Source organism: Achroia grisella, unplaced genomic scaffold (assembly GCF_030625045.1).
Source record: "Achroia grisella isolate CSIRO2021 unplaced genomic scaffold, CSIRO_AGI_Agris_v1 utg540, whole genome shotgun sequence".
In the NCBI taxonomy this organism is placed as follows: domain Eukaryota; kingdom Metazoa; phylum Arthropoda; class Insecta; order Lepidoptera; family Pyralidae; genus Achroia; species Achroia grisella.
In genome coordinates, this window is record NW_026712925.1 from 2,343,589 (window position 1) to 2,487,767 (window position 144,179).

At 31.1% G+C, this 144,179-nt stretch overlaps 1 protein-coding gene across 1 annotated transcript; it reads left to right on the forward strand.

The window, feature by feature from the left end:
• Nucleotides 1–45,371: 45,371 nt before the first annotated feature.
• LOC131847606 (hemicentin-1-like) lies at nucleotides 45,372–113,098 on the forward strand. The gene is made up of 17 exons (XM_059197207.1): nucleotides 45,372–45,493; nucleotides 56,750–56,891; nucleotides 65,405–65,613; nucleotides 81,651–81,761; nucleotides 88,152–88,358; nucleotides 88,717–88,862; nucleotides 90,995–91,145; nucleotides 98,831–98,961; nucleotides 100,016–100,175; nucleotides 103,408–103,569; nucleotides 104,247–104,381; nucleotides 107,383–107,565; nucleotides 108,767–108,928; nucleotides 109,882–110,139; nucleotides 110,416–110,487; nucleotides 110,973–111,049; nucleotides 111,357–113,098. The coding sequence occupies exons 1-17, from the start codon at nucleotides 45,403–45,405 to the stop codon at nucleotides 111,678–111,680; spliced, it is 2,721 nt and encodes a 906-aa protein (XP_059053190.1). The 5' UTR covers nucleotides 45,372–45,402; the 3' UTR covers nucleotides 111,681–113,098.
• The last annotated feature ends 31,081 nt before the right edge of the window (nucleotides 113,099–144,179 follow it).

Genomic DNA, 144,179 nt, shown 5'->3' on the forward strand with positions numbered 1-144,179 from the left:
ATTACTGATAAGGGGACCAAAGACCAAAACTTGAAGGATACATTGATAAACACTAACAGACTGGATAACAACATAGAAGTATTTTCTAATAATAAATCTACATACTACGACAATGAGCAACATATAAAAACAACAAAAAAGAATGTTGTAATTCTAGGAGACCAACAATGCCGCGGAGTAAGACAAATATTACAAAACCTTTTGGGCAACGACTATATAGTAACAGCGTTTTGGAAATCTGGGGCAAGATTATCTGAAATATTGAAATTTGATAACAAATATATATTAGAATTGACAAAAAATGACTATGTTCTTATTATAGGAGGTACAAATGAGGTTAATCCGTATGAATTTAAGATGTACGTGACTAGTTGGCTGAAGAGTATTGTTAATACCAATGTAATATTTTCTGAAATACCATTTAATATGAAACTTAACGAAAGTCGATTAAATTATGAGTTGCGGCACATTTCTAATTTTCACAAAAATGTTTCATTTATTGACATGGATTATTCTAGGATTAAATTAACTAAAATGAAATTTACAATTACTCTATGTAGACATCTTTTAAGAGAAATATTACATATTACCTACAAATATAATTATGAAACATACATTTTAAATTTAAGTAATTATGACAACGTAGTAAGGCAAACAAATTTCTGTCATAAATATACACAGACTGATGATATTTCTCATACTTCGAACATAGCTTTAAGTAATTGTAATAATGACAAATCTAATTCAGAAATGGTTAATAAAACAGAAGATTCGTTTTTTCTTGTATAATAATATCACTGTATTGCATCAAAATATAAATGGTCTTATTAGTAAATCGGATCTATTAAGCATGAGTTTGAATGAGTTAAAAAATGAGGGCTTTTCAATCGATGTGTTGTGTATAACGGAACACAATATGGTGGAAGGTGATATCAATCAGTTATATATACCAAATTTTAATATTGCAGCAGTTTTTTCTAGATCTATACGAAAAGGAGGTTCGTGTATAATGGTTAAAAACATACATAAATTCAAAACATTGTCCAAATTACAAAAGTATAGTGTGCAAAATATTATCGAATGTTGTGGTATAGAATTAGTTAGCCATCCAATGACATCACGTTGTTATGTATCTATAGACCACCAAGACAAGATTCAACTTCAATGCAGACTTTTTTTGATGTATTTGATAAAGTGTTATCGGAAATAACAAAAAACCAGAGGAATAAAAAAATAATAATAGGGGGAGATTTCAATATAGATACTTTAATTAAAACTAAAAATTCATTGCAATTTCAAGGTACCCTGCACAGTTTCGGTTTAAAATTTGCTATTAAAGAACCAACACGCTTGGTCAGCTCAACTTGTATTGATAATATAATACACAATGTTAGGGGTTCTAAAAGTAATGTAATAGAACTTGCTCTATCAGATCATACAGCACAAGTTCTAAAATGTCCCGTAAAAAAAACTGCATTATTTCACACTGGTTTACGAAAAAACGAGATATTCATATTGATAATTTGATTAAGTTTAAGAAAACTCTTAAGGCACTAAGTTTTGTTGATGTATATACTAATAATGACCCTAATAAAGCATTTGACGTGTTTTATGATACATTTAAGTTGTTCTATGACCTCTGTTTTCCAATACTCAAAATTAAAGTACCTACTGAAAAAAAAATTAATTGGATATCTAAGGTCTTAAAACTATGTAGTAAACGTAAAAGAAAATGTTTATGGGAGTATAGACGAAATAAAACTATAGAAAATAAAAATAAATTTAAAACCTATAGTAGGCGTCTTAAAAACATTATTAAATTTACTAAAAAGTTAAAAAATGACAATTACATACAGACATCAAAAAATAAATGTAAAGCGACGTGGAATGTTATAAATAGCAATAAATCTAATGTTGTTAAGGAACCTATAGAAAGTATATATATTAATAAAATAATTGTACATGACTCACAATAATAGCAGATGCATTTAATGATTACTTTATAAAAAATTCAATCTGTGATAACAAATCAAATACGGATGACATTTCTTTTGACGAAAATATAAATATGACATGTAATAGTAGCAATAATAATGTAATTGACATTAATCGTATCGTATCATATCGAAATTATAATTCTATGTTTATGTTACCCACTGGTCCTGATGACATAAATTTAATAATTAAAAACTTACGAAATACTGCAAGCATAGGTTATGATGAAATTTCAACAAAAGTAATTAAATATGTAGCAGGAATAATTTCACCAGTTTTAAGTTATGTTATTAATCTTTGTATAGAAAATGGCATTTTTCCTAATAAACTAAAATTATCAGTGATAAAACCTTTATTTAAAAAAGGTGATAGGGAAAATCTAGTCTGTTATAGACCTATAGCTCTTATCACAATATTTGCAAAAATTTTTGAGAAGGTAATTTACAATAACCTTTACTCATATTTAGAAAAATATAAAATATTTGCTAATGAGCAAAACGGATTTCGAAAAAATAAAAACATTGACTTAGCTATATTTAATTTTCTTAATACTGTAATTACTAACACTGATAAGAAAATAAGTGTAACAGCGCTATTTATGGACATGACTAAAGCATTTGATCATGTAAATCACGACATATTATTTAAAAAAATGGCGTCGTATGGTATAAGAGGAAATGTATTATCATTATTAGAATCGTATCTATTCAATAGGCAACAGGTAACACAGATTAGTAGAATATGTGTAAAAAGTAAGAATGAGACTATTTACACCTCGAAATTGCGATACATACGATGTGGTGTTCCTCAAGGTAGTGTACTAGGTCCGCTTTTATTCAATATATACATAAACGATCTACCGAGGGTTGTTAATCATCCAATGATTTTATTTGCAGATGACAGTACTATATTATTTATAAATGATAAATTAGCCAATTATAATTATGAAAAAGAAATAAATAACTCTACAAAATGTATAATTGACTGGTTACAAAGACATAATTTAAAAATTAATCTGACTAAAACAAATATGATGACATTTAATAGACACTCAATTCAAACTGCTACAATGAACATTAATTATTTAGGACATAAAATACTTAACATTGATAATACAAAATTTTTGGGTATTTATATTGACGATAAATTAAAATGGAAGTATCAAATCGAAAAAATTTGTAAAGACTTAAATCGATTTTCATTTGCTCTATACAATCTTTCAAAGGTAGTAAGTATAACTACTCTTCTAAGTGCTTACCATGCGTACGTCTCATCAACTTTGAGATACGGTATAATTTTTTGGGGTAACGCTACGGGTAAGGATCTAGTATTTAAAGCACAAAAAAAATGTGTCAGGGCGATGTGTAATTTAAAAAATACTGATAGTTGTGTTCCATATTTTAAAAAATACAATCTACTTACGGCTCCATCCCTTTACATTTATGAGGTGTCTATTTTTATTAAGACGAACCTTGAACTTTTTAATAACATCAAAGGAATACGTAATAATGATAAATTGTGTAATTTTCCGGCTAAAACTGCTATGTCGTGTAATAGTATTTTAGGAATGGGACCTAGAATATATAATAATCTTCCAAGGGCATTAAAATCTATTGGTAGTATCCATCAATTTAAAACTGCTCTTAGAAATATACTGATTGGTAAAACTTACTACACAGTTGGTGATTTCCTGACTGATACATTGACGTAAAGACAATTGATTAATGACTATCGGTATGATGACGTAGTACAGTGATTTTATTTCATTAAACATTAATTGTACCTACAATTTGAAATTTTGCACACCTCTTACGAGGTTAATGTACGGATCTCAACAACATATTTATAACACCTTATTGTTTACCTACATTTGGCAAATAAAGTATTATTATTATTATTATTATTATTATTCCTACTCCGTAATTTCACTAATATGACTCTTCAAATGAAATATAGCTTAAAAAGTAAGAGGTAAGATACTGGTACCCACGGAGATGATAGTCAATCACAGGAAAAGTAACAAAGAACTCTTGTAAATGATCTATATAAAAAATACAATATTAAAATTGTAATTCTACTATTATTATTAACCCCAAAGTTTGTGGAATTAACGGATTGAATTATAAGATTACACGATGGAAGTTTATTACTCTTTCAAGCAAAAACTGCTAAGCACATTTCAATGAAATTTCTTACACAGATCGATCAGTGTACATCTTATCCTAGATTAACACATAAGTTACTTTTAACCCAAATTCAGGGTAGTGGCATTTAATACACAGTTACTTAGTATAAATATATTATTAGAAAGAAGAGGGGGAAAAGGAATTGTCATTAACAGAATATAGTAATTGAATAGAAAACCTTATTGCTAGCAATGTCATGTAAGTTTAACCTCCTCACGGTTTGTAATATTTTTAATAAATATTATAAAGAAAAAAAAGTTTTTTATTCATTGTATACTTATACTAAGTACACAAAAAATAAACTGATTAAATAGTACTACTGATAAAATATTTTACATGTTGGATAGCTAAGTTATTAGCGAGTAAGATGTGCTGTTATACATTCGACACATATAGTACTGTGGAATATAGCTAGCAATGTTATCAATTAGTAAATTTTCATTCTCGAGAATGAAAATTTACTAATTGTTAGGAACTCTCAGTTATAATCCCATTCAATAGGTCATAAGTCGGCAAGGAATAGGTACTTATACATGTACACAGCCATCACATGTAGTATTCCATTATTGTAACCTAATTACTCACAATGATCACCCGATAGAAGACCAACGCCCTTTAGCTAGTCACGTACGGTATTTCGAGTTTATTCGAAGTAAACAATCTATTAGACCAAATATAGAACTATAATCCGCAGACTGATTTAGAAAGATTAACCGTCGAGTTTCTTTCCGCTCCTTTTCGTCATAAATATTTAATTAGTTATAATATTTGGTATGGGTTATTAACATTAAATTAGCGTACGACTTACTTCTAGCAAAGGAGTCAATTTAATCGAAATACTTTTATAGTTTGAGTTTTGAACACAATTTGTCTTCATTCCCGCTTCTCTACTCAGTTTCTCATTATTAAATATCATTTGTTATAAAATATTTGACTGAACTATTTGCTTTCACAGATACATAATTCTGCGTAATTAAATAGTTCTGTCAGTTATATTACGGAAAATTATATTTTATATATACATATATACTCGCATAATAACAGAAAAAATCTACTTTACACTACAAAATAGTATATAAAGTATTTACTTTCTGACATTACTATTCTGAAAGATATTGATCGCTTGCGATAAGACTGTCTTTTGTGTATCAAAATACCTTCTCAGTATAATTCTTGTATTAGATATTTGATGCAATAAAGAGTTTATAAATATAAATAAGAAACATATTACGAGGAAATCTTATTAAGATCGGTGAAAAGTCGTTTCAGAATATATACATATATATATATATATATATATATATATATATATATATATATACATATATCTCGAAAACTTATAACTATTACAGTAGTACTCATCAATAGTACATTTAATTATAATGAAACAGGTATATTTACATATTTTTAAAACTATTAAGTATTTTTTCACAGCCAATATCATAAAAAGACAAAAACTTCAGGAAAGCGTCCGAGCAAATTGCTGCTCAATTACCAGAAAATATTCTGTGGAATTGCAATGGGTAAGACTGCAATAAAAGTACGTCACAACGCGGACCCAGTAGCCTGGCTGACTGTTTCTATCATCGCGCTATTGGAAAAGTTTTTCGATCAACTGAATAGTGCGGTCTATATGCGACGTAAATACTATAGACACCGCTTTATTATATCATACTTTGTTGTTATTTAAACACAAATTTTAAAGAATCAGTGCGTTAATATCGTGGTCACCTTTAATTGACAGAACGTATAATTTAATAACAGATATAATGTTGATATTTCAATTATATCTATTCATTTGGTTGCATGTAGTGAAATTTAAACTTACAACCTAAAATACAAAAATGCAGTAAAATATTATAACAGTAACTCTCGTAATAATACACGATATATACATATACTATTAGCAGGATTATCTGTGTTTCTGTGGAGGTAAACATTGATATCGTAGCAGATAAAGTAGTAACCTACGTTCGCTTCTGGGATACATTCTATTATTGTTCTTCGATACATATGTTACTCAAACTCTTTAATCTTTTTATCGTCTGTTAAACCTTGCTTGAAAATATAGAGATATTCTTATGTAACAACATGTATTTCTTATTCTTGCAATATTTTTACTATTTTTTCAATCTCATAGAAAGTCTTCCTTTTTATAATCTGGTAGTATATATTTTAAAAATCGTTGTTTTATCTTTTTAACATTTAGTACTACGTATTCGTAAGTCAGGCATGATGTTTAAGTTTAATAGATCTTGCAACTTTTCATTCATACCAATGTAACATGCAGTCATTTTCAATTGATAGTTTACCTAGATAGTCAATTTAAATAAGTACATCTTAAATTAATCTCAAATGTTTATTTTAATACAATATATGCTGATATTTTTTACTTTAGGATATCATATACTTATCTTGTTATCTTAGCAAGCAAGTAGTGTTAATGTATGTTGTTAGTATTTCTTAGTACATAGCTTTTATCGGTTTGTTACTACATTTAATGTTTCCAATTTAATCATAATAAGTTCAATTAACTTGGTTTGTCTCGCTAATAATCACATTTCTAAAAGCTTTCGTCGCGTCTGTGAATGCTGACAAATGAACTGTTCTTTGTAAGTCTGAGAACACAATGTTTGACGAGTTCAGTTGGCGTATACTAAAAGAATTTCAAATAAATTAAAATCATCTCATGCTCTTCACTTCATTTGTCAGTATATGAAGTATAATTTATTATTATTATATTGATTGACGAAAAGTTTATGAACGCCATCGAATTTTCAAAGAAAACAAAATGAGGGATCCCAATTTTGCTTTCGCCAGAATCATTCAATATCTGTTTACTGAAAACCTTTCAACAATATAAAACCTAGGGAAAAATAGTTTTCTTCATTTACAAAAATACCAAATCTTGCAATATGAGGTTATCGTAAAATAAGAGGTTACATTCTGAGACCTTACCTTTTGGGAGCGTCGTGTTCTTGGGAATGCGCGAGTTAGTGGATGCCGCCGTTTTCAAACCCACTGGCGCAAATAACATTAGCATAGTTATCGAACGCTTCGGGATGAGACCTCCGTAAAGGTCCCGTTGGGGCAGGGACGGCTCTTAAACCCGCTTTTCCGATAATGACCATCGATGATTCTACCCCGAATACGAGCCGGAGTACAATATTATTACGTAGTTACCCAGTTGTGGGAAATTGCGAAATATAACATGCCGACGGTATTCAGTTATTTGAGCTAAGGAATTCGCCAAAATACGCGATGTTTAAGGGTTAGATGCTTTAAAGCATAAATTAAGAGACAAAATTACTAGCATGTTTCGTCAACCTCCCCTTAACTACTCAAGTGAATTAGGTAACGTGTATCCGGCAATTCCTTTGCTGTTTGTTACTTGAGTTATATTAACGTGTAAGGATATGGAGTAACACTTTATCCAATATGTTCAGCGTCTTTGTGACTGGATTAATTAATCTATACTTACATATATGCACATGGAATGCCGTGACTTGGTAATTTCGTAGCTCAAATCAACAATATCTCAGCGAATGCGAAGTCAAATATGATCTGAACAGAAAATTATTATAGAAAAATATATAAGAATTTTAAAATAATGTCAGACTTCAGTTATAATTTCAAGAAATAATATAAATCAAGTTTTAAGATCGAAATCAAACTCTTTTTTTTTTAATGGTTGGATTAAGAATGATTTAAAATGTCACTGTTGTTTGCTATGGTACCTTTGGTTCAATGAATCGTTTAAATTTCTTTTATCTTCCTATTATAGAATTTTTAGTGTTTATATGAAGGTAATCTATCTAGATTATCTTCATATAAACATTTTTTTTATTGACACGCATTTACAATGTTACATAACGAATTACAAAATTTACATCCAGATTATAACTAATTTACAAAAAAATCTGCATGTAAATTATTCCCCATAGCGTCTTACGATAAATCAGAAAATGACTCTCTAATAGTTCATTTCTCAGTCATCTGTACAACATACTTAAAAAAATTGACATGTAACGTTATTTTCGCAGAAATTAATAGCACTGTTTAGTAATAATAATATTCGTGTATTATTAGAAATTTTGATGGTGTACTATCCGCCACCCCATAATGTGCTCGTTATTCCCGAGCACGACTCCATAATTAGTTGGGACGATGAACCCGAAGATGTAAATAGGAGTAGAATCAATATAAACTATTACAGTTTTCCATATTGATATAATACAGGGTATAATAACATGGTACATCCCTGAGTTGGACCGAAAAGGATGGAAAATCTGGTAAACACAATAAAAACTTATTTGTCTAATTATAATGGATATACGCATGATTGCGTCGTTAATAAATATTAGTTTTCTGTATATTTTGTATATTTTTGTCATACTTTTATTTGTATTTACTAAAGGTACGTAAATATGATGTGAACGAATTAGTTGCCTGAAATAAAAAATAACAATACTACTCAGTATGTCGATGAAATAAATTAATGTATTCTCTACCTGCTTTAACTACATAGTTAGTTTTTTAGCTCCGTTATCTAATGCTCGTATCTTCACATATTGTTTCAATATCGATTGATTTCATATGCATTCGAAATTCTTTAATATTATTTTTAAAATACTTTTTTTGAAAAAAAAAATAATGGTAATGTTTTAATTTAATTAATAATGTAAATGACCAACAATAATTTAACGGGTCAAAAGAACAGACATAATAAATATCCTTTTATAAAACAAAGCGAAAGCTATTGAAATAACAGCAATTATACTCTTTGAAGATCAAAAATTTAGACACGCTCCCAACAAACACAAACAGATGGGCACAAAGTCCCAAACATTTCTACTAAGATGGAAAATTTTCGATTAATAATCTTTTCTTCGCATTAAAGGGAGGCGATGAAATAAAGGATTGAGCGGGCGTGAAATTCAATTTGTTACAATCCTTGAGGAAATGCTTTCAAATGAAACATTTTGTATTTCGCGAACAAGTTAAATTGTATTTCTTACAAGAAGCTCGTTGTTTGCTTGCTGGATGGAACTAAACCATTACAATACTAAATAAACAAAATATTGAAATAAAGCATGCTATATTTTACACACATTACATATGACATAATTCATTGTATTAATTGGAGTTAAAAGTAACCTACGTCACCATCGAAAGTACTTGAAGTTGGTGTACTATGGAAAGCTATTTTCCTTCCAAGGCCAAATATTAAAAGTTGACTTTTTAATAATTGGCCTTACCAGTTTTGTTTTCTATGGTTCACTCACTTTACTTATTTAACTCAAATTTAAGAGCTAAGAGCTTCTGGACACACTTTATATTTTTCATAAATATAATGTAGTTAAAATTTTGAAATATGTATGTGACAATATATCTATTATATGAAGTATGTATGTAAATGTGTGAAATCATCGAAAGATACTAAAATAAGAAATTGTATAAATTGTACAAGGTAGAAACGTAAACTATAGTAAGAGCAAGCTATGTTTGGTCATCGGTAATATAAGAAGTTGTATTACATTTTCAAAAAGCAGAATACTGGGTTTCCCGAACTCGCATCTTCTGAAATCAATTATGAACGACAAATTTCTATTTTTTTGATTTACCATATAAAACAGTATTAGCCATAATATTTATCACAACTAAGCCTTTTCAAGAACAAAAGACGTTTATAAAAAGAAAGGAATTTTATGCCTCCTGAGAATTCTTATCCGGTTGAATCGTGCCACTGACTTTATGGTACGTCTAACCAGCCTACAAGGGCTTACTCTGCAATCATTTCCATTATCAAGATTTCTTTGAAGCTATCGCGACATCCCGGCTTACCAAGGTGGACGGTTTTGGCAGATGTATTCATACGTTTGATATTACATTGCCTCGTCAAACTACTTGACAGTGTGTCTTTATGTAAGTTTCTATGAAAATATTAATATTTTTGGTTGTATTGTCTTTGCATGTGGTACAAAGTTAAGAGATCGATGTTGATTTCTCTCTCAACAGCGAGTTATTACGCCATAAAAATCACGAATAACTATAGTAACTACTTACTACCACCACCTTTTTTATTTTGTATTTTAAATTTAGCAAGCCAGTATAAAATACCTCTAGAATACGTTAGTTCTAGTTTTTAGAAAGGAAATAAAATACTGTTAAAAATTTTAATAACTACTCTAATAATTTTTCCATATTTCATTGTAAATTTAGCAATTTATTTATATGTGTATGTATACATACGCATTATTTTTAAATTTAATCAGCTCTTCTCAAAATCAAGTAAGAACCGTCGAACGCATGAGTGTCTGTTGATTAAAATGCGAACACATTTGCGATTCCAATCTCTTTTTTTACTGATCATAAAGAATTCAAATCTCGAGATAATATTTTTGCCGCGTCGCGTAGCACGGCTGCGTGGTGACATTTTATATTTTTTAATTTTTTTTCTGTATCCACGCACGACTATTTGATTTATTTCCCCCTTAACGCTTCATATTTTATTTCTCACGAGCGTAAACTGAGATCAAAGTTACGAATGTTCCCTAAGTGCCAACACCTACACATTTCAATATTGTTAAAAAAATTCTTTATCACATCTTACAAGATTATTGTTAATTGATTGATTGGAGAGCTTCTAACACTGCATACCCATAATGGTCTACGCTACATTACACAATTTGGAAGCCTTTTGATCAGATAGGTTGGTTAGTTCTTGACAAATTTGTATAAGCTATAATTACGCATAGTTGAAGTAGTCAACATATTTACATTTTGGTAACAGATTCAACATTAAAATGTGCAAAAAATACATTTACATAATCAGAAACTTTACAAAGAAACACATGTATGGAGTCATGATGGATTTACTTTTCTGTCTTCTCTAATCTTTTAAAATAAGAAAGCATTTCTACTTACTAATATTATAGAAATAAAAGATTTAAAATGTTGTTTTTTATACTTTAACTAAAAACTTAATAATATATAATTATAATAAACTCTAGACCTTACGAGTAAAAGAAGCAGATGATTTTGAATATTGTTTCAACTACCAACACTACAATAAAAACCAGTAACATTTTATTTAGGTTAGTCTCAACGTCGGTAGCACCATGGCCTAAAACTAGTGTTGATTAAATTGCTAATTGTACGAAAATATGTAAACTCTATTTAAATAAAGTAATAATTATCTACTAGTAGTAGTACTATTACACTTATTTTAATAGGAATAATCAATCAGACAAACTTTTTAATTTGTATATAGAGTATATCTATTTCTAGTATTCAACTAAAACCAATGTCAATTTAACACGATACCGAGATACATCGCCATATCTTCTGTTGAGAGCACGAAATGCAATACTTCTCAAGTAAGCACGCACTCAGGGATTATTGCCGTCTCCCCCGCATCCCTCTTTCTATCGTCTGAATATGACCCGTAGGAAATGATGAGAGTGCCGGTCGACTATCAGCGAGCCTGTCGCATGGCAAATGTCATCACTATTTGGGGGCCCTAGAAATGGCGGAGTACGTATTGTCTCACAATAGTAATAATAAACATTTTAGAAGTACAATAAAATACAATTACTATCTATACAGATACCAATTGTTTTTTATGGCATTTTTATATAAATGTTACATTTTTATAAAAATATTAATTTAAAAAAAAATTGAGTAAAGTTTATTTTGTGATATCCATTGATAAATTTTATCATAATAAAATTCTTACTTATTACCTAGTATAATGAATTTTATTTAACTCATGAAATTGCAATTTATTTAATATTAATGGATAATAAAATTGAAAACTATATTTTAAGATCGACGGGACGAGAAAAACGAAATTCTCATTGTAAGTTTAATTTACGTGTATCCATCGCTTTTTCCTGATTATTTCACTATTGAAAATAATCTGCTTCCACAAACTGCCCTAGGTAACCATGATGAGCCACACATATCTATTCATGACTTATAAATTTTCAGTTTCTGTATAATATTACTAATGAAAAATAATGTAACGTTATCTACTCATGTCTTTTTTCTATAAGCGGGATGATGGTTTTTGCTATTTGCAAGGATTTGGTCAATAATCAGCAACATAAGAGTAACTTACTAGTTTCGTGTCCATACACCTACTGATTGAAAGCGGACGGCCTTGTGAATACCTATGAATTTTATTTATTGATCTGGGCTTTATTTATTCCAACCTTTATATCCTTACGAGTAAACATCATTCTCCTACATTCTGGGATCTCTTGATACTGGTACACCATTTTTGGCGGTTTTGCGTCATCTTTGGTTCATCCTAAGAAAAATTGGGTTCGAGATCAGATGATCTATATAGTAATAATTTTAATAAAAGAATCAAAATATTCAGATCCCGACTACACCTAAAAACTTGACAATTTCAAATTTTGTTTCAAAGAGCCTCGAAGCCTTAATAACAGAAATTTCTACATCCAGTGAAATTTCAGCATTAGTCCACGCCTCGTCGAACACAATATATCGACGCTTCGTAGTATCAAATTAGTCGAAGTCTTGCAATAATTAAACGCTAGTTCCCCTAACAAGTAAGGCTGCGTTTGACTTGTTGAAATTGAACTAAGTTATAGGGTAGGATAACTTGCACAAAGTACCTACGTTTAGTTTTGACAAATACAGGATATGCAGGTAGTTTGTATATCGGTATTAAATGATGACACACATAATATTATGTGAGTATGGAATAATAGTATTTTATAATATAAAATTATGTCGTATTACACACAATCTTAATCGTAATTATTTTTACAACTTCTTACGTCGTCTACATGTTATCTGTCATCGCATATTTTTATTAAATGTAAATAAATAACAAATAAATTTGAACACTACATTCGTTTGATATAGCGGACTATATTTGAATCCTTTATTATATTATTTGAATTTTGCAGTGTGTTTTCTTCTGCTATTTATCCGTTCACAGCAATCATATCTGTGATTGTAAATATAGTCCTAAAACTGCTATGTTCAAAATATTTAAAAATTAAGGGTTAACATGGCCATTCTAAGTAATTAATATACCTGAGTATTATATTCTACTAATATTTAAATGCAATAGCTTGAGCAATAATGAATGATGTTCGATACTCTTCATGAAAAAAAATACTATTGGGCAGATGTGAATCAAATTTAGCATATAAATAGTATACATTCTAGATTACCCTATATCAACGTTTTTAAACGAGTCAGGCATAACAGGTAACGTCACGGTATACAGCTAGTATAAAATAAATACGTTTCAGTCATAATGAAACCATAAATCAATTTTTAAATAAAAACTCAGCACGCCCCATATCCAATTAATTCTGTACGTGAAATAATTAACTAAGCAAATGACAATCAAAGAGAGTCAATTTATCTGGTAGGTACCTATCCATGTCAGGCTTAGGGCAATTGTTTCCGATCCAATATTTGGGTAGTAAATAATGGGAACCTTTATAATTTAATCTATAAGTTTGAGCGATTCGATGAGATGTGATTTTAACACCAACTTAGAGTTCTCGATTTAAAAATAAGTAAATGATATAAAAATATCGTATGGTATTCGATTAGTTATCGCTGATATCATATAATAAACAGAGTAAAAATACAGCTGAAACTTAACCATAACAAGTAAAAGATTCTTTTAAATAAAGCATTTTTTCTATTTAAATTCTTAATCAAAATCATATCTTTTAATTTGTATTTGACTTTTTGCTCAGCCATCCGAAATAACTTTTAAACTTCAAATATATTATTTTGCAATGTATTTTTAATATATGTTATATTATCTTCATTAGTTCTGTATTGATACATTTTACTTTTCTCATTATTACAAATATTTAAATTTAGAACCTAGTCCATCATAAAAATAATATTCTTAGGATAACTCACACAGCGCCATCTAGTTCCAAGCTAAGTAGAGCTTGTTTTATGGGTACTAGACAACAGAATTGATATAAATACCTAGATTTTTTTAAATACATACATAATATACGTAGAAAACACCCAGATCAATACAAACAACTCACGAATTTAACAGTTTAAACTTTGCGGGGAATAGAACCTGCGACGATCAAAAGCAAGGCGGTGTGCTTGGACCGCCTCGGGCGGTTATGGAAATAAGTATAGTATTTTTTTAACGAATCAATTCTCAATATATTCGATATTATATTCGATTTTAAATCGAGTTTTGAATGGTAAGGCTCAATATAATTTGAACCTACGCTATAACAAGGTCACTCTAAAAGTCAACGGAGTGGAACAGTTTAGGAAGTTCTCATCTGATCTCGGGCGGAACTGGGCGGTTCACCTAGTCAAAAAGCCGCTTTGATAACATTTGCTGTCGACCGACCGTAAGTTTAATTTGAATAAATCAAATTTAGTATAATTTGAACGACGCTCAAATGGTGTACATTTAAGTTTATAACGTTCACTCGAACCTTTGACGATAATAAATTTAAATGTATAAAAATATACAAACACAAAAGAAAAATAAAATCAATTTGTATGTTTCCAATTTAACCACTATATAGATAAGTTATTTAGTAAACAAACTATAAGTAGCACATTTAGTAAACAATCCTTGTAGAAAAAGGTCATAGAAATAAAGATGACAGCGTCAGTATAAATCTTTATATGTACTATTTTTAATCTACATTATAGAAATAAGCAACGGGTACATACAGAGATCTTTAAGAACTCTAATATTCGTTTCAGAGTCTTATTCTATTAAGTACCTATACTCCTGATTTCGTTGCAATTTCGACTTTCTTAAGTTTCCATGAGTCTAATATTCTGAGCACATATATAATTTAAAAATGAATGAATGAATATCCAAAAAAATGTTTAAAATAGGCAAACTTAACTTGCCTTGTTTTTGAACCTTAGGCTAGCCACTGAATACAGTTTCGTGCAGTTATTTCGATACACTCATGCATATGTCGAATAGTCTCGATGGAACCGTTCTTGGTTCTTGTAACTGTGGAATAGAATCACGTAAAATATGATTTTGTCGAACGTGTTCCGAACGCAACGCGGCCTGTAAGAACACCTGCAACTGAAGCACGCCCGCAGCTTGAGAAATTCAAAATTGTCTATTTTGTATAAAGGAATAGTTTTCAATTGCAATGATGTCGTTTTATTTCCAACAGGCTTCTAAAACGAGATTTAAAATTATTATTACAAATTATGAAAAAATATAAATTTATAATTGTATTAATATATTTTGATTTGTTGGATTGAAGTTGGTTAGTTGAGAATAAAATTATCGTTATTTACTTTTTAAAATAAAAGATAGGTAGCATCATATACGTTCTCGTGATAGTAGAGATATACTATCTTCATGTGAAATTTAATTAAAATACGTCTTGCCGTTTAAGCGTGAAATATTAAAGCACTTCTGCACTTACTAGGTCACTATTATTACGATTAACAATATTTCACGATTAGTAAAATTTTCGATCGAAAAAGTGAAAACTAGGAACTTCCAACATAGTGTTTTTTTAGGAAATTAGAATGGTATATAAATATAAAGTGAGACTCATCATACGCTCATGTATTGCCTATTCTGAGGACTAAAATGCCTCTTATTCATTAATTTTATTTCTTAATCTCACCCTTTATCAGCTTCAAAAGCTCACAAAAGTAGCTACTTAACGGCAGAAATAGTACTCGCACCTCTATAATTATAATGAACGTGATATTGTGTTACTTGAATATCTTCATTTTTGTACTGACATATAAAAATATAGACCCTTTGATGGTACAATAAGTACCTACGCATCTTATTTCCTCGGCTACCTTAATAGAATATCCGGGAGAGTAAATTTCGTTTTTCAATAAAAGAAGAATTTATAGCCACAAAATAAAACGGACTTCAATAATCTCGAACCATCGGAAATAAAAAATCTTCGGAGTTTTCCTTTCTCTTTACAAGGTATAAAATGTGAACAGTGAGAACAGGTCCCTCCATTACTTACAACCAGAGCTCCTAATAAGGTTAGAATGCTGGTTTTAGGGTTTCGTTAGATGTGCAATTTGATTTTTCAAAACGAAAACATAGTCCCATGGTTGACCACTATTGTGCACTATGAGGCACAATATCTTGGAGGTACAATGCATCGTGATAGTATATAAAAATAAGAAAAAGTTTGTTAAATATTATTAGTCAGTTAAGTTCATCATTATATTTTATTAATATTAATTTAACGTTATCTGTTATTTTAATACATACGTAAACTGTCAGCTGGACTGTCAATGCTAGTTCAGTCGGGTAGTATTAAAAGTTGAACTTTTCGCATATAGCTTTTAAATCGTGAAATTTCTACAGGAACAGCTGGCAAACGGCTTTTGAGAACAACGAAACAGCTAGTACAAAACAAAAAAGTAACAATATCAACATTTTTTATAACAGAGGGCATATAATATGCGACTTATAATGTTAAAATGTATTAATTTTGTTTAGTTTTTTATACCACAATAGTAGCAAAAAAGCCTAAGCCCAATCTGATAACTACATACATAGATAACACAAAAAGAACTCTATAAGCGATCATTGGAATATATATTACCACCAAGACTCATATATTATATAAGTACTTCGTAGTAATACGATTAATTTCATTAAAAAATATTTCAGTACAGTCACGAAACAGGTACCCATTGATAACGTGCTAACCCTCATTCCTGCATACCTTAGATTTTCTCCTACAACGTGGGTCTCTTCCTCATTAATATTCTTAACGTTATATTGGAATATTTAATTTAAAATGGTGTATTCATTCTATTATTATGTATTCGTAGCTATCTACATATTGCAGGCAGACAAAAGAAATAAAATTCCTAGATAACTATTATGTTATAAGGTTGTATTTTGTTTCATTGAACAATATTAATTGATTTAAAATTAGTGCCATTTATCTAAAACCATATTTATAAAAAACATAAGCTACAATTAACAATAAAATTTATTGTATACATATATACCCATATAAAAGTAAATATCTTCTGAAAACAGTATAATTTTTCAGATTTTTTATATGTATTGACGGAAAAAATTTAAAGATATTTTGTAAATTAAATGCAATCAACATCGCAAACATAAAACATACACGGAAATGCCGTAGAACAGTCGTAAAACTTTTTAACATGCATTGGACACGTGCTAAAAGTATTGACAACATTAAGTAACTTTAACGACACGTAAAAAAATACTGCGGGAAAGATAAAAAAAAACAGAAGTCTTTCTACTGATTGAATTGTACAGCTGTTGGAAGTCCTTGACGAAATTATTTCTATTGGAACATTTTGTTCTGCGACAAAGTTAAATTGGATTTCTTATGGTGGGAGTGTCGTGGAAGTGGCGAGGAGCGGTTAGCTCATAGAGATGAAACAATGGAAATACCATTTGCTATTTTTAAATATTTTTTTTGTTCCCACTCAATCCATACTAGTACCAGAGCAGATACTAATTCCGAATTTACAAATACTAACGATATTATGAATGCTAAAATGTATCACTCAGTCTAATTAAACTGTCTGTGTATAATTTCAGAATATATTCAGTTATACAGTATCGGTTTTGGTAATCTCGATACAGACAGGCTCAAGGCTATATTTGCACATCTAGGGCGGAGCTTTAATAACTAATACGCATTTGTGAAGATATTTCTTATTTTTTATAATCAGATTCAGATTCAAGGTGAAAGAATTGATATTACACCTTTGAAACAATTTCTAATTTAATTACAGTCATTTTATTTTATTCATTGTATTGGTATATATTTATCTTTAATGTTTTTTTTATATAACTGGAATAACAAACAAGCTACAGCCTAAATGATGTTAAGCTGCATCCTTATAGAGGTACCACAGGTTTTATTTATTTTTCAATTATTACTAACATCTTAATATATACATAAACAAAAATAGTACAATACAGGTGTCTCCCGCGTTGCTATTATTAATGTCTTCTCTATTCTCCAACTCAGTGGATTAGTTCTATCCAACCAGAGGTGTTTTTATATTATGACAATAGGCATTTTTACCGTTGGTCGGGTCCCGGACCAGAACTTTGGTTTATTACCTCACATTATCCATGTAATGTGGTATTACTTTTATGGAGTAACATGAAAAGGAAATTATGAGGAAGAATTTTTAAAATGTCTCTTGATATGTTTTACTAAATATGGATGATACATTATCAGCTGTTGACTGTATACAAAGCTGTATGGGATAAAATATGTGAAACAGTAGTGTCTACACACACTACTGTTTCATATATTTTGTCCCATTTAAACGGTAATCGAATCACGTCAGCCTGAGGTTCGAATGCCTAAAGTTGCTCCTAGACTGAACTCACAGTCTTCAGGTAGGAATTAGTCTTCAGAGGTGCCACATGTCCTTCCGCGGGATTGGAATGCAAAGGGTACTCGCCCCTTTTTCATCTGGTGAAGCTACAAAGGTCAGCTATGGCCAACAGTATTAGAATAGTTAAAAAACGTTGGAATAAGAAATCGGTAATGTTTACTAGCAATAACCGAATTATTTTATTGAGTATTGTTTGCAATTTCTAAACCCTATGAAATAAAATAATTAAAAGGGTCTAAGAACGATACGATACGGTACTTTATAGGTTGAAGCAGTATATTATATTTTATATAATGTATTTACTTAAAAGATATATATCAAACGCGACTTCGCTTTCAATCTATTTCCCTGCCAAATTTCCATACAAATTGCTTTCAAGTTTCCTATTATAGGTACTTAAAAGGGTATTTCGAGTAAAAAAATTCAAAGCCTTTTAGTTACGTCTGTAATAAATATTTTGTATATTGAGATAGGCTTTGTAAAAAGTCGTCGTAGTACCTCTCTCGTATTTCAACTACTAAGCATGTTACTTTCGAATGAAGGGTAAAGCAGTGATATTACAGAATAAAAGGCATGACATTTAATCCTTTGGAATGGCAATACCTGACTATTATTAGGAGCGTCATGTAATAATGTACATGTATGTAAGGGACTCTTATCACTTAACAACTGGTAGGCCGTCAGTTTATTTGCCATTAAAATTATATAAAAAAAAAAATGTAACTATTATTTGTATAATAATAACCTTCGTAATATTAAATGTAAGTAATCTTACAAATAAAAAGAACGTATACTTCTCATAAAAAAAAATCAGTACATTACCAATGCGTGTAATATTGGCTGCTTAAAAAACAACAAAAACTAATTAATTTTAACAAAGACGTTACCTTTTATAAATTCTAATAACACCGTGTAATTGAAAATACGGTTGTTTTATAAGGTCCTTGTAAATATATAGTAGAATGTAATAATTATGTAAAACGCTTACAAAATGGTCTAATTGATTCGTTTGATTCCAGCCTGATAGTAAATATATCAGTACAAAATTCATTCATGAAATTCCACTACCGAAATTCTAATTAAATTACGACCTCAAACCCTGATACAACCAACTACAGCCCTTTATCTAAAGGTTCCGAGTTATTTCTAATCTGAAATGTTTGCCGGAAAGTCTACGGAGTTGTACCAAAGCAGCGGGTCCAGTCAAATTGAATAAATTATTGTTGCTTGCGGTTAATATTTTTTATATCACTATATTTATAATTTTTTTTATTTAAATTTACACTTTGATGTCCATATTAATAACTAACCCAAATATTTATATAAAATAAATATTCACGCTTTTATTTAAAATTGTATACATATACGTTGTCTACACTAATATTATAAAAGCGAAAGTGTGCATCTGTCTATTTGCCGAACTTTTTCAAAGAAGCCCCGAGTACCTAAAAAGTTACATATATATTTATTTATGAAATCACTGCCATAAAACATTTTTATATAATGAGATACGTATCTATCTATAGGTCTTTTAAAGTAGTAGTATCTTTCACATTTCGCAATTTACTATCTGACCATTATAAAATTTTTATAAAGTCAAACTCAAACACTAAATCATTGCAAAATAAATAGATACTTCAAGAACACTAATATAGTTTTATAGCAGTTTCTCTTAGTTCTCCTTTAACAGGTAGTTACCCGTATCTACCTACCCATTACCACATTGAAAGTTCACGCTGTATTGAAACTTAGAATTTTAAATTAAATAAACAGTTACAAGTTGTGTTTGGTTTGTATCTGCATAACTGAAGTCTGCGACTTGTCCGGTTATACGCCAATTGGGTCAGATATCGGAGTGATAAGACACGCTTCATGGTACTCTACATAGATGTTTTGAACAAGTCCTCAAATGGGAAGTACGAAAAGGACATCGTCAACTAAATGTAGATGTAAAAGACTTATTTGGAATACTAACCGATACCTGCGACTTCGTTTGCTGTTTTTAAATATAAGACAGTCAATATGCAACCTCGTAACACTATTTATTTTCAAATTTGTATTTAATATCCGTTCAGTAATTTAATTGTGAAAAATGTAACAAACAAACAGACAGACGGTAGTCGTTAAGTAGGGTAAAGTGATTTAATTTGCTAATTTTGAATGTTGGTAGTGCTTTCGTAATTTGTAGTCACACAATATTTTAAAAGTGTATCTAAATTTTACTACATTTACTTTTAAATGTAGTTACATTTAAAAGTAGATATAACCAGCAAGATTCTTACCTTGGTCTTGGCTTAATTTGTAATATAACGAATAACGTTTATATAAATTTATTTCAATAAAGATTATATTTTTGATATAATAAAGTCTTAGAAGTGTTGAATGGTATTCTCATTTATAATTGTAACTTTAAAAGTCCAATAAATACCTATGTATACACAATATACATTGTTTGTTTATTTATATAATATTTTTACACAAAATAAACCTGCTCCAGACATTATGAATAGATGAAGTAAGTTTGCTACAAGTAAGATATTTTCTTTACTTGTCTTATAAAAGCTTCCTTCAGCCTAAATTGCGAAATTGGGGTCGAGTACCTAATAAATCTTTATGAGTACTCAGTCAAATGGACAAGTTAGTATTTCCACATATTTTCACGACCATTTTATTGTACTGTAGATTTTAATATATTCTTTTACCATATAACCAAATTAAATAGAATATTTAATTTGATTACATTTTTTTTGTTAAACTTAAATTTTTTTAATGTCTTAAGAATGCCAACAGAATTTTACAACAACCCACCTGATGGTAATTGGTTACCGTGCTCTATATTCTTCCATTGTTATTAAAAAAAAACGCTAAGTATATAAAACCAATTTTGTTACTTTTTATTAAATAATATTTTTATATAATGAAAAACATACCTATGTCTACAAACTTGTAGGTGTTTATGAATAGTCGTAGTGAACTACGTGAACGACATGCTTGTTTGCCGCCTGTGCTATAAAAAAAGACTTCCGGGACACCATTAATGGATATTCAATGCGCTCTTGGCACGTTTTATGCCCCATTCCACGTTTAGTTCCTGCTGACTTCAATACATAATTTAAAAGACAGTTGTATTAAAGTTTAAAATTGGTGACGTAGCCCATTAAGCGTTTTGTTAATGCATTACAGTGTTGGTTCAAAACTCTCTCTACTTTCCTAATTGGGCATATAACTAATTGGCAGCGAAAGATAAATAGCCTTAAATATTCTCTAACTAGCAAGAACTTACTCTGATTGTATATTTGGAATTGAATGGGATGACAAGCGAAGGGTAATTTCTGTTGAAAGGATCTATGAGTCAGCCCATTATCGTCCCACAGCTGGACAAGGATAACTTTTAATTAAAATTAAATTTGAGCATTGTAGCTCATGGTTAAACAACCTTTGTATTTGTAGGCATGATTTATCGGTAATATTGAAATAAATTCAATTCAATTGTTAACAAATTATACGAGTACATCGACAGGTAATAATATAAACTAAAAAAGTTCTGGTGAGATATTGATGATTTTTTTTAAACTGTGATTTTTATTGCCTAGAGAGTAAAAAAAATCCCCAGTTTAAAAAATATCGTTATCAAAATCGGGTCATCTTGAAAAAGTTCAGACGTAACAACTAAAAACTACAGTCGAGTTCAGATCTTTTTTTTCGTTGACCTTTGAAATCGATTATAAAGAAATTAGTATTGGAATTAATTTTGATACATGCTTGAACTAGTGTATTTATATAGTGAGTCTCATGAAAACCGGTATTTTGAAATACATATTTATTATTATTAATGTATGAAGACATTCAGAGAGGAAATCGTCATATAACCTATATTACGATAACGAACCTCAACAAACCTCTGACTATTTCAGCTGCCAAGCAATTTGATTTGTAAACTATGTTTCGGCGAGATAATGCTGTGACGTTACAGGATTGGTATTACGATCACATGATAACGCGCTCTCGTGGTTCTTGTACATAGGCTACGGTTACCGCTTACTATCAGATAGGTGATCAGTGTTTTGCCTTTAAAAATCAAAATCAAACAATAATTTATTCATGTAAGAAATTTTAGCCACTTATGAACGTAGTTTTTTTGTTATAATTAACAATTATATAAAAAAAGAATTGCTATCTTGTATCTCAAAAATACAAGCAGGTAGTTTGTTATAATTTATAAAGATATATAGTTATGTACTGATACATTTACTCTTAGTAGGGGTAAAACTATTGATCTACTCAATCCTTTACCTCAATGGAGTAAGCTGAGCTTCGTTCGTGGTATCGTGACTTTAAGAAGCACCAATCACGCGAACCGATTGCAGTACTGTTTATTTACTGTTTTATCTTCGAGCAAAGGTAATCAATTTGAACTCGACTGAATATATGGTGTAATCGCAACACTAATGGTTTTTGTTCATGTTTTAATAGTCATCCTTCTCTTTAACTCTAGATATGTCTGTATGAAGAAAAATAAAATTGTGCGTCTTATGAACAGGCGGAAAATATATGTTATTTTAAGTCACAATATTTCTTATGAGCATAGTCATTCGCTTGTATATTTTTTTTTATAAAATTAAACTCGATTTGATTTCGGCTTACACATGTTAAAATCTAAAAAAATAACAGAAGTACAAAATCTAGCCTGGGCGGTAGGCCCAGGTAACCATTTTAAGGTAACCCTTTTTTGTTTAATTATATATAAGATTAGTTATATATAAAATTCCTTACATTGATAAAGTTATACAAATATAATCATAATTATTCTAAATATATATTGAAGAATAATTTTATTATATTTAATATATATTTAGAATAATTATGTATCGATACAGTTTACGATAAAATATATTTTATTTTCAGTTATATATAAACTCTTTATTGCGCCACTCATTTTACATAAGAATTATACAGGAAAGAGATATGGATGTACAGAAGGCGTTCTTATCGCAAGAACCAGTCTTTTATTTATATTAGTACTGATACAGCTTCCGAATAAAATGTATATATAATTTAAATAAAGATAAAATAAAGTCAACTGTGTTTGCACTAAAAAAATGTTGCCTTTTAGTACTTCGTACGAATACAGACCACATTTAGAGTGTACAATATCCAAGCAAGCAAAACAAAAGATAATAAAAATACCTCAACCAAGAGCTATATGCTCGTTTGACCTAATCTAGCTGTCTGTAGAGTCGACGCTTTGTCACTGTCGCAATGAAGATCATTTGAAGGACTTTTCTTACTGGCTGCTTAAAGCAATTGTAATGCAATTAGTAACTAAGGAAACTGTATTATCTGGTTAATGTTGCAATCTTCACAATGAATATAAGTATAAAATAAACAAAGTTAAAAATTTGACTGACTTATTTAAATAATATCATTTCAATAGGTACTAAATGCTATTATTATTAGGAATATAGCAGATATTCCTAATTTATTGAGGTACACCTCGTGCAGTACGAGAATCAGACAATTGATTATTATTTATGGCAATATATAAGCAAAAAAACCCTATCGAAATGTATTATTACTACGCACGTTTATTTGAACATTTGAACATTACGTAAATTTCCCTAAAATACCATAATACAAAAAAATTAATATTAATTTTATTTTGAGAATTATTGTTCTGTAAATATGGATTTGATATGTTGATTATAGGTAATTATAATCTACAATCAAATTATTTGAATAGGAATATTGTATCAAGATTATTTAAAGATTGAAAGACTCGTTGAATTTTCAGTAGAAAATGCGAAATGTACCTACAGTTCGCATTGTTAGTTAATAGCGAGACAAACAACGTAGACAAGAATAAGTGGTAAAAACTTTGCAGACTCTTTTAATCTATCTTTTCATTACATCTTAATAAATCTTTTGGTTTCAAACATTGCGTAGGTACCCTTTCAATAGGACACAATGTAAACAAATAAATATATTGTTATCAAACTGGATGGAACTATAATGTCTCATTCTATGTATCGCACCTAAGTCGTATCTCTGAAGAAAAATTGGAGGGCTTGTCACTGGCGCACTGGGGACCATTTCTCAACAGTGTACATATAAGAAAAGATCTCTCTGATTACGGGCTATAACGATTTTCAGGTTGTATTTTTTATCTACCACTTTTTCCGAAAGAAGTTTTTGTTTTACCCTACATACATGATTACTATATAAGTTTATAATTTTGTGATTATATAGTAAATTTTTTTGAATTAAGCAATTTGTTTGATTATAAATTATTGAATATGTATTTACCACATACGGAGTGTACGAGTTCTTAAATATACGCTCGTCCACAGTCAGCAAATATTTGTTTCCTTTTTGTTCTATTTCCTAGGTAATCATTATGACGAGTTTTTACTTAATTAGACTATCGAACACATCAGTTTGTTTGTGAGAACAACCAGATGGCAAGTGACAAATTTCGCTTATAAGACCACGGATATTACGTTATTATATGATGCCCTTGATACTCCTCGTTTTTCATTCAGATGTAATATCCGCTTTAAACAAAATACAGTTACAAAACTAATTGCCTGGTGACAGACAGAAATGATAGTATTTCAGTTCTTTAGTGTTTAAATATTAATTGATATTTAGTCGTTTATTATACCAATTAGATGCCAAAGACGCTGATTCTAACTTACTCTAAAATAAATTGACAGATTATATTTCTGATTCCTGTGTGACAATGATACGATAGGTGCCCTGCCTCGTTGAATTCAAATATAACTCAAAAAAATTTACATTCACCACAGTTTCATTGGTTGACATGCCTCTCACTATCCAATTTGTGAAAACTGTTGTAGAGATATATTTATCTCTACAACAGTTTTCACAGATTGAATAAAATACTTTCATTTTATATGTAATGTCTGGTGTAAGTGTACCGAACGTGTGAAGAATGTTCAGAGTGGTATTAGGTACTCGCCACTGAATGTAGTATTAAGATATTTAATTTATTTAAAAAGTTCCTGATATTAAGGGAATATTTATCAATATCGTAGATTTATTTGCTCCTCCAGAGAGACGAGCTCAGTTGAAGGTCGCAGTTAATATCTGCCGAGGGGAGACTGAGCGTGCCTTATCTGTTCACACCGACACAATCCTCTTCAAAGCTGGTATTCGCCTACTATTATATCTTGTTATTTATTGCTATTGTTTTCTAAAATTTCTCTACAAATTTTCATTAGTGAATAACTGAAGAGTAATAATCAAGTTTGCTTCTACTCTGAACTCTGTGCCTACTTTAACAAATTAACTCTAATCCAGATTCATATAAAATATTACATAATGTGTCAAAGCTATAAAATTACGATGTAGGTATATTCTTTTTTTATTCATCACACATACTCGTACATCTGGCCTCACAGATATAAGGTCTTATGTCTGACCTCCCCAAGAGTGATAGCAATACTTAAAATTTTGATTGATAGTTTTCAATCAAAATTTTGCCGTAAATTACGTTCCGCTCTATTCGACTATCATATTATTACAATAAATATAAAGGTATTTATTTACTTATTCTAAAAATTCATTATAATTATCGTATATTTCTCATATTGTTATACTGTTTTGGATTAGTCAAGCAAATGAGCTAAAGTTAGGTCCATTTTTGGAGAAAATCGAGTTTTTCAGTGCCGTGTAATTGTAATATAATTTTAGATAAAGAAAATCTGACTTATGTACGTTAAAATTTGATATTAGTTATCTTATCCTATAAATAAAATATTGTCAAGTATAAATAGTTACTTTAGAATTTTTTTATAGTAGCAGGTTTTGTAAGGGACGTGCAGTCTTAAGGATAAATAATTATAAATACTTCAGCATTTCACTCACTCATGCTACTGTTGAATATTAGCCGTCGGCATGGACTATTATAAATAACTATCTAGAACCGTCCACATCATGTCCATATATTGACAATCAACCTGAGTCGAGCCGAGCCGAGCCTGAGCCTGAGTAATTACATCAATTCAAGGGTTCACCTGGATCTTGTTATAATTCTTTGACTTAAGTAACTGAATTATTATCAATACCAGACGACCTTGGTGGTCTAGCGGTAAGCACACCGCCTTACTTCCGATGGTCGCGAGTTCGATTCCGCACGGCGCAAACATTTGTATTCATGAATATGATTGTTAGTGTCGGTCTGGGTGTTTTCTATGTATAATATGTATGTATTTACGAAAAAAAGTCTATATATGGATGTCTAGATGACGCTGTGTGAATTGTCCTGATATTAAAAAAAAATTAATTTATTACCAGTCACTATGTCTGTATGTACTCCTTAATACTTCAAAATTATAAAGCATTTATTGCGTGTTTAATATTCTAAAATTTTCTTCATAAAGATTACTTTTTACACATAAAATCAAATTAAAACAATACATTCAATTATTCAGTAGTATAAGTAACATTACTCGAAGAGTTCTATTGATGGTACGTGGATAACATGGTTGGAATTTCGCTAAACAATTTAAGCCGTTTGTAGCGAATCGTATAAGCCTGAAATCTCTTTGCGGTTGGTGTCCCGGGAGCCTTCAGGATTTCCATCAAATACTTCGGATTCGGTCGAATGTTTTGCGGACATGCGAATTAGGAAACTTTACAGAGTAATAGGGGTTGCAGTTAATTATTTTTGCGTTATTCAATCAAGCTTTCGTTAAAATTTTGGTATGTTAATTTAATAAACTTCTTTTATGTATAAATAACATAAATTTGTGGTTTTATCTATGATTTTCCGCTTCGTAATTGTGAACCATACAACGGATATTAATACGGTTTATGTGAACATTTCGAGAATTACTTCTTATATTTATTTTTATAATATGTATACGAGAGATGCCGGGATAAATTGTTAGTATTGAATTAATATGTAAAGCTTTCATGGTGACACACTATATGTGTATGTATATATACATTATAACCACACCGGTGTTTTAATACATTTTTTTCTTTTCTCTTTTCTAGTTTCTTTTATTTTCCAGTAGAAGTGATCTGTAAAAAAAACTGTGTTTACAGGAAGGACAAATTAAAGACAAAGTAGGGAAAAAAGGCGGTAGAATTGGGAGAACTCTCTTTCTGAAGTTATGATACCAAAGCATTTTCCAAAAGGTTTGTATTCTGATTTTGCTTATCAATTGCAACTAAACAAGATTTGCTCGTTTTTTTGTTATCCTTAAGAGATCATGAGAGCCTAGAAGAGGACTCAACCGACTTAAGAATTATTAATAGATTTTTTATTGTTGTAACAAACTTCCACGTAACATTTAGTATAAAGTCCCAAAATATATCTAAAATTTAAAAAAATGTATTACCTACTTTATTTTTAATCGAATCACTTTAGAACTAAAAATTTAAGAGTATCTCTTATGTAAAACCTCTTGTAATAACCACAACCTATCGTTATTATGAATACCCAGCGTTAGAAGCCGTACTTAGAGTTAATGTAATATAAAATAGGAAATGTTTCAAAGTTTAGGTATGTTGTGTACTTCATCATATTTGCTACTAGCTCCTGCAAATATTAAATTTCTTTTACAATCGAATCTAGATGAGTTTTCCGACTACTGCCGAAAAAACCCGAACAAGTACGAAATCCTCACCTTTGGAAATGCTAGCCAATGCCGAATCAGTGCTCGGTAGCTATTCGTCGCGAACGGCTGTCGCGACACAAACACCCAAACGTACCTATTCGTCACAGACTAAATAAAATAAACGACATTGAAATTTGCTGTGATCCGTGCCATAAAATACGTTTTCACTTGTTGATTGGAACCCGACGTAAAAATGTGTGGTACCGTTTCTTTTTATCATATAACGAGGTTGTGGAATACTCTTATGTAAATCCTTTTTAACCCATTATTAAACTTCAAAGAGAAAAACGTGATTGTTTTAGGTTGTTGCTTTGTTTTTGGGGAAAATATTATGTTACAACGTAAAAAATATATAATATCATTATTATTTACACAACTTCTTTTTTATTAAATTGTGAGGTAACCAAACTATATCTATATAGGTTATAATTATCTTTTATAAGAAAAACTAAGAACCAACCGATGTTATCTGGTTTTAGTAAATAAATAATGCAGTATTTAACATATTTTTTTGGTTCAATTATATCTATCTCTACTTACATACTTGCAACAATCGTAAAAAAAAGATTACCATTAGATACTTAATAATTTTATTTCAATTAACTCCATACACATGTAATGATTTCAGAATTCCAATTACGTTTTATGCAAAGTGCAGGAATCCATGTAGATCTCCACCAAGGCTTCAGAATTATTTATTCATTTGCCCTTACAGCCGTCTCATCTACCGAGTGTTCCAATCTCTCTAATATGTAATCTAATTTTTTTATGCCTGCTACGAGGTATGAATACTAATTCATTTCGTTCAAAAACGGTTAATAAGGATATCTAACCGTATTTGCGGTTATTATAGGTTCATAATGTCGGTTACGAAATTACATGAACAGCAAGTATTTACAGAAGGTACAATTTAATTATTTTTTATTTAATCATATATTTGACATGATACTAAACATCATTATTTAATTTTTTGTAATAATACAATATTATGATGTGACATTCCTTGTTCTTTTCTTGGGTTGGTTGTAACATTAAATATCGTGGAGAATTGAACCGAATTCATCTTTTTACGATCCATTTTAGAATAATTGGCACTACGATTCAGGTGAGCTGTCGACTACCTCACTTATTTCTTACACTCAATTCGTATAATATATTAGTAGTTACATATTTATTTTAACACATTTATTGTTTATAACGTTAAATAATAATTAATTACTCAATTTAAATATATTGACGATTAGTGTTTATTGTGAGTAATGTAGTCACAAATTGGGCGCCAAGTATACTTTATTATATATATTTTAAATCATTTTATTATTAATAATAACAACATTATTAAACAACAATTAATTAGTTAATTTAAATATAGTTATAATAGGTGTTCATTGTGAGTTATATAGTCCCAAATTGGGCGCCAAATGTGCTGTACTATAAACAGATATCTTGTAACCTTGAACTAAGTGGTAATTTTTATGTGCTCTTTAGCTGTAGTCTGCGGCTTTAGAAGAATGACCAAATAATATATAATTTGCATTTACATTTTTTTAATAAATATTAAAAAAATCGAATTTGAAATAATTTTCTTTGTAAACACTTTTCATTTTTATTTAATCTATTTGAATAACTACTACGTAACTGCTTTAACTGCTTAATTAATAAAAAATATATACTATTACTAATAAAAGAATAATTAACTCGAATACCTAGTAGAAAACGTCAGATCTATATACTAAAGCAATACAAACCGTGCAACATACCCACATAAATTAATATTATAAAATTATTACTACAGTAACTTAGGTCGTATTGTTGGACGCCAAGATAAAAAAGTACATATATATATATATATTGATGACACCCATAATATATTAACTTTTATATTTTAAAAATATGTTGAATTAAAAATAACTACATCTTTAAATATTTTCTAATTTAATACGTCTTGGTAAACGATTTTGATACACTATGCTAATGTTGCAATATTCAAAGAAGAAAATCTCAAGCCGAAAATATATCCTCGGCTTCCCGATCGCATAAATAAAACCTTCATATTATTACCATATATTTACATATTAAAAAGGGAATACACAAAAGTCTTTGCTGAAGATTAGGTAAAATTAGCTCGGTGGTAAAAGCGACCCTTTTCTGCCTGCAATGCTGGGACAAATTACCGATCTGCCACTGTTGACATCCGGTCCATGAATCTTTCTCTCAAGACTTTATCAGACGAGTTGTCGGCCTTTTCCGAAAAAATTTCAAGACAAATTAAAATGTCGTAAATAATGAAATGTTGGAGAAGAGAATATAGAGAAAGTTAAACTCAGATATACACTTAAGTATTTGGCTGTTTATTAAATAAATGTCCTTTGGCTATTAATAGCCAAATATTTGTAATTAATTTGGATTACATTAATAATAATTGACATTTTTTAATTAGCTTACGGAACAATTTCAAATATGATCGTAGTATTAATGTCGGATGAGGCAGCCAAACTCATTATCGAAATTTACCGGTATAGGTAGATTTGTTAAAGGTGTTTAACTTCGTACAACAAGGGTATTCAACGCTTACTGTTTTTAGTTATTATCTTCCGTTATTTAATAAAATACCGCTTTCATGATTTACTGATCATCCCAGTTCCCTTTTATACCATGCTTCTTTGGTCAATGAAGTAATTTACATAAATAAATAAAAACTATTAGTTAATCTAAAATTCTGTAATGTTTAATCCACGACCTCGGTTATATCTATATAATAAAAACTACAAACTTGTATTTTATTTTAATGGCATTCCTGATTCACAATTAGGTAATAGACCACAAAGCTATGATACTCATAGACTTGGAAAGTTGTGAGTTCGAAATGGGTTGCATCTCTTCTGTATTACATTGATTGTATCTCTGACTGCCCCATCTAGAAGTATAGTCGTAAAAATATGTATTTTATTTAAATTATAAAACTGCTTTAATTATTTGTTTAATGTTTAAGCAGTATCTAATGATACTTATTATCTTGAACAAGTTAAAAGCTTTTGGGAAAGTTAAATTAATTTTATAAAAATGTTTTACGCCCATCGGCGTCACTTTGTAAGAGCCTTTAGGAGGCCCAGGTGTTGCTGCGAAGTTACATGATGTTACAGTAATGAGGGTATACCCACTCCGAGACAGTCATTGACGAGCACCGAAGTTTCATACGCTCAAATTGTTCGTATATAAGTTTATATAATTTGGTTTATGGTTACGACTTCTATTTTTGACAAGTAGACAAAGTTCCGGGCTTCTTCTGCGTGTATACTTGTATGATTTCTTTAATCTATGATATATGTATTTTCATCCACATTTAACAACATCTTTTGTGAAAATTTCACTCTACTTTTTCTAGCCGTGTTTCCGTGACACCTTTACACATAAACGGACAAACAGACACTTTTTAACCAAACACTTAAAATAGTGTTTAATTAAAAAGTGTCTGGTTTTATTCTGTATAAATTTATTTTGATACTATTATGTAATGTCAATCTTCATTTTTATATATTTATATGTCCGGAGAGTAACTTACATGATGTGATGTGATTACTTCTAATTATTGATATTTATCAGAATTAAAACCACATCTGTAACAAGGTTATATAAACTACATTATATTAACTGGATATTTACCATGATAATGTTGTTTATAAGCTCCCGATATTGTGACACTGTTACTTCGCAAAACTGTTACTTTAACAGCGTCGAAATATCAATTATCTCGTTTATATAATATGTACAATTGAAAGTGACTAATAGTTTAAAACAGTTATAACAGCATTTTCACAACATGGCGTGGGTCTCACATATATATTTAGGTTATAGGAGAAGCCTACCACACTGGCCATGTACTTTTGATATATACCAAACCGTATGGCCAGCATTATATATGTAATTTTATTTCGAGTTTTCATTCTCTCGTTACATGTCATTGAATCATCTTAACTATGAGAATTGAATATTAATTCAAGACATTCAAAACATATTTTATATTTTGCTGTCCTTATTTCCACCTATTCATACGAAGTAGGGGTAGTTAGAAATGTACTATAAAGAAGGAGGTCATTAACCATCATATCCTTCTTGTACCCACTTTATCCATTAGACTGGGCGTAAAGATATATCCATTGTTATTGCGAAAATTGCAAACTCATCAATTCATTCGTATTTCATAACGCTAACATAACACAGACAAACCGTACCGTAACGAAATATACAAACGTGAATTTTATTACGTTACGCTAAGAATCAAAATCGTTTGTATTGAGTGAAAGTTCCTCCCACTGAGACTGAATTTATATTGAATCATATTGGTAGGTAAGTGTTGTTTCTACCTGTGTTAATATTACAGGATAATCAATAATGTCTTTGAATTTTCCTTTTCAGTCAATTTCAAGATTCAATTCCCCGAAATTGACGATTCCATTAATTGAGATTAAGAATTTTAATTAAGCAAATAATTCATAATTAATTAATAGTTCGACTACTACTACGTATCAAGATTAATTTTTAGATTCCTTTATTTTATTAGTAGAAATGATATGAATTGACAATTATATATTGAAATAGAAATTAAAAAATGTAGGAAATTTCGTATTAAATATCTGCTGATACAGTCTGTATATCGACATAGACGGTTCCGGGTGTCACTCTAGAATAAGCCTGATAAGTTATATATATAAATTTATAACAGAATTGTCACAATACTTTATATATATATATATATATATATATATATATGTGTATATTTTTATACTAATATATTATAAAGCAAGAACGGATAAGGTCATGAGGAAAATAAACTTCGGAACCACTACACCGATATGAAAAATTATTTCACTGTTTAAAATACACTTTTGCAGATTAACAAATATAGATACATACACTAATTTATTTATAAAATTACGTGCTCTCGGTTAATATTACAGAATAATACGAATGCACTAACATACAGAAACCATTACGAGCAGCCGAGTAAACCGGAGCGGGGCACTAGTTCTCTATAATAATAAATCTCTATCACATCTCTATAACATACGCCTGTTCATATAGATTCATCAACACTGAGCACTCCTAATTTGTTCGATTGAAATGCGACGAGGGTGCCGTCAATCGAAGTACCTCACTTCCCTTTATGGACCCATTTATATACTTGTCCATCACTTACTATCTCAACATCCAAATAAAGGATCTTTATAAGTAGTTATAGATACTCAGAAACAACTTAAAAACTATTTTTATATTTGACCATTGATATTCAGTAGAAAAATTTCGTATAAAAGCGTCTACTGCGCGAACTTCTCTGTCTATATTTTTGTTTAAGTCGTTTTTGCGCAAACTGTAATAATAAAATCTTAACCGTCGTAAAGTTTATGCATTCAAATTAGCTAAAGAGGCTAAAATAAGAAGAGGGAATTCAAATTAGCCAGTCTAATTATAAAATTGTTTTCCTTCGTCATACTTTTTCTACACGGTTACATTTTCGACAGTATTATGTACATTGATATTGTAATTGAAATCATATATCGAACGTGACGGATCGTTACGTCATTAGATATACATAATTGATATTAATAATTAGGATGAGATAATGGAAACGTGTAAGCCATTCATGATAATCGGAAGCTGAATTCGGTAGATACACCTAATGTGTGTTATTAGATTATATTCCATGTTAAATATATATGAATCCCTCCATTATTACTAAGAACTAAGTAATAATATAGGGAATTAATTTGCAAATACAGCTATCTATGTGGGTTTATCAATCTCACTTCTTTTTCCACCATGCACCTCTCACTTAGGTTTGCAAACTGCATTCCTGTTTGATGAGTAATTTATAGTAGATACTAGATAACTGATACAAGTAGATATTTTCTTTTGTTAATAATTACATATATACACATTATACATAGATCGATACAAATAATCATACTCATGAATACAAATGTTTGCGCCATGCGATGAATCGAACCCGCGACCATCGGAAGTAAGGCGGTGTGCTCAACCGCTAGACCACCGAAGCCGTCATAATATTGAAAGACAAAAGCTGCAAACTAGGTACTCAGTCAATATTCTACGTATAAATACCGATCTTAATTTTCTGTATTACCATAAAATTTCATGTGTGAAAGAGATAACGATGTATTCGATTATAAATTTTTATTAGTAAACTCTAGATGTATTAAAAAGTAACTCGTTAAATAACAACTTCGTGATAACGACAACTCCGCGTTACATTCATTACCTCCCACCCCGGTGGGAGACGGTCGCAGCCGCCGCTAGGGTTTCCATGCAAGAGATTTTTCTGGCATGTTCCAATATTTAGCTACAGGAAAAATTCTAAGATTTAATTAAATTAAAAAGTACATATATAAATATACTATGTACTACTATTCTATTTCTTGTAAAATACACACTTTAATTGTGACAATATTGGTATGAAATCAGCTATGGAAACACCATATATTATAAAATTCGTTTAGAAATAACGAAGATATACGAAGATAATGTAAAGTAAAAAACCTTATTATTTTAATTATTACGTTTATAATTAATAGTTATAACCTTTATATTTTTAATTATTCATGTAATAAAATATTCAAACCTTTGGTTTCTAACAGAATTTCTTAACAGAAACAGTATAAACAACACCAATTACCAAAGTGTATATATTATTTATATTCTAATTTATAATGTATTTAATCTTTTGTAATTTTATTATCAGCATTATTTTGAAATATCATAATAGATTTAGATATATCGGACGGGGTAGCCAGGTGAAATATGTCCGATATTTTCCAGAAAAGTCAGAGACATTGCAGGCAAATCTCATTATTTGATCTGGTAACCCCAGCCGCCACCCGTTATCCCGCGTGGCTGGCTAGCGGCGATGAATATCATCATGTTGCTTTCATGGCAACATTTGATCGGCTGTTTTTTATATATGAATACGTTCATTCAAGTTACAACATTATTTACGTACGGATTTTGTCTATTTAATCTGAATTCCTGTGTCCTTTGTTGTCTGATATCTGTTTTAACGTACATCGTAATGATTAAGCCGAATTAAGATTGAAACCGTTATATATCAAAAGATGAAAAACTAATAAATAAATATTCGTATTAAGTAAGGATAACTGTTGAGTCTTGTACCTAATGTACTCATATAATATACATTAAAGACATGGAATCGAGGTAGGCTGTAAAAAGTCGTTCAACCGAAATATGCTATATTCTATGTTCTGCTATGCTGTTTAAGCATGCTTTATAAGCTGTATTTTGGATAAAGGGTGGATATAAAGCAGTGAAATTACAGTTTATGAATACAAAATATATCAGACCTCCAGAATGGCAACGCACGAATGATATCGTGGGCATCACATGCTAATGAGATAGCCGTGGTATTGTCCATGTACCACTTACCATCATCCATCAGCTTCTTTGCCATTCCAATCACATAAAAAATATGTTATTTACTTATGTTATTTAATATGTTATGTAACCTTTCATCTGTAGGAGTAAGACAGGAGTCTTACTCCTACATTTCTTTCCATCATTTTTGGCTGGACATCATATTTCATTGTCAAATTATTAGATATGTATTTATGTATGTGTATTGTTCATTATATCATTTATTTATATTTGCACCGCCAACAATTATTCTCCACAGCCCCGGGTTGACTGATAAATAAAGCCAATGGGTGTTAAATCCGCCACATGTACTTTGAAATTATGTGCATTATGTGTTAACTTTAATAGTTATTTAAATTAACCAAATAAACAATTGATTAAATACCATAAATTTGTTATACTATTTAAGTACAATCTCGACAATCTATAATAGAATTTAAGGTCACAAAGTTTCGACGTGGCGATGACAAATTATGACGTCTATCCGTTAAGTCGTTAGCGTCAAACAACCAGCCAGGGTACGGAATTCAGTAACATTAATTTCGTAAATGTTTCTCACTTTTTAATAAAATTTCCAAAGTTTATAATAATATGTATGTATTTGATTATTAAGGTGATTTGTCATTTCACTTCATAGAACTTTCTCGTATTTATTATAACAAAAATTATACACAATATGTATATTTTGACTACTATCATTGCTGATGATAACATCAATAACGAATGAAAATATAATCTTAATCTAACAAACATAAGCTGTGAAGGTGTCATTTTAATTCCTAGACCTATTAAGTGATACACTAATATATAAAAGATTAAACATTCAGTTTTTTATTCTCCAGAGTTTTATGGGCCATATATTTATATGGGCCATTAGTAGCCTTAAGTAGGGCATTAGTAGTCTTAAATATAAATATATATAATATTAATATTTATTTACTTACCAAAAATACATTACATACAATATAGTTACAGTGATAATTATTATTATTTGATTCTATGACAATATATGAATATATTATTAACAAAGAGCGAAATAGTGTGCTAAAATCATAGACCACTCCATATATAGAGTGGTTACTAAGCTTTAATACCGTGTATAGATTTATAAGCTATAAATGGAAGTTAGAGTTGAATATTCATGTTCAAAGTAAATTGTATTTACCGATTGTACAACAAAAGTACACAGTCCGTTGCGAAACATTTTGTCACTTTGTATATTTTTCACAACATTTCACAGGTAACGAGATTTTGTTTTGTTGGTGTTGTTTCCGGAAACTATTACCGACTCCACGAGTTTTTTATTCTAACGTTTTTCATAAGATTACATTGTACAACATATTGATATAAAATTTTTAGACGAAAATATCTGTACATATTATTTAATTACATATGAGCCATACATAATTAATTCTATATGGCCTTATAAACCAGCACAACTACTGCGTTACATTTTCCATATTTGTACAATATTTTTCATTCCTATTAATTATAGCGTAACGTTATATCGCCTATAGTCTCGGTAGATGAATGAATTATTCATCATTAAAAACCATTTTTGAAATCAGAGTAGCACCACAAATATTGAAACTCATAAACTTTACCAAAATAAATTGATCACATAGTGAAGAGACAGGCAAGTGATAATAATATCAAAATTTAAATGATTAGTTAAGCAGACTCAAATTTCCTATTAAATATTATTTGTTTTAATAGTTAATTAAAAAAAAATCGGATTATCCACAAAGTGCCTTTAAAACTTTTTGTTTTAGTAGCTATACCTTGAACACAAAAAGTTTGAAACAAATACTTTTCTAATTGACCCCGGAAGAATATAAAAATTTTCCTTAATTTTGCAAAATTATTTTAGGATTTCAAGTTTATAATTAATCATTGAAAGGTTCTATGAAATATTGTCAATTATTTACAAGACCAGTTTCTGTATTCCGACACCGGGAAGTTGTTTACATTTTCAATGGTGTTTATATTGTAAGCAGAACTTATTTAATAACATAACTTGTAATTCATCAAAGGCAAAATTTAAACAATCCCCATCTGAAAGATTTTATTCAAAATTTGCTTCCAAATGATTAATCTAAAAACATTACTAAAATTTATTATACTGATTTAAATTATTGTGTTTAGTGACATAATTCCAATGTATTATTAATTAAGAAAGTTAAATAATAACATGTAATAAGGTTTCAAATTGTTTTTTATATTTATGACTTACATATTTTTTATTTTTGTTAAGTATAATTATTAATTTGTTGATGTTAGAATCCTGAATACTTATTACATAAATTTCTAATAGAAACTAACATTTGTATTGTGATATTATTTGTCCTGTATTTAATATATATTTGAAATATTTAATGTCACCTTATTTCATTAATAAATTCTTTTAGAGAATTCAACACATCGCAATTTCAGATACATACTGTAAATCATTTTCAAATAAAATCTCATAGTTTTCAATGAGTTTTTACCTTATTTTTTATATTATACCAATTATTATTCAATAACGACTACAAGAAGTTATATTCATGGTATACATTTATTAAATGAGCCTAATTTTTTTATATAAAATTAATGGTATATTGCTGTATCCTGCTTAATTACTATATTAAAAATAATTTAAAAAATTAATTACTTATAAACTTAACCAATATTTCAAGTTTTATTAAAGATAAATCGTCACTAAAGGCGTCTTAATAAGCCAAGGTTTTAAAATAAATCCACAGAGTTTTTCCCAAAATGAAATTAGCCAAAAAAGGCGGCGCCATTAAAATTACATTAGCATAAATAAGAGGAATGCTAATCTAAGGAAAATAAATCTTGGCCGAGAAATAAAAATAATCCTCGTGGCCGGCCATTCAATGATGCCGTGACAGATTTCTTTTGCGGCCTATTTTATGAATACTTTCTGCAAACACATATTACATTAAGACTACCATACCATTATTATCTGTAATATAATTATTAAATGTAACACATACATATTTTCTATGGTTATAAAAATAATTACAGTAATTTAATTAAAGTTACAGTTTACGAAGGTAGATAATTGAAAATTTGGTAATAGTAAATGAATAAAAAAATACTAATAAAAATATACTCAAGGCGCGCTCGACCAATTTTAATAAAATTTAACAAAAATCTGTACATATAACTAATCTTTTATATGTATCATGTAATTATAGTGTATGTGTGTTCATTTAATTCAAAAGAAAGTTATAAAAGTTCACACAGTTTACATTTTAGGGCTTAATGTTTGTTACCTTCTACAGAAAGGATTTCCATTGAAGTCTGAAAATAGAATATCTAAAACCTACCATACAACAAAAGGTCATAATTATTAAATTTAATAAGGTTATTTATATTATTAACAATTTTGCAAGTTAATGTCAAGGCCGGATAGAATCCGCGATAGTCATAAAGTAGGTACAGAAATAATGAGGCAAAAATAAAAAGAAAAGATTTAAATTCATTCAGCTATTATTTATACCTACTCGAAAGTGTTTGATACAAGCGTGAAAAACATTATAAAATAGACGTAGCAAGGGTTGACTCTACACGAAATGGAGATTGTTGAAACATGATTCCTCCTGCTTACCTATAAGGAAGAATTCTTCAAGATTATTTATAGATAAATACACAAATAAAATGTAATTTAAAAGGATAGCATAGCACTGAAGGTTACTTAACTCTAATGATCTGAGATGGGTTTATTATAATATGACGTAGGGATTTTTGGTTACGTATAAAAGAAATAACAAAAACACCTACATAAAAAGGGTCCCAGTCACAATATATTTTATGAATGTCAAGAGCGTGAACAAACACAAGGAAAGAGTTGAGCTGTTAGTAGGTACCATCAGGAGTGGAATAAAAATAAATAGAAGTATGCCACCGGCATGCCAAGAACAACTTGAAAATATGTTAGGTCGATTTCACTTACATACATGTTTTTTTTATTTTCTACTCATCTCTATTGAGATTTATTGCTCAGGACCTAAATTTTCATAACTATATCTCAACTGCAAAGCTTATGTCAAGTGTCTAGTATTATTATACCTAAATATATTCGATAATAAGATACTTCTTATCGTTTCTTTTCTTTTTTGACAAGTAATTTAATAATTATGGTTTACATCTAAATTTTGTCATAATTATTAATTTGTACAACATCGTAACTTACATATTTATTAAGTATAACTTATCTATTATTAGACTTCTTGAAATTGCCATGAAAAAGGGTTTGCATGGTCATTTGCAATGATTAGCTAGTTTACTTATGTACATTACTTTGTGAGCAGGTTAAATATACATTTAAGTTGGTTTATGTAAGTTTAGATTTTCTTAGAATTAGCACCAGCAGCACGCAGCTTATATATCTATACACAATGTGTTATTTTTTTTATTTGCGTATATATACGCAATAGAGCATTAACTCAAAAACATTGAGAAATCCACTTTATATTTAGTACATTATTGTCGATTTCTCAGATAGTGTTTTAAATTTAATGTACTTTATTACTAAACATGCTAAGCATTTATTTCTTCATACTCTTAAGTATTGCAAATACTTTTTACGTTTTGTACCTAACAATTCCATTCTATACCTTCATAAATCATATATTTAAACAATAAATATCAAAATCTGGAACAGAAAATTATCTCATCAAAACAAAGTGATTCCTGAGGGGATGAATGTAGCAGAGCTTCTACCTAAATGCGTCCATCAGTTACAAGAAGTTTAACACTCTTTTACTCTAATTAGTCCTCCGGGGCAACACGAAGGGACGAATGAAAGGTAAAGGATAGGAAATTCTGGCTTCAGTCACCAAGGGACACTTGCTTAATTTTGAGGGTTCGGCTAGCCTGACATTTCGTTAAATTTGGATACAATTCAGATTTGAATATTTCAATTGTCACCTCACTGCATAACACTTTTGACACAGTTTTAAACATTAAGAGACTTTAATTTAAATCTAATATTTAATGCACACATGATATTCTTATACTAATAGCCTAGTAGTTTATCACCGAGATATATCATCTACTAGTAGTAGAACCCGAAATGGCAGGCTCAAATCTGGACGACATTAAATACTTTAAGTGTCTATTCATATTGCTTGCTGACTTTCTGACGAACAGTTACATACTAAATTTAATAAAAAGGCAGTTAGCGATGCTTCTGACTATTCCGTCTAGTATAAAAATCGTTGGATATAAGTAATAACATTTTATATTTAAATCTCTATAAATTAATTAAGGTAAAAGGAAACCCTTTAAAATTCATTTCACTTAGATCAACCTGATAGTCTATTTGCAGAGTCCAACAATTTTCCCTCATGTACCATTCTCAGTTGAATTCAATTTAAGCTTCTCAAATATTCCACGCGCACCGAGCTAGTCGACTCGCCCGCTCGGGATCGATGGTACTACGGCTTAGAAAAGATGGCCTAATATCACAACAGATGTCTACGACGGTTATGTCAACTGGCCGTCGAAGTCCATTCACTAAACTAATAAAAGATTCAGCATTGTCGTTTGCCCGAAAGAGGGTTCTTCCAAAGCATTGACGCCCATTCCGAGCGGTGTGCGTATGGTTTCGAGGTCATGTTAGACCTTTGCCCCCTATTATCGTGTATGTGGTTTTCACAATGAACGAACAGGTTGTAACGTATTAAACTTTTTGTTAATATAACGGAACAGCTATTATATTTTTTATATAATAGGTTATATATGTAATTGTAGGTACAATTACTACATACTAAAAGAAATTATTTTCATTTGTACATTTAATTCAGGACTATCCTTATTCAGAGGTTATATACTATGCATGTGTCAAAGAAACATTGAACATATTTCCTCACAGAAGGAACAGAATGACTTTACGTCCTCAATCTGAAGTCTCAAAGTCAAAGTAAGAATATTTACATAAACTTACTGTTTCAAATATGCAATCGAGAAATATCGGTATCTGCAGAAAAGTTTTGAGATTGCACAAGAGTTATTCATACGTTTATCTTCAACATTACAATGACAGTTTATGAAAAAACCAACAAAGATGAAATATAATTATTAATATAACAAATTTAGCTTAAATTTACATATAAAACATGGGATTGAACAACATATTATACATTTGAGACCATTTTCTTTTCTTTATTATTCTTTGATTTGACCTTTTCATACGGAAGCATATTTTAATAGCTTTTTTTACTTTTAACTTGGGTTGAAACGACACCTACAACTAATATATATTTCTTTGTATACAATACTGTTTAAACTTTCTACTTCTTGTTTTTTCTATTCGAATTACATATTATATAATAATTCAACTATATTTTTTTATATTGAATAGAATAGAATAGACGAACTTCTTAATACCAAACAAAAACACAGCATAATGTATGTATTACATGTCTAATCTCTATCGGAAGATCTAAATAATGTTACCATTAAAATGTACAAATTGCTTTTTTATTAAACTTTATATATATACTAAACATTGAAGATATTGATTATCTTAGTAATTATATAATGTAACTATCCAAATATAAATCTTTCAAAATCCGATTAACATACAAAAATGTGAACCGCCATGTAAAAAAAATGCGAGATCGAAAAGTTACAGAATGAAGTATATATCAAAATACAATTGCCAATTCCGGATAGGAAAGGTTCCCTATAAAGTACGTGAGGCGGTCAAAAACAAACTTGTGCAATAAATAACCCGATCGGATAAGAGAAAGGTACGCAGTCAGCCATTTTATATTCAATAAAAAATGAGATAAACTAAATTGTCTTACGATATAGTCAGTCACAGGATTTATGAAACAATATGGCGATTTATTATCTCAATTAACATAATATTATAAACACTAAATTATTCAATATTTTTTATTGTATCACTCAATCAAAAATATCCAATGTCTGTTTTTTTTATATTTTATCAATGTTTAAAAATATATAAACTAGTTACACACTGTATTTTTAGATTAGAATTGATATCTCTTTGACGAATCCATATTGATACAAAAATAATTCAAATAGATATATTTTTATTTTTCTAAAACTCAAAGTATAATAATTGAAATCATTTTATATATTTCACGTTCATTATCATCAGTACAGTGTCAGTCAGACAAGAAATTAATTTTGTTAAAATGGACTTTTATTTTATTAGTAATAATCGTAGTATTATACCAGTACCTAAAAATATAAACGTAATTCATAACTCTAGAAATATTTATAGCGTCAAACGTGTTGAAATTAAAGACTCATTATATCAAAGTTACAAGTAACAAAAACTAAACGTCCTGCAATAGAATAAATACTAAGAAACAAGCTTAATTACGCTATAAAGAAACAGAAAAAGAAGATAAATTAGCGAAACGTTAATTTGACTTGTCATTATATTCAGTATTGTGTTTCAGTAACTTGCGTTCATCACTGGTGGAATTAGAGGGCTCCTCAGCCCGTCTAATGTTATTATTTCATTTGTACTACGAATCCCGCTAATATTATAAATGTAGACTGAATATATTTGGATCTTTAATTACTTGGTTATTTGTTACCTACATAATAAAGTTCTTTTTACATAAAACAATTATCATAAAATAAAATACACAATAACAATTTCCTCCACGTTTCTTAAATAATATAATAGACTAGAATAATAGTATCGAGTCTTTTCTTCTTCTGACATGGATTTCGCCAAATTTAATAACTTGTCTATTTTTTTTATTATGTAAAATCATATTATTGGTTTAGTTAAATATATTTTAAAAAGTTTATATTTGCTTTATTTGGTTAAATATTATTTCTATTTCTGTAACTTTGAAACTATAAGGACTGCATTGCATCAAACAAATCAACAATAAGTTCAACTTAACGCCAACCCTCTCCCATTTCCATTTGACCGAATATTATAGAATGTAATCGAAAAATAAATTTTGCGTTACTGTTCGTAACCTCTATGGAAACTTTATTCCCGGGATAAGGGTCAGCTTCTGTAGAGATTAAAAGACATTATTTACCCGTGTATGCGTAACCAAGCGTCAAAGTTTTATATTTCTGACAGGGGACTGAAAGCCGACCCTTTGAACATGTGTTCTGCCGACGTTTAAATGTGTTTATGTGGGAACGATTTACTTTGAGTGTCGACTATGCTGTCTAACTAATTACGGTTCCCTACCAAAAGATACAAAAGCAGCCCTTATGTAGAGACATCAGTACGTTACGCCTTTTTTATTCAATGTTATAATATTAAATAATTTTTAAGTTCATGTCACAAAGAAAATGATCTAATAAAATCAAACCAGTATAAGTTTAAGATTGCTAGGAGTAACTTATTATTCCTTATACAAAAATGAAACATTTACATACCTATTTAATTTTATTCTACTGAATAATGCGTCGCGTCTCCGAGTTTTAACTTGTAACCTGAAAAATGAATTACCTGAAACGTTACTCAGTAAAATTCGATAATACTTATGATATTTATATATTCTCATATAATTATTAATGAAATGGGAGCTAACAACACACACTAAAAGGCACACATACTTCCTACACCTTGCAAGCAAGTTATTCTTTAAAGCCTTACATCATTTAATACACTCTAATAGGTAAATGTTTAGTACCAACAGGGCCAGTACTTACAGACTAATAGAAATCTATTCACTAAAAATTCAAGAGCAGAATAGTAGACTAGTAGGCCAGTAACACCCTGATAGATTTTCTTTATAATATTTCCAGCAATGCTATAACTATATCGATATATACACAGCCTAACAAACAACCTGTCATGAAGCACGCCAGCCGTCATAAGTACGGACGTAATCCGCCCGGCGATTATGTAATGGTTAACGTATGAGCACAGAATACATATATGATAATACTGGTGAGAGCAATATTGTGTTTACATTGCTTTTACACATATATTATTATGCTATTTCTAACCAACTTGTAGCTTTTACAATAAGTAACTATTATATCGTTTTATTATATATCCTTTTAGATTAAACATTCATAAACAGTACCTTACATTTTAAACTGGAGTATAATCTATCTGTGTATGTAATCTTTTCAATTCCATAACAGCTTAAAGTGATTTATTAACACACATACAAACTTTTACATTTATAGTAATTATATTTAGTAGGCCACATAATATAAAATGAGAATTACTAATATATTGTTCCCTACTACCAATATAATAAAGTTTTCGAAAAATAATTCAAAAACATATCTACATTAAATATGTTAATATTACGTCACCTTATTACAACGCACAAATGTTCCTGTCTAAATTACGATCTATTAATTTCTCTATTTTATATCTGTTTCAACGTGGAGAGAATTAGCTATATACTATTTAAATAAAGCATTTCAAATGAGATTAAACATTGAAATAGGATCGTATTATAGAAAATAATGTAGGCAGTAACAACCTACATAATTCTCTATAGTGGGATGATAAATTAAAACAATGATCATAATTACCATATCACACATTTACAGTTAAGAACATTACTAAACTAAAACAAGAATACAAATAAAGAAATAACTAAATGTACGAAATAAATTATGGAACCGAGACAATATTGTGGAAAGTGGTATCAATCAATAGTGCAGATAATAGTGTAAATGATATTATTGACAAGTGAAACTGTAGTGTCTAGGAACGCCAGTATGTAATTGTAATAATACTTAAAATGTGGTCAGTTAAGTGGATGCGATTAGTGGTGATGCTGACTGCATGCTGGGCCCAAGAGGGCGAATGGAGCGAGGATGCCGAAGACTTGGGTAAGGCAAAATTTTATATAATTTGTTTGTTCGTTAATAGTTTTGATAATACTTAAATAATAGCTAAATTAAAGGAATATAATGTGGAAAGTCTTGATTATTACCTATATAAATTAGAGGCAAAAGCCATCAATCACATCAATATCAGTGCTGTTCAAATATACTGCAAAGTTACTGCTTACCAACAGGTGGGCCGTCTGCTTGTTTGGCATTCTAATTGCATAAACAAAAGATGAGAGCCACGAAAATTGCTGAAATGTATACCTTCTACCTTTTTAAACTAAAATACGATCTATTGTATAGAGCATTAATAGTAAAGAGTGCACCAAAATGAAAACTAGCTACCAGTGAGCCACTCATGAAATTGATCGTTTTCACAATTTAACAAAGAATAAATCTAAAAATAAATATTCATAGTAAATTGATCACGTACGAGTACGCTGTACGAGGTTATTAAATTTCTTTTTATATTTTCACTTATTCTTTTTTGGGAAAATTGTTCATTTTCATTGATACTATCACTAGCTTTTGATTTAATACACTCTTCCCTACTAGCCCTGTATTGTACTCACAAATATTTATCGTTATGAGGAGACATTTTTGTAAAGGCTGCTTAAAGTTAAGGATTTTCATGTCATTTTAATGTAGTATATAAAATACTCAAAATTTAACACCTAGAGTAACAAATACAATATGAAGTTTAATAAAAAACTGTAACATTAATTATTTCTATTAATGTAATAGTAAGTAAGCACTTAGGTGCCTAATGTTAACATAATTTAAGTGGATCAATATAGCTATTCGTGACATGCCATTAGCAATTAATTCCTTAATAACTAGCTTTGATCAAAGCAATGTAACGTAATTTAACTAATGGCAACTTTATATTTATGAAAATTGGCCAATAACAAAAATTATTTTTGTCAATGCCACACCTTGCCATGAGTCGCAGAGCGATCAAATGAAATAAATCGAACAAACTCAAGTGGGAATCGCGTTGAACCCATTAAAAGCGATTGCTTGTCGAAAATGAAAATGGGGAGATATATTTTTGTTTGTTCGCCGCCTCTGTTATTCCGTGTTTTTTGGCTGATTTTTATGCAATCCCAATGGAGCTGCGTTTACACGCAACAAATTGCGCACTTCAATTGTAAATGGTGATTTATTACATTCAAAATTATGGAAATGTAAATTGTAGATGATATATGAATTTTAGAGGTTATAGACCTGAATCCTGGCTTATATTATTTCATATGTAGTCGTACCAAACACTACCTAAATTGAACTGGTCTTCGGTTTGATTCTAATCACTAATGTAATCCTAGGTTCATAGCAATCTCTAACGAAAACTATATAACAAGGATCCTTGATATAATCACTTTACATAAAAATATGTCAGATAATAGATACACATCAGATCAGATTTTGACAATATCCGATATTAAATTGTTTTCTTGTTTTTTAATTGCGGGTATTTTGTCAAAGTATTTTATAAACAGCTTTGTTTGAATTTAATTTCACGGAACACAACATTTTTATCACGGAATCTAACTTGCAAATAGACTTTGTATCTATTTTGAAGAACTTATACTAGTCTGTCTACGCATCGCTCATATGTACTCAAGTTCGATTTCTCGTTTGAATGACTGCAAAAGGAGCAAAAAGAGAGACCCAATTAAAAAGTGTTCATGCATGGGTAGCTCTATTCGCTTCAATTTTATTGGAACGATTAATTTTATTGCGGAAATTTCTGGACAGCGGAACGAATGGAAAACGAGACTCGAACGACGTGGCTTCCCCGACCTTTTGTGGTTTCGCGATGGATGGGTTTGTTCAGTACCAAATCTAATCAAAGAGCACGAAGCTGAAAAAAGCATCACCACACGCTTATTGTGAATGTGATGAATGAATTGAAAATTTTATGTAAACCGTTGAACGTCAAGCGTGACTGTTACTTCAGACAACAAATCTGATCATTGTGTAAATCGGTATGTACCCATACGTGAATATTTACGTTTATAAGTCGAACATTTTTATATAAAATAAACTATAAAACAACCAGCTATCATTCACGCAGAGATGGAATTACCTTAATGCTAGTTATAACAGTACAATAGTAGGATGATAGAGAGAGAAAAGTGTAGTACTTAATTAATTTACAAGAAGCAGAGCTCGTGTTTTTTTTATAAATGCATCCATAAAATACCTACAATAACACATAGAAAACAAAACAATATAAACATTATACTCATAAATACAAAAGTTTGCATCATGTGAGAAATCTAACCGGCAGCCATGAGAAATAAAGAGTTGGTTAAACCACCGAGGCCGTTAAAGAAATTATAATATTAAACAGATTTACCGCTCAATATAACAGATATCCTTATCCTTACTAATATTATAAATGCGAAAGTAACTCTGTCTGTCTGTCTGTCTGTCTCGCTTTCACATCAAAACTACTGAACCGATTTAAATGAAATTTGGTACACAGATAGTCTGGACCCTGAGAAAGGACATAGACTACTTTTGAATGCGAAAAAGGATTGTAAGGGGTTGAAAGTGGGGATGAAAGAAATCGTCATTTTTGAAGCTAAAATCTTGAAACTTATTTTTGAGGCTGTTGATTAAATATGAATAAATATGACATTCAAAGTTTGTAAAAATTGTACAAACTTTGAATGGTAAAATATCATATATGCTATAATTTAAAAATACATTATATAAATTGGGGGATATGTAATGATAAGAGTGATGCAGACGCAGTCGCGCGGGGCAGCTAGTATATATATATATACATATATATACATTTCTCTAGTTAGCAAGCAAGATAAAATATATTACATTACATATTTGGCTTATTTTCCTTTATGTTCCACACGCGTAGAAGAAGGACTTCCATGTAATTTATTGATCCGGAAACCTTAGTACAAATTGTTTCGGCAATATGACTATTTTGCCGACGGACACAAAGTCGTATAATCCACTACTTTCGCGAGCCTGTCGTTCTCCTTAATTCCAGGAACGGAAGCTTTAGTGGACACCGGGGACACTATAAACCCACGCTTTACCTTTAGTTTTAACTGATTAAATTGTCATCTCGGTTGATGTAAATTTAATTAATTTAAATCTTTTACAACTAGACTATAATACCTACTACGATACGTAATTTAATAAGTATTATATTAAGTAGATGAATCATTTAAAAATTAATAAATTTAAAACAAATGTTTATCATTGTTTAAAATATTTTTTACGACTGTTTACACTTGCATACAGTTTATAAACGAGATCTTTACTATTATAATATTATATAAGATCTCGCGATATTTCGACGATTTTTTAATAAAATCGGTCTGAAATCACTGATTGAATTTCATGAGACAAAAATATTGCCTATGCATCCCCGTTACGTCCCTAGAATGGAGAACTAGTCATTTAAATTATTAAATATCATAATTTTATTTGGAAAAACGGTTTCCAGTTGTCCTGTTAAATTATAGAATCTAGAGTTACCTAATATTGGAATCTTATAGATTTGTATAAAGCTACATATAGTCTAAAAAGGTAAAGTGACACTGTTTCAATGTATTTTGTGGTGACTGTCAAGTGTAAGTGTCTAACAGTAGTGTTGACGTTGTATGTTGATAAAATCTAAGATAGCAAAAAGTTCAACATCTCATTACGGCATCGAACTTTCTGGAAGATTTTTTATTATTTAGTTTTATCGACTTTTATTGCTCTAAAGACATAGCCAAATCAATACATTGACTGTCAAAAAAGAAAAATCGACGCAAGAGCGTATAAAACGTATCCAATACGACAGTATACTCTTTCATTTATAAGTGACGTAATCATTAAGCTCCTCCTTTTTATGAAGACGATTATTAAATTCCCCTATTTCTGATTGCTGCAAACGCTACAAGCACTTATTCATATAAACACGAAATAGTAAAACAATATTTACTATTCCAATCATTGAAGACAAAAGAGTTAGTCTAGTAGTCAGTCTATATGTGCAAAGTGAAACTGTAGTTTTGGACGAAGCATTGAACTTCCAAAAAACAACGAAATCACCGATCGACCGAAGCATTGGGTGCATAGTTTCGCAGTACAGGCACTGAATACGTAAACCAAATAACTAGTAACTCTTAACATCCTCATCGCATATTTCTAATGCTTTCCACCGAATTGTATTTATGTAGTGTCTATTCATAAAAACATTATTTTTATATACGTGTATTTATGCTGTCATCGTAATGAATAAACAAAGATAAAGAAAAAAAAGAGTTCTTTTTCGTATTCTTACCCTACTAAATATTATTTTTACTGTCATTAATTCACTTAAACTAAAACTCAAAAATGTTCACATTACACATTTTTCTTACTTATACATTTCAATTTCAACTAGTAAAATCTTCCGTGCATCGATTCCCTGACCCAATCCAGATCAAAATTATGACGGCCTGACTCAACGTTCGAACCCTTAGCGGTGCCCCAAAATTAAAGTCGTATCCGTCAGGTAATTGGCCTTCAGCCGCCCCATAAGTTGTGCTGTGGGTTTGGAGAGCTCTCTGTGAAGGAGTATAAGCCAACTGCGTAAAGTTTGTAAGAGGAATAATATCAAATACTTATATACTAGAGTAGTGTGACGTGAGCTACGTTTCTACTTCTGACAGTTGGTTAGATTGCACAGCATGTATTTTTTAGTTTTTTCTTCTTTTTGATCATGACTTAGTCACAGTTTTATATTTTTTTACAGTTCTTTACTGATGTTAGACTCATTACATGTGTAGTCGTCGAAATTGTCAAGATACAAATATATAATATAAATATTACAATAGCAGTCGTATGTACATATATGTTTCTATTCAATTAAAAATCGTACGTTATTCTAAAAAATGTACTATACAGGTATATTTTAATACGAATGTACAAGACTATTCTAGATTTTTATATGGATTTTATTACGTTCACTGCGATTCAGCAGTTGAAATTAATTACGAAGGGGTAAACAAAGTCAAAAGTAATAAATCACTCAACGTTCGATTATAAATCCTGTTAATGAGACCGTAAATTATATTTTCGTTTATGAATCGACACTGATTGAAATGTAAAGTTATTGTATTGTATTCCTTTACTTTAAATTGGCCATCACTGCCACCATTTTTACAATGACAACAATTAAAATAAATATTGCAATTAAATAATTGTGTACGTGTTCCAGTTATTTTTTTAACTCAATAAATTTAACGGGATAAATTTCGTTTTTTATGAACGTTGTAGTGAGATGTTAGGTGAACAGAATTCAATTATTTTTTTTGCTGAGTGTATATACAATTCAACTATACAATTTCAATCTATCATTGTATGGAGTTGCTTAGAATATTATATTTGAAACAGCATGTCGATATTTGTACTTTATATGTTTATGGGTGTTTCATATACATAAAGAAAACAACTAATAAGTGATATTTGAATGTGATTGAACACGAGTAAACTATCAGTACTACAGCAATTTGCCTAAATGTAAGTACACAATCATATTAATAGTAGAAAGTGGTAATCTTTCATCACATTATTATTAGTTTTATTGTATTTTATGCATCTCTGGTCCTCGGGTAATACATAACTAAAACTCTCAAAGTCCGTTCACTGTTCAATTCACTCATACAGATATATTAACAATGATTCCAAAAATATAATTTTAATATATGTTCCGATAAATATTAGTCTTATCGGTAAAATTTTTGGATAATACTATTTAATATAAAGCCAAAGTACATCTGGAGTTTTATCATATTATAAATAAGTTTTCTCTTGCTTTATTTCGCTTTATCCTAATATTATTGTTTTGAGTAAACCGATTTCTCCGGATGCTAGCTTCATAAATGTATCGTAATTTATATGTACCGTCACTAATTGTGGGAAATTGGTGACTAATAAATATAGGGAAGGTAGAGACTCTACTAGCGATGGTCAGTCCTCTACACCAAATGTTTGCGGTCTCACACATACTAATAACAGGGAAATTGTACAATAATACTTTTTTAATAAATAAATAGTATAGTTATTTTCAGTATACAGTTAAGGTGTAAATATTTGAAAATGCTGTACCACGAAGAAATAATTAATGTAATAGTAAAAGGTAAAATACGAATTAGATGGGAAATTATTAATACCTATACTAATTATTCCGAATCAATTACTGATATATATTTGGGTATATATGACAATGAATACCTATACAATTTATTCTAAAAATTATCGCCATAACAAATTGTTATTAATAAATAATGTTCTAAATATTTAAACATAATTTTGTGAGAAATAATTACATCATTTATCAATTGTAATAACCTAAATATCTTAGAAGCACCCTTCTAAGTGTGGCATGAAATTATCTCATAAAATAGACTATTAAAATGTAAATTTACCCGAATCCTAAGCTGTCTACACAAACCTTATAATAAAACAGAACATCTGTTCTATACTGAGTAGGTATTGTTAAACGAGTAGGTCAACGCGCTACGTGTCTCCACAATAATTTTATTAATATTACCCCCGGAAGCCTGTCACGCGCGTAACCGCCGCTCGTATATCTTCAGAGACTGAGAAAAAATATGATATATTGAGAGAACGAGAGACGTAAGAGCTTTTCTTAGCTTCCCTTCGCGGATTTTAGCGTTTTTTTAGTGTCCTTAAACTCCGTAGTTACCTCGCAAGTGAAAAAGTTTGTATCCCGATGATAGGGTAATTCAATACCATTGAATACAATATTTAACTTTAAGACCAATAATAAAAACTATCTAAAATACAAAGAAAGTATTCAAACAATAAGTATTATTCATTTAATTATTCATATTTATATACTCTGATATCTCGCAGTAAATTATATAGTGAATATTTCTGTGTAACATAGAAGTCGTAGTTGTTACTCATGGTTCTTGAAGAATTTACTCGGGGATGATTTATTACTTAGCATATTTACTTAGCGACGATATTATAATAATTTATGTATAAATTGTAATAATATATTTACTGTTTCAAGAGCGTTTTTTATTAAAAATATATGATTTTTTTTTTAAATGTATTCTTTTTACCATTACTTAACTTCTGTTTATTAATGGCTTAAAACTCTAAACTATCAACCGAAACAAATAGGAAAAATCGATACCACTCGTTCTTAGTTCATTTTGTAACATAATATGACAACCATTTTCCTTCAATTACATTAATAGAACTTTTATAACGTAGATAAATCTGTCCTATATGTCCATCGCAATTAATTATGCATTAGCAAAATTGTAGATACTTAAAGCCACACGTAGGCAAATTATACCAGTAACTCACATACGCCACAAAACCACTGCATATCGTGACACATAGCTACCAGTCATAAGGCCACATTCGGCACCACAATAATGAGTGGCGCAATTCTTTAGTGCCCTCCAACACGACACAATCTGCGGGCACGTTATAGCCCACCATTACACAAGCGAACCCCCAATCTAATATAATTTATATTTCCGATACATTATCCGCGACATTCGCCGTCGTAACTGTAAGCATTGTCAGAACAGGTTTATTGTGAAATTATTCCAGCACAAACGCGGCGGTGACATCGAAATAAAGGGGCGGGACCGATTTGGAATTTCATTTCTGTGCTTATCTTAATGTGAGTAGGCGTTGTGTCGTACTTCGTAGGATTTCTGGTTTCCTTTTATTTTCGTTGGGCCTTTTACGTAGAAGTTTTGGCTGGTTTATATGTTTTGTGTGCTTTGTGGAACTTTTGTAATGTAGTTTGCTTACAGTACACGCCCAACGTTAAAATTACATCCTTGATGTTATTATGCTTAGTGGCTTTGAACGTAAACACATAAAGTTAGACCTATGAAGCATACAACTAATACGTACCTTTTAATGTAAAAGTTTGTAAACTTACTTGGTCTTCTGTTTCTCTGAATGCTTCCATATATATGTTTCTTCATTTCAGTTTACATTTAGTATTTCCAAAGAAAAAATAAATATTTCATACATATAATTGCATGACTGTTGACGCTAACAATTTTAACGCTGATATTCTTAGACTCTTCGATTGTTCGTTTGATATGTGATAGATCGAAAAAGCATATAAGACATCCGATTTTCAATTTGATCTGATTCTGGATTGAGGTATCATGAAAGAGAAGCTCTTTAATCTTATTTATTTCGTTAAAGTATTGCCAAGGAGTAATATTTAAATTTCGGTCAATCAAATCGCTGCCAATTTCTAAACATACCTACTTTAAGCAGATTTGTTTTAATATATAGATAAAATATTAAAACACAAATATTGACTAAATAATGCCGTTTATATCAAAGTTTATGAATTACAAAACAATTTAATATTTCTTTTTTTATTTACCTAAGATTTCATACTGTGACATTGCCCTCATGTCCTTTCGCTATACCCTTAGGCTGACGACGTACCTACGTCGAATATTTTTTATACATATTTATGTCCCATTATGTTCTCAGTAAATACTGAGATACTTTTAACTTCATCAGGTTAGTTTCAATTCTACTATGAACAATTCTCTTTTTTTAATATCTTTAAAAAAATATCATCATCATCATTTGCTTTTCCTTACCTACCTTAAATAACCTTAAATTTGAGATTGACATATTTTCTTTTATCTCTATTCGCATACGTTGTTCACTTCCTGTTTTGCCATGTCACTTTTCTCAGCTTATCTATCTCATTTTAGCCTTCCTTTTATAAACAACCACACTATACATAACACTTTTTTTAACTATTGTCTTCATGCATATATTTACATATCATTACAGTACATTTACTCGAATCTAGACTGTTTAATATAGTCCTCTCTCTTCTAAATTATACCTATAAGAAAACAATACTTCTAAAGAAAAAAACCAATTTAAATCTGCCGATATAAAAAAATATGAGCATCTCTATATTTTATATAAGAGTTTCAATTACTATGTTACAGTGCAAATATTCAGTATCGTACGTCAATATGCTTTTAATGAAAGTCTAATATCGTCTCTATTATCATATTAATAACGTATCTCATTAGGGGTTGCCATTGTAAACAGTTTATCTAATTAGGTATGCATCGTATACTAAAACTTTGATTAATCATCATTACATTCAGTTCACATTGATTGCCATTGTTATAAGTCAACAAGGGTAAAATTAAATTATACAAGGTAAACAAGCCGATTGTGTGGTAATTTTCATGTATCTATAAACCAGTAACATCATTCATCACGCTATTTCTGCGTACGTTATATGTAAAATTTTGGCCATCACATAATTAGAGGACGCAACCAACCAGATATATTGTAACTGTCTGCAATTAAATTAAAATCAGTAGAATGCGACTCCAGAATTTTCAAACACATCTTAATTATTATAATAGTAATCACAAGTTTAAATCATTAAATCTATATTATATTATATAGAAAGAGATCATATTAATAACTTAAGAATTTTTGCCTATATGTTGACTTATATTTATTAATATATATTATATATTTATAATAATTAAGTATAAATAAAAAAAAATATTTTTTGTATAAATTTCATAATAATTCTGCCACTAACAAAAGTTTAAATCAGAGACAGACATATAGAAAGTGTCTGCTTTATTACATAAAAAAATATATACAGAGAAAACATAATAAAGATAGAAACAAAGAATAGTACGACCTATATAGATAACAATCATGATTATATCTTTACTATCCGCATTTTAAAGTAAATAAAATTGATAATCGACTGACACCTCAAGACAATGTAATCCATCTTTATTATAGTCTTCACACTGAGTAAATTGAAAATTCTTCCTAAGTATGACTGATGATGCACATTACTTGGCCCCAACATGGTGTGACAGTTTTTCCCGCGAAGAAAAGAGGATTATTTCGTGCGGTGAGGGAAACGAAACGTTTTCATATTACGCCTATTTATATTCATGCGCCCTTTATCGCCCAAGGAAAAGAAAGCTAAGAATCATAACCGTGTATACAAAGATACAATATTATTCACTTAGACGTTTTTGTTATTTTGTGGAATACAAATTCAGTAGGTAATGGAACCATAATGTAGTTATGTAGCCGCCACTTAATTTACAGCTCTCTTATTAAATTTGAAATGAATAGAATAAAGAATGAATAGTAATTATAGTGAGTCGGGTATCACTATCATTGTTATAGTGTAGTCGTATTTTATTTATTTTTCTTACATATAATATTTTTTTACAGTCAAAGTAAATAAATTAGTGGGTAATAGTTTATGTGCTATATGTATATGCTTATCAAATCTTATTTAGGAATTATGAAGTCAAGTATATGGATCGAATAACAATATGTGTATTAATTAAAAAAAATCTTGTAGTCTAGTGGTTTACTATCCTACTTATACACGAAAGAGCCAAAAGAGATAGAGTTCAAATTTATCCGAGAAATCAAATAAAAACTTTGTGTTTCAATTTATGTTTATGACTGTCTTTGGTAAAAATAAACTCGATATCAAATAAAAAAACGCTATGTCCGTAGACTCGTGAAATGTGGGTATCTCAATTATGAATAATATGTATGTATCTATTGGTATATATTATATTTGATATTGTATATATATATATATTATATCTTAATAATCATAAAATTTCTGATAAAAATTGTTCTTACTGTTCATTTATTGTAAATGATTAAGTAGATAAATTTGCTGAGGCATAGTTATGTAAGTAGGTACTTCCAGATACTGTAATATCTATGGCCGATGATTACAGAGACAAAGCTTGTTACCCAAGAGTCTCTAGAGCGTAAAGCATAAATGTATTGTGTCGACGATTTGGCGAACCGAAATTAGTTTGCCGTCAGTTATACTCAAGAGTTTATATAAGTATAAGTTAGTGTAAGACTTGTCTTATTGCAACAGGATAAACTAATACAATTTATATGAAATGTAGTATAATATAGAATATTTTAAATACTATTAACGAAATATGTCAATTACATTTTAATAATAGCTAGTATCCAATGTTGAAGACTATGTTCGTTTGTAAAATTTGCAAAATGTACATAAATAATAACCATACCAATAAAGCATACCATTCAAACTAACAGTCAGTAGCAGTAGATATTAATAAAATGGATCAATTTTCCGAAGAAGCAAAAAAAATATCGATAATATTGTACTGTTTTAAACATATTTCATTTTCTTCATATAGTTAATTTCTTTTGTTTTAGTGTCAACAGTGGACGTGGATGCAGTACTCGGCCGAACTGCGTCATTACCGTGTGACGTTACACCCGATACAAATGAGGATCGGGTCTACATGGTGCTATGGTTCAGGGCCGGGAAGGCCACCGGAGGAAAGCCTATTTACAGGTAAATATATTTCTAAAATCATATTTCTAATCAGACTGAATTCTGTCACACTAAATGGTAAAGTAACAAGAATCAATATTTGTAATTACTAATAGCTGAACTAATGTAGTATTTATTATATAACTGAAAATTCTATCTATAACTAGTCACTAATAGATGGTCTACCTATTAGTGACTAGTTATAGATAGAATCGGCTTAAAAACAAAATAAACACATATAGAGCTTTTTGTCGAGAGTGGATACAATGAATATCTATACATATAAATTAACAGGCAAACGTAAAAAAGTATGCCTTAATACGACCTAAATTAAAGATATGTCGGACAAAAAACCGTTTAATCTTTATTAAAATACTGCCAGATAAACACATAAATAAACCAAATTAATAGGATTGAAAAAATAATTATCAAAATTCATGTCAAGCGATGTACACAGTGGGACTCGGACGACTCCAATGGTTATTGACAACAACTCGGTTATTTTCTTTCTTCGCTTCTATTAGTCATTATACTTTACTTACATTTATACATATCTACATATACACTTTCGATTATTATGCAATAAAAATCTATTAGAATAACATAACTTTGTTTATCGGAAATATAATCTAAGTAAATAAAAAGTATTATTAATTATTTTATCAATCAAGCACACGCATAAAAAAGATATAAAAAGAGAAAAAATCGCAAACAGAAATATATCGTAATAGGTTACACATACAAAAAAGAACTTTCATCAAAATGAGAAACGATTCGTTTTGGTTTCATAAAATTACTAAAAGCTTAAGAATATAACTTGAACAAAGTACCCCACACACATACCTACCCCATTAATAAGTTGTAGCACTTATCTGCAGTTAATTACAACGGACAGTAGCCTGCAGCGGCAGATAAGCTGAGCTCAAGACATTAATCATTTGACAAATTTATGTGATTCCACCAAGAGATTCATCTATTCGGGATGAAGTATAGTGTTGTATAATATTGTGAAATCTACTTCATAAATTGGTAGTCAATTGCTAAATTACAGGAGTCAGTAGGTAAATTGTAAAACTCAGTTCTCTTACTGATAATGTAAGTAAGCATATAGAAAATAAACATTTATAGATGCATTTTTTTCTAAACTAGTTTAATACAGTTGGCCGTAGCTGACTTTTCACAGTATTACCAAACGAAAATATGTGCGAGTGCAAAATGCGCTTTACATCCGCGGAAGGACTTATGGAACGACTGAACGCCAACTCCTGCCTGACAGATGCAACTTTATGATGAGACCATCTCCAGGGGTCTGAACTTCAGCTCAGGTCATCGTAATTTGGATCCCCGTTTGAATGGGTTAGCTTTGCTTTGTTATATTTAGCTTTTTATTTATATTTATTTTATTATAAAATATATTAAATAATATATGTTTTACTTTTAAAATTGAAGATTCTTTTTAAAAGCCACATATATATTATTAATAATATATATTTAGTTTTTAAATGTTTGTCATGCATCTCCGTACAATCTCCTGTCCCATTCAAACGGGGATTCAAATTACGATAACCTGTGTAATAAATATTATTTTATAGAGTATTTACTTAGATATATTCTTTATTGTAATTTGAAATAATTTTCATTATAAACGGTGTGAGCAGAAAGAAAACCTTTAAAAGATTATTCCTCAACATAGCAATAATAAATCCTAGTTTCCAAAATATACAGCTTCCAATCTTGACAAAGTTTATATAAGATCAATATTAGAGAAGGTTCTATATATATAATAGAGAAATATAATAATGCATAATATAAGAAGAACACTACTTGAGAACCTTTTCCCATTAGGAAATTTTATTGCTTATTTAATCACTACCAGTTTATGTAATATGCAAGATAAAATCATTTTTATTTTTAACAATTCAACAAAAACATTATCCGACAGCAAATAGTTAACCACAAACGTATAACTTTTATGTTCAGGAAAGCCAAGTGGTTTTGCTCGGAGTCGTAAAATTCAAATTTTATTGTTGTTAATATCGAAACGAGGGTTGGCACGCTATCGTAAATAGTTATTTTAAATTCTTGTGTACTTATTTTTTTTATAAACTACATTTATTTATATAATTAGAATGACAAACAAGCGGACAGGCCATATGATAATAATTAGAAACCATCGCCTTTATACACATGGACAAATTCGCAGAAATGATATTGCATTCACAAACAGTAGATGGATTCTGGACCGTGTTAGGCACTTCAAGCAGAAGAGATGAGAGGAGACCAGTTTGTTGTTTTATAATTATAAAATTGTATAGTGCTTTCTCTTTTTCACTCATGCTCAGATGAGCAGGAATAGATTATTCCAGAGGATAAAGATATCTTGCCCCTTGTCCTGTTTCACTGTCTAATCTCACCCTACAACCGAAACACAACGTACATAGCAAAAATCAGTATAAAATAAAATGTAAGTACATAAACAATTTCGCATTAATTAACGCTTCTAGCGTTAACCATTTTGTTCTAACTAATTAATACCAACAAAAGTACATACTTATAAAAGGAGAAATCAATCAGCTACTAAATAAGTACCGAACAGCCATAAAACAAGACATGAATATCTCACGGAAAATATAACAAGCTTAGAGAAGAATAGAGAAATATTTCCCTTTCCTTGGATTTCATTATAATTCTGCGGAAATAAACAAGCTCTAATGTTAAGGTAAATACGGAACGTTGTATCTGTAGATAAAAATGGAGGTTTGATTTACCATATATACTATCCCATATCTAAACATATATCTGTTCAAGCTTCGAGAGATTTCAATCCGTATGCACCTGGGAAATGAGCTCAAAATCGTTGCTACTTCTGTTTGATATGAGTTGAAATATTGGATCGAACGATCGTAAACGTACCTGCTATGTCTTTCATATTTCGTGGGGACCTTAATTATAATAAAATTTACTAATATTATGTAAATAAATATGTATTAGTAAAGTTTAATATTCGGACGTCCTTGTTCATAATGACGTTAAATGTAAATTTTAAATATTGTACTGTTTTTTATTCCTTTATTTACCTTTTCTTTCGTTTATATGTAATATTATGTTAATGTGTGTGATAGTACTAAATTCCGGACGGCCTCAGTAGACTATTTTAGCACACCGCACATGTATTAATAGTCGCGTGTTCAATACCTGCACTATATACACTTGTACTCATGTACATAATTGATTAAATATAATCTTCTTGCCTTCATGGTTTTAGAATAATTTAGAAATACCTAACCCATCACATGCATTGTCATATTTGCCATTTGTGCTAATAAGATATATCAGTTTAGGTGAAGCGATTGGTCGCTATAAAAAAAAATAGAATCAGTCGACATAATAACTTCCACAAGATTTTTACATAAATAAATCAGTTTTCTTGCATAAATAATGAAGAATATGCATCACTGGTAAAAAAAGGAAATGCAAATTATAACTGAACAGAGAATCTGAAATATTTTCATAAAATATTTTTAGCACCTGCGAATAACATTAACATTTCTATGCGGACATATTTCTGAATTAAAATTATAATATTTTATTATTTGGTTTAACTCAATTAAGATTTTCATGATTTTTGTAGTAGGCAGTGATTATTATAGATTGTTACTGACAAAATTATCGTCTATCGCTTTTATTTATGATATATCATAATACAGTCATATATTTTATTATAGGCTTTATTCTAAAATCGTATGTATCCAGATGAAACAACCAATAAAGATAAACTAGAAAATAAACAGATTATTAACTTTATATAGAGCCCTTTACTAAATTATTAAACATAATAGTTTTATATTTTAGATTAAATTTTTATAGTAAATTTTATATTACATCATATTATTTATGTCTATATCATCGTCGTAGTATCATCTAGTTTAATAAATATTCACAAACAATTAACAAGGGTTAGTAATAAATTTAAGGCCAAATATTCTTTCGCCTACTTACCCTATACATACTCGAATATACACTCTGTTTAATTTAGGCAAATAACAATTCCGTATCTGCGTATTAGTTTATGTTAACTGTGAACATAGATACATGTACAAGCACAATCTCATCCCTATCTAAGCAACAAGGGAGCAACAAATCATGCTCCAACTAGCCACACATAGCGAAGTAAACTAGGTAACATGCTTACGTAGCACTCTGGCTATCGCATCATTAATCACCCGTCGTCGTTTGCCCCTATTATTAGGGTGCTGACGGCTTTTAAATATCTACACACCAGCACACAATTTACTGACCACGCATTTCGTAAAGACGATTGCGGATATCAGTTTATTGTGGTTTATCATCATCATCACCAAGTTTTATTCATCCATGTCCAGTGAACGTAGATCTCTTATAAATTATATAAAGTATTTAACTCGCGAAACTTCATCTGCATCACATGCTCTGCCTCTATTAATCCTATAGTGATGTTAGCATTTAGCATTCATCGATAAATAGGCTCTCCAGCACCAATATTTTTAAATTCAACCCATGTGTACCGGAGATTAGCAAGTTCATCTAAATAAACTCTTCAGCTTTAAAGTATTAGTACAAATTAGTTCTGATCTACTTGCATCAATTTACACTATGCGAAATATTTAACGTTATCGCTCTATTTAGTGTTAAGGCGCCCATATCACATTTGCTTGTTGCTGCATTGAAACCTTTCATACCAAGGAAGGTGTAAAAAATATTCTTACTCACTAGTGGACAAACTTTAGAAGGAACTAGTGAAGAAGTGAAAATAAGAATAGATTCTCTCAATTCCATTTATCATTATATGGCAAATACCAGCCAGGACGTTTTTTACGTTTACAAATGTTTTTGGATAGATCTTTTTGGTAAAGTTGGTGCTTCAAGATCAAAATCTGGTCAGTTGTTGTTATGTAATACGTATTTTTCGTGACCTCAACATTGTACTGCCAACGTTATGTATTATAAATAAAACTTTATATTTTTATTCAATTTTTGCTACACGCAACGACTCTGTCAGCTTTTAGCAAAACCATTTCCAAAGTAATTCGATATAGAAACCTTCAAAAACGTGTATATACATATACCTTACTGAAAGGTTGGCAACGTACCTGTAAAAATATCTTACAATATTGCTATTATAGGAAATAACACTAACATTTTCGCCCAAAAAAGCTATTTATAATGAAAAAAATTTAAGAATATGTGTCCATTTATTTACTTATATATTTTTATCTCTATCTTGTTTATTTTTATCATCGTTGCACGTAATAAAATCGTAAAATCGTGAACAAGATCAGACAAAAACTGTCTGTTTATCTGTACCTGTGTAACTATTAGTGTGTTAAGGTTTCATGTAAAAACAAGTGGAAAAATGAATATAATATTTTCACAGAATGTGTTAATAAATATTGGTCAACGTATTGGCTAAAGGAATTTGTAAATAAATGTATATTGGACTCTATTTTCCCCATTTAGCCTCTCGTCGTGATTGAGAATAAATAGTATATATATAGTTCATAATTAAAATAACAGATCTACAAATCAAATATATAGATAGCGATCTACAAATCTACACGGGTTCAAAGTTACGAGCACTACTACTCATACATAAAATATAATTTCAGCATAACAATACCAAGTAAACTGTAAGAATATGGCGTTGAAAAAAAAAAGAAATGCTAAAATGTAATCACGAATTAATGCATTCCATTAATATTTATCGCAATAAAATGCAAATTTATTTACATAGCTTATTGCAGCAATATAAAATTGTTGAGTATTTTATGTTACTATAATAATATGTATTAGAAATTCGTCTAGGCATAACGAATACAGTTTGTACCACTAATTTTTTTTTTAATTATGCAATATTTTTTTCTCTATTATTTTTTTAGTTTAGTAAATGATTTTTTATGGAACTGAAATAGCAAACAATAGCCTACATGTTAATACGAACTTTCTGTTGCCTAACATATATACATAAAGACAACATCTAGTACTCCTCATGATTTGCCATTCCGAAGCATTACGATGTTAAATCTCCGTACCACGTAATTTCACTGTATTTCAACCTCCAACCGAAACATAGATTAGAAAGAAACTGCTGTACGGCTGGCTGAAATGGAAGAGCTCTGTCTCACATATAGTAGAAGTTTACTTCTAAATAATTCCTTACATTTGTAATTAACAATTTCCTTTAGAAAACCTCTCACGACACATATATTTTAGCAGTTCATGTAAGTATTATCTATCGAATAATAAAAAGTATTATCTATCCAGATATCATTGCCTCTTATATGTACGTAGACATTAAAAGCCAAATTGTGATTTCCACCAGATTCAAATCACAAAATAAAATTCCGTCTCCCATTGCGTTCACTCTCAGTAGTGAACTGTAATCCTATTTTTATTGCTACAAACATTTCATATAGCAGATAATATTTCCTATATACCTACATTGTTATCTGAGGGTGAATTATGATTGTGATATTAAAAGTTACATGGATTACCAATGTACATTAGGTATTTACTCTGCAATAAATTAACTAAAGTAATTACATGTTACAGAAATTTCAACAAAATCAACAAACTGAGACAATAATAAGTAAATTGCTAACGCATAAAACACAAAGAGGGGTGAGCCATGTTTACGGGTGCTAGGTATTTTTACGGGTTCCGTTCAGTAAACTACCAAATACTGAAGAACCAATAAAATCGGATAAACTGCCGAATCTGTGATTTTATTGCCGGGACTTTGGTATGAAATCTCTTTGTTTAATAAACGTATTCTTAGCGATTTTATAATATAAAGTCGCAACTTTTAATGCGGCTATAAATTACCGCAGAAATGAGAAAGCCCATTTTATTACGGTTTCTCGTAGCCGAACAAAAATACATTGTAATAAAATTATCTAACAATATTTATCAAAAGAACACTTCTTGTATTTTATATGTTGCGAACAAATCGTATAATTGATTAGGTATTTCAGAAAGTTATCTATATATATTTTTTTATGTAATCTGAATCGTGACAATAAGATGACCCACCGTATGTTAAATGTTATACGTAAAGCTGTTACCATTCACGACATCCATTATGCCGCTCATGTTTTGCTATTTTCGATGACTAAGGCTGGATTTTACCAATCGCAATATAAACAAGTTCAGCGTAAAGTCGAAAAAAAGATTAGCGAAAGAGTTTAGCGAAAACTAGTTCGGTGAAATGCAAAATTAAGCTTTGAACAGGTTTAAACTTTTTAATCGAGTTGAGTTCGAACTAAACACGATTATTTTTCTTCGGTGAAATCCAGCTTAAGACGTTATGCCCTTTAATCCTATAATTTCACTTTTCTTACCATGCAACGAAAACAGCTTACTAATATGACATTCAATATGATCGCAAAATTTGAATATTCAGTTCAGAGATTCAATTTACTATTATAATCAAACAATTAAGCTAAATAAAAATTCTTGATTCTATTGTTATTAGCGTTTTAATTTACAATTTAAAAATAAAATTGGGTCAATCATATAGTCCATATGTTTTGTTTATTTGATTTTCTGGTCTTTTTCTACTTGATTATTCAGTATATCTAACCTGCTGCTAAAAAGTTCAAATCTAAATATGTATAAATTGAAAGATAATTTCTACATTGCCATAATAAATATAATTAACGTAGGTCCCTCTCTTATTAAATTACATTAATGTAACGTTTCATAAATTAATATTTTCCTTCCCATCCCTTAACGAGAAGTGATTAGCGGAACAGGGCAAAAAATATATCAAAGAAAAACAAGACTTTCAGAATAATATGGTCCTTCATTTCATATAAAAAAAATAGTTACGTAAAAGTATTGTGTATTTAGTACAAAATGCATAGCATACTATGCTAGAAATTTGAAATATAATTTACTGCGACAAGGTTTGCGCTGAAAAACGGTTCTGCAACAATGCCACACCAACATGTTGAGTGCAGACCTCGACTGAACATTATACCGCACATGCACTTGCACGTACTTATTACTACTAGAATTTCTAGTATAGGTATACTGAATTGAGATATTTCCCGACTTAGGTTAATGTACTTTTAAGTTAATTTTCAATCACATACCAAAAAGCTATTCTGTTTCAACTTACTTATTTTATGCGACAGATATGTGTAATATATGTCCAGTTTCCTAAATTTTGGTTACCACCTTTGTTATTTGATTGGTAGTAGGTATTACTTTTTAAAGTGGCCCTAACTACATCTCCATCAATATGGTTCGATATATCCTTTAACAATTATTCATTAATATTTTAATAATTTCATATTATTCTTATACGTATTTTTTTTAAATTAGCTGAAGGTACAATATTTTTTCAATCATTTGGCACAACTCATTTTGATTCATTATACTACACATTCGACACTTCAGTATTCCTTAAAAGTTTAAATTAGGTAATAAAGTACGACATATACTTTTTTGTGTATATTTGCTGCTATAAATATTTTTTTCTACTTGTTTCTCAGCTTCGACGTACGGGGGCGGTCGTTCAACAAAGCGCTGCAGTGGTCAGATCCAAACGCATTTGGCCCGAGGGCGTACTTTGCGACCGTTGCCCGTCCAGCGTCCCTGATGCTGGATACCGTACAGTTAGACGATGAAGGCGTCTATAGATGTCGTGTGGATTTCAAGAACTCACCAACAAGAAATTTTCAAATACGACTTGCTGTCATTGGTAAGTGAAATCTGTAATTTCTGTATAGCTATAGAGTATTATTATTACATACATTATATACTTGTATACAAATATATAATGTATGTACATAGGCATATAGGCTGAATTGCTAGCAATAATTTGAGAACAAACTTCTCATATCCATATAGTTATGCATATGGTGTAAATTCTCCATGGATGGAGGGATTGTTACTACTTGAAATTAACCTGACATGGTACAATTACCATATGGAGTAGACCATGCGGTTCCCCTGGAAAATATCGCTTTTAATTTCTGATAAATTTATTATTAAGCTGACTTCACTTTCATCCTTTCATTTTTTACTAGTATACAGTTAGAGCACACGTGTTTAATATTCCATCATCCATAGAATAACACTTCAAATTGAATAATAAATAAATGTTATGCAGGAAGACAATAGTAGTAGGCATAACAGAGTTAATTGTGGCTTAATATTCTCCTCGTATGAGGTGATTTGTGTACTTCGCACCACTATGCTGTGGCGTGTTAATGGGTTGTTGTGATACGGTCGTGTAGTACAAAACATGTAACTTGTAATAAACAAAGCATAGTGAATTCAAAGCGGAATCTGACTAGACTCCAGTAACACGTAGACAGGTGCCTGTCAGATTTCACGCTAACGAGCTAAGTACCTACCTACTCGGAACCTAGTATATCAAATAACACCTAGAAGTGACATGATTGTACATAATTCTGTCATTTTGCTACAATCTAAATTAATTATGTACATATTATTAGATATAGCATAATTATGACTAATTATTTGACGTGGCTCCCAAGAAAAGCTGTCTCACTTTTTTTTATGTATTCGAAGATACCAAATACAGCTGTGATATATTATAAATTGAAACTATTTATATATGTATATATACAGTAATCCTTACTATTATCTTTAATACGAAAGTAAATCTGTATTTTTAAATGTAACTAACATTTAAACCTGTCCAAGATTAAACAGCTAAACATATCTTAATGAAGTTAATACGAAGATAGTTTATATCACGAACCTATATTTTATATGAAATAAAAAGCAGACGAAATCGCATGTAACAGATAGTTTCATATAGAAAAAGATTTCATTTCATATAGACAAGGACAGAAAATATTTCTTTCTTTTTAATTAAAACTTGTTTAGGTAGCTATCCGAAACAATATTTTATGCTTGAAAGGTCTACAATCAGGGACAAAAAAGTTCTTTTTTTATCACTGTGGACATTTTTATTATATTCTTCATTTTTCATTTTATGCTTGAAGGAGAAATATTAGCAACACAAAGATGACAAAATACAATTGAATTTCATTAATGAGAGTTTGATATAAGCTGACATTAGATAATCTCTGCGTTGCCATATTATAAAGATATATATGACTGATATTGTGAAAATGCGCATGTTTCGATTAGAAATAAGGTAGTATTAATTAATAGTATATGGGCTTCGGTGTCTTGAGTAAATTGGTTAAATTATTAAAATAACCTAAATTTAAATAAGTATTTGCTTTTTAACTATAAAAAATTATCCCCTTTGTGATACAATATATCATAGGTCCAAATTTCAATAAGATACGTTCAGTCACAAAAATCATGAAAAGGTATCAAACAAACAGAATTTAGCATTTACAGTATTAGGTATGAATTTAGTTTCCATGGCCGCACAGTGCACAATGTACGATGCAGTTTGGCAGAGAATTCAGTGGTCCTAAAACTTCCGCGACGCGCTCTCAAATATGTTTATAAAAAAGAATTAAAAGTGAATCATTGTAATGAAATTCCTTATATCCAAAATACAATTACCATAGCTAACGAGGAGAGCAGTAGCAAATAACTCGGCAAAACGCCGACCCGAACTAGAATGGGAATTGCACCATCTGCTCGCATTCCCACAACGAAAAACTTTAGCGCAGAATGTCTGCTCTATGCTGAAAATTTATAAGAGAACCTTATCTAAAAAGCCAGCCTTTCAGCGGCTTTTCGAGCGAGCGATGCAAAACAAAGCTTTGTTAGAACTCCTTTGAATTTCGGTAAGGAAAATGAGAGGTTACACACGACCCTAGTCGACGTCAAAGAAGCCTCGGAGTGCTGTTATTACAATAATGTACAGCGATATCGCGTTTGGAGTACGCTTTTCATAGCGAACTCTCAATGGTGACTGCTAAACACATTACACCCGATAACGTCTTTCTTTCTTTCTTCTCATGATGTTGACAATTCTTATTATCCTATATATTACATTAGCGATTCGCCCTTACATTCCAGGTCTTATACTATATGTAGTTATAAATATTCCAGAACAAATCTTTAAATTACAGCGAAAACCATTTTAAAAACCGTTACGTTTAAAAGAGGTAAACACAGAAACAGACGATGAAATCAAACTTTTTTTAATATTTTAGATGATTTAGGTTTAGTGTTGATATGTTTATTTTAAGTTGTAACAAATTCTTTCACAATACTTTATAACCTAACCTTTTTTATAACAAGGTAGGGCTAGTCTTCAGTCTCACCTATTTCAGCCTCCAAGAAGCTTGCTTTGTAAGTTGTATTTCGGATGAACCTCAAGTCGTTATCTTCATTCCTGAGGGTCGTGATAGCCTCGCAAAATTACCTTTTCTCTGATTATACCCATCCATCCCTGTTGGTCTTTTGCATAACGGAGGGCATTATTGAACGTGGTATACAACGATGAGCGAATTTGGTCCACCTTGCCAGTCTCTATCAACTGCTCCAGGTTATGACCTTCTTTCCGAGCGATGTGACTAAAGAACTCTAATATTCTATGGACACATGTGGACCATTTACATAGGGATAACAACATAGTCCTTTAGATTGACAATGCATGAGTGCTATCACAGATGTCACATGATAAAGTGATGTCGTGGTTCTGTTCATGTATAAGGGCGATGATTATCACTTACCACCATTTGCGTAGTCAACTTGTTTGTCATTTCAGTTTCTTAAAAAAACGTAGCAGCTACTATCTTAATTAATCTACCAACATCCTTAACTTTTGAAAACTATTGATTTAGTTATTTAAAACTTCATACATATAGTACAAAACGCGCCGTAAATATTATATTCCTAACGATTGAAATACTACAAAAGGCTGTTAAGAAATTACCATGTTAATAGGAGAAAACGAGCCTTGTAGAAACAAAGCTGGCTTGCTTCTTAACATCTATAGGGGTATCCAAATATACTCGTATATACGAATTGAATTTATACTTATATTAGTTAATTTTGCATTTTTTTATTAGTAATAGAAATAAGTCCCTAAATCAAATATATCATATGCGCAAATATCCCGAATGGTGCAAATACCGCTTACGTATTCAATAGAATGTAACTATTTTTCATTAATTTTTAAACCCAAATCCCGTCGTCCCACACATTTTAATTAGTAACACAATAAATTGCTCGTTGTCCAACCTTGACTTAACCTATGTTTGTTGAATACTTCGCTCAAGCTATCATTTTTCTTTTTCATTCAATATTGACCTCGACTTTCAGGACCATAAATCAACAGTCTATTCGCAGAGATAACGAACAAACTCTTTAGCGGGGTTTGTAGAACTTCATTGGAAACTTTTGATAAAATAATTTATCTAATAAATTCTCAAAGGAAAGGTTCTGAAACGCTAATATGCTATATAAGCATTGAAATACCTGGAAGTTAAAATTATACGCCTTAAGAGTTAAATAATCTATCTATGGCAAAGTTATCGAAACTTTGTTTTGCAGAAAAGCTAAAAATGATGAGAATCTGTGTATTGAAAACAAAATAAATAATCGCTAATGTATTGAGATTTTTCCCTAGAGACGATAGCACGGGAAAGATTAGCTAGACGCACATGACGTCTTGGAATTCCAGGGATCCATAGGCTGTTACTCTTCACAGTCGGATTAGCCGTAAACTTGTTTGCCATAAAAATTACGGGGAGAACTGCATAATGCTATATTTGTTTAATGGATACTATTTAGTAGAGTAATGAATGTCTACTATTTTAAATATAAACTTATATGTGAATAAAAATATCCTTCTTTCCCATCTTCTTAATCGGTAGAAAAACTGAAAGTAATGATTAGCTGAGAATGTTTGGAGAACAAAATGATTGTTTGTTTTATTTATTATAAAGTAAAAATGTGAAAGGATGTAATGTACAATGTATTAGTACCTACTTTCTCATATTTTCTGTTAAATATGTAGAATAAAGATTATAATTTTAATATTTGGTTAATTTTATAAGTAAAATAGGATACTGAAGTTATTTCATTAGCTCCACTAGTGTGCTTCACTGGTACCCGGAGTTACTTCGCCCACAATTTATTATGCTCCCCTTATCTACATATGTTCGCGGAATTTTAAATTGTAAACGAGCCTCACTTAAAACCACTGCGGTATCTGAATACGGTACAGTACACATACACAGTTTATTTTGGAATACAAATATGTGGTTAAATTCTATGTACGATAAAATTTGCATATTAATTTACTATACCATAATAAACCGATAAATGGCAGTATTGGCTTCTAGTCCTTCCCCATCAATGCAGTGATGTCTAATGCAGACTAGGTGTGGGGTTTTATAGCGTGTTTTCTATGATATATTATGATTATTTTTCTATAATTAGATATATAATAATTTTCAGATGGCATAATCAGAAAAATTATCACATTACAGTTGAGGTAAACATTTCGTGTAACATCGGAATGTATAAGTATATATGTACTGCAATAATGAAAAATACGGAGCAAAACGTCAGAATTAAAATACAAAACTTTTATATTTTTAGAGACCATAATGTGATATATTATATCTCATTATATCTTATCTATTAATATGATAAGCTGGTAATAACTGGAATAATCCTAAACTTAAACTTTAATATATATAGTTATAATTCTTTATATAATCTAATAGAAAGAGCGAGAAGCTGAGTATTTTGGCTGCTCTTTTTGGCTTGAAATTACTTTCAGACCTGACAGTAGATTTTACTTGTCAGAAGTGTCTATAAAAGGAGCTAGATGAATAAAAATATTTTTGATATTATTTTGATTGATTTAATTATAAACGAGTCCAGAAAATTTTCTTAAATGGTAGCTTCGGTTGGATAATCGAAGCTCTTATAGGTGTTTCTCTTATAGGTAACTATTTACTGATCACCATCGTTACAATACAATATTAAATATTTATTTGATCCGCTTATTTAATGACACTACCCGTGATATTATGAGTCAAGTCGCTCACTCATTTGACTTACAAAATATGGGGCCCTATTATATTAAAGTATAATTTATATAATTTATTTTCTTGTCCTAAAATGTGAATTCTTAAAAATAAACACAAAAGATATTTGTGTTTACTTTTAAGAATTCACATTCTTGATAAAACCTAAGAAATGTCGGAATACATTTCATTAAACATTTCATTAAATACCCGCTATTTGTTACCTGACTACAAGCCATCATACGAACAAAATTCATAAAACAACAACACTTTTATTATTTATTCAATGTTAGTTACTTTTATTTTAATACAATTATACACATTGCGAGCGCTGAGGCATGATGTTTTATTGCTATGTCTTATAAATCGTAAAAGTTGTAAGTTCTAATATGACAGATATTTAGTATGAGTCAGATTGTAAAGTTGTGTATTAATTTGTTTTTATTTAATTAGCTCTCTAATGATGGGAAGATCGATAATAAGTCTTAGTGACGAAAGGAAGTCATAATAGCAAAGTTTAATTACAGCTATTGAAGTAATTAATAGATTTATATTATTTTGTTTAATTCTGCTACCATTAGCATGTGTGAGACCACAAATATTCCGTGCGGAAATCTGACTATCGCTACTGGTAGTGTTATTGGTGAATTAATAAAATATAGCTTTTAAATTGATAAAATTTTCATAGTATTATATATATTTTTATTACTCTGCGTGATCGAATCAGAAATGAGGAGATCCGCGGAAGAACCAGAGTGACCGACATAGCCCGAAGAATTGCGACTCTGAAGTGGCAATGGGCAGGGCACATAGCTCGTAGGACAGATGGTCGTTGGGGCAGTAAAGTCCTCGAGTGGCGACCACAGACCGGAAGACGCAGCGTGGGAAGGCCTCCAGCAAGGTGGACCGACAATCTGGTCAAGATCACTGAAAGGCATTGGATGCGAGCAGCGCAGGACCGATCGTCGTGGAGATTTTTGGGGGAGGCCTATGTCTAGCAGTGGACGTCTTCCGGGCTGCGATGATGATGATGATGATATATGTTTTTGAACAATTTTGCACACTAATGTGATTACCATCTAACCAATCAACTAATGATATTACCATCATTTACCATACTTATCGCCAACCAACTTCATAGTTATTAAAATTTGTAAACAACAGACTGATCTGAATCAATCTGTATCCGCCTTTATAGTATTTCTACCTGCCAATTTAAGGCAAAGCCTATTTATGTGTATCAACTTCACTTCATTGTTAGTCTTATACGCTGCGTTATTTATTTGGCTTGCAGTGTATTGTGTCTGTGCTCGTTCGCAACCAGCTATGTAGTAACTTCCGCGCGTAATTCTTTTCCAACCCGGGTTTTGAGTTAAGTGAAGCAATATGTAACAGTTAAGTGAGGGTTGCCGGTATACCCGTAAGTCATCGCCTTGGCACGCCATTGCACAACGAAGCTATAATATATCATTTTGTTCAAACAAGTGAACGAGTATTTACATGTAGCGTACATAGCACTATAATATTTTAATCGTGCTATAAGTATGATATGACGTTTTGTTCTGATGCAACTGCGTAGAACACAAGTTCCGTATAATATTTTTTGCTACGAAACAAAACAATGTAGTGACGTAACTTATGTGATTTGTTCATTATTCAATATAAATCAAATTATAATATTTTAATGCAAATCCAAATGGTTCAATATAAATTCCAAATGGAAATTTTACGTTTCCTTTTAACACTAATGAAGTCACATTTAGATAAGTCACTCGTATATTTTAATACACAAAATTGAATATTTTTGCATCATTAAAATAAAAAAGTAGAGAAATCTCCCAGCATAAGAAAACTCCCTGAAGTGTTCCTTAATTGCTATGTTTAACCAATTAGAACTTCCAAGCGTCTTCAAAATACAACTTGAGGACTAACGTACATACTTGAATATCTTAACGAGAATCCATTTTAGTCGTATCAACTAGAATTAGTTTTACGAGCGAGGTATCTGTTTTCTTCATATTTCGTCTCGGTGGTTCCAAACAGCAAAGTTTCGACTCCAAGAAATGTGATTATGTTGAGAACTTTAAGTGAATTGCTTAACATGAACTTGCTAAATTTAATTGATGTAATATAAGTGGCTTTACTCCAGTTTTGCTTTAGCTATATCCACAGAAGAATACAAAGTGATCATAGTTCAATATGCGTGTACATTATACTTCTAGTATTAAGAATCAGCGATTATTATTACAATTTGTATGAATGCGATCTTGGGTTTAATAATCTATCTGATCAATTTATGAAAAGAATTTCTAAATTAATTCATTTTATAAATTAATAGATTAGCTGGTCTAGTCTTATAACCAATTACAAATTAAGATATTGTAATTTGTGTAAAAAAAAGTAAATCAGTAATTTAATAACTGTGTGGCATATATTTTACAAAATAATTTATCAGTTCACTCTCACTTCTAATAACTTAATATTATTCGTGCGTGTAATTGTTTTTGTATTATTTTAAATATTATAGTAAGAAGTAAGAATATTGATTTCGTATTTATATTATACTTTTAAATGGCATAGCAATGCCAACTCTACCGACTGTTAATATTGTAATAGTAATATTACGTGGTTGACATTGCTTATAGAACAATAGCTATTTTTTTTATTATTAACATCAGTAATCAAAATTGTGCCTACAGTTTATTAATTCACATAAATGAAATGAAAATATACCTATAAATATAAATTTTACTTTTCATCAGTATTTTTTGATTTGTGAAATTTTCAACAAAGCTGTCGAAACAAGTCTTCTCTGAAATAAAAACGAACACCAGAAACAAAACAAATGCCGAAACAAGACGATAAAACAGTAATTGAAACACGAAACATCACAAAACTTGTCAATTAGCGCAATCTCATATAACGGCACCCTTTTCAAATTCCATGAAAACTTCCGTCGACGAGACGACAGGAATATAAAAAGCACCCGTGGAGCGCAATGGCGACGTGCGCGGAAAACGTTCGCCTGAATTAATAAGTACAACACGAAATTTGAATTTAATGAAACAAGTTGGTTGCGAGCAGCTGAGCGTGTATCGATCCAGTTATAAGAAATGAACTGACGCCGAATAATCGTTGAATAGGTATCAGGGCGTAACACAATGGAAGCAAAATCGACATTTCCTTGAGCCTTGCAAATTGATTTTAGGGTTCCATGCCCACAGACTGAGTTAAACGAATGAGGTAGCTCGCTGGTGAATTACGCCCACTGATTGGAAATGATGACAGACTAAGCAACTTATGTGTTAATAATAGTTGCTTCGCTGATTCCTAATTACATTTCATTAAAAAATGTTCTCACTTATTTCAATACTCTAAGTAAGTAACTCTACTAACATATTTAACCTAATCATAGTCTATGTGTTCGAAACTCGCCTAATATTTTGGAAGCCAATGTATTCAATAAAATATTGATCTTTACAATAACAACTATAGAAAATGTCTTCAGAAAGAAATATAAATGCATGAATATGACTATGCAAATATGAATATAGTAAAATTCATATATCACTATTATTTATAAATACTACACTATACACGCTCAATGGCCTAGATGAGAGACAAAATGCGGAGAATAGAGTCCAATTTACACACTACACTACATATTTCTATAATAGGTATATAAACATAAAATCGTGGTATACATAGTAAGAAAATAAATTTTACTCGTCCATAAACTAGTATTGCCTTGTATTCACTGTTCGCGTATATTACCAAACCACATAAAATCTGACGTAATTTTATGATAGTATACGGTATTCTGGCCAAACGAGACCATAAGATTCGAAACTATCGGATGTCATAAACTGGGCTTGATTTTAAGTTACGGCTCCAGGCCAGGGGTATGGACAAATTTTCGAGTCGTATAAGGGTGTTGAAACTCGTAAACTGTTGTGTACTCGTGAAAAGCAAAGTCGCAATAAACTGCGGTGATTTGTGTATCCTACCCACTTGATGTGAAATGTCTAGCAGTAGTTTAGTTTTTGTTTTAATTTTGCATTGCTTGTTATTTTACTTTTTTTTTATTAAAAAGTATATGCACACACATACACATGTGTACAATTAACATTCCAGCCTTATTACTTATTACTTAAATTTCTAAATTTCTAATTTAAAGTATGTATTGTTTCTCTTTGTGATTAATGTAAATAAATTTTAAGCAACTTTCAACTTTTAAATACTTGATGAATAATAAAATTATATTAAAGAAAACGAAAAATACGACGCTTTAGACTCTTGTTTTGAACGTGACTTGAAATTAAACGAGTGAAATGACTTTACCGCATTCTTTATAAATCGTTTTCATAAAATTTGTTGTATTCTGAAAATCATAACAGTAAAACTTGTTAAAAAACTTGTTTTACCTGTTATTCATTCAGATATCATAAATTATTATTTTTATACCTGTGGTGGCTTTATTACGCCGTATTGTATGTACCTGATGGGATAAATAGATAAGAAAATAGATACTTACGCTCCCAGGTTGTTCACAGGAAACTCTATCAAGAGCCTGAAATATTATTAAATAAGTACCTACCTAAAGTTTTTGAAAACTTTGAAGAACAGTTGAGTCCAAGTGAAACAAAATTTTAATACTTATTAAAAAGTTTGGAATTGTTAATTAAACGCCAATTAAGTGCTGTCATTCTTCTACAAAGCATTTATTCACAATCGAATTGTTCCGATTATATCACAGATTGGAGCAGTTACGACCCCGCCGCGTGTTCAATGCATTATTCAGTGACCATAATTTTGAACTGTAGTCTCACACGATTTATTGGCGTGTTACCCTTGACAGAAAACTCGTTGTAGCATGTAATTCATAATATGTTATTGTTACTTTTGCATTTAGATATCTGACAAATAAAAATGTAAAAGAAAATGCAGACAATCTTAAGTAAAATAAGGTTGAGAAGTATTTTATAATGATAAAAATTATTATTACATCCTTAATTGGGTTTAAGAGGACTTAACGACGACGAGGACGTATATTTTTATTGTTTACATGGAAAATTGTGTTTTCAATGATATAACTATACATCAGTTACATATATATTAATATTTAATTTATTATTCGGAAGCTCATACGCATTCAATCCTAAGCAGTACCACAGTAAAGGAAATATGCATTACAAGTGAGAAATTAATGAACAATGAACAGCTATTTAGCAAACATAAGTGTCAAACTCAATATACCGTCAATATGACTCATTCTGGTGTACCGGGATAGTTAAGACATTATTTTTGTATATTAACGTAAATAAATAAATCAGTTTACGTATGTATTTATATATTCTTTATGTCATGAAATAGTATTTATAGCACATATTTAATACTATTTACGCAGCAACTTTTTACAAACGTTTTTTATGTACTTTTACGAAATATCTCGGTCAAAAGTAAACGTATTAAAGGGGTTTCAATTACCATTCTAAATTGCATTTCTACGTCTGCTATAACCTTTGAAGTAAGATTTGTTAACCGGAAAAGCCAACTCCTTAATAACGTAGTCAGTGTGGTCCAACATTTAATTGAAACGTTGAATTTCATAGTCAACATCGTCAATTAAATGAGGAGGTATGACGTTCTGTATCGTTAGCCCAAACAAATTGCGTTTTGATTCAACGTCGGAATAATTAATTTTGTTTGCTTTCTTTTTCTTGTACCAGTAAGATAAATTAAATTTCGATTAGTATCGATCCTAATTGTGTAATAATGGAGCAATTGCTGTAAGTTACATTATATACCGCAAACTATTGTTTTACTTAATTAGTATTAATTCAATTTTAATAGTTTCATACGCGACATTAGAATAATTGTTAAAAGTGGGGACTGCATTACTAAGTACAGGCTATTGCTATTATGTTTGTAAAGTGGTTACACAGAAATAACTATGTTTATATTCCATAGAAAATAAAACAGAATATACAGTTGCTTATACACATGAAATCGATCAGAGATATTTTCTCGGAAAACGTCATCAAGTATTGTCTTTACGGAGGATATCTGTATACGTAATTTTATTGCCTTCAACATCTTAGATATCTTGCTACTGTATGGTGACTTCAACTACCAATCATCTTGCTAATTACTATTCAAGTTGCCTTTCGCAGGAAAATATCAAGTGAGACAAACACACCTACGAAGACGACTTTGTGCAAAGTCATCGCCCTATAAAACTTGTTTTGTTCCACTAAAACTGACTTAAGTTATGATATTTATATAAAGCCTATAAGTAAATAAATACTATCGTAAAAAGGTCATCAAATTTTATGCAGAATTAAAGAATATTTATGTTTGAAGAAATAAAAACAATAATTAAAATGTACATATATATTTGTCAATCAATGGAACATTGTGAATGAAATAGACCGTTTGCAGTATATTTTGGTATACGAATAAATATTATTTTCCCTATGTAAATATTATTTATAGATACGTCATTGTTTTGATTAATCGCGTGCTTTTTTGCTATTTTTAAATTATTTTATCATAAATTGTATTTTTCCAGTATATCCTATTTGTAGATATGACATTTTATATTATCTCGCATCTTTGTCATAATTTTCCTTTCCTTATCCCACGTCATTTGGGGTCGGGGTTGTATGTATTCTGTACCATAGTAATCTTCTGTAGTCATAAATGTACCTTTATTTATGTACAGTATCTTATTATATTATATTAATAGATACAGGTCGATATTTTTACTATTAACATAAATCATTACATAGTATATAACAAAGTCGCGGTCGCTGTCTGTCCATCCCTATGTATGCTTAAATCTTTAAAACTACAACAATAATAAGTATCATAGACGTTAGTTTTCTTTAAAAAATGTATGCGTCGTTTAAAATTAGTAATAATTAAATATATTATAGGTACATTACTTATATAGTCTTATACACATATAATTTACGTGCAATAAGTATCATTTCCAAAAAATATACTTCCTAAATTTATTCATGAAATCAGGAAACTCAAACAGAAAAATGCAATAAGACCATACTCCTGAATGTTTGAGACAATCTTATGACAAGTAATGAATCTAATTTTCGACCAGGACATTGCAACAAAGGAAAACAATTAAATAAATGAAGGAAGGGGAAATAAAATATTAATAAGAATAATGTTTAAAAGTAAAATTAATAACTTGATTTGAATAATAAGCTAAGAGATTTTTTAATTTGTACTGTAGAAAATTTTGAATTTTAAAGGTCATCATCGAAATATGATCTACGTAATGATGGGGTTGCGAGATTAAAAACTTACTTAAATTTACACAATGACGTCTATATACATGAACAGCACTACAGACATCACGATATCATGTGACGCCCATGAAAACACTCATGCGTTGATATACTGAAGGACTAAAGCAAGCTATGACAAGCCTTTAATATTACTCTCTTATGAAGAGTGGATCTTCAACAGAACAGGCCTGCTAAGCAAGTTTCTTAACGCCTGAATAGGTGACACTGCGGACGCAGTGCAGTGCTACGCAGCCCACTTTTTACAAAGTGTACCTCGGTTAAACTCACTTAGTTTAACCGAGGTCTTCCTACAGCATACTTGCAATCAATCTACCGTTGGAGTATAACAAATCCCAGTCACGTCTACCCTCTTCATTAAACACTACCAATCTAACTTCTTGCCTTGTATATAGGTATTTGTTTTAATTTAACATCAATAAACCAGGGTCCATTTGTTGATATAATAATGATATGATTTTATATAAAAAGTAACAATATTATTATTTAATAGGCACAATACCTATTAGAACTACGTGTTTGTAGGTCTAATAGGACAAATCTATTTTTGATAGTACACATTTCGAGGGTGCCGATAGTGTGAGGGTGCGTTTCGGTTTTGCGGTCGTCCTTTCTCCTCCCAATACGATCAGCCGCAAAAGTTAAAGAACCCTTTTGAACTCTAATGCTCTGTATTAAGGTACAATAATGTAAATATACTCAGCTACTTGTATTTCCGATTGTACGTGTTCCTGAACTATTGTTTTGTTTGCTCAACCGTAATTAGTAGCGTTTGTCATGTTACGGTAGCGGTTTTTGAAGCGTTTATTTCAACAATTTCATTAATTGGTTAAGAGTAGGGTGTTAAGATTGCTATTTGATGATTATACAAAGTTGGCTATATTTACAACAAACCTAAAATCAGGGTATAATTATACCAAGCCTAAACTTAGTGACATTCAATATTTAATACAGCAAAATAACTGTCTCTATAAGGAATTTCGTAAATATAAAGAAATATTACTAATACAAACTGCACAGTCATATGATCAATTTAAAATAAAAGTTTACTAATTTTACAATAATTTCTGAACCACTTGAGAAATCTACGGTTTTTTCACCATATTCAGTAGTATTAAAATGACTACAAAATAACTGCAATAACTGAAGACATTTTCAGTTACCTATGCAATATATTGGACACTCGACATAGTCAAAAATGATACCAATTTGAATCCAAATAAACTGGTAAACCAACCTTCGATTCATAATCTTTGATGGAACTCTAATTTGATGTGTTAACAGTATTAGAAATCACTGTAGAATTAGTTCGATAGTTAATTGACAAAAAAAATAATTTTAATCCCAATGGAACGTAAACCTTCGGTTAATCAGCTACATCACGAGTTCACTACATACTCGTACAAAGGACTACTCACTCTCTCATTGCATTTTACTATTAATAAATTCTTCTACCTCGCGACTTCATGCGTGTGTAAACATCAATATGACGCCACTTGTATTTTAATCGAGCAAAAAAACAGTAAAATAATAGGCACCGTATCACAAAAATAACTAAATTAATATTTCATAATTTCTACATAATGTATGAAAATTTCTACCTAATTCCTTCAACTGTATTTACGCGTAACCTTAACAAGGAAACAGATACTTCGCGATGTGACAATTTTAGAATTATAATATTTTGAAAGTAAAGATTTATATCATCTGACTATCTCGGTGGTCTAGCAGTTTAGCACATCGCTTCACTTCCTAAGGTCGCGTTTTGTTAATTTTCCAGGGTTATCTATTATTATAATATAGTATTTATGCTATTATTAATACTACTATACGAATACGATCATATTGTCACTAATCTGTCACACTTGTTTATACGAAGCACCAAACAAAAGTCCCATCCCCCTTTCGTTAACACATTAAGGCATGTTGACAGCGTCGTGTAGAATTATGAGCAGCTCTTTCCCTAATATCGGCTCACTTATCCTTATTAATCCTCGTCTGAATGCAAATACGAAAGTTACCTTTCAACAAAATTTGTTTGCTAGCTGACTCTCAGAGTATTAATATATCGGATTGTGCGGAAAGTTAACGAAAAGTTTATATTGCCTATTAGGACATAGGTTAGCAACAGTTATCACTCAATTATTTACCTATTTGTAATAGTAATAGTTAATAGTATTTAAAGTAATATTAATTATAGATACTCTCTTAAATTCTTAATACTAAAAATAATTTTATCTATGCCTATCTGTCTATCAAATAGCCTATGCCTGTTGATAGACAGCTGTTATTTTATTAATAAAAGTATAACTTTTGAAACCCTGTTATTTATAGGGTCATTACGTGCTGTATCTATGGCGAGTCTCTATTACTCACTTGAAGCGGACTGAAATTATCAAGTTTTGACCCGACAGCCCGTTCCAAGGACGCCGTTCAAGCAAGTGGGCGCCAGTACAAACCAATACGTCGTTGTTGGCACGGGCCGTCGGGTCTGAACTTTAATGTGATGACCCTTTATAGAGGTCTTCGCTTTTGTAAATATTCGAATAAAAAGAAAATGTAACATGTTTTTATATAACATGTTCCTAGTATTTTTAATAAGATCGCTAGAAATGTCAAGTTGTACTTAAGTATATGAATAATATCAAATGAATACTAATGGTTTTTATATTAACCTTATAATCATACATGTACTCTATTATCTTTATCCTGAATATATAAGTGATCTGTAAAAATAATACTTATATTTTTCTTCTAACAACAAATATTATCTAAAACTATTACAAAGCTTTCTTATTACTAACAATCCAGCCTGGATTGTTAGTAATAGCCCATTGTTAACAATGAATATGTTAGGTCGATCTCCTTGTGGTACCCCTAGATACCATTGTAGTTAATTCCTGGTGAATTTATCATATGGACCTAACTGACTTGACCTCATTCTTATCTTGTTATCCTCCTCTGTATTGAATTGGGAGATATTCCTAGTGAAATTAACTAGATTTTAATGAATATTATTAATAAAATACGAACGACATGATGTTAAACGTATCTTTATAATAAATCAATTTAATTTTTACAATGACAGAATTTATTAGTCAAATACAATAATGTATGTACCTCTATATTCATTCTGGTGCCTAGCCAGCATAGACTGTTAGTCAACGCGGATGCACTATATCATAATCATCTATAAAAATCAATTTTAAAGAACAAGTATCTATCTATTATATTTTTCGAACAATCAATTTGATTAAACAAATATTTATATTACGAATTACAAATTTATAAATCATTTTCTGGTTTTCACCGGGAAGTTTGCACACTTGGTTAAACAGAAAATATTTTCATCCAATCAAGAGATTATATTTAATTCTATTATTATTAGGCAATAATTTTATTATTATTTAAGTATTTCGTTTTATTTTTTAAGACTTAGATTAAAAGTAGATTCTATCCCACAGTGCCTCCACACCAACTAATGCTGTACGACAAATCGGGCCGAGACGTGTCAGGGATCGTAGGCCCACTTGAAGAGGGTAACGAACTCGTCCTCGTCTGTGAAGTAAGAGGTGGTAAGTACTATGTCATCAACATATGTCTATAATGCTGTAAAGTATGTCAGTAGGTATAACATTCTAATATGACACTTGTACATATAGATTTTCAATTGTATCAAGTGTACCAATATTATTTACTGTTTATTTTCTGTTCGTGTCAAGCAGATATTCTTCATATCAACCTCATTTTGGGGTAGCTAGAATAATAGAAACTCAAATGCTGTACTTTATTCAAAATATATAGATATAGACCTAGTTAATTTTTTATATATACCTTAACAGAACCCTTAAAAATTCAGACTAATATCGTAAATACGAAAGCTTGTCTTTTTTTCTGTCAGTTTCGCTGTTTACTACCTATTCATGACTAAACTTCTGAATGGATTTTAATAAAACTTAAATTGAAGAAATATTCGTGGGTTATCTTATATATAAGAAAATAAACTGAAAGGAGGTAAATGGGAGAGAAAACCTCTTGTTTTAATCAAGCATAACAGCTAGTATACACTAATTGATTGATACTTCACGATTTCGGAGTTAGACTCCATTTTGTTACAATTGAAGCCATTCTTGTGGAATAAAATAAGCTTGTCTCATCCAGTTGCTAAAAGCAGGTGAGATATGTAGGACTCCTTCCAAAATTAATTTCAACCTATAGTCATTATCGAAATCGGTGCGTCATCACAAATCACGACAATATCAGTCAAGGAATAAGCATAAGTTCTCCCCCAAGTGGGAGATGAGAAATTAAAGCGATTACTTTGATATATCGCTGCTAAACTTGCCGATAAGTCACTCTGAGAGATCGGCTCCAAATGGCACCCGGTAAAGTTATCCATTGCCCCGGGGCGAGGAGTGCGCGGAGGGTTCACGATTCAAACAAGAAATTATACGCCTTACTAGGTATGGTGTCTGAACATTTTACAAAATTTATATAATGACTTCACCATCTTTTTAAGGTCGTGCCATTTCCCAAATGCCATAAGAACTTATAATAAATTCTAATGAAACAGTTCGAATCAAATGTTCACTGCAGAGCATTGTAAATTAAGTTATGTTTCACCCACACAAATCTGAAATTTCATGTTATCCTCAATGGGAAAAAAATAAAAACGAGACTCAAGAGTTCAATTACAAAAGTCTAAGTTTCTAACTTATACAAAACATACCTCCCACATTAACCCCTAAAGCATCCATCTACTAAAAAATGTTGAAATGTGTGTATCTGCCAGAAACCAAAATATACATATCCACTTTTCTACTTCGCAAGAACTTTAGCGACTCTATTACATTTAGTTCTGATTGAAATAAGAGTTCTTGCCGAAACAAAGTGAGGACAAACTAATGAAAGAAACAAAGCTAGTAATAAAAGTACACTAGTCAAGAGAAGCCTAGGTGCCTAGCGGGCACAACAATTGAATTAAGGAATGAATCCACAATGAAATAGGACTTATTTTATTGTGTACCTTTCACAGAGCCAAATAACATTCTAGATAGAAATCATTGAATTTATTTTCCTTTTTCTTTCATACAATTCAGCATTACATATCGTGCAAATATTAGACTAATTTTTCATTAAATTATTTAGATTACTGCGATTAATGTAATATTCTTTTGACTTATGCTTAATTTTCAAGAATAATAAATATTCACATGTTAGACCCAGAATTTAGCCCGCCAACCTATGTATATAAACGTTGTTATTATGAAATAACAGCTAAATTTCTTATGCCATATCTCCTACCAATATGAATAAACTTTTGACTTTAATTAAAATCGTAATTTGGTTGTACATTGTCCTTATACCAAGTTTAGTTTATATTTCAAATTTTATCCAATAGCCGATAACGAGAAAGGAAGCAATAAATAATGACTGAATTTTTGGATCTAAAATATTTTACGCAGTCGACTAGATTAAAACAAATACAATTTCCAGCTACTAAGAAGGTAACCACGTTTGAATAATCCTCAAGGTAATAATTTTGAAGTTATAAGCATAATAATATTTTCTGCGTATGATACGATACTAAGTTAAGAATCTTCGCTTGTACGAAGCGCTTCTAATCTTCAACGCTTAATGTTTCGAGGTGGAATTATGCATAGCCCTAGGGATTAGCGGCTTGTCATTCTGTGTCGGTTTTGCGACTTTGCCGGATCATTTTCATGGTCGATGTACGGACACATAGATTGGCGAGTAACAAGTTACGAGAGAATAGGCAAAGGAAAAACGTTTCTGCTCGAGGCGGCTTGCGTTTAGAAGTTAAACAGTTGTTTCATTATATTTTTTTTATTTGTGGTTTGAAGATCGTTGTTTGTTGCTTAACAGAATGAGTGTTCTCATATACATATAGTTATAACTATTCCAGTTTTATAAAACAACTCAATTCTATTCCTTTTTCTATAGATATTGATTATTTTATTAGAAGTGTATTTGATTTTAATAATTTAAACTGTTTTGTCTATTATCAAATGCTATAATATTTCAGGGTTTGCGTATAAAATTTATATTGTTTTAAATATTTTCTCAAGATATCAAAATATTCAATTAGATTCATTTTAACAAATGATATCAATCGAGATTATACAGTAGAAGTAGATCTATATGGACATAAGAGTATGTAATACTTTTTATTCAGACAATGATACGAACGTGTTACATACTTGTATAGTTACTATACTACAGAAGTAAATTGACCACCGAAATTCGTAGTACGTACAGTACAGTATTTATTATAAATTCAAAAATCTTTCTGTCAAGTATGTCTGTTAGTTTATTACCTATCACGACTAATTTGCTATCACATTACAATGAAATTTTATATGATAACACAGTATATCCCGAAAACAGATATACTATCTTGTCTATCAAAACATTTGATGAAGTTGCAGATAACTAAAATAATATATTATATACATATGTAGCTTTAACTACTATCAGAAATAACTGATATGCTATATAATTCATAATAGTATTTCAGTTATTCCCGTTTCGACTACTACAATCTAGAAGTAAGTAATCCTTAATCTTCGAGCGACCGCTTTGTCTATTCATCAATAACCCATTTAAGTTACAACCGCGACTTTATTACTTAACTCTAACTTCTGATGTCTACCATTAGAAGCTCTAGCTACCATCTTGTATTACATTAATTCACGTAAAACAATGTACCTATAAGTTACTATTAAGGGTATTGTTTATCAAACTATTCCACCACTAATAATTATTATAGTTAAACATTTCATCGAAGTGTACAATTGACCTACATAAAGGCTTCTAAGTAAAATATACACCACCGTCTAGTAGCTTTTATCATGAACATTTAATTTTTTACCGACCACAGAATATGGAGGCAATCAAATCAATTGTTATGTACACAATCGTTTATTTATAGATAATTGAGGGGAAATATAGGTACAAATATTTTTTTTAACAATACATTCGCAGTTTGTTGTGACAAGCATTGTTCCGTTTTTGAAGGGTGAGAAATCGAACAAATAAATATTTAACTACTTACAACGCAGGACAAGTACAATGAAGGTTGCTATTACATTATATTATACTCTAATTATATTATTACTTTGCATCGAATGAGCTTTCGGTAAGTTTCTTCTAACATTTATATAAAATTACTTAATAATATTGGGAATGATAATAAGGCTATCGTCGTGGTTTGTACAATATATAGCTTATATAAAAATACGTACGTCTGAGCTGCTAAGTTTGTAAATCCATAATTCGTGTCTATTTTATGTATTTTGCATATTAAACAAGCTGAGGGCCATCTGCTTATAACAGTGATACGATGTCATGCCGCCTTTTCCTTTATACACTAACATATCTCACCCTTTAACTGAAACAGTTTCCAAAGCTGCCTAACGGCTAAAATAAATGAGGGACAGACCAATTTATACAAAATCTACCATAGTAATATTTAATATAGGTATTTATTACAGAAAACAGACAATATTGACTATATTTTAAATTCATTGTTTACGATCGCTTTATAACGATGTTCTATCATATAAAATATTATTAGTAGGTGATAATAAGTGATAACAACATATACATGATGTAATAAATAGATAGGTTTTATGTTTAAAAAAATTTGTGTTCAATAAGGTTTTAATTTTGCATTTTATTCTTGTCTAAGTTACAATAGTAGTTTAAATCACGTTATCCTCGATTTCACTCGGTTCTACTTTGATTTTTACCAAAAAAGCTAGTCCTTGTCCTTTTCCAAGATCCAAGGTCTCTCTCAAGTGAGTCAGCGGTTACGGCGTGATGTCGTAATAAATAAACAGACAGACGGAATTTTTTTCACTTTTTTAATATTTGTATTCAAAACAACATTAGTTGTAAATTTCATTATATGTAACTATAGCTAGAGTTTGCGATCGTGTATAAGTTTATAAGAACAAGTAAGTTTGTTGACGTGGAATGATCAATACGGCCCACTGAGGAGACCATGCGTTTTTGTTTTTAAAATAAACTTACGTTCCTATTTATCTTTATTAAAATGTCGATCAAACGCTTAACCGTACGATGTATATTTTAATCCGCCATCAACGGAGTCTCTGTCTTCTGCAAGATGGGCCGATGATATTAAGAAGGTGGTTGAATGCGAATGGCGGTAGACCATATATGGTGAAAATTCCTATGTCAACAGTGGTTAGAATTATACTGAAATGATGAAATTGTACATGCATATCTAATAATATTTATATTAATATATAGATAGTTGACATGGGTACCATTCTATTATATAGACTCAGATAACGATTTTAATCGAGCATTATGTCGTAATATCAATTAAATAGAAAGACATAACCTAGGGTTGCATAACGTTATGTATGCGCCCTGTCCTATGAGATGTTAGCAATCAACATAGCGATTTAATCTTGTTAATTGCTGATCTCAATCAATCTAGTAATAATATTGAAAATGATTGTTATTTGTATTTTTAATTTGCATCATATGCTTTTAGTACTCTTTAGTTATTTTTAATAGTTGTAACTGGTCCCATCCTCTATTGTTCTCGATAGCTTCATTATTCTGCTGCCACATCATTGTATTTTATTAAAAAACAATTAAATCCGTAAATTTTACATAGAGAATGGTTACCTCATAATACCCGTAGTAGGCCACGATAACGTAATTATGGCAGCGCCGCACCCCAAGACGTACCTCCGTGCTAGCGTTACTTTGTTCTAGTTCATTCGAATATTAGGCCAATAGACAGATTGATAGATGATAAATGGCTGCATAATATTAGAGAAATTGTAATTCATACTTTAACAAGAATGAAATTCATCTGTATCTGGTTCCGTATTACATTATTCAGTACAGTATTCAGCGCTATCGTTAACCATGGCGCTGTTATCATTATTTTAATAAACTTATACTTATACTAATTTATATATAATAAACTTAAAATAAGCTCTGTATATATGTTATTCAATATATAGATGCCTTGTATAACGCTTTCGGATTACTGTTTTTCTAGTCTGTACACTTTAGTCATGTTGAAGCTATACCAATAGTGTATACGATATGACTTCACGGGTTTTTGTCGAGATTTGGTTTTGGGGAGCGTAACGCTCTTTAATTTCATTAAATTTTAGAACTCCTTTCAATTTATTGCTTGTATACAACTAAAATATACAAATTGATTGAGATAATTTCAGTAAACTATAAATATTCATAAGCGGATTCCTTAATCTTCCAATCGTTTTATCAATCCGAACATTTAAAACAGCCGCTTTTGTGATTCAATGACAAATAAAAGTACCATTTAATTGTGTCCAACTCTACTCGTATTCGCTGTCGGTTGGAAACTTGTTTATTTTATTCAAGTGCTTGACACAAAACCTAACATAATATCATTAAGTCGTTACATGTCGTTGGCCAGTTATAAAATAATTTACCTGAGCGTAACACGCCATCAGATTTTTAATTAAGTACACGTTTCTAAAAATGTCCTCTTTATGTTTTCATTATTTTTAAGCAGTAATATATATAATTATTCGTCATAATAGACCAATGATGAAGTAAAATGGGAGCATTTTAAAAATAATTTTACTAATAATCATATTAGAGTAACTACAGTAACCGTTTACCATCAGATGGGCCTTATGCTCGTTTAAATTTAAATTAAAACAAGTTCCAAAACCTTTATTCACGCAGTCGTCATTTACGCAGTCACGTTTATGTGTAAATATTTAAAATTAATTATATAGTTTTGTATTTTTAGTGTTGTTTCTTGGTGAAAGAGATTTAATTTTATAAATATTCCACCTAGCTTTTTACTTCGTATATCCTATAAAACTAACTTTGTATAATTCTCATAAAATCCCTTCATTTATTTTGAGATTAAAAAAAATAATTTATTCCTTCATTTTACACAGGCCGGCCAACTCCGACTGTGATATGGCTAATAGATGGGAATCCAGCGCTTCAATATGTTAACGAGAAAACAGATACTCATGTAGTTGTAAATAAATTAGAACTACCACATGTGAGAAGAGATCATTTAAATACAACTTTCAAATGTCGAGCATCAAACACAAACCTCGTTAGCCCGCAGGATAAAACTGTACGGCTGGAGATGAACTGTGAGTATTTTTTTATTTACTCCATAAGTAAAAATCTCTTATTAATGTTTCAAGAAATCATAGGTTAGAATCTCAATTACGACTATGGTTATGGTATGCAACACAGTATCAAAAACGTGTCAGTGAAAAACGCAGACATTCATATTAAATTCCTATAAATGAGAATTATATATTGTTCTATTTTCATCTATCAAATAATACTGGCTAAAAATAAATCGACAGCCATTATTAAATGATTAGGTTTTGTTCTTTACTTAAATAATTTTAGCGGGAACTAACTTTATAAAGTAATATTGCATACTGTAACCATATAAAATTAAAGATTGCTGGAATAAAATATGCTTATTACTTGTTTCAGTGAAACCAACAATGGTAGAAATTCTAAACAAACCGTCGTCACTATCATCAGAAAGGCACGTGAACCTCACTTGTGTGTCAGAGGGTAGTCGGCCTCCCGCTCAGTTGACGTGGTATAAGGACAATAGGAAGTTCAAAAGAGGGAAGGTAAGTAGATACGTACATAATTGTATTCTGTTGTATAATACAATCATAGTAAGCAGATGTAATACCGAGTTGCTATTGTAGTGAGACCCTATCCTATTAGGACGAGAGACGGTCTTCAGATCAATTATGTTCTATATTAAAAAGGTAAAGAAAAACTCCTGTAGTGCTACATCGCCCCATATCATCATATCTCACAGAAATATATTCAAATATACATACGTATATAGTAAATACCAATAATAGACAAAGATACTTTAATATTTACTCATCAACAAATGGTATTTATAATTAGTGCCGATTTACAAAAAAACAACTTTAAAATAATGAACAACATAGCTGCTTAGGACGTTAGGTTAAATACAAGGAAATTTTATTCATTTTCCTGAACAATATTTCCTAAATTGTCATATAAGTAAAAAGAACAAAAACAAACCAATTACATTATTTGATCAGAACTCTTACTGAACGAGTTCGCCTAGACTATAACAAGTTTCATTAATACAAGAAAATTCCATGTTTCCAATTTGTAGTTCAACTAAAAGTACCTTGATAATTGGTAAGTCAATGACGAAATAACGAAACTTTGGTGGTAGATAATTTGTAAAATATAATAGGCGGAAACTTTGTAATTTAGAAGTTCAGTTAAGCACGTAAAATGCTTTTGGTAGAAGAAAGATTCGGAGCAATAATTTTATATATAACAAAAATATACTGCTTTTAAAGAAAAGTTGAGTTGCCTAGAAAAAGGGATAAATCAGATGTGGATTAAAACTGTACTTAAATTGCGAGTTCATTCTTTATGCGAGTTTTTAGTATGCAAATATTACTAGTCGAGGTTCTTGTAGAAATAAAGTAGGATTCGATATCTAATATATAGATATTCCAAATACCAGAATGGATTCTTAGTAATGGAGACTAGACAAGATAAAGGTATGAATATCGATGCAAGCAATATTTTTATTTCCATTAAAATTAAAGTATCTTCAGACCTGACCTGATATATTCCAAGATCTGATTTCTAAGTTTCAAGAGTTTATTGGCCATTTCTGTTGCTGGTAAAAATTGTACAATAATTTAGCTGCAATATTCTGTTTCTTCTTACGACAGAGAGTTAGAGAGTTACTTTCTAGAGCAGATGTCATGCAAGTGAAAACTTGGGTCTGGAGGTATTTTAGGCCACAAAGAAGCCATATTTAGCTTGGAGTCATGTTTTTTTCTATAGCTTTTTAAGTTTTACGTAAATAATATTTTTTAATAAGAAAATTGTATCTTTATGTAATTGAACTTATTAATGTGAACATATGACTAATGTTCACATTAATAAGTTCAACAACAAAAAACACTTGTATTAATGCTTTCGAATTCTTGATATTTCATGCCTTATCAAAATATTAAATCTAAATATATACTTAAAAGAGATGTAAGTATATATTTACGATAAGATATACATAAATGTAATCGAATACGGTAAGTAATTGGGATTATATATTGGTAAATTAAGTAAATTTATAACCAAAACTACAAAATAATATCAAGTTTAACGTTGTGGAATATTTGGTGTACGTAGAAGAGTGACGTCTACTTCAAATTAATTTGTGTTTAAACCAGATAGCTTGTTCACCAGGTAGATGAGATGATTGAAATACTCTTTCTTAATCTTCTAAATTACATTTTAGCAAATAATTACTAAAGTTTCTATAAAACTTATCAGTCTATAATTTTGTTTCTATTGTATTTATTTTGTCAAAGACGGTTTTAATTATTTACTTATAATTGTTCAGGCATACGGCTCTTAATCAATATCTTAAATATATTTTATCATTATTTGGTTTTTCAATCTTTAGTTTCCTCTAATCAATTAAGAATACTTTGAATTATCTTCAAAAAAATATTTTCAATCTGACTAATATATATATATGCATCTGTATTCATCGATATCTCTATCGCTAGATATATATTTGGCGTAATATAATCCGGTTTTAATTATTTGTTTTTTTTTTCAGATAATAATACTCTAGACCTAATTTAAGTATTAATATTCTAAGAGCAAGGAAATTTTAAAAATAAATAAGAAAAATATTGAAATGCTTATGGTGAAACGAAATCTTAAATTATATTTTCTATTTTTGTAGATAACAGAAACACTAAATGAAACTTGGGTGAGCAGTTCCTTACAATTCATACCAATGCCAGAAGACGATGGGGTGCAACTCAAATGCCAAGCGGACAACAGTGCGCTCCCCGACCAGAGCATAGAAGATTCATTCAAACTCGATGTCGTATGTAAGTTTAGTATGAAGTAAATAATTCAGAGTTGTCTAGTGCCGTTGTTAATTATCGGCATTAAGGTGAACACAACACATGACATGCTAACATTTCACACAGTATCTGGAATCCGATATAACATGAAGCGACTCAACGCCATTTCTTGGGTTAATTTTGTTTGTAATGGGTGTTTACATCTTCGGAAAATTTCATCAGAAATCTAATTTGACATACGGAATAGGAATAGTTAAGATTATTTTGAATATTTAAGATTATTAATTTGGCGACGCTCTCAATATCTGTAATAATACTACGGAAGTACTTTATAATTATTTATACTTTTAAGATTTGACGCAGTCATTACTTTCAATTAATAATAATCTATTATTTTTCTCCTAAAATCTTATACTGTTAATAATACTGCTCTGCGAAAAATTATATATTTATAATAATTGTTTGTCTTTTTATTGCTATTTGGTAACTGACACTGAAACTACTTACTTGACGGAAATTGGATACCATTCGCAGTTGCCATTCCTGGGGATTATGTATTATCCCTCTAGTAAAATTAGCCATGTAAGTTGACAGCAGACACATTAGGTAAATAGAATACAAATTTGTATTTATATATAGATTCACTCGTATTTGCGTAGATATATATCTGAATAATATATTCCAAACATTATCTAGACGTGAATGCCCATGTGATCATAAAGACAAATTTTGGTTGGTAAAAATGTATATCTAGGTCGATCACATCAGGAATAGAATAAAGGACTGCAAAATGCAAATGCAAATGCATTTATTTAAGTGCATGAATATTATTCACTTAGTATATCTTTTATCTAAAACATACATACCGTCACGACTGTTATTCCAGATAGGGTAGTCAGAGGCATCGTGAAGTGTAGATGTTGTGGTAAACGCAAAACTAGAGACTTTTTGGTTTGATAACGGTGTTTCTTGCTCTGGACAGTTGGTCAGTAATGTAAATTATTATATAAAGTATTTATTTTTGATTAACGACCGACCCTCTCTCTTTTTATCTTTCATTTTTATTCTTAACTTTCACGGTCTAATAACAGTATTTGTTGTGTACTCAAAGTACATATTTGTTATTGTAACAGCTATTGCTATTGTATTTGTAACAGCTTCATTATTATATTAGTATAACTATTATTTCAATCTGTTTATAGTCATTTTTTAACTTGAATATTGTAAGATCATTCGTTTCTCGTCATTTCAGCACTATAAATCGCCTCAATCTCGTGCTAATGATTGCAATGACACAATTAGCGCCACTTCTTAATTCTCAAGACTCGTTCCCTAAACGAATATTGCTACAAAATAAGCAATAAAGGAGCTCGGCTTAACCAGTTTGCACATCTCTAACATCGTTAAGCTTAATTATCATTGCTACTTAAGCACTCGCGCTGCACACCCGCCCTCAACCGTTACGACACACTGTCTCCGCGAGTAGGTTTTTAAGCGTGACAATCACAACAGACTGTAAGTAGCATTAATACCTCGTGAGCTGTTAAAATGCAAAGTAGAATATTCAAATTTTAATTGATCAATATCTTTTATTATATTTTTAGCTCTTAATTTGATTTGTGTAAATAAATAGGTAAGGGGATAAATATGTTTTTATTGAATTATCGATGATTGATGAAAATTGTTTCTCAGTAACTTAGAAGTAACTTAGCAGCTCATCATTCCTTATCCCGTTTATTTGGGCTCGGTGTAACTTCGCAGTCATCTCGTTATTTACTCTTTTTCTTACGATATCATCTTTCAGATAGTGATCCGTCATCAGTCCATTTCTTTGTCGGCCTTCCTCTGCCTTTATAACCGTCCCCATTCATACATAACACCTTCTTTAAAATGTTCAACCCATGCTTTATATGCCCACACTTAACAGAACCTCGTCTTTAATTTCTTTTATTTATACAGAATAATTATTAACAACTATTTCCTTTTTTCTATTTATGGGTGTTAGGTATAACACTATTATGTTCTTGTTCCTATACAACCTGACCGTATGTTATACTAACAAAGAATAGTTGGATACAGCAAAATCTGACTCTACTGAAATTCTGAGTCTCCCGGGTGTTCATTTGTGAAAACGTTCATCTTGGGGAAACATATACGTTACTAGAAACTTAACGCTAAGGATGCTGACATACCTTCTTATTCTGGTATGTTCTTTTACAATGTAGTTTGTTTTTGTTTTAACTTGATTTAAGTAGTCAAACTATCACTTATCTAATCGATCCAAGCTTAAACACTGAAGTTTGTGTATTAAACTATTATATTATATTTTACATGTTAAATTAATTAACATTTTAAGTAAATTAATTATTTAATTTGATAATAATAATAATAATCTCATGACAGTATACATAGCACCATCTAGACCCAAGTTAAGCTAGCTAAAGCTTGTGTTATGGGTACTAGGCAACTGATACAAATATACATAGATATTTTTTTTCGTAAATACATACATATTATACATAGAAAACACCCAGGCACAAACAATCATACTCATGAATATAAATGTTTGTTCCATGCGAGGAATGAACCCGCGGCCATCGGACGTAAAGCGGTGTGCCAGACCGCTAGACCACCGAGGTCGTCAAATTACAATGAATTAATAATATTTAAAAAATATTAACGTCATTACTGCGAATACTTTTTAAAATTACATTGTAATAAAATAGTACAAGTCCTACGATTTTATAGGTAATTCTGTCTATTAGGTGTCAGAGTAGATCTTGTTCTTCTATCACTCTCCACCATCAGTGTATTATACTTGAGTTACTCGTTCTTCTTTTCGGTATTATCAAATTCGATGTGTATATAAAACTTTATTTTCTACATTTTCCCTTAATTCATTTATGTTCTTTGTCAAACATAATTATCGCTATCACCTCGATGAATATCAAATCCAGATGTTCGGTGTAGTGCCCCTCATTAGATGCCATTCCAGAGGACTATAATGTCATGTCTCCGTAACCCATAATATCACTACCATATCTCACCATTCAACTAAAAGACAACATACAAAGAATGCCACTTGTCACCTAAAATAGGAGAGTTAGTAGTATTTACGTTAACGATATGTTTTGTTCACTCCCTTCTACAGTAAAACTTCATATAGAACAATCAAGTACAGCAAAGGCATATTTTTTCTAACCCAAAAAGTTAAGAACCTTAGATCAGAGTTATGCAAGAGTTTGACATTTAATTTTATTAGATACTACTATCACTAAATTGATAATGTTTAAGCATGCTCTCTCTGGTGTTTGTCGACCTCGTTAGTAGATGGTTTAGATCACTGTTTTATATCCAAGTTCACGCACGAGGCATATTCATGGGTATGAATGTTTTTATTTTATTAGTCTGGGTATTTCCTCTAAAAGAATATTTTTATAACTGATAAAAATATTCTTTTAGAGGTCTAGTGCTCATAACACAAGTTCTGCTTAGCTTATAACTAGATGACGCTGAGTGAATTATCCGGGCTTCTTGTTATTGTTATTATGCCTAGTTTAATAAGTGTAAGCAGGTAAATGTCGAGTACATATTACATACTACACTATATACAACAGTCCGACGTTCGTGCGCTACGAACTTTACTAGCGACAGTTTATTCAAGGAAGTTGAAGTAATTCTCTCTAGAACTTAGCCTGGAACGGACGGACGAACGGACGCACTAACTTGATCGGTGATACCTTGTGTCTGAAGGATTAATGTGATTTTATATTCAGTTGCCCTGTACCCACCAAAGACACATTATTATTGTTAATGCAAATACAGAACATTACGGTTTGGTAGCAAGAAATTAGACAAAGGCAAATCTTTTAGTGTCTTGTTTTTAGAAAGAAAAATTAGTTAAATATTTAAGCGCCTGTGTTAAATTACAAAACAAGCCGTTACCCGCCACTGCGTCTATTTCTTTTTTTACGTCTACTTTGATTAATAAAATATCTTATTTCTGTCCTCGTGATACAATATATCTGCGCGGAAATTTAATTCAATTTAATAACATAAATTCAGCTTTTTTCGAAAAAAAGATAACGAAATGACACTGTCTGTCATTTCGTTATCTTTTTCATTATTAAACACGCTTCATAATTTATAATATTAATGAAAGGTAATATTTACATGTTACATACATTCAATTAAATATGTATAATGAAGATAAGGTTCAAGTCACACATCCCACTGATATTTCCTGAAATAGAATAGTTACGGAGAAATTTGCTCCTGCCCACGATTTTTCCTCGCAACCATAATTGAATGTAGACTGTTTTTAACATTTCACATGTATTATCAGCGCCAAGTTCATAATAGTTAAATTTTAAAATGTAGCATACAAACAATAATTACAATTAGTATGTCACTCGGAATTCATCATCGAATTATATAATGAAAGTTAACACGAAATTGTATTTTATAATTATTAGTATAAAGTATCTATGTGACCATATTTTCAAATTTAGCTTCGTGAACAAACATTTGGAACTAACTTTACAAATGGAACGGAAAGGTTAATACCAAAAAGTTTAATACACGTATATCTGTTTAAACATTGGGCGAGCGTAACTCAACGCAGTTAACTATGTAATTGCACGTAACGTAACGGGATTGTCAACATTTTCAAACAGTCCCCTGTGTAATGGCATTAAATGCTCATGTGCTGACAAGTCGCTAAAATGTAATTAAAACCTTGCTCCATCTGGAGTCCGCAACATTAGCTAACATCCGTTGACAACAGACCAAAACCTAATTGACTGGTGAGTTGGGATAGTACGTTTTATGTTTACCATAGTGACATTTTATACAAACGTTGCTAAACGTATATTATATATATATTCATAAAAATATACTAAGTAATTATGGATCTATTACTGAGGCTGTCGTTCTATTTCACGGATTCCTTTTCTGAAGAAACATCGGGTCTTCCTCATATTGCGAAACAAAATATGTTATTGAATTCACTGTCGTGAACCGCCGTGACACATTATTTTGCAAGCCATCAGCTAATTTCCGGGGCAGGCATACTGCAATGTCGGCGTAATAAAAATTATAAATATCTTGAATCAGAATCTAAATCTGGGAGTCCAAATGGGAGACTTATCAACGAAATAAATTCACCACACTTAACAAAAATGGACGCTCATTACAAAATTTACCACAGGGAAGTTTTTACAAAAAGTCTATGTCAAACATTTTTGAAACAGTTTCCTTCTCAATCTTTGTTTGACAATAAAGAGATACATACATACATACATACATACAGAGATATGACAATAAAATTGCCGGATATAGAGGCACACCGTAGTCTCAGGAATAGGGATAATATCTGACGATAAAGTATATTTTGTAATATCCTTTTATCATCATAATTATCATAGTTTCAACCCGGATGACAGCTATTAAACAAAGGCCTCCCCCAAAAATCTCCACGTCAATCGGTTCTGCGCTGCTCCACGTCAATGTGATATTCATATCCTAGAGGAGACAGTTATCACAATGCATTTAATGAACCGTCCACTTATTTACTATTCGAGTAGTTTATAGTAACATAAAAAACATAGGGCTATTCCAAATTTATTCAAATTTAAGATATCTCTGACGTTTTAAATTTAATTGTTTAACACATTTGTTTTTCTTTGTTTAAAATTAAAATGAAATGACGTTAGTATTTAAACTTATTGAACTTACTGATCTAATGTTGCCGCTGTTACCCTTTTTCTTTATATTTTCAACCAATAATATTAAAGCCAAGACATGATTAAGTATTAAGACTGAATCATCCTCTTTTTATACGTGTAACTTTTTTTGATAATGGACATGCATAAAAGTCATTTGTTGTAGATAACGTATCCTTCTTTATAAGACTATAATGTGGACAACATCATTTGTTTGTAGAACCACAAACAAGCCAAATGTACAAATCTGATTCGATTCGACGTCGGATAAAGAAGTCCATTTACAACTTCAAACGCCCTTAACAATTTTAATTTCTCGGTTCGCGCTTCGCTCGCTCTACAAAGGCGTTAAATAATTCTTCAACGGGAACGGTCATTTTTCGAAAAGCGCAAGGAAACACGCTGACTCTATTACGACAGAGGAAATTAATTTCCAAATATAAATAAATTCTATTTACTTCTGCTCGGCGAACCATAACGCATTTAGAACGGGGAGAATTTCGCCGTTTTCGGTGCGAATCGTTTTGGCAACAATTTAAACGGAGAAATCGTAAATGTTTATTTGGGAGAGGTTACTTCGACCCCGTGGCGACGTCGTTATAGCACTATAATGGCCAATAAAGTGTCAACGCCTGCTCCTCCTGCCGGCAGATAAGTAGCACCTGCAGACATCGCCCTCTCGAGTAGAGAAAGTATCCAATCTAATCAGTCATGACGAGTAATAAATTAAATATATTTTTATTTCCTCATTTACAGTGCTGATGTTATTTGCTAATGATTTTTAGATTACTTGTTTATATAATTCTTATAAGTAAATATATGCTTATAAATAGACAGTACCTCTATTGCAAAAAGAAACAAGTATTGTTATTTAAGGTATATAACCTTATGTATACTATCTTATTAGCAATAATTTATCCTTTTTAAATAAAAAGTAGTAAATATATTGTAAATATTTATGTTTATAAATTTAATTCCTAATTTTTTTTTATTCTTTTCACTGCTACATTTTTATTAAGGTGTTAAAAGCAACGAAGATAAAAAGAATATTGTAATTTTACTTCATACTGACGATTTCAGATACTGCGCTTTCTATTCTACCACAATTACTCACACACTTATCTTATTGATTTTATCTTTATCAATATACTGTATTACAGCAACATGTAAGGTAAGGTTCTCAATAGATGAAGTTGCATTCTATACCCAAAGCATCGGAAACATCGCATTAATCATTCCACCCGCAAGACAATGCCTAAGGAAAGGCCACCATCCATCCATCACTGTCGCTTAGGCTACCTGATATCCAACGGGAACTATACTGGGAAGATACTATTATGTAATTGCCATAGCCATCGATTTATTTCTTAACAAATTGTGCCCATGACTTCGTACGTGTGTACATATATGAAACGTAATAATGCGAAGCTGGCTGGCTGCGAATTTATCACAGAACCTACCTACTTAAAGCATAACGAAATGTAACTAAAAGATTCTTCTATTTCTAATATATTAATGAAAACCCGGTAGTTTAAGCGGACAGGCTATATATAAAATATAAAAAAAATCCGAAAACTGTGTCAATTAAAAATTTATCAATCATACATTTTATATCTAAAAATTACGCTGTCAGTACAGAATATCTGAATAAAAATGATTTTTAGATTTTTCTAGTCCAAGTTCAGTTCTATTTTCATGCGTTTATGTAAAAATAGTATTACAGATGCAGGAGAAAGTTAACTAACAATAAATAAGAAATAAATAATGTATAGTAATTCTTTGTTTTATTGAATACATCATTTACATATCAAAAACTAAGTAGGTATTATTCTTTAGGAAAATTTCTTAACTATAATTGTTTTCCAACACAGCAAGTATTTCAATAAAACGTGTTTAACATTTTATTTTAATATTAATTGAGGTACTGGCGTCATCTATTTCTAATTCTGTCAGTTGGCAACAGTCTAAAGTATCTTTTATTTTCAGATCCACCGGTAGTATCACTATCATTAGGAAGTACACTAAATCCACATGATATCAAAGAAGGGGACGACGTATATTTTGAATGTTCAGTACGTGCTAATCCTAGAGAAAACCGCATCTCTTGGTACCATAATGTAAGTACTCATTTGATTTTGACAGACTCGGTGGGCATACCGATTTCTATCCGTTGGTGGTATTCCTCGCGCGGTATAATAAATTCTTGCATTTAGGTAGTATATATTACTCATTTGATTTTAGTACCTATAATACAAGCTTACCGTGACCCTGGATAACGCTGTGTTAATCGTGCAAGGTTATTTACTTATTTGAGTTTTTTAATAAAATTTTTTTGTTTGTCTGTAATCTTTTCTTATATAACTGGAATAGCTAATAAGCTGACCACCTACCAGATGGTACTTACTATTATATAGCTGGTCAGCTAGTTAATCAGACATATGTTGAAATTTTTTGAAACCTTTATACATGAATAGTTCAATGAACATCAAGTATGTGACTAAAATATTAGGTTAGATTGAGTTAGGAATAAGGTAGTGCTGTCTGATGTATTTTTTTAATTCAATTGATAACGAATGTATATGTTAATAACCAGATATTAAAATATTTAGTACATTACAGTTTTACAATATCGTTACTGTTTACACTGCTTGTAAACCGCTAAATGTTTATTGTCTCTACCTCGCATTTAATATGAAACATCTATTTACTTATTTACTTAAATATTCTGTATTAGTTGAGTACTGTTGAAAGGCATACCATTTGTTCGATATTTGCTCGAGTTAATTATAAAGATAGCAACAACATGTATATATGTACGTATGTTTTAGAATTTTAGTATTTGACTTTTTGCTTATAAATTAATGTACCTATTATATACCTATGTGCAAAGAAATACCTATATCTAATAACTGTTAGACATTTATTGTTAATGTCAAATATATTTAATTTATGACTGTATAGAATATCTAATAAAGTAATAATTTGTAATATAATTTTGTGAAGAAAACTTGAAATGTTGTAACGTAAATAATGGAAAATTCCTTAAATTGTAAGTGAAAAGACACGAGTACATTATCTATCGTATACACTTCATCTTATTGACTATTTTTGAATTGAATAATTACAAAAATATTAGAGTATAAACTGAACTTATCATTATTGTTAATACAGGATAAGCCAGTCCTGCATAACGTGGTATTGGGAGTGATAGTGAGTACGAAGTCATTAGTACTCCAAAAGGTGACGAGGGACCACGGTGGCGAGTATTCATGCCGGGCTACAAACGCACTGGGGGAAACAGCAAGTCAAGGCACTCATCTCAGTATTCAATGTGAGTTTCATAATATATTTATTTATATAACTTCAATGCACAAAATACCAAGGTAAAAGTAGATATGGCGTACTTAACGCCTTACGGCATTTTCTACCAGTCAACCGAGGGTTGTGAAGGCGGTGCAAACATAATGAATAAGAAAAACAATATGTCTAAAATGTCTAAAAAAACTATAAATATATATGAATAAAATATATACATAAATACCATAGAGTTAGAAAAAGAAAACTTTTTATCTATATATAAATCTAATCCATTTTCTATAAAATTTATCCCTATCTATCAAGAAATATATAGAAATTATTATAATATACATTAATATCTAATTTGAGAAACCAGGGAAATAGACACGAAACAGAGCTGTTGTATACTACAAGTAATAGGATCATTATATGTATGTTATTATATATTAACTAGTCTCGGTTGAAATTAACTTCAATGTATATGTTACAGTTTATATTAAAATTAATGGATTTCCTCAAATAGAAATACAATGTCTCTTTTAAATCACATGAAACAATGACGTAGACCTACGTAAACCAATGCAGTAAAAAACACGTATCACGTAAAGTACATAAACATAATTATTAATGTTCATTAACGTAATAATAGAAAGTTTAAATGCTCTAAATAATACACTTGTCTCAAAATACAAACAAAATGAACACGGTAATAACAAAATAAACCCCGCAATAACAATCTCCCTCCTACAAAAATTAGATAACATTGGATAAAAAAGAAAACACCTCAATAAGTAAATTGTACCGAAGATATTACTCTTCCGATCTAAATTGAGGGAGTCTTTTGTTCCCTATTATTATCAACAAAGTGCTTATAAATTTCATTTCATTTCGTGAAGGGCTTTTCGTCGTTTGCTTGTATCAATCATTCTCAAGGATCTTATCAAAGATTTGTTAGAGTCAACGGGGTGAGATGGAGACAATGTATTGAACAAATGTACCCATTCTCTGATGAAATAAGGAATAAATCTCTTGCGTGATGGTATATATCCGGTTCTTGATGTAACGAAATTTGTTTTGTAAAATAGACTCGTATTATAGAGATTAGGATAATAATATAAAAGATCAATGATCCTAATATAATTTTAAGTCTTTTACTTCATTTAAAAAAACAAATTTGAGTATAAATAAAACATATATTTCAAATTATAAGCATATGTTATTTTTATCAGCTCTTTCCTGTGTTTCCATCATTACGATAATAGTGACTATTATTATTTATTATTAGAATACTAATGTTTATACATCTGTCTATTTTTGGGCTTAAACAAAGTATGAAACCAATTAGAATACTAAAGGAATTAAATATTTAGAAATTAACTTACAAAATATTCTTTACTATCGTGTCGTTTATAAGTCTTAATGAAGAAGGGGGAGAATTTAAGTTTATTGAATAATATTCAGCGTATAAATAAAAACATATGTTCGTATTTTTTAAAACTTAAATGTACAGCTTAATAAATTTTAATTTTGATATATACTTCTGCCGTAAGAAGGATTTTCCAACATTTTATAATGAATTAATAAACTATTTTTTTATCCATCAATACCGCGAAAAACTATAGGGAATAATTCAATACAAACATTGACAAATGCGTCAATATACTCGAATGGAGACATCGTTATGGGAATATTTCTACTCTTCGGTGTCAAAGGGCAGGCATCAATAAAAAGAAATAGACCAGATTTGCCGTGTGTCGATAACACCAGAGACAGGACAACTACAAATGTAGTCTTGTCTGTACTTTGTTCGCTGTTATAGGGTCATATATTTCTCGACGCAAGCGACAAACTGGCAAGATCTCATTCTTCCTTTAAAAAAAATTACAGAAACCTTGTTGTTAAAGCATTGCCACAATCCCTCGTAGTGACAAGATGGCTATCAATCACTAAAGAGGAGGTTAGACTCAGCGTCTTTACTACCGACGACCGGTATGCGACAAATGTAGCCCTGTCCTTTCCTTATTTGTTATAGTAAAGCTATGCTCTCACTATATAAGTGAAAATTCGTCCATACTAAATAAGTGACACTCAATACAGAACAGAATAATTAATATTTATTATAAATTTCTATTTTTGAAGAATGTATTAATAAATAAAATATTTAAAATATTGTAAAAAATATATAATATACCTTTTTAATTTTTTTTTTATATATATATTCCTTACCTACTATTTATGTACATGAAGTAATGCGTTTTTCTCGTGATGTAATACACACTCGGTATATAAATCACTGTATCCACCACTGTATTCAACATTAGTGAATACGAACCCTAACTCGTTTGTTTCACTTTTGTAGCGTACGCCAACAGTTTGTTCCCGCCTTATTGATCCGTACCGTAACAAATCTAAGGTAAAGAAATGAATGTTGTTACCCGCACGCGGTACACGATCGTCTGCTACCTACGGTGTTACATTAATCCATATACATATTTTCATATTCCCCGTACAGTAATCCTTCCTTAGAAGGGCTGCTTAAGTGGAGCAAATATTTGGGAGTTTAATGAAAATCTAAGGCAGCCCTAGCGCAGTTTTGTAAGTAGATACCTAAATGAATCACGCCGGAGTGCGCCGCGCCGCCAGGGGAACAGTTGGGGCGATAAAATTTATATATCGTCTAACTTCTGTTATGATTTAACGAACTGAATTCGGGTCTCTTTCAGCTCTTTATGTTAATTATTGCATTCTTCCTTTTGTCGAGCTTTGAAACGCAAAGTCAAGGAGCCGAGTTCGTTAGATTTATTGGAGTGTTACAATGTTTATTTTAATTATACAAACTTCGGCACGTGTATCTGTTCTAATTATTTCGTAAATATTTTTTCTTGCAATAATAATGAAACAAGAGTTGTTTGAAATTGTTGAGTATAATTATTTTTCCTTCTTGAAAGTTTCTTTTTCATTTATGTTGCACTAGCCATCGGTCCTGACTTCATTTGTGTTGACAAATTTATTTTATGCATATAGATTAATATAGTTCTGATAGGGGTTCAAATAGAAACAGAGTTTAAAATATATATATAATGTAATCTTCTTATGTATACAAACTCACAAAAGTTGTCTCAGTAAAAATAGGTATCATCTATGCGAAAATACATAACCGTAATTTTATAGAATATCGAAGTATATAGTCCTAATGCTATTCCATGGTATAGATGTCATATTATTAGTATATAGATAAAACTAATATAATATATAAAATAATACAGATGCACCCGTCTGTTCGCACCCTTCGCCGCAAGTGCTTGGTGCACAAATCGACGAGGCACTGCGCGTACGCTGCTCCGTAACAGCCAATCCACCAGACGTAACGTTCTTCTGGCAGTTCAACAATAGTGGAGAAAGTCTCGATGTATCCCCTACTAAGTTTGGTAAGTTTCTTAAATAATTGTTATTTCTCACTATTTTTCTACACACAATGTTAGATAACAAAGCAAACAAGCTTTATTAAACAATGTTTTTCATCATTCTTTGCCTCCTACAATTATTTATATAATAACGTATATAGAACATTTAACTTAAAATCAATATTGTTATCAAAGTAATAAAGTTTCCATTTTGTGAACTATTCTGAAAATAGAACTACTATTATAAAGTAATACATATTATTAGATTATTGTAAATTGACAATTTAAATTCATTTTAAATGACATCTATAGCTACTTTACATTACCAAAGAATATTATTACGAGCGTGTATAAGTACCTACTCTATCTTCTGAATCTTCACTGCGAGCAGTAAGATAGCTAGCGTGGCTAATACTGTATATTACGTGAACGACACTTCACAATTTGTTTGTAATTTTCATAGTTTCATTGTGTATTATGCTATTTGTTGGAGCTTTTGCAGCTCCAAGAATATAAATCTTGTTATAATAATTACTTTAATGGCTGATTCTTTACAAAAATATAAAATTGTGACTGACTTTACTAAGCAAAATCGGCGGTCGACTCTGTTTTCGGGGTTTGTCAATGACCTCCGGACGGTCTTCGCTGGTCGCGCTGCTGCTTCATTAGGGTACCGTGTAATAAACACTATTTATCCCTAGGCACGGCGAACGGTAGTACAAGTGAGCTCAGCTATAAACCACAAAGTGAGCGGGACTACGGTACACTCAGCTGTAGAGGGACCAATTCCGTGGGTAGACAGCTCGAGCCATGTATCTTCCAAGTGGTGCCCGCTGGTATGTTATATTTTCACTTATAAAACACTTTTAAATTAAATAGAACTTGCTTGGAAGTTACATTCTTTCTACATGTCGGAATTAACATATACGTTGCTTTACTTCAGGCATGTAGAGAGAATGTCTGACGAAACCACAAAGATTTCTATGTGGCATTTTCTAGTTAACCTTACATTAGTTCAGACAATAATCAGGTAGCGGTGCAAATAAATTATAATAAATATATACATTAATACATTACATACTCAACTATACATACACCAGAAGTCTGGCACTTGATGAACTATAGTGACAAAAAGTGAAAATGTAAGGAATAGACAACTGAGGAAAGAGAAAAAATATTCCCGTAATTTACGTTTGAAGGAAATTTCTTCGTAACGTTATATACGCTATAAAAAAGTCGTATAACTATAAATTATATTTTTATATATTACAAGTTAATATAATATAATATAAATATATAAAATAGATATATTAGAATTTTATAATTATATAAAACAAATTTTCCTATTTATTATCTGTAGATTCAAGTTTTATAATATCAGTTAGAAGCGTTTGTCGCATACGCCAAATCTCATAACTCTTGTTCACTGCTAAATAGCAACTGGATGTGATAACTTTTATGATGTTGGCCTTTGTTAATCAAAGTTATCAACTTCTTTACGGGTTAGGCTTCTTTTATAATTTATACTGCCTCAATCTGCATTGCAAAATTTTAACAAGTTTAAATTATATTGTTATTTTACGGAATATCTACAAGAAGCACTGAACATTATTTATATAGTGGAGTATAAATGATAATAGATCCATTTTGGTGGTAATAGATTAATAGATAAAGGTAGAAACTAATTATAAAATAATATAGAACACATATTCTGTTTCACAAAAAAACTGTTGATCTTAATGGGAGTAATACCAGAGTAAAGTAAATCGATTGTAAAAAGAATCATCAATCAAAACTTCGCTCAATTTTCACGAAAAGTTTACGAAACATACGTGCATTTTACTGAATGTACAACTCAACTATAGATGTTAAGATACGGATACGTTTTGAAAAGGTTTTCTTAATATTATATACACTTAAAGTTCATTTTATAAACGATTTAGTTATTTCAAGTAGGAATTAGTATGTCAATAGTTCTAGCTAAAAACCTAACAACATAAAACAGAGCAAAAGTTTACATTAGTACTCGACCCATATCAAATTTCATTTACGGTACGGGTGTTATAACCCTTTTACCCTATATGAAATATGATAGCAACGCATTTTGTAGTTACCCGAAATGGCACAATGTTTGTCGTTTGAATATCAAATACTATCTACGTACATTAGTGGTAACATTAAAAAATGTATCTACTCTAACGTTCCCAGTCGGTATGCAAGTCATGATACTTAACAGATATTGTATTGGGTCAAGTAAAGAGATAAGTGACTGTTCCCAGATGGGGTAGTCAGGGAGGTAACGTGACTGGGAGGCGAGCTACCCTCTTCTCTCCGATTAATTTGGTTATTGTTGTTATTGATGTTTCCATAAGCGGGGAATCAGTTGGAAATATAAATTATCAAACAAATTCATTTTGTGTCAGCCATATTCGAAGTTAGGACATCGGATTATAAAACACTATACTAGACCACGACGCTATAGTAATAGACATATTGTCCGTCAACATACCGTAGGACAGGCGACATTCTATTTTCATCAATTAAAGGTGTCTTGTGTGGACTTCCATAAATAAATATGTTATTAATATCACAGGTAAGATAATTTATTTTCATAAATAAAGTTTGTGAGTATGGACGGATAGATGGATGGATGAATGTTTGATGCTCTTTCACGCAAAAACTACTTTATCAAACTTTACAGTAATATATACATCAGAATAACACTTGGACTATAAATTTCATGCGATTGAAAACGCGGACACATCTAGTATTTATATGTTTTTTTATTTGAATGGAATTAAATTTATGGACCTCTTCCATACAATGATATTTAATTCTTCGCTATAACTCCAAGGAAATATGAGTTAACAGTTGCAACTAGGTGCAGCAATATAAGCTCCAACCCGCAGCATTTAATATCCCGCACGTATACCAGTTCGTTATAACGTATAACATAATATAATGTGTTAAATTGTCAACGGTTTCCATAAATCAAGCCAAAATTAGGAGCTCTACAGTTAATTCACGTTTGAACAAACGTAGCTATTATACAATTCTCGAGTATTATGGTTTGAATATTTGATAATAGATACACAGACAATGTAACCTGGCGTATACTGAATTGAAATATTATAAATGACTAATAGTTATGTTCACCTACAGGGGTCCTAATATATACCATATCATATGTATATACTACTAGGGCTAAACTATAAAACTAGAGGTTAATTTTAAATAGTCAGCTACGTAAATATTCCAGTTCTATTTAATGCATCAGCTACTTGATTGCTCAAATATGTGTGCTTTATCTAGCGTTTGAATCTAGCCCAATGGAATGTTTTTCTTTTTTTTAAATCAGAACATGACTATAATCAGAATATATAGATCTGATCTTATAGCTATTGAAGAAGAGTGCAATGCTGTGTGCATTGCACTCTTCTTCAATTCCTACCTTTTCTGTAATTATTACGTGCATAATGAATAACTTATATTGCGTATGGTATATTAACGAATGTATATGATTGCATAAGACTAAATAGATATAACTTACATATTTACTTTTATTAGAGTCATAAGTACTAATAATACCTAAAATTGTAAACGAACCTAACGTAATTAAGATCGTAAGAATTACTTGTTTGTTTGTACTTTCATACTAATTGAGCATGCTAATCTCAAAAACGACTTCTCCAATTTCAATTCGGTTTTCATTGTAATATTGTAAGATTTCTGTAATATTTATGCATTTGTTCTAGTCCAATCGATTTACAAACAGAAAAGTTATTTTATAGTATTATAATTTTTTTCTATACCTATATATAATATGTTTATTCCTAGCGCGCCCATCTGCTCCCCGTAACTGCTCTCTGCAAGCGGGTAATAACAGCGTAGACGGCGCGAGCTGGCTCCGCGTACGATGCGTCGCTGGTTATGACGGTGGCCTGCCGCAGACTTTCATACTGGAAGCTCTAGATCCAGTTACTGGGAGGACTAGATTCAACGGCAGTGTTAACGAGACTGGTAAATATTATTGTGATATTATAATAAACAATGCAAAATACACCATGATATCACTGAATACAAATTAACAAATCTCGAAAATTCACATGCCAAAATCTTATACGGTGTGCGAATACCATTAGCGCAACCGTCTTATAAATAATAAGTCTTATTACGTAAATAAGAAAAAAAACTCAATTTTATTAGATAATAATAATGGATTCGTATTATTTTGTACCATTAACATGTGTGAGACCACAAATATTCGATGTGGAACCCTGACCACTGCAGCGTTATATTTTCGCCTATATGGTGACGGTTACTACTAACCATCAGGTGATCCAATAGCATGCTCGCCGCTTCCAATTACATTAAAAAAAGCTCTTACCTTAAAGATATAAACTACTGAAATTAGCACGACTTGATTTTAAATGTAACACAGGATATCATTTACCTTTCTAAAAATGTATTCACCATTTGGCCATGGAGTCGTCCAATTAATATATTATTAAGCAGGTCTGTTATTCCATTGATCTAATAAGCAATTCTTATAGCTATATGGAATATTAATATTAATTACATCGAGAATTTTACAAGTTATTTAAAAGCAATTTATCCTGATTTTATATTACGTAAAAGTGCGTATTAAGTTCAATCAAAATATATTTAATATCTACCACAGATAACATAATATTACATAGTAATATATCTACTGAGTATTTTTTTATTTTCAAACATATACGGATTATCTGAATTTAAGATATTACCAATTATTTCGTTATCCAATATTATCATATCGTCACGAATCTTTAAATTAATTGAATTTAAGATATTTCCAATTATTTCGTTAACCAATATCAGTATATACGTCAAAAAAGGTATATCTTTTTAAGTATCAGTTCAAGTATTTTGCTCATTATGCTAGCTAGACTTTGTAAAAAGTCGATAAAATTAATACCTCACTCTCACTTATTTAAGCTGCCAAGCAACTTGCCTTTTAAGATGTTTTGGTTTAAGAGCAAGAAAATGCAATGAAATTACAGAGGCATAATATCTTAGTCCTCCGAAATGGCAAAGCATGAGTGGTATAAAGGTATCTTATAATAATATGATGTCCGTAGTGCAGTTTATATATTTATATACACTGTATGTAACTGTTACCATTTACCATCGACTTATATGATATTTCCATAAAAAGTTACAATATTAAAATACTATACAGATGGCCTAGCTGTGTTCAAGTTGGATGTAACGCAACTCTCATCTGTTGTTGATGGCCACGGCACCACATTCAACTTACTCATATATGCCAAAAACCTAAAAGGAGATTCTGAGAAGACTTTACTTGAAAACATTGCATTCAATGATGCAGCTAGAAGAACAGGTATATATATATTTTGTTTTCCTACAATTAATTATAACCAAGTAGGACAATTTATACATCGCTCGTTCCACAGTAAACAAGATTTGTGTCGAATCGAACCCGACACCATTGGCAGTAAGGCAATTAAAGTTTATTAAGGTAACTTAAAAAGAATTCAATGATATGTAAATATAACTTGTAAAAATAAAAAAATAAAACCGTTGATAAACTATATTGATACTTGCTACACGAGGACGATATACTGGGCTCCTGATATATTGAAGTAAGACAAATGTTATATTCACTACAACGATAATACCTCTCAGTATGGCGCAGGTATATAGATTAAAATGTGACGATACTTTAAGTACAATGATCGCACTATGCACCTTACTTCACCTAAAATATAATTCATATGACATGATAGAAACATGTTGAGCATTTATGTAATATGTATTTGTAAACTGGGGAAACCTTTGCCTAGCAGTGGGACACTAATTAGGCTTAAAAATTTTAATATGTATTTGTATTGTTCTTAAATCATCAGTTAGTCAAAATCATTTTTAATTATAAGACGTTTTTGAGCCACTCATTTTCGTCACAATTTTTTATTACTATTCCTACCATCTATCTAGTTCGACTAGCTATTTCAGCTGAGAAGAACTGACAAAAGTTACATATAAGTATCATTTTATTAGACGGTCTCGGTGGTAACGGTATCGGCTTAGCACACCGCCTTACTTTCGATGGACGCGGGTTCGATTCCTTGCACGGCACAAACATTTTTATTCATGAGTATGTTTGTTTGTATCGATCTGGGTGTTTTCTATGTATTATATGTATGTATTTACGAAAAACATATATCTACCTATTTATATCAGTTATCTAATATCAATAACACAGGCTTTAGCTAGCTTAACTTGGATCTAAATGGCGCTGTGTGAATTGTCCTGATTGTCCTTATTTGTACACAGATGGAAAAGGAGCCATGGGTGGTGTGACCCTTGGTGTAATGGTAGCTGCTGTGCTAGGAATTACTATTGCTATTGGCGGAATAGCTTTCACAGCACTATGTGCTCGTAGACGTCGCTCGCAACCCCCTCACAAACACCCTCCAGGCGATATGCTGGAATTAAGTGATGGTGGTCGCCGATATGTTGTTGCTTACACCATTAAACCGTCACCAGATATGAAAACGCCTGATCCACAGCCCGATATATTAAATGCTCCTGGTAAGCCTAATACATATTTACATTTTCTATAAATAAAACTGTTCTGTAAATTATTATGTACAAAAACTCCCGCTATGTTAATTTTGTCTCATTATATTATTCATCATCCATTTATTACATTATATATTCCGAACTACAATGTAAGTAATTTATATTTATAATCAGTTATTTTGAAATTTTAGTTGATATTTTTTTAGTATTATTATTATTAGGATGTAAATTAATTTAATTTTTTGAAAATATAATCATGAAAGGAATCTTTCCTTTATAATACAGATTCTGATAATCAACCTGCACCACATTCTACGGATGAAGTCGACGAATGGCCTAGCATAAAAGAAGTACGAGGTATGTTATAAAACTTTACGTTCTATCTATATATAACATCGTCAACAAACTTCACCTTGAGGAAACAATACTTAAATTGTTATTTAAATCTTATGACGTACTCATAAGATTACCACTGTTTTTTTTTCTTGTTTACTCCTGGGTACGTACTACTTAATACTTGCTTATTACTAGCTATACTTTGTCAATCACATCTGTCTGCATGGTTTGTTAGTTTTAGTAGGATAAGACAGTGAAATTACTTAATCCACTGGTATATCCGTGTTGTTGTATATAGGTACAGTTACCACTTACCGTCAGTAGTCAGCTTATTAGCGCCTTTCCAGTTCCATAAAAAAACTTCATCAATATTTCATCGATCCATCGATGTTCAATTGTCTGTAGCTGATAACTACTTTCCATTAGGTAGACCTTTAATTTGTTTGTCAATTGATATGTTATATAAATGATGTTATTAGTATATTAATAACCTTAAATATCTTTAGGAGACTGGTGTAAAACAGGAGCAGTTTTCTCGGCAGAAGACTTAGCACTTTTAGATACTGCTGGTAGACCTCAACAGGTAATGTCACTTTTATAAAGCATATATCTTTAAATTTAAAAAATCTAAAAATTAAGCAGATAAAAAGCAAATAAAAATTGCGTGTAAACTAAAATCATTTAAGTTATACGTTTATATTATAATCTTTAAATTAAAAGCAATACTTCAACAATTCTACACTTAATATAAATTTACCGTTTATTTATTTAATTAATTACCGGGAGCTCTTACATAAAATTACGATAAATATTCCATTTACATAATTTGTACGATAATGTCAAATACTTATTGAAACAATATATAACATTTATGAAATATTTTTTGACAGCTTACACCAGGAAGTGACTTGGCACCTAGCAGTAGACAAGAGGATGTTCTTAATCAAAATATAGCTCAGACAGTATTAGGAAATAACTTTAGGCCTAACTTTGTAGTTTCCAACAGTCCCACATTGGGGAGTCCCAACTTTGTCTGCCCAAATGGCAATGTAGGATCGCCATTTGGCAGTCAGACGTTAACACTTAGTGGACCGACTTTAAGCTCGGGGAGTCTTGCAACATCAACCTTACATAGGACCAAAGGTAAAGGTAATGCACGAAGAAGAGAACACGTATTAACTGAAAATTTACCTGGACCAGAAAGTTGTGTGTGAAGTGACAGTGATGTTTTAATTTGAACCATTAGTTACGTTCGCCAACGAAATACAGGTTAACTAATTATACTAAATACATTTCATGTAATTATTCCGTTTTGTAAATCGTATGTAACGTATGTTATTGTTTGAATTACAAATATGTTTTATTGATCTATCTCAATCCATATTGTGTACAATATATTCAGCTTACACGATTTATTATTGCAGTAGAAATTGAAAGCTTTACGGCTATTTTTAGTAAAAAACAACTAAATATATTCAGGAATATGAAATCGTTCATTTTAAAACACTAATGTAATCTGTAAACATTATGTGAATAATTTCGATTGCTGGTTTTATATGTATTTGCTCAATTTTTTTCGTAATCTAAGATGTGATCATAAATTTTCATTCATAGTTCAATGATTTCCTAACTCTAAACATTGCAGTGAGCCAGTGATATAATTTGGACTAATTAATCAGACTGACTTCATAATACAAATTTAATAGAAAAATCTCATAAACTCAACTTTCAAATAGTCTAATAATATCTACCTACTATCGTAATACAAATTGGCTCATTAACTTTACAAATGGCGCTCCAATTTAGTATTTAAGATATAGAATAATATATCATAGACTTATAGATAATTTAAAAGCTTGTAGAAATCCCTATTTATTTTAATAAACTCGGTTGTGGTAACTGTATATAAATTTAGGTGATAATAATGAAAACCAAAAAGATAACAAGGCTTTTGTTGTCATTTATGTAATTAATGTGTTTGTAGAAATTGTAAATATTCGTTATAATTGAACAATGAAGGTGCAATTTCAAGAGTCTTATTCGAATTTGAATTTGTTAATAAAAATTAATAGTTAATTTTTGTGGTTTCAGTATTCAAAGAAACAAATAATCAAGAGCAATGAACATGAAAAAACTAATATTCTGTTTCATACGTCTTGAAGAGCGTGGAATCTACAAATAAATTATTAAGTTGATGTAAAATACTAGTGGCATGGCCTTGCTTCGATCGAATATTCACAACCTTGTGAGTTTTGTATATATATTAACATTAGATATAGTCTATGTCACTCTGGAATAATGTTACTTACAAATAGTGTTAAAATTTAGTAAGTCAAAATCCGCTCTTCCTCTTTATAATATTAGTATAAATAATTTCTGCAGACGGGTTTATATTTTTTATTATATATTATATAGATATATTAAATGTTTTGTCATAATTCATATACTCTTGAAATTGTCGCTTGTAATGTAGTGCCATTTTATATGATACTTGTAAATGTTTCAATTTATGTTGATTCTATTAAATAGAGTTTAATGATGATACTGTGGGTTATAGATGAATGTATATAATATATATTATGTCGATCGAACTGTTGTAGCTGTCAATAATTTCCGTGGTTCTAATGATCTGATATGGCAATTTTATATTTAATAAATAAATCATGATTTATATAAATTATTGAGTTTCTTTTCACATTCCTCATAAATATATATACACGCTTAGTAATATTTGCTTTATTTATTATAATCGGTAATCTGTTAAAGTAATTTTTTTATTAATTGCTGGAATATTAAGATAATTCTTCATGTCCATAACAGTACGTAATTTTCACCACACGAACCAAAAGAGCTTTTGCCATTAGATGTTCTATAACGAATAACCCAAAATCCTTACCAATTTTCAAACAAAGGGCTATCTCCGATTCGAGTGTGTACTTTTTATGTGTTTTGTATTCCAACATTCCAAAGCTTCTTTTTACAATGTACAAAATTTACTCACGTAATGGACATGTGAAAATTTTGTCGCTATTGTAAAATTCCATTTTTATGCAGAACAAAATATAGCAACCTACTTAAATTTTATGTACATTCAATTAATATACTTCTCGATGACTCTAACTCTATTACTCTTTCAAATAAATATATTCCTTAAATCCATAGATTATGAATAATAAAATGCACTTGCATATATTTATAAGAACAAATTAAATATTCCATATAGTAAATAAATGCAACTGATATTTGTAAGGATTATTTTAGTACTCGATAGGTTTTAATGTATAATTAACCCCATAAATATGTTGTCACTTTGATGTAGCTTCTTTATTTCTGAAAGTAAATGTACTCGTCATTTGCCACAAATTCATAAATATACAGACTGTCAAATATTCATTAAAAACACATTTACCTACTCAGAAAACACTTTTTCGCATGACCGACTTATTTCAAACTACAGTACTTAATACAAACTTGCCTGTACCTAAATTTATACGGTAAATCGGTCTTGCACATATTAATATGTATACGTAGGTGGCGAGTTCAAGGTCCAAACTTTATAACATCACCAATTTACCCACTCCTAGGGCGCTGGTCGTCCAATCTAATGAAAACCCCTGCCGGCCCATTCACCTGTCCTGTAGTCTTTACAGGCGCCGAGCGATGGTTATAGTAAATCCGTGGTTACACGGATACGAACTTTTGCTTAAATAACTAAGGCTTCTTATACGTGTATTTACATATATACTTTATGATACGTACGCATTACTTATTTCGTTTTGACGTCCTTTGATCAAATATCAATGAAAGACCTGTCTTTCATATTAAAATAAATTACAATCTAACCTTGCGCTCGGTCTTGTATATATTTAACGTTGGTACATGGAATATAACAAAACAACCAACCTGTCGAAATGAATTAAATGAAAGATCAATAATTATCTTAAATTCTAACTTAGAATGAAGTTAAAAGAAAAGAAATAAAAATAATAAACAAATATTCGATTTTAATTTTAGTTTTAAGCATTAGTAATAAATATGTCTACTTATTGTTATGAACAGATAGGCAGAACATTTTTTTATTATTATTTTATAATAACCAATCAAAATTTTATCTCAGCATTATGCCATGACTATAGTCGCGATACTCCCCGAAAAAAACTATATCTTGAATTCAAGATGATGTGTTGGAGTATCCAGTGAAATTACAAGGTACATAAAGTCTCCGTCCTTCAAAACTGAAACAAAAACGTACAACAGCCGTAACATGGTAGAAATTTCCTTTACGCTGTTCATGTATATATATATAATGCGATTTATTATAAAGCAGGCCATCAACTTGTTTTCCACGGCAGTTAGGCGTGGAAAACAAGTAAAAAAGAAAAAATGTACATAATTCATCTAAATTCACTATAACCATATTTAGTTTTAGTGAACCATGTAACCGCTGCCTAACATTCGACTAAGCTCGTCCATAATATTGGATTAGTGAGTATACGACGCCACTAAGAAATAAATAGCGGCGCGGCAACTGCTAACTTAATAATACAGTGTCTGTTTATTTTTACAAAATTTCTTTCCATTTCCAACTGTGCACGGTCTGATACGCAATTCTGTTTAATCTTTCATTATTAAACCCTCACCTAAATAAACATATGTGTTTTTCATATACACATACCGTTCCCTTTTCTTTCACCACAGGTGTTAATAGAGATAATATATTATTGTAAACGTTCTGTAGCATTTTAAAAAAAACTATACTCAATTTATCTACTGAATAAAACTACTACTAACCTGAGCTGAAATTGATATCTCGTAGAATTGTAAATAAATACTGTTATACCTATAGGATCATTTATATTAAATTCATGATATATACATATACTTTTACACAATATATTTTGCAGTTATGTACGTAAGATGCTAAAAACATCCATAAAATAAAAAGCTTAAACAATTTACAAAGCGCCATCTAGACCTACAGTAAGCAGATTTTGTATTATGGGTACTACACAACAGATATAAATACTTAATTTTTTTTCTAATAGATATATAATATAAATAAGGACATCCAGACCGATACAAACAATCATACCAATGTTTGCACCGTGCGAGGAATCTAACCCGCGACCATCGGAAGTAAAGTGGTGTGCTAAACCGCTATAGCACCGAGACTGTGCATATTTATTTTGTTCTTTTTCGTCTTTAATATCTTATCAACAGTGATTATCACATGTATAACTGTAAAATAGATTTTAAATTATATATAATACTCCATAAATAAAGTACTCCTGATAAGATATAATTTAGCAAAACTAATGCATAATCAATAAGGCACAAGAAGTTATAAAAAAGTATTAATTACTGTATTGAGACATTTTACCTACCTATTCAAGTTACTGGAAATTTAATTATAGTTCCATAATTCGACTATCAAATCGAAAGCTACGGGTGAATATACACACAATTATTATCACGGTCTACCACAACCCCTTCTATAACAACTCAAACATTTATGGAATGATAACATTGAAGCCAAGTTTACGTACATTGAATAAGACGGGAGGCAAACACAAAATTCCTTAAACACAATGATGGCACTTCCGTTTATTTATTCAGGCAAACGCAAAGTGCCGGGTAGAGAGTACCATGGATACACTTGTCAGCGTCACGTCACAACTGGCCGGAGATTTACATAAAAATATTTTTAGGTCACTACAAATGTTTAAAATATAGTGCACTCGTATGGTCTTTTTTTTATGTAATTGGAATGACAAAAATAAGAACTGCATTATGAATATCACGTTATCATGTGTCACCTGTAATACCACTCATGCATTACCATTCATGAAAACAAAATGCCATAAAATACAAATATTTCCTTACACATACATAATTCTTTCAATTTAAAAATGCTAAATAAGAAAGACATGATTTCAAAATTAATCACGTGCATGGTTTTCTTTAGGAGTTAATGTTCTTTTCGAAAATAAACAACTCAGACAAGTGTATTAAGTCTCTAAACTCTCAGAGACTTGAATAACATTAGAGCAAGAAATAAGCTTATTCTCCGAGCTTACCCTCGCGATTATGTCTCCTAGTCTACTTACAGAATTAAATTGAAGCGACTATAAATGTAAACAGAATTAATCATTTTAGACACTTACACCTAAATCCTATTATGGGAATTCAGGTTTTCCCTAACAGCATCCAGTTAGTAGACTAAGCAATTGACCACTTAATTAGGTAATAATGTAGAAAAGGTAAGGTGCTGGCATTTAACGTTTTATCGACGTGATTTACTGTAAGGATCGTAGTTAACTAGTTTCTTAATATTTGGCTCTCTCTTGAAAGATTTTTAGTAGGTAGGTATTTATCCAAAATTAAACAAATTTTGTCATGATATAATGTTTATTAAATTAAATATTGCATCAAAGTAACTCATTTAGGTACATAATAAAGAGTCGCCGTCATAACTAGTTCAATTTATTAGTAAATTTAAAATTATTAGTAAAACAACACATAAAATATATAAAATTAAATATTCTAGTTTTAATTTTTAATTTTCGTTCACCCTAGTCAACTATGAACTACTAAGACAGTTACTAACATTCATAATCCTAATGAAAATATGGAAATACCTTCACGAAAAATATAACAAGAACTTCCAACACATTCGAAAATAAAACTCTTTTTTTCGGCCGACCTGCCACTTCAATGAAGGAGAATAAACTTTGAATAGAGCATAATATAATCAAAAGTTTTGAAAGATGCCACGTAACTGTTCGCCGACTTCATAAAGAGAGCCGCCACGTGTAAATGACGTGATCTTTCGGTGGAAAAAAAGGTCGCGCGGGATTTATTTATTTATATCCGGTGGGCGCGCGTGGAAAGGGGCGAAACTCGCGTACAAAAGCTGTCCGCGCGCTTATCGCGCGCGTTACCGGACGAATCTGCTCCACCGATGGGACCTTGGGTCGCGGGAAATTACAAAAGGACGTAGGTCCGGCATTAGTGCACAGACGGAAAACGGCATAATAATAATTGCAAATTAATAATAAGGCCGAACATGCGTACCATATATCAGTATAGCCGCGATATTAATATTATATATATATACATACATACATTCGTCCGCAGCATAACAATATATATAGATACAATACAACACAAAATAATGCACAAGTAATATATAATACCTATTTAATATAACAATGTGCGTTCCAAAGAAACATTATAAGAAAAGATAATGTGATTTGACCCGGGGCTAAAAACATCCATGGAGGAAGGTAATGAATAGTCGAGCGGCGTAAAGGCTCGGTGTAGAACAATGTGTAAAGGGATTCTGAGACGCCATCTGGACCGTCAACACTATTTTGTGCCTCACGGAAAAATGTAAAGAGAACTAAAGAAGAGAAAGAATATGCCAGTCAGAAGGCGTATAAGTTCTCGTGCACGATACTTGAGAATTTTTTGCGCAGTCAAATATATAGATATATAAGATAAGTTTGTTAAGGACATCCGTAACCGATAGGAACAAGTCGAACAATGTTCTGCACCGAAATGGTATCGACTGGAAAGGTTGTGCTCTAGTCCATATGGCGACCGCGCGTCAGCTGCAAAATCTTGCGTCAGTGTCGGCGATCTGAACTGTCCAAGACAGCTCGTCGTCGAGTGGAGCCCAGGTTCTTGACGCTATCACTGGAGCAAGCGTCTTTTTCGTCGAATACTTTCGACGTGCGAGAGTGCTCCAATTGATTTTTGCTATCCATGTATAACTATAAAATATAAAATTAAACATTTTTTAAAATATATTTTATATAATTCAAACATTTTCGGGGCATAATAATAATAAATAACTCTGCTGCGACGGGCGCTTTGCGCTTATATATAGCTGAGGACATCACAATATATAATTTCAAAGCCATTCGTTTACGTCCAAAACTAAGTTGCTATAATCACATATATATTATTATCATGGTCAACGAATACAAAAAAGAAAATATATATACCCCCCAATTAATTAATGTATACAATGTATATATTTGGAACCATGCCATGAAAATTCTTTTTATGTCGGCAGACGGGGGGATTAAAATTTGAGCTGTCGATTATTTATCAATTCGGATAAAACTTGGAAGTTCGGGATATGACACCATCCCAGGCGGCTCCACGCCAATCGCCTATATTAAAATCTTTTCCGAAAGTATTTAATATTGACCCTCTGGGCAACGGGTTCCACAAATAGATAAAATACACACAATTAATATTTTATCATCGATCGAGAAGCCACTTTTTTGATTTTTATATATTTCCACTGCGGTGCGGATTCAATATTATTATTAAAATAACAACTCAACACATTTATTGGAATGTAGATGCTCCAATTCTGTTAATAAAACACGCCAATCCATCCGCATTATCACCATCGACGGTCTCGTCGGTGTTTACGTAGAACATTGTCAAGGTCGTAAGACCTCCAGTAAGACCAGGCAATATTTTCATCATAGGGCAATGTCCAGAACGTCTGGGCTATGTGTGGGATATGAACACAATTTATTGGGCCCAACACCTTACCCGTGGAATGATGAATCTGGAGATATTTTAAAATATCTAAATTATAAATAACGGGAAAAGGAACCGTGTTTCGCGTTTAGGTCGCCCAAAGTATAATAACTCCTCCCATCCAGAAGTTGGACTCAGGCAAATTGTAGCCGGGGGACGGTAAGAGAGTTCCGCAAACTGCTCGTCGACGTTGTCAAAGGAGCGCATCACTCATTGTGACACAACTCCTGACTACGCCGACTATAGAGATACGCAATTACGCCGGTAAAAATATTTCTATTTTAAAAGGCTAACACAACTCAACGTCTATTTTCATACAAATGTTTAAGGATATAGTGCCACACTGGTTTGGTCCTGGACTTTTTTTATGTACATTTATCAATCTATTCACAATGCGCAGGCTAGTATGCCATTTGTGTACTTTGGATTTGGCCAATCCAAAAAATCTGACATCGCGCCGCCGCTATAAATTGTTTATATACGCTTATCATGTTCAGTGCTCTGTCACGCTTGTGTAATCCGAACGCGGCGCGGGAAAACTTTTTATTCAGTGCGCGTATTTGCCATGAAAACCTACGGTTTCTTGTTATAATGGTTTAATTTATTTGGGAAATGTTTATAAAGGGGGTATTTACGCAAATATTTGGGGTAATAGGAAGGGGATTGTTTCTTTCATTCATCCATACATAATTCTTTCGTTTCGGCGGTATTATTTTTTAAATATCTATAAATCGGCGATCGTTATATTGTTAGTCTAATTTGTAATTGTAATCAGCGGTTTCCTCGACCGTTATTCTGGAAAATGTTTCACGAGGCGCCGCGGTGGCAATATTTTTACGCATTATGCGCCGTGGGCGCCATCGACGTCGTATATAGGGGGAATTTTTGCTCATTAATTTTTACACTAGGCACTTCCGGTTTTTCGGTGTTTTGCGCAATTGGCGTTTAAATATAAAATTTATGGTCAAGTTCGCCGCCGGGTGCTCCCCACCACAGAACATTTGTTTTTCAGGCCGGTGATTCGATGCATGGCCGAACTCAATTTTTTATTGTGGCAGCAGACTGCCGGCTTCCAATAACATGTACAGGAGCTCATCAGTCAAGATATACAAGCGTGTGAGCTCGTATTGTCCGGGTATAAAATGCAGCCGGGGCGGCCGCGACGCGCGACCTTTTTTTATATGAACTGCCGCCCGCAGTGCCTCCGCAATCTTGTCATTGGGCGTGTCGGCTGGGATCTCTAATTAAAAAACCTTAGTCAGCGTCTCTTTCGGAGCAGACTATAAAAGTACCATATATTGTTGGGTCCTTTTCGCTGGCCTCTAAATGAAACATCTTTGGACGGCACGGAATCTTCGTCCGTTCCTAGGTAGGAAGAACTAGTACGCGCCTTACACCGTAAGGCGTTCTGCCACTATGGGGGGTATTTGGGAATTCAGCCCTGTGGTCTCGTTCCTCGATCTGAAAGGGGAGGGGCGGAGCGATGCTGGGGCAATTGATAGGGGCTTAACACACAAAATGGCGGTAGATATGCCGCGAATGACGGCGGAGTTTAAATCGCGGCGAGGATAGTAAACTACGATTTGAAACCGTTATCGAGTGCCACATAAGAAGTGGCGTCATATCCACCCCTATCTAAAGAAATGTAGGAACGGGGTAGTGGCGAGGGTGCTCGCGATGTCTCGGGCGACGACGTTGACGGCGACGAGCATGCGTCACGTAGGATCGTCTTTACCCTCCTCGCTCCCGCTATCTGGCGGCCTCTAGGGTGAGCGCGGATGAAGGCTTTCGCCGCACGGTACCCGACTGGGACGGTAGGGGTTGGTAGCCCTTGTCCACAAGCCGGACTTCGGCGTCGGCGGCACCTTCACTAGGTCAAGGTCGCGGGGGGGATTTATCCCTCCGTTTGTCGCCTCTAGCGGGCAAGGTCGGCGACGGCGGTGCGCGTCTTTCAGATGGGCCAGGTTGCGCGCATCTAAATATTTGGTTCCCGGTAACACATTGCTTCCCGCGAGGGCAGATTGGATTAGCGTATTAAATTAACCAGCTTGGTCGGGTATTTAATTCCCGACGCACAACAGTTAGCTATTTTGTCAGGAGGGTGGGCTTATGGCCCTTTGCGACATCACGACACGAAAGGGTGATGTACTAGGAAATAATGGACTGGAAGAGGGTATGTTATTAGAACCCCACGACGAACCTACCGAAACAAATTTGAAAGGGCAGGTGATCACGCTGTAAAAGTCGCAAGTGGATTGCAGCAACGAATTTGCGTCAAAAATATATAGACAAAGTACACTTTGTGTAATATTACGCACTGTATCGTTCTCAACATTTGCGCAAGTGGGCATGATTCATTTAATGGAGATATCGACGGCGAACCGGAGTCTCACAGAGGATCACACGACCAACGGTAAACTCAACAAGCAACAAACTGGAAAGCGAATCCTAAGACAGTTACTAACATTCATAATCCTAATGAAAATATGGAAATACCTTCACGAAAAATATAACAAGAACTTCCAACACATTCGAAAATAAAACTCTTTTTCTTGCGAAATTAGTTTCCAAGTTGCTCTTCAATTTACACTTCAATGAAGGAGAATAAACTTTGAATACAAATTTTGCTTAAACCAACCTAATCAAAAGTTTTGAAAGATGCCACGTAACCTGTTGACGACTTCATAAAGAGAGGTCTGATCGTGTTAAATGGTAGTTATCTTTCAATTTGGAAGATAAAGAACATATTATTTTATTTATTTATTTATATACTCTTTATTGCACCAGGAAAATTACATTAATAGAGTAATTAAAATAAAAGAGTACAAAAGGCGGCCTTATCGCTTATCCAATCTCTTCCAGGCAACCTTTGGGTAGAGGAGAAAAAACAAAAGGTGGGAGGTGGCACTAGAATAGAAGAGAAAAAAAAATCGACAATATAATAATAATGAATAACATAACATATTACATATATAAACAGTATACACCAATATTAATATTATATATATATATACATACATACATACATAACAACATGCAATAAATAGATACAACACAACACAAAATAATGCAAGCAGCAAGTAACTGTGATACACGCATAGGAATAATACCTACTAGTAATATAACAATGATGACGACAGAAAAGAAACATTATAAGGAAAGATAATGTGATTTGACCGAGTTCTTAAAGCTGGGTAGTGATCGTGAGCTACGTATGAAGGAAGGTAATGAGTTCCATAGTCGAACGGCATGTACCGAAAAGGATTTGGTGTAGAATGAGGATGTGTGGGAAGGGATTTTGAGACGGAGGTTTGTTGCACTGCGTAAGCCATGATTTTGTGCCTCACCGAGAAAAATGATTAAAGAGAACGGAGTAAAGAAGAGAAAGAATATGCCAGTCACGGCGAAGGCGTATAGGAAGCCACTTAAGCTGTGCACGATAATGTGAGACATGGTCATATTTGCGCAGTCCAAATATAAACCTGATACAAATATTTTGAAGACGCTCAAGTTTGTTTAATTGGTCTTCGGTGAGGTCTAGGTTGCAGGTGTCGGCGTAATAAAGGATAGGAAGAAGTAAGGTATGTGCAAGCGAAACTTTGGTATCGACTGGCAAGAAATTGCCTAGTCTCCTGAGTGAGCCTGCGGCAGCGAAAATCTTGCGACTCACTTCGGCGATCTGAACTGTCCAAGACAGCGTCCTGTCGAAGTGGATGCCCAGGTTCTTGACGCTATCACTGTACTCAATGCGTACTCCGTCCAACACTATTCGAGGAAGAGTGCTCCAATTGATTTTTGCTATATACCGAGGGCTACCAATAACGATGGTCTGAGTTTTTGAGGCATTCATATAACCCAAAATATTATTTATAAAATTAAACATTTTTTAAAATATATTTTATTAATTCAAACATTTTCTATAATAATAATAAATAACTCTGCTGCGACTGCCTTATCGCTTATATATAGCTAGGACATCACAATATATCTTAGCATTTCAAACACATAGGCCCATTCCTAAGAACTAAGTTTCTATATTCATATATTATTATTATCATTCAAACCAGAATACAGAATGCAAGCAGAAAATATATATACCACCCAATTAATTAATAAAGTAATACAATGTATATATTTGGAACCATGCCATGAAAACTTTTACTGACTCTTTTTATGTCGGAAGAGATTAAAATTTGACCCAATAGGAATCCGATTATTTATCAATTCGGATAAAACTTGGAAGTTCAGATTAACTAAGATGCCGGAGGCAGTCCATTGCCTATATTAAAATCTTTTCCGAAAGTATTTAATATTAACCTCTCTGGTTCTCGGTAAAATCGCGTTCCACAAATAGATAAAATACATTTTTCCCCTTCAGCGTGAATTTAATATATTATTGGAAAATAAGATAGTATCTATCTGAACTTTTTTGATTTTTATATATTTAAGACTGAGTAATATCAATATTATTATTAAAATATTTTGTATAATGTTTATGTACATATTTTATTGTATAATATTAATGTTGTGTTAATATTATAATACAGAAATTCAATATTTATGCATTATCACAATCATATAACTTTTACCATCAAAATTTCAATTATATTCCGAAAACATATTCCAATATCAAATGAGGTTAATATTACTAAATATTTTCTGTGATAGAATGTAATACAGTGAAACAATTTATTTTACTAATAATTAAAACCTGAATGATATTTCTGAAAGATATTTTAAAGTATACTAAATTATAAATAATACACAAAGGAACAGTAAATTGATACGCTTATTGTAACAAAGAAGTATAATAATCATACTATCCTGTACGAGAAGTGGTACTCAGGTCAAGATTGTATTCCAGAGGTTGCTTTGAGCGTTGAAGTTTAGCAAACTGCTCTAGAGTTGGGCAACAAAGGAGCAGACTATCTCGAAACCCTCATTGTGACACTAAAAGCCTCTGCAGGTAAACTATGAGCCTCCACTACGACGAATTGTACAGATATGGTGAACATAGTGCAACATTTGAAATTACCTAGAAAAAAAGGCTAACACAACAGCAGTTATATTTTAGGCATATTTGAATATTTCGTATACAGGCGAGGAGTTTCTATAATGCCAAATGGTTTGATTTATACATACTTCCTTTACTTCCTCTACATTTATCAATCTATTCATACAAGTATGCCAGTTACGGTTACTTTTCATTTGACCTTATCGCAAATATTTGGTATCAAAGGAATAATGATCAAGGTCGATCTATAAATTGTTTATATACTATATAAACTACTTAAAATCTTCACTAACATACTTAAGGATATAAAAGAAGTACTATTAAATAAATCTGAAACTTCATTCCGAAAATGGCTTCTCAAGAAAACTTTTTATTCAGTCGACGAGTATTTTCAAAATTTATAATGGAAACCTACGGTTTCTTGTATTAGTAACGTGATAATGGTTTAATTTATTATTAAAGTTTATAAATACGGTATTTCCAAAATATTTGTTTGTAATAATTGTTTCTTTCATTATCCATACAAATATTATGACGGATGTCCGTCAGTTCATAGATGCATATATAAGTATTATTTATTAGTAATATCTATAAATATGGATTTATATTGTATATTGTTGTCTAATTTGTAATTGTAATCACCGGTCCTCTGAAGGATTTAAATAAAAAGTTGGAAAATGTTTCAAATCAACCAAGAAAAAATAGACAGAATAGAAAGAAAAATAAATTAACATCCCGCAATATTTTTACGCATTATTTTAAGTACAGAACTGTATATGAGTATGGAATTTTTGCTCATTAATTGTTTTAGAAACACTAGGTTATTTTTGGGTACAATAGCAAAATATGTTTAAATATAAAATTTATAAAGTAAAATCTAAATAGACTTTGTGCAGAACAAAAAGTTACATTTTGTTTTTCTATGAAAAGGTTTTATTAAATATAAATTATTCAACACCTACTCAATTTTTTATTTGTGCGTACGCATACTACCGAGCTATACGTAGGTATGAAGGCCCACCATTACTCCCTGCTGAATATTCAAGATATATTTGAGAGGTCATTTAATACGGCACAGACGGCCGGTCGACGTATAAAATTGTTTAAGTGAACCTTTTTTTATATGTTAACTGCCGCCACGCACTTCACACTTGGTTGAATTTCAAATACGTCCATCTTATCTCTAATTAAAAAAGTTATACTCAGCGTCTCTTTTTATATTTTCAGAAGCGAGCATATATTCCGCGTTCTGTTTTAGAAACCCTCATAAATGAAACATCTTTTCAACGGGTTTCGGAATCTTGTTACATACATGTGTGATAATTAAAATGTCGATTCCTTACATAATTGAAAAAATACCATTACCACGGTGTACCACGTAGTGGAAAAAACTATTGACATGCTCACATTTCACACGGTATTTTTCAATCCAATGAGCCACCGACTCTCATATTATTTTCTTTTATTGTTTGTCATCGATGTAGGAAACATATACTGGATGCTGGAGAGTAAGTCAAAAATATAAATTAACACACAAAATTTCTTTGTATAGCTTTCAGATATGACTGAATTATTACCTCTTGAGTTTAAGTCAGGATAGTAAACCATTACGCCACGACGCGACGCTTCCAAAAATACCGTTATCAAACCTAATTAATCCAAGTGTGTCCGGCACAAAAGAAATAATAAAAGATACAAGCAACGAACTTTCCTTCACATCGTAGAAGCCGTCACAAGTTGCGGTCGCGTAGTGTACATAGACCACGTAGAGACGCGATCTTTACGCGCCCTACGACTCGCGGCCATAACATGTCACGGCCTCTATGACCGCGATACGACCGCCGGCACCGCAATAATAAGATGATAGTATACTGAATTAAGTAATCCTCTACGATAATAACAATCGCTTATAGTTAGTGTTGATATCCTGTTTGATTTTTGATATTACAATTCCTCCGGACTCAGTAATTTCACTGTCGCTATTCGAACCAAATATAAATATTTGATACAACTCCCTATGGGTAACACATTGTTACGAATAACACATTATTATATTATGATTCTTTGAATCATCCTCTAGAAATATTTAATTCCTTTTTACTAAAGGAATTAAATATTTATATAGGATGTGTTTTTAGATATATTTATGGCCCTATTTACTCGCATTTTTAAACTGTCTTAAAAATAATAGCTAAATTACTATATCTTATAGTAAATACAACATGATTGTACTGTAAACAAATTGTGTCCTGCCACAGTAATCACTGCAGTAAAACGAGAAGTATTCGTGTCTTATCTATAATTGGAAAAGGTTTCGTTGTGAGAGGTTCCGCGGATACGGGAATCAGATAACAAAAAAGAGAATATTGAGAACTTTCATTCGTTATACATACTTCAGTTTCGAAAGTCCATGATTCATTTAATAATATCCTGCTACATTACGTTTAATATTCATCTAGATGATGAATATCATCGGTTACAAAAAATGGCAAAACTAGACCATGAATTCAATTTATTATTTTGTAATTATTATAAACTATATATTTTATAACAATCAGATAACCACAACGTCCACACCTAAAGGAGATTAGTAAAGTTCATATATAAACTAACTTTAACGATATTTTATTTCATACTATGATATATTTATACTTGTATAAGTCAAAAATGTTAAAAGATATTAGGAGAGCGTCGTATCTTAGTAGTCTAGGGTGTTACTCTGGGTATACGAAATACAATACAAATTGCAATAGACGAAATATGATCAAATAACAAAATTTTATTGAGCAAAACATATTTCATCTATTGCAATTTGTATTCTATTTGGTTTTTCTTTAACTACCTCTTACGATGGTTTAAAGATAAAAAGAGGTAATACTCCATTACTATAAAAATATACTAACTCCCATAGGGGTACTTAAATATCAGTTTTTTGGGATGAGAACTCTTTATTTTTTTGAAAAGGACAGTCGACAAAGTTAAGTTCACCATTGATGATAAATTCCTCGTGAATATCCACTCTAGGCTAATGACTTAACTTAATTCTTATTCCATCAGCATCCACTCGACAACGTTATACTTACAGCATGAAAAGATTTTTCGAGTATTTAAATTACAATAAACTACATCAGTGAAAATCAAAGTTATTGCCTATTGAAGTAATAAACTACTAAGTTGCGATGGTTATCTATTCAATACAATACGAACGTGTATACTGATTTATATATTTATACTACCTACTTTATGGTCTATATAAATAGATTAGCTAATAATGATGGTATTTGTTGCGGACGAACGTCGGGCGGGTACGTCCGTTGTAATGGACTGGGGAGATAACATATATAATAACTGACATTGTGGTTCGATTGAGGATGAAGACACACCGAGATTAGAAATTATTAACATTCTAATGAATTTAAAGACAGCGGTTCCTCGCTTCGGTTATAGATATCTTTCAACCGGCTTGAACCTTCAGTTATCTACTGCTGGGCGAAGATTAAGAAATACCATAGTCATTGCTTTAAAAGATGTTTCTATTAACTTATCATTTTATCTTTTCATTATTTATAATTCAAGACTATATACAACAAATGAACAATCTACAAGAAAACGTATTATTTACTTATTTATAAATTAAAGGCAACACCGAGATCAACACATATTGTATTGCACTTCTTATATAATTTCTATGTATTTTTATTACTTAGTTTGAAACTGTATAATGGTTTGTATTGTTTAATTCTGTCAACATCATCATCTCAGCCTATATCAACTGCTAGGCATTAGCTATTTCAATTAATATATATTTAATCCGAAAATAAAGTAGATAATAATATGGTCCATACATATCCTTCTAGAGAATGATTATCTGCTAAAATATAGAGCAAACCTATAAAAATGTGCGTATATGAAACTTTATCCGTTATATTATCAAAGATAATCTATGAAATGAGAAGATAAAGATAAGACGAGCGTATAAATATCAAAAACCCGCATCCTGGGCTCCTCGGTGTGGCGCCCGCTGAGAACGCCGTAAGATCGCGGCGTAATGTCTACAGAGGCCAACAGATGGTCTCGCTTCCTATAGTCATTACCCTTTTGTCTTATATCCCACAATGTACACGCAATAATGAAACCTATTCGCATGCTATACAGCTCGTTATACGTTGATACAACGGCAATCAGCGACCAACGAGTATATTATTGAGCTAGAGAATGTTTCAGAACTTAAAACTGCAAGATCTTTTTCTAACAACATGAACACAACAGTTGTGTACCCGCCGGTATTGAATATAACGTTTTATTTACCGAATACTTTTCTAAATTGTTATTTAATTTAAATAGAACATTAATTTTATATAAGAGTGAACTCATTACATTCAGTACAATGTTAAAGTTCACGCTGAAAGTCAAGAAAATATGAAAGTTTACAAAGAAAATATAGTTGTGGACAACATCGCCTGTACCAAGATAATTTGGTTATTATTTTTATTGTATTTACAGTTATGCATGTCCATAGTTTTTAACGAATATATTGTCCATATTCAAATAGATATTTAATAATAAATGAATGTGAATTTTGAATTCAAACATGTTTGATTATATTCAGTGGAAAATGCTTCCGCAAGCTAAATCACAGCAGGAGATTAAAATAGAATATAGACATATAACAAAGTACAGCATAATCATACTGTTAATAACTGTAGAATATTTATATAATGAAATAAAAAAAAATATTTCAGGCAACTTAATTCTGTTGTATATAAATATTGGCCCATATTATATATACCTTAAGAACTTACATATATAGAAAATATTAAAACATTAAATAAAAAAATATTATATAGACTTTGTGGTCCCCCAATCACTATGAAATCAGCCACGGTAGCCTGGTACTAACTTGGTACATAATTCCACAATTAACCAAAGTAGATATTGTAAAAAAATTTATTAATATTTCAGCCGACAAGCAACTTACTCTATAACCTCTGTTTCTATTAACGTATAAATGGGTATTTCTTGTAAATAAAAGCAATGATTACCTAGATAAATGAACAAGAACTACGGATATTACGTTATCATATGACCCCCGCGATACCGCTCATGCGCTACCACTCCAGAGGAATTTTATTCGTGTCACTTATCCTGAAATTTCACTGCCTTGTCTCACCTTTCAACCGAAATACATCTTACAAAGTAGCAGCTTACTGCTTGGCGGCTGAAATTGGTAGTACTGAAATACCCACGCAAATACTTGATGAATCTTAAGAAAAAAATATGACGTGTGTGTAAAACGCGACAAAGAAATTATTACGTACGTATACGTTATCACCACCATTTAGTTACTTTACCATTACCATTGATCTACTTACGTTAAATGGATAGGACGCCTAAGGTTATTAATATACCTGAGTGCACATAATTTCTGATTGAAGTAGGCAATTGAAAGAAAAGCAGTACGAAAAATCAACGCTAGTAGCTACATTCATATGTAAATAATAAATAAAATATTGTACGTTATTTTTATGAAACTAAATAGTAAAAATATTATGTATTTACATTATCATATTACCTACATATGAAATAGGATCATATGAAATAGATCAAACAGCCTTTGATTTTGGTTCTACAGATAAAGTAGAAAAATACTAACAATTTTTCGATTCCTCAACAACCATTCAAAGAAGTGGAACTAAAATGTATAATTTAAATCGTCAGTACGAAAAATGTTTTATATATAAAATTGTGTGGACTGTAATCAGAAATGTAATGCAGATTACCAAATAGTTTGCTTGGAGGTTGAGTTGCGGTTTCAAGGCTGATGTAGCCCAATTACTCGATACTGAGAATCAAGATCTTCAGGTAACTACTGTTGAATTGATACCTGTTATTTTGTAAGCGTTCACGTACCGCTGTATGCGATTTAAATGATTTAGACCTAAAGTGGTACCATAACTTGAATTTATGGATTTCTAGTTTCTCCCCGCCAATTAGATATCGTATTATATGAGGTTAAAAAGTAACGTATGTTCTTAATCCGTATACTCCAAAATACCTTAAAGACATTAAATAAGATAAGTAGAGAAAATCGTGACCTAGTTACTACCTCGACTTATGTTAAAAGGTATGAAAAGACAGTCCGGTGATGAAACGTCAATAATAAAAAATCTGGATTGAAATATACCTACCAAAATATGAACTGAACTGAACTGATATTATGAAATTTAGGTTTGACAATTGGTACATCTTACTATCCGCCTGAACTTACAGTCATGACGGTATATTATATTAAAATTTTTGGTGCTATCGAAAGTAACGAAAACGGTATATGTGATACTCACATGCAGCTGTGAATTTGGGCACAGAACTCTGATTCTGCCTACGAAATGTTGCAAGTACCGAACCAATCTAGTAATATATTTAATAGAAATAATCTTTATTGAAATAAACTCTATATAAGTGCTTTTTAATAGTCATATTTTTTATTCTACCATTCATTCAGAACGCAGACTCACGACAAGAAGAACGAGCAAGAAACTTGCGTGCTTATTTTAAATAAATAAATACACAGCAACATTGCGATAATCAAAATAGAAACCGCTACGCACTCATTCCTTGTTTAATCAGATAATATTATTAGCACTATAAATTTTAAGTTTTTTCAACAAAGACATTATTATAATTTACAAGCTCATCAATTTTAGACACAAAAAATATCATCTTTTTACCTGCCAAACATGCTGTTTACAAATTTTATTATTTGTCTGTTTGGCCAATACGTGACAGATAAGATAATATAAAGTAATGAGTAGATACATAATATAAAATAATAGTTATATGGTTAGTTATACTTACCAAAATAGTTTGATATCTAACCAATTTTTAACTTTATTATGCGGGAAATCTGATATATCCCGCAAATAAACGTGACATCCACATACAATTTAAAGTAATGTCTGAGTTTTTCTTTTCCCAAGAGAGAAATTGAATACAGATGCGGAACAGGCGTTTTATTGTATCCGCGTAGAAAGTTAGTTATGACGGTAAATCTTTATCGATGAGGGAATACCTGAGTGCTGGAACAAACTTTACAAGAAATATGATCAGATGTCAACAATTTGTTTTGGTTTTCCTTTTTACGTTATTAAAATATTCCTATTACTGAGGAAGTCGAAAGTAAATAATTCTGGTGAATTAATAATTAGATAATGTTCTCAGAAAAAATGGTAGAAAATGTAGCTATATTATTAAAAAAAGTCTCCGTATATACAATATGTCATCTAGTGGTAATACTCATTCACCACAGTATTATATTTAATAAATAAATAAGGTTTTTGTTCTTTGCAACGATCTTTAAAGGCGTCGAAAAGCAAATTCCTTTGAGAGGCTATAACTAAAGATTAGACCAATTTCGTGTGATATCCGCATCGTATGTGACCCATTTAGAGGGCGAACGTGGTAAATGGTTTTCTGAACATCACTCGTGTCCCAGGAGCCGCTATTACAAGTCTCAATACGAATATAGGTATCTACTATTTTTTTCTATCGACGATGTTGGCAGGTTTTCTTTTGTCTAATGGATTAAACTGGCGTTAAACAAAAGATATAGATTTTTATACAATTGAAGTGGCAAATAATCTAATGACCCTGATTCCCAATTATATGTATAATATGTAAACAGCATTACGGATATCTTAAATTATAATTGAGGACTATCAAAATAAATCGAGAGCAAGAAAGCCCTCGATACTTCTATTGCATTACCATGTTTGACAACTGTGCTGAACCTACGCAATCCACCAAATTTTCTTACAAACCGGCTGACGGTAAAATTAGGAGAGAAATGAATGTATGAATTTAATTTCTTATTTTTAGAGTGCCTAAAGAACGCATCTGAGTCACTTTCAGTTGTTCGTTTCTCGACACACAATTGAAGTTGTTACATTAAAATGCTTATATCCAATTTTGACGTTACTATAATGGCAACAGTGTTCTTTAACTATATTGGCAACAATGAGTAAAGTATGATTACAATATAGTATCTATGAACCTACGTAAATGGTCGTAAAATTTTTATGTCTCCTTTAATGACTCAAGTTTCGGTCTGGAGATTCGCCGGACACTGTCACGATACTTATTCGTTTTGCTCAGTTAACACGGCGTCACAATGAAAATTTACTACTACTAATTTTTACTACCTTTTTTTACATGGTGAAGAATCTTCATAAAGACATGCCTGCCTCCCTTGCCAGATGAATGGCGAAGTGGATTTTTTAAGATTCTTGGTCACTAAAAAAATACATGGTATATCTATGGCGGTTCGTAGATACGTCGTAGCTACGGAGACGTATTAGCATTCTACCGCGACTACGGCGGCGTTGGTACGCCCTGTAGATGATGTAGCACAGCCTATTTTTTGGGCGACCTATTTCGCCCTACTCAATAATGTATGCACGTGGGCCACCCTTAAGGTGAGCACCCCGCACCAGTCGTGGAGAGAGAAGGCAGATTTAAGTACGCCTCTACCTCTGGGCCTGGCTCCTTCTGCGATATAACTCCCCGCAGAAGGAGCTTGAGGCCATGCCTGCGCCAGCCATGGTAATCTCTCGATACATATAATTTAAAACCTAGCTAAAAGGTTATGTATTTACAATTCACTATCATTATTGTTTACACCATTCTACAACAAAAAATATAATTATCAATTTTTCTTTCATCACTTGCTTTACTCTTCCTTAACACATCAACATGAAACTCAATCTAGAACCTTACAACATGTAACCAACACTGCTGTGACTAGATCAAAAAGACAACAATAATGTGGGTAATGTTTTATAATTATGATACCGTTCAATCATGAAATTCCGAAATATTTCCAAGTTTAAAGCAGGTCGAAGCAAGCAAGACACATGGGAAATGATTACCATATTCAACACATTTCCCGTCTCGGCGGTAGGCTTCGTAGGAAATTATTTGTCATATTAACGTCACTCCCAACCGAGTTTCGACGGCGGATGTTAATATATTAAATTATCCTCGAAGGCATTCTCAAGTAGTAACTCGATATCAATACAGCTCCGCCTGTAAGGTCGATACCATTTTACAGCCTGTTTTAGCAATTACTTACAAGATTAGGAAACTTGTGAGGAATGTTCCAACAAGTATTTGTTATAATCAGGAAATAGCGCATATTTGTTCTCAGATAATTCGAGATACGATAAATACATTTCAGTCGTAATAAATCAAAACGTATTTCCTCTTCTCAATATCTTTACAGAGATTTCTTTCAGTTATTTCTACCTGTTCTTTGCTACTTCGTCCAATGATACGTAGGCCGTAGTGTTTGTGTTTTTAAGATCGAAATCAATCTATACATAATGTAATGCATGTTTTAAGCCAATTCTGAATCGAATTTGGTCATTTTTTTGCATTAGTTGGAATTTTATCCCACTGCGATCGTATATCTACTAATTTCGTAATAATTGAAGTTAGTTTTTCCAAATTTAAATTCTTTTGTTATTTTATTGAAAAATATTGTTGGAGGTTAGACAGAAGGACATGTATAGGTTAGACCTTCGCTTGTAAAAATGCATGAGGATTAGGGAATACGAATTCCGGGATCTCGTGTTCGAGATCTATCCCATCCCGCATTGAGCGAGATTGAGAGGTGCAGGAATGGCTTTAGATCACTCTTCGTTCTCTATATCCAAAATAGGTAGACACATTACTGAAAATAACTTTGTTTAGATATAGATATAAACTTTTACTTCATCATCCTCTACAGGCTACGTATAGGTCTACTAAATTAATTTAATTAACAGGTCTACTAAATTAATTTAATAAACAATGTTATTTTTATATCAATTTGTTTGACATCGTAATCACATTTTAATGGTTTTAGTCACATTTTAGTGCTCCAAATATTTTTTTTTAAATACGAACATAGCGAATTTGCGATATTAACTCGAGAGTACATTCCGTGATTATATTAATAAAGGTTGATAGTTAGACTTATATATCAAAAAATCTAAATCGATAGACATTTCTAATTATCCCTTACAATTTTACTAGATACTTTATAATTGTAGATAATGACCAAATATTAGTAGCTAAATCTCAAAGAATCGCTACGTATTAATTTATTAACAAGACTACCATATTTAAGTACGCAGAAACTTTGTCTTCATAAAGTTCAAAAGAGCTAATTATTCTACAGAAAATAACAATCTTTTGTTGCAAATTAATTTCAAATAATTACAATAAAAATTCTAGTTTCTTTTTTATATCGTCCACGTATTACAAATATATATTACTCATTATAAGTTACAGTAGTAGCTAAAAATAACTTAATACTTATAAAATATGGAATCTTCAGTATAGCGATTATAAAGCTAATAATTTAGTAGAACTTAGATATTTTATGCGCAAACCATTTATACCTTATCCATATATACATTTCATTTTCATTATTCTAGAACATTAATATCAGTTGCTTATATACTTTCCCTTTTCCACATATGTATTACATACAAACATTTATCATCAATTTCTTTTGAATATATGGCATAACACTTTAAATATTTTTCATTTGTATCATTTTTAAAATATTAGATTACTGGAGATTGAAGTAATGGCTATATACCTTTTATGTAACGTATCCATCTGCCTATTTTTTTTTTATTTTAATTAAACCACAGTAGCCACACCAAACAAAAACCACCAAGCCAACAAATCAATTTTGCGTCAGGAAATTACTTTGTAAAGTTGAAAAGGGTTGAGCGATACGGTACCAAATTGAAATTCTTTTGTGCACAGCGCCTTTACATGTCCAAAATGTTACCTGCCTCTTTGAATCATACTCGCACTCGACGAACTCGCATACAAAACAATTTTCTATTGAAGTTCAAAATTTACACTCTCAGAAGAATAAGATAAAGTCATAAGCAGTTTCTTATTCAACTGTTGTACAAATTAAAATGCTAAAGTGAAATCACTAACTCCTATATCACGATTAATAACATTTTTCAGGGTTTTAACATTTCTAGTGCAGTTACGCACTTTATTCTGTTACCATATAATAGAATCAACACTTCAAATATAAAAACCGTTGACAACGTTACCGATACAAAAAGAAGTTTGTGTATCCATTTGTATGAAATAATATTAAAAACTTCACGAAACAATAACAATATTTACTCGTTATTTTGTATATTTTTAAGCCAAGAGAGACCTATTCAATATAACTGTTGGGACGAAGCATTGACTTGATTGACTCCTTTCAGTGTTATGAGGCTTAGACGACCTCTTAAACCCAATAGTTTGGTTAAGCATTTACTCCTATGGATTTTGACATAATGGTCAACACAACAAGCAGCTTTGTTGCCTAATAACCACCAAGAACTGACGAATGACGAATGCTTTTGATGTAGCCACAAGAACTTGCAATCCATAAATCCTTATTAATACCAAATCTGTGTACAGCTCAAATTTAATCCTATCCACTCAAATCGTACAACCTAAGCTCGATTAACAAGCAAAACACGCCACTCCTCACCACCGAGTGGCGAACAAACTTTTATTTTGTTCCATTCTATAATCACTTTAATATACTTTAAAGATAATTTTAAGCTATTAAAGAAACGGAAAGCAAAAAGTTTTGAAGCTCAGAAGTTCATTAACAAAATAAGCAATCTGACTAAAAGCATGGGCCCATCGAGGTAAAAAGCAATTAGAAAGTTATGGAGTGTTCCCGGCGATTATTTACGTATTATAGAAGACTTGAAACCTCCAGCTGCCCATTAAGCCGAGGGAATTTCTTTGCTAAATGTGTACGCGTACTTTCCAAGACGATATCGTTTCTGGTGTGATACGTTCATTATGCAGATGGCTACCAAAGTTTTATACACTTATGGCACTTGTAATTTTATAACCCACTTAAAATCACAAGACACATGGTTTCCACAAGACAAAATGTAAAAAGGAAACGATAGTACCTATATTCTTTAATCCAAGACGCCTCTAATTTTATTGTCCCACATAGTCCGTTTTGCAAAATTGCTTGTAAACAGAAATAGGTGAGACAGAGGTACCCACGCAAACAACTTTGTACGAAGTCAAATATGACCTTATGGCGCATATTTTGAAGGCGCTTTGCACTGCCCCATCGGAGTTGAATTTTTTCCCTTGCTTAGTTAGTTATCCATATTTAGAAAATAATGGTAATTAGTTGGAGCATGGTCCGGGAAGTACGCTGAATATCTTAGACAATTCCAATTGAAGCTCTTCTAATTTGGTAACTGTATATTGTGCAGTGTGTGGTGTAGCGTTGTCCTGAAGCAGCAGTGGCCTGCGACGATTGACCAGCCTCGGTTGTTTAACAGCTAGTTTTTAGATCATGATTTGCAATTACTGACTATACACATCTGCCGTAATCGTCTGACCAGATTTAAGAAAGATGAAGTGAACAACACCGGCTATCAAAAGCTCAAAAGTAACTTTTTTTAAGTAAATTTTCGCTTGGGGTAGGTTTTGGTTGGTTCACCAGATTTCATTGCGATGAGCATTTCTGATTAACGTACAAGATCCACTTTTCATTACAGGTAATGATTCGATTTAAAATTAAATTATTATGCCGGTTGACTAATATTGTCGATTTGCTGCACTCAATTCATGGTGAACCAACGATTCAAGCTTTTCACCTTCTCAATTTGCTTCAAGTGGATTAAAACATTTTATTCACTAAGACCGCAGCCTGCAACTAACACGGACGTGATTTGCGATGGATCCAATTCCACAATAGCCTTCAATTCTTCATTATCAACCTTGGACTCCGGCCGCCCGCGAGGCTTGCTGAAAGAAATTTCTTGCTGCTTAGAAATTTTGCAATTCAAAATTTCCAGAACGAAAACGTTGGAACCAAAAATGCACTAATACGAATTAATAATTGGAATATAATGCGCTGTATACGAGCTTCTCACGGTGAAACGTGGAGTGCCAATATTATCTTTCCCGGTAATATCTTATTTATTACGACTCTTACTAATATTATTTCGTCGTAGATAATTCTATTCTTACAGACTGCTCTTATTCTTACGCCTACAGGATGGTTTCGTGTTTCCGTATTATATTTTACATTATATATAACACCGCATTTGTGGCCATACTTCCATACTCAAAGATAACGAAAGTTTATCTGTTTTTCTGTTTGTTTGACTTTTTCACGATTAAACGCCTGGATGGATTGTATTGTAATTTGACGTAAAGATACATTATATTACGAGGACGGAAACAGACTATTATCTTAAAAAAATATCTGTAAGAGAAGAAATAGGAGATAAAAATTTGTGCAGACGAAGACGCGTGTTAATTATTATTATTATTAGTGTTTAAAAAAATCCGTATGTTTTTTGTAAAGCCTAATAATAATAATTGTGTTTCACTGCTGGCCAAACTTCTCCTTATGCTTCCAAATGCCTGTATCCTGAGCTTGATCATACCATGCCATACACAAAGGTACGAAAGACGAGACCATTTTCGGTTTCCTACAATATAGATGCTTATTGGTGCAATATATGCAATATTGGTTGCAGATATGACGAGTGTGGTCCTTCTGTTAGAAGGCATCCTGGTCATATGATCGACCTACTCTCATTTCAGATTAGTCTCTTTCGTTCTTGTTCGTTGCAGTTTAGTAGTAGTATTGACCAAAGGTAGACTGTGAAAAGACATCTGTGTGGGACCTTAGTCTCACCTATTCAACTGCCTGGTTTAGACAATGAAATTACTAGTAGTGAGGTTCATATATGTACATACATAGGCGACGGTTACCATTTACCATCACTGTAAATTAAAGTAAATGCTTTCGTAATATTTTCCTTTTCCAGTTTATTCTGTAACTCCACCTAACTAGCGAATTTTACACTGACACACCTAATTCATTCATAACTTTCAGCTCCATGATACTTAACGTAAAATCCCCAACGATCTGTGTTACATGAGGACAAAAACCGTATTAAATTATTTATACGAACGTGTAATTAAACAAGGGCAAATTTGCTGGCAACATTTAACGGCATTGTCACTTAGCATAAAAGCCTCCTCAACAAAACATATTTACTCTGGAGAGGGATCTTACTTCTATGAGGGATGCATTTAATTTAACTACTCGTATTGATTGTATCATCAACAGACATCCAAAAGGAGATTCTCAATTTAATTGTAATTTCTTATATGTATCATCCTTAAAACAGTTAAGATTTTACAATATTGTATTCTATACATCATATTTTTTTTAATTTTTAGAAATGATAAGAGTTTCATCCGATAATAGTAATATTTAGACAGCCAAAGTTGATTTTAAGAACACAATGGAATATTTTTAATTTCATATAACATTAAATCCTGTTGATACACTAATGTAAAATAGTGATGTATATAAATAAATAACAATATCACTACAATACAAAAATGGTAATAGATTAAATTGCGATTTAATTACATGAAATTAAATAATTTAGCAAATAGTTATTACTCTATTATTATTATGTTTATTGTAATTACATTGCATAATTACGTTTATTCTTCAAATTCATAGACGTGTTACTTCTCAAACATTACTCTTAATAACTAACCATCTTTTCACAAACAAATTATTATAAATATATAGGTATATTATCCCTCTGTGTTACTATAAAACAGCTAAATAGATCTTAATGATATTTTAAGTGAAGATAAATTATAATACGAGTCCATTCTTTTATTAAAAAAGGCATAAAATGTCTCCGGTGGCTACTTCAAATTTTCAAATATAATCTAAATTAAATTAAATAAATATGTCATTACATTCCTTAGACTGTAAAGTCATAAAATATCTTTAAATATGCCAATTATTATCATTACATACTGGTTTAATAACGAAAATTTTCTATTTAGACTTACTTCTCCTTATTATTTTTTTATCACCATCATTTAGATTAGATAATTAATTTTTTTATAACATTTTAATAAGAATTTATTTCCTCCCGACAATCAAATTTGGATAACAAAGGAATACTGAAAAGAAAAAATTATCACAGATCCATAAAACGTCTATATTTTGCTGAGATATTTCTGTTTTATTACTGCTGATGATTAAGATAAGAAATAAAATTTTATAATATGACGTAATTTAATTTCAGTCACTATCAAAGTTGATTGAAATCTTGGCAAATATATTTTTGCTTATTTGTACAATACGTAGGTACGATATTCATATTTAAATGTATTCAGATGACGTTCTTTAGATTTGAAATGTGAGTAATAAAAATATGATTAATAACCTTTTACAGCAAATTATTTTAGCTATATATTTCTCAAAAAGTGAGTTGTATAAATTTTACGTACCTTATTATGTAACTGTCTGTAGCATCCTAGCTTTTAAACGAATAGAGTGATTGTAATTTTTTATTTTAAACTGACGTGATCAAGATTTATTATGTCAGCAGCAATACACTTCACTTTTTACAATACTACAGTTTTTTTAATTGTAACTTTTAACTTTATAATATTAAATTTATTGTTCAAACATTTCTAGATTATATAATATATATTAATACAAATTAATTAATTAGTTCGGACAAAAAGAAACATATAACTGAGAAGACAATCATCAAGTAAAATTGTCCCGTCTCACTTCCCAATTCTATAATTATGATTATTTATGTTTATTAATTTTATTGGTAATTTAGACATAAGTACTCCTAATTCAGAGTCCAAACTTTCACAAGGAAGAAGTATGGTTGTACTAACTTGAAAGTTTGAACATAATGTGTGTATTTTGTAAGGTTCCTTAAGTTAAGGTAAATAACACACATTCGCTTAATCATTTTGGTTCCCAGTTTATTAAGTGAATTTAATCAAGGGAATGAATAGAGTTACTCGTATTGCTATTTGGGATTATCGAACCTGTATTTTTTTATAATTATACTTGTTTCGTAGGTTTTTCAATACATATGTTTTAATTTATTAATTCTTAGGCTTCTGCTGCGATTTGATTCGATTTGGAGAAGTCATATTAAATGTTTTCACATACATAAAATTTACATTGATGTATATATATAATGCTGTTGTTTAATGATTGACATTATGGCTAACTCGTAATGATAATATATATCCTGACCTGTCTTCATGATCATCCTATCATTCTTCATACTTCCCCGTCAATATATACCGTTAGCACAGTCGGATACATTCCATCATCATCTATAACCTAAAAAAATTTATAACTGCATTAAGTTTGCTTGATAAACAATTCATTTTTTATGAGATTAGATAAAATTAAGTTGCGTCATGATCTCGCTTAGCTGGAAATTGTAATAAAAGTTGCCAGTAGATAGATACGTTATATGGAGTAGAGATTAAGGTGAGTTTATAAGGAATCTATTTCGCGGGCGATTTACTTTGTCGACTAATAAAAAAGTGATGACGGCTCAGTCAGTACAAGAGATAGCTGCGAAAGGAGAATTATAAAGTCGACTCCCAGCATAAATATTTTTTATAGTAATAATAAATCTGGCCAACTCAACAGAACTATCTAGTCCCAAGTAGAGTATGTGTTACAGGTACTATACACAGTTAGAAATGTATACGTAATATATGTATATAATAAAGACCAAGACCAAACAATCGTACTTTAATTACCCCATAATTTACTAAGTTGTGTCGATATATGTGTGTACACGCAAGTCTGCGTCTGATGGTATATATGATAAAATAACCTGAATAACTTAGATTTTATTTACACAACTAATCCTGAATAATGTTTAGATTATACATATATATATGTTATATAAGTTGTAGTTTAAAACTTAATGCTAGATCTAACATTGTATTGACCAAACAATCAGAGAGAGTGGACTCACTGCCCTTTAATTACCCCATCATTAATTTGTTTTTAAATTATATTAACAATAGTTGTTTGTGTAGAAACTGTTTGAGACAAATAAAGATTATTATTATTAAATTACTATGTCATACTTACGGGTATATAAGTGTGTGTATGTGTGTGTGCGCGTGTATGTATGTGTGAGTGTGTGTATGTATTATTATTATTATTATTATTAATTCAAAACTTTTTTTTAGAAACTGAATAATAAATTACATGTCATATTGTATATAAACAATAATATACTAAACAAACATAATATCACTATTTAAAAAGCATAACGAACACTGTGGTACTCTACATAAAGCAACTACACTGTAATTAAAAGTTCTTCACACGTAACTAAACGATACACGAATGATTACGGTATCGAAACAAAGGTTCCGGAGTTAAACAGTTCAAATCTTCAACACAATGCTATCTAGATGAAAACCACAAAAGTCGTGCTAACAAGGTTCGTGCAGACTATGGAGCAACTTTGGACAAGTCAGACGAACTCAAATGGGGTCGAGATATGCTCGGCCCGAGCTGCCCACTAGCCGTGCGAGACAGCAACATGTTAACATTACGCTAAGTAATCCAAAATCACAATTTATTATTATATAGAAACGAAACTGCAATATTGTCCAATATAAGAATATTATGTATTATATATTATATATATTTATGTATTATATAATACAGACGTATATTTTCAATTGACTTCAAAATGGAAGAACTTCTTGATACAACAATATTTTTACGATGTACATAATTCTGTTTATATTGTATATTAGATTAGATAAATGCTATATACGGTGTATAAATATACTGGAATAATATCAAAAATGTTTTATATAAAATTAAAAAATTATACATTTAATTTTATAAAGGTATATTGATAAAAAATCAGTGACAAAATTCTCGTCGCTCCCAATGCCTTCTTAACTACTACACAAAAGTAAGAAACCAGAAAACTCGTCTCCTCATAGCTTCAATGAACAGCTTTGCGGAGAACTCAAGAAGTTTGCAGGTAATTGCTGAAGCTAATTTGCCTTAGATTTTTCCTTTAATTTAATTTAATCATCTGATAATATGAAGTTTTTTTTACAAACTTTATTTTTTATAAATCTATAATCATAGCCTAATGAAGATTTAAGTTATAACTGAGACAAAATTAGGAACAATGAGTACATGCATATTATTTACAGTTTACAATATAATCATGTCATCTCCCTTATCAGACCAACTATTTATTTATCGCCGTAATATTCTACCGACATTCCACGTACATACGTATGCATAATTAAAACAGCTTAATATCTAGCCAAAAACATAATTTAACATTTATGTTGATGATAAAGTAAATGTATACTTACCACTAAATTATTGCTGAATAGGAGATAACCTACAGACTTAAGAATGGAGCGTTTCTATTCGAGATATAGAATTGGGTTGAAACCTTATAGTGTATGTTACGTCTATTATTGAAATATAATTGACATAAGATAACTTGTAAGCGTACCTTACTTTACATTACCTAATGTTCTTTGGAGTGTTATAAATGTTATATCATTCCTAAAAATGCTAACATGGACTTCACATTTCGCATAAGATAATGCAATAATAATAATTATAATAATAATGCTTTATTTGTACAACCACAAGATTACAAAATTAAAAAGGAGAGTACATAATAGTTGATGTTCATTAGCTTAGCTTCATTAGCAATTCTACCAAATGACTAATATATGTATAAGTTAAAATTGTTCGACCAAAAACAATATCTTGTATATCCTTAAAGATGAAAGATAGTTAAATAAGAAATCCAAAATACTTTTTTTTTAAAGTTGTAAACGAAGAATCCTTCTACCTATAAATACTCTTATTAAAACTGAAAAAATAAAACTGGAAACTGTCTCTTCAAAACCTATCGAATAGGTACAATATTTTTTATAAAATTAATGTTAACCTTGGCTTTACTTTTTAAAAGTGTCGCTAAGACAGTTCAGTATAATATTATTATTTATTAAAATGGGGTACTCTTATAAGTAGATAAAAATAAATACTATGAGACTTCGAGGGACAATGTTTTTCCATGACGGCAACGTCGGACAGAACTAGGTGAGTACCCTTCACTTGGACCAGTCCGCCTTAGACCACTTAGCCTCTTTAAATAACTTCCGAAAACCACTTAAGCTTTATTTGAAATGTCTTCCATAAAATTAATCCGTCAGTAATTATAACATCATATGTGTTTTATGTGTCTGCGTTTTACTTTACGCATAAATTTTTATATCACTTGCCTTAATTGCTGGGTTACTAATGAAGTGCCACATGACATGGATCATTATGTGGAAGTGACCGTCTCGCCCGTCGCCTGCCAATGCTTAATTAAACTTGTACTCAAGCAACTCGCCTTTCCTAAGGCCCCAATTACTTTTTCTACTTCCTTAATCGAGTTTTCCTTATCCTACCTGAAGACAGTCGCCAAGTTTGTTGCGGTCGACGACTTCTCAAGATAACTTTTATCTGCCGACTTGCTGCTAAACAAGGATTTCGTTTTACGGCGTGCTGCGGTGTACACTGTTGTCACAAAACTCCACTAAACTTAAATTGGTTCTATTTAGCATCATCGACGGCTCTTATAGGCTGTGGAAAAAGTTCACTTATACTTAATTATACCGTTTCATTATTTCCGGCTTCTGCCTCGTTACACAAAGTCGACTTAACACTGTTACATTTCAGCTAAAATTATCATATCCAAATGGAGCGAATGAGCCCAAATAACGGAATACGTAATTTTAATCAGAATCTCCGTAAAAGATAATCTCGTGCCTACAGGAATTAAGGTGAAATGGTAAAAAGTTTGACAAAATTGTAATGAATGGGGAAATTGAATATAAATAAGCAGATATAGGTTGAGGGTGGGGTATGGGTTATTTTCGAATATTGCTTCACGCGAATTTATGAATATATCCTTTCATACTTTTTTTCTTTAGAACTGATCCCGAGCGGCTCTCTTCGACCTTTATGTTCGATCGAGCGCACACAATGTCTGTAATGGCTGCCATTAGGAACATCAATTTGTTGAACCGTGACGCTACACTTGTCCCACTACTTTCTTTTACATGCTCTGTTTAACACATCCAACAAATATCTGCAATGTATACCTTATATTTTTACTAGTGGCTTGCCTATATATTATATTACTCACACACAACTCGCAAATATATA

Excerpts from the sequence above, each read along its gene's own strand:
- LOC131847606 (XM_059197207.1), top strand. The coding sequence starts at position 45,403 with ATGTGGTCAGTTAAGTGGATGCGATTAGTGGTGATGCTGACTGCATGC. Across the intron at positions 65,614-81,650 it reads AATACGACTTGCTGTCATTG|TGCCTCCACACCAACTAATG; the intron begins GTAAGTGAAATC and ends TCTATCCCACAG. Across the intron at positions 100,176-103,407 it reads CACTCATCTCAGTATTCAAT|ATGCACCCGTCTGTTCGCAC; the intron begins GTGAGTTTCATA and ends AAAATAATACAG.